The sequence below is a fragment of the Mobula hypostoma genome, chromosome 3, assembly GCF_963921235.1.
Source record: "Mobula hypostoma chromosome 3, sMobHyp1.1, whole genome shotgun sequence".
In the NCBI taxonomy this organism is placed as follows: Eukaryota; Metazoa; Chordata; class Chondrichthyes; order Myliobatiformes; family Myliobatidae; genus Mobula; species Mobula hypostoma.
The window spans coordinates 60,151,334-60,295,512 of NC_086099.1; the positions used below are offsets into that span (position 1 = coordinate 60,151,334).

General features: G+C 40.7%; 2 protein-coding genes across 5 annotated transcripts; both read right to left on the bottom strand.

Moving 5' to 3' along the window:
- Window positions 1-15,129: 15,129 nt before the first annotated feature.
- Window positions 15,130-66,455, bottom strand: pdgfra (platelet-derived growth factor receptor, alpha polypeptide). 4 transcript variants are annotated; one of them, XM_063043127.1, is made up of 24 exons: window positions 66,235-66,455; window positions 63,215-63,456; window positions 51,554-51,629; window positions 49,796-50,107; window positions 47,301-47,567; window positions 46,235-46,365; window positions 42,240-42,405; window positions 40,612-40,801; window positions 39,651-39,766; window positions 38,714-38,840; window positions 38,309-38,505; window positions 35,521-35,615; window positions 33,139-33,271; window positions 31,905-32,009; window positions 30,903-31,013; window positions 30,524-30,677; window positions 29,204-29,370; window positions 27,341-27,459; window positions 27,086-27,208; window positions 26,516-26,627; window positions 23,569-23,668; window positions 23,340-23,445; window positions 21,588-21,826; window positions 15,130-19,435 (listed from the first exon to the last, which is right to left on the bottom strand). In XM_063043127.1, the coding sequence occupies exons 3-24, from the start codon at window positions 51,612-51,614 to the stop codon at window positions 19,288-19,290; spliced, it is 3,279 nt and encodes a 1,092-aa protein (XP_062899197.1). In that variant the 5' UTR covers window positions 51,615-51,629; window positions 63,215-63,456; window positions 66,235-66,455; the 3' UTR covers window positions 15,130-19,287. The 4 variants fall into 4 exon arrangements, with proteins under 4 accessions (XP_062899197.1, XP_062899199.1, XP_062899196.1 ...); XM_063043129.1 differs by lacking the exon at window positions 66,235-66,455 and adding an exon at window positions 65,501-65,761; XM_063043126.1 differs by lacking the exon at window positions 63,215-63,456.
- A 30,594-nt stretch (window positions 66,456-97,049) lies between these two features.
- Window positions 97,050-105,471, bottom strand: LOC134343422 (pancreas/duodenum homeobox protein 1-like). The gene is made up of 2 exons (XM_063042125.1): window positions 105,062-105,471; window positions 97,050-97,574 (listed from the first exon to the last, which is right to left on the bottom strand). The coding sequence occupies exons 1-2, from the start codon at window positions 105,378-105,380 to the stop codon at window positions 97,252-97,254; spliced, it is 642 nt and encodes a 213-aa protein (XP_062898195.1). The 5' UTR covers window positions 105,381-105,471; the 3' UTR covers window positions 97,050-97,251.
- Between the last annotated feature and the right edge of the window lie 38,708 nt (window positions 105,472-144,179).

Below are 144,179 nucleotides of genomic sequence, written 5' to 3' on the forward strand. Positions count from 1 at the left end.
TCTATTTAGAAAATAGTCTATGTTTTATTTCTTCTACCAAAGTGCGTGACCGTAGGCTTCCGGACACCGTATTCCATCCACCACTTCTTTGCCCATTCTCCTAATCTGTCTAAGTCCTTCTGTAGCCTCTCTAATTTCTGAAAATTACCTGTCCCTCCACCTATCTTCATCTCATCTGCAAGCTTGGCCACAAAACCATTAAATCCATACTCCAAATCATTGATGTATAATGCAAAAAGAAGTGGTCCCAACACAGACCCCTGTGGAGTACCAGTAGTAATCGGCAGCCAGTCAGGAAAGGCTCCCTTTATTCCCAATCTTTGCCTCCTGCTAATCAGCCAATGCTCTATCCATGCTAGTATATTTCTTGTCATACGATGGGCTGCTAACTTGTTAAGCAGCCTCATGTGTGACACTTTGTCAAAGACCTTCTGAAAATCCAAGTACACGACATTCACCAATTGTCTATCCTGCTTGTTATGTCTTCAAAGACTTCCAACAGATTTGTCAGGCAAGATTTTCCCTTAAGGAAACCATACTGACAACTGCCTACTTTATCACGTGCCTCAAAATACCCTGAAAGTACATTCAGCATTGGCCCACTCATACAGTGGCCGCTCTGCTTCTTCCTGGCTTATTTTTAATTGCCCTGTATAATAAATCCTGTCCACAGCGAGTAGCTCCAATGCCAGCTGCAGAACAATGGGATATGTACTGTGCCACTGACTCTGAAGATCATGGTGCCCTTTAACTTTTGTGCTCTGGCTCCTTCCAGGCTGGAATTGACGAAATCCACGACATACATATTATGTACATTCATTGCAAGCCTGTCAACCTGCACCCATCACATGACACTGCTTGGACATTTTTCGCAATCAGAATGATTTTACTCACAGTGACCAGCTGGTTTGTGACTGTTTGCAGTGCATCATTCAGGTTCCAAACACTGACTAGCCCTGAGGGTCCTGACTCGCGCACACAATTCATGCATGTGAGAACGATGTGACTATGTAAACTCCATGCTGCCACACACAGTCTGATAGAACAGACCAACGGTTCCACAGCCTGGAGGAACCCAGCAATATTCTGCAGAGTACACCTCAATTTTCACTGAGTCTGTCATGTACTGCAATTATTGACGCCTGACTCTGTCCTAGAATAACTTTTAATAACAGACTCTCACTGGTAATTGCTTACACAGCCTGACCTCAAACAACTTTTAAATGGTGACTGGGGAGTGCATTTGCTCTGCAATGTTCACATGAACAAACAAGTAGTGAAAAGAGTATCTGTGAGATTCGCTACATGTGAATGAGAGTGAGTGTGAACTTCTTAAAATAACTTCATGGTTCACAAATGTATTTCTCTCTCAGTAGTGAACAGTTATTTCACTAGCATCAGTGGTGCTCAGACACATAGTTACACTACTCTTAACACACATGCCAATATGCTCACAGAACAAATACAGTTTATATATGAGTCACTATTTATAGACATGTTATTTTGAAGGCCCGATGTGTAGATCACAACAGCCTAAAGCTGCAAGTAGTCATTACAGCTGAAGGCTCAGAGAGAGAGTTCAAATGCATAAATTTGAGAAAATCAGAAATAATATGATCACAAAATAAAGACAAAGAAATGCAATGAATGTGCAGGTCAGTCCACTTTCTTTGGAAAAGTACAAGAGAATTGTTGCTTCATTCGGAGGCTCTGGCCATCAGGAAGTGAGCAGAGGTAACAAGTCTCCTGTAGTTGCATGGAAAGATCCTGTGAGGAAAGGAATTGACATCCCAGAGGAAATGGTTCATTTGGAATTCTGGAGGGGGGGAGGGTGTGAAATTAAGCTGATGCAGCTTGGTGTAGTCCAGGCGCAGGTTGATGGGACGGGGTAGAATAACAAATGGGCATGGACTGAATAGAGTAAAGGTCTTGTCTCTGTGCTGTGGTGTTCTATCAGTCTATGACTCCATATTGGATGGTTTGCCCTAAGCCTAGCATGTAGATGCAATCACAAGGAAAGTGTTCCACTTCCTTTTCTTTCTTAGGAGGTTAAAAAGTTTTGACTTGTCATCAAACACTTCAATAAACTTCTACAGATGTACTGTTGAAAGTAGACTGACTGATTGTATCATGGTCTGATGCAGTAATTCTATGCCAAGAGGCCTAGGGGAGAATGGTTAGGACCCAAGTGCTGGAGAATCCAAGACTAGAATTGAGATACAATCTCAATACTGAGATGAGAATAGGGTTCATAACTAGATGCTAGATGAGAACCTGACGAGAATAGACGAGAAATCAGATGAGGCAGAAATCCTAAACTCAGTTGCAGACTGAACCAAAGTTGAGCTGATGATTGAGCACCGATCCTAAGTTTAGGTGCTCCTTAAATATCCAAATCTTGGCAGTAAAACATGTCTGCCAATTAGCGGAGTCGGCCAGAGTCTTTAAAGAGGGTGCACCAGCTCTGCATACTGGATCGGAGCCTCTAAACCCCGGAGGGTGGCGAGGTTGGGTGTACACCATAAAAAAAATTTGAATGCACAGGCATGTAAGAAGCTGCAAATAGTAGTGAATTCTACCCTATACATCACTCCCCACCATTAAAGGCTTCTACAGGGAGGTGCTGCTGCAAGAAAGCAAAATCCCTCATCAGAGACCCCCACCTTCAAGATCTCGCAGCTACATCGGATAGGAAGTACAGAAGCCTTAGGTCCTACACCATCAGGTTCAAGAATGGCTACTTTCCTTCAGCCGTTCAGTTCTTGAGTCATCTAGCGTAACCCTAATCACTACAGTTTAGCAACATTATGACCACTTTGATCACTGTGCACTAAAATGGGCATTATTCTTTTTGTTCTAATGTGTTCCTTCTTGAAAATGTTGTGTATGATTTATATTCAGTTTATGTTTTTCTTGTGACTGCCATGTCCCTGTGATGCTGTTGCAAGTAAGCCATTCACTGCAACTGTGCATATATTGTGCATGACAATAAATTCTACTTTGACGAAGTACCTCATGGTTAGGCTGACACAGAAGATTATGGGATCAACAGAGACTTGGTAGGTTGGACTCCAAACCATTTGCTCATAGAAGACAGAGAGTACTGGTGGAAGAGTTAGTATTGCCTGAAGTCTGTGACCAAAGGTATTCTGCGAGGATCACTGCTGGGACCTCCAGTTGCTTACAATGACTTTGGATGAAACACCAATGCCCAGGAATGGAAAAAGCTACAGAAAGTGATGGACACAGCCCAGTCCATCACAAGCAAAGCTCTCCTCCACCCCCCCCCACCCCCAGTGGATTGCATTTACATAGAACACTGTCACAAGAAAGCAGCAGCATCCATCTCAAAGAACCTCACCATCCAGGCCATTCTTTTTCTCTCTACTAGCAACCATCTGGATCCTGAAACGGCATAAATAACTTCAATCATCGCTGTTCTGAAATGATTTAAAAACCTACAGGTCTAACTTTCAAAGACTCCTTACAACTCGTGCTCTCAGCAATATTATTGTTTGCATGGATTGCTATTTTTTGCACATTGGCTGTCTGTCATTATTTATCGCATTTTCTTTTCTGTAAATGCCTGCAAGACAATAAATCCCAAGGTTGTTTATGGTAACATATAGGTCATTTGATAATAAACTTACGTTGATCTTTGAACCTTGAAAATGCTGATGTATTAATTAGTAAATTTGCAGACAACTCAAAAATATGTGGAGTTACAGACAATGAAGAAGGTTACATGTATGCAGTACATGCGGAGAAATGACAGACAGAGTTTTATCTGAGTGTGCCGCAGTTTGGTAGATCAAATATATTATGAAAATACACAGGAGCATTGATGTACAGAGTGATATTGGGGTCAGTCCATAGTTCCCTGAAAGGTGGCAACAGAAGTAGATAGAATACTTATCTTTCACTAGTCAGGAAGGCATGTGGTAGCTAGATAAAACTCTGGTTAGGCTACACTTGGAGCATTCAGTGTGGTTCTGTTTGTCCCATTACAGAAAGAATGTCAGACTCAGATTCAGAATCAGGTTTAATATCACTGCATATGTTGTAAAATCTGTTAACGGCAGTAATACAATGCGAGACATGATAATATGGAGGAAAAAAGTAAATAGATCAGTTACAGTAAGCATATATATGTACTGTATATTAAATAGTTAAATTAAAAAATAATGCAAAACCAGAAATAATATATAAAAAAGTGAGGTAGTGTTCATGAGTTCATTGTCCATTTAGGAATTGGATGGCAGAGGGGAAGAAGCTGTTCCTGAATTGTTGAGCCTTCAGGCTTCTGTACCTCCTTCCTGATGGTAACAAGGAGAATAGGGCAAGTCCTGTATGATGGGGGTCCTTAATAATGGACACCGCCTGTCTGAGGCACCGCTCCTTGAAGATGTCTTGAATACTACAGAGGCTAGTACCCACGATGGAGCTGACTAACTTTACAGCTTTCTGCAGCTTCTTTCAATCCCGTGCAGTAACTCCCCACACCCCCCCCATACCACATGGTGATGCAGCCTGTCAGAATGCTCTCCATGGTGCATCTGTAGAAGTTTTCGAGTGTTTTAGGTGACAAACCAAATCTCCTCAAATTCCTAATGAAATATAGCCACTGTCTTGCCTTCTTTATAGCTGCATGGATATATTGGGACCAGGTTAGGTCCTCAGAGATATTGACACCCATGAACTTGAAACTGCTCACTCTCTCCATTTCTGATCCCTCTATGAGGATAGTTTTGTGTTCACTTGTCTTACACTTCCTGAAGTCCACAATCAGCTCTTTGGTCTTACTGACGTTGAGTGCCAGGTTCACGCTCAACACCACTCAACTAGCTGGTATATCTCACTCATCTACGCCCTCTCATCTCCATCTGAGATTCCACCAACAATGGTATCACCAGCAAATTCATAGATGGCATTTGAGCTATACCTATTCACAAAGTCATGGGGACAGAGGGAGTAGAGTAGTGAGCCAAGCACACACCCCTCAGGTGTGTCAGTGTTGATCATCAGTGAGGAGATATTATCACCAATCTGCACAGATTGTGCTCTTCTGGTTAGGAAGTCAAAAATCCGATTGCAGATGGAGGTACAGAGGCGCAGATTCTGTAGCTTTTTGATCAGGATTGAAGAAACAATGGTGTTAAACACTGATGTCACGTGACCGGCAACAATGTATATCAATTGAGTCAGGTTTTATAAAAACAAACAAACATTTATTAAACTCTGCTCAACAATAGTGAAAAATATTCAAATGACTAATTTAACCGGAAGTTAACTGCTATACGACAACTCTGGAACAGTTCTTAAAAGGGTATATGCGAAAACAGTTCTTAAAGTGGTAAATTCAAACACAGTTCTTAGGATGGTAAATTCGAAAGTCCAAGAGATTTATACAGTCAGTTAGGAGAGACTTTCCTGAAGCAAAGAATTTCTTGAAGACGTGACGTTACTGCTGATCCCAGCCAGAACCTGCCTTGTCCACAGGATTCACGACGACGGAAATAGAACAGTTTAAAGGAACTGACCATTTCCTCTGGAGAATAGACACTGCGCAATCCTTCCTGCTTTAGCAGAGGATATCTCATGCAGGTCACTATTTCTTGAACGAAGATCCAGTAAAGGTCGATCTTCTCCAAAACCGCCAAACGATATCAGCTTTACTCGACTTGGCGAATTCCTGTACTTTGGTAAGGTCTTCACTCTCCAGTACTACTTACGATAGAAAGTAGAACTCCACTTTAAAACGAAACTGCATCATGAGACTAATATGCAGCATAACGGAGTATCTGACGAATTAAATAACGAACTAAACTTAAACCTCAACTGTAAAAACTAACTGCGTCACCACAGGGGTCTCCCTTTTATACCCGTGGTTAACATGTCATCACGTGACCTCACACAGGCGGGAAAATTACATCACCCCATCATCACATGGCCATTACCTCATGCTCATAAGATACTCAATTACATCATGGTCATAAGTCAGTCACAAGATATCCATGAGGTACATAACACCTCCCTCCAAAAAAAAATTTGGTCTTTTTAGGAGCAAAATTTTAACAATTAACTGTTTACAAAAAAAATCCAAATGTATAAAATTTACAACTAACACAATATACACAGTATTATCATACAGCATCTTGCAAACTAATATACAGTAGGAGTGTTACAAATCTTAAAATACTACTCCAGAAAAATTTACATTGTACATTTAACATCTAGACAATCAACGATCACATTATCTTTACCTTTAGTATGAGTTATCAAAATATTATACTCCTGTAACGTCAAACTCCAATTTAGTAATCTTTTATTTTTGTTTTTCATCTTACTCAAAAACCTTAACGGATTATGATCGGTGCAAACTATGAGTGGTTTCTGAGTAGTAACAACATACACTTCAAAATGTTGTAAAGCCAAAACAAGAGATAATAATTCCTTTTCTATTGTTGAATAATTTCTTTGATGCAAATTAAATTTCTTAGAAAAGTAAGCTACCGGACAATTAACTTCATCACTTTCATCCCTTTGGAGTAACACTGCTCCTGCAGTTTCATCACTAGCATCTATTGCTAATGAAAATGGTTTTTCAAAGTCAGGGGATTTGAGCACAGGTTGACTACATAGTACAGTTTTCAATTTATCAAAGGCCTCTTGACAAGGCTCTGCCCAAACAAACTTTTCATTTTTCTTCAAGAGGTTAGTTAATGGAAGAGCAATGTTCACAAAATTGGACCCCAAGAAAGGGAGTTTGTGGAGTGCCTCAAAGATGGATTCTTAGAGCAACTTGTATTACAGCCTACCAGGGAGAAGGTAATTCTGGATTTAGTGTTGTGTAATGAGCCAGATTTGATAAGGGAACTCGAGGTAAAGGAGCCATTAGGAAGTAGTGACCATAATATGATGTTTTAATCTACAATTTGAGAGCGAGAAGGAAAAATCGGAAGTGTCAGTATTACAGTTGAACAAAGGGGACTATGGACACATGAGGGAGGAGCCGGCAAAAGTTGACTGGAGAGATACCCTAGCAGGGATGACAGTGGAACAACAATGGCAGGTATTTCTGGGAATAATACAGAAGGTGCAGGATCAGTTCATTCCAAAGAGGAAGAAAGGTTCTAAGGGGAATAAGGGGAGACCGTGGATGACAAGGGAAGTCAAGGACAGTAGAAAAATAAAAGAGATGAAGTATAACATAGCAAGGATGAGTGGGAAGCCAGAGAATTGGGAGACTTTTAAGGAGCAACAGAAGATAACTAAAAAGGCAATACAGGGGGAAAAGATGAGGTACCAAGGTAAGCTAGCCAAAAATATAAAGGAGGATAGTAAAAGGTTCTTTAGGTATGTGAAGAGGAAAAAATTAGTTAAGAACAAAGTTGGGCCCTTGAAGACAAAAACATGTGAAATTATTATGGGGAACAAGGAAATGGCAGACGAGCTGAATAGGCACTTTGGATCTGTCTTCACTAGGGAAGACACAAACAATCTCCCAGATGTAATAGTGGCCAGTGGACCTAGGGTAACAGAGGAACTGAAGGAAATTTGCATCAGGCACAAAGTGGTGTTGGGTAAACTGATGGGACTGAAGGTTGATAAGTCCCCAGGGCCTGATGGTCTGCATCTCAGGGTACTTAAGGAGGTGGCTCTAGAAATCGTGGACACATTGGTAATCATTTTCCAATGTTCTATAGATTCAGGATCAGTTCCTGTGGATTGGAGGGTAGCTAATGTTATCCCACTTTTTAAGAAAGGAGGGAGAGAGAAAACAGGCAATTATAGACCAGTTAGTCTGACATCAGTGGTGGGGAAGATGCTGGAATCAATTATAAAAGATGTAATAGCAACATATTTGGATAGCAGTGACAGGATAGGTCCGAGTCAGCATGGATTTATGAAGGGGAAATCATGCTTGACTAATCTTCTGGAATTTTTTGAGAACGTAACTATGAAAATGAACATGGGAAAGCCAGTGGATGTAGTGTACCTGGACTTTCAGAAAGCCTTTGATAAAGTCCCACATAGAAGGTTAGTGTGCAAAATTAGAGCAAATGGTTTTGGGGGTAGGTACTGTCATGGATAGAAAATTGGTGGGCAGACAGGAAACAAAGAGTAGGGATTAATCGGTCCTTTTCGGAATGGCAGGCAGTGACTCGTGGTGTACTGCAAGGCTCGGTGCTGGGACTGCAGTTATTTACAATATACATTAATGATTTAGATGAAGGGATTAAAAGTAACATTAACAAATTTGCAGATGACACAAAGCTGGGTGGAAGTGTGAAATGTGAGGAGGATGTTATGAGAATGGAGGGGAGGGTGACTTGGACAGGTTGGGTGAGTGGGCAGGTGCATGGGAGATGCAGTTTAATGTGGATAAATGTGAGGTTATCCACTTTGGTGGCAAGAACAGGAAGGCAGATTACTATCTGAATGGTGTCAAGTTAGGAAAAGGGGAAGTTCAATGAGAGCTAGGAGTCCTTGTTCATCAGTCACTGAAAGTAAGCATGCAGGTACAGCAGGCAGTGAAGAAAGCTAATGGCATGTTGGCCTTCATAACAAGGGGAGTTGAGTATAGGAGCAAAGAGGTCCTTCTGCAGTTGTACAGGGCCCTGGTGAGACCACACCTGGAGTATTATGTACAGTTTTGTTCTCCAAATTTGAGGAAGGACATGCTAGCTATTGAGGGAGTGCAGCATAGGTTCACGAAGTTAATTCCTGGGATGGCGGGACAGTCATATGTTGAAATATTGGAGCAACTGGGAACTGGGGTTGTATACACTGGAAATCAGAAGGATGAGTGGGGATCTGATTGAAACATATAAGATTATTAAGGGATTGGACACGCTAGAGGCAGGAAACATGTTCCCGATGTTGGGGGAGTCCAGAACCAAAGGTCACAGTTTAAGAATAAGGGGTAGACAATTTAGAACGGAGTTGAGGAAAAACTTTTTCACGCGGAGGGCTGTGGTTCTGTGGAATGCTCTGCCTCAGAAGACAGAGGAGGCCCATTCTCTGGATTCTTTAAAAAAAGAGTTAGATAGAGCTCTTAAAAATAGCGGTGATGGGGAGAAGACAGGAAAAGGGTACTGATTGTGGATAATCAGCCATGATCACAGTGAATGGTGGTGCTGGCTCGAAGGGCTGAATGGCCTACTCCTGCATCTACTGTCTATTGTCTATTAAAATTCTTACAAAATTTTCAGTAATATCCTACCATTCCCAAGAATCTTCTGCGAGCTTTCTTACCAGTTGGAGTGGGTACCTCTAAAATTGCCTGAACTTTTGCCTGAACAGGAACTAATTTTCCTTGACCCACAACATAACCAAGGTAGGTCACCGTGGCATGACCAAATTCACTTTTAGCTAAGTTAATAATTAAGTTAGCTTTTGAAAGTCTTTCAAATAGTTTCTCCACCGCAGTAATATGTGCTTTCCAAGTATTATTTCTTGTAACTAAATCATCAATATAGGCATCTGTATCTTTTAACCCCATGAATCACAGAATTAATCATCCACTGGAAAGTACCTGGTGCATTCTTCATCCCAGAGGGAAGTACATTATATTCATATAACCCGGATGAGGTTACAGATGCAGAAATCTCTCTACCTCTATCCGTCAATGGAACACACCAATAACCTTTTAACAAATCAATCTTTGTAAGGAACTTTGCTTGTCCAATTTTATCCACACAATCATCTACCCTAGGGACTGAATATGCATCAGTTTTTGTCACAACATTCACCTTCCTGTAATCTGTACAAAATCGAATACTGTCGTCTGGCTTAGGCACCATAACACACGGTAAACTCCAATTCGAATTAGAAGGTCTAATAATATTATTCTCTAACATATACTTATATTCTTGTTCAGTAAGTTCACATTTTTCCCTGTTCATCTGATATGGATGTTGTTTTATGGGTTTTGCATCTCCAACATCTACATCATGCGAAGCTACGGTGGTTCTTCTAGGAACATCTGGAAATAAATCCCTATATTTAAAAATTAACTGTTTCATCTGCTGTCTCTGCTCTGGCTGTAAATGAGCTAATTTCTCATCACTATTTTCCAGAATTGTTGATTTTGGTAATCTGGCAGAAATAATGTTGGGTTTAAAATGAGATTCAGATGAATCATCCATTATGTTCCCAATGGGATCAAACTCATTATTATTGACCACAACAGTCATAGTAGCAGACTGTTTCTCATAATACGGTTGTATCTTATTTATATGACACAGCTGTGTTGACTTTCTTCGATCTGGGGTTGTTATCACGTAATCCACATCATTTACTTTAGATTTAATCTCATAAGGACCATGAAATTTAGCTTGTAATGGGTTCATTTGCATCGGGAAAAGAACCAACACCTTATCTCCAGATTTAAATGACCTCATTCTAGCTTCCTTATCATACCAAGTTTTCATTTTCTCCTGAGCCAATTTTAAATTTTCCTTGGCGAAGCTACAAGCTTTATATAATCTTTCCTTGAATTTTAAAACATAATCCAGCAAATTAGTATGTACCTCTTTATTAATCCACTGTTCCTTCAACAAGGCCAAAGGTCCTCGAACTCTATGCCCAAACACAAGTTCAAAAGGACTAAAACCTAATGATTACTGCACTGCCTCCCATACTGCAAAAAGTAATAAATGCACGCCTTCATCCTAGTCCTTTTCATTTTCCACACAATACATCCTAATCATAGTTCTAAGGGTAGAATGGAATTTCTCCAAGGCTCCTTGCGATTCTGGATGATATGCAGATGAGGTAATCTGTTTTGCTCCCAATTTATAAACTATCTGCTGGAACAATCCATAAAATTACCACCATGATCAGATTGTATTTCCTTAGGCAACCCAAAATAAATTAAGAATTTTATAAAAGCCTTTGTCACAGTTTTGGCTGTTATATTCCTAAGAGGCATTGCCTCTGGAAACCTAGACACTGTGCATATAATGGTCAGCAAATATTGATGTCCAGTTTTAGTTTTTGACAATGGGCCTACACAATCTATAATAATTTTGGAAAATGGCTCTCCAAATGCTGGAATCAGTTGCAGTGGGGCCACTGGAGTAACTTGATTAGGTTTACCCACAATTTGACAAGTATGACACGTTCTACAAAATATCACTACCTCTTTTCTTAAACTGGGCCAGTAAAAATGTCTAAAAACCTTGTTCATAGTTTTCTTTACACCTTGATGGCCACCCAAAGGCATACTATGAACCATAGTTAAAATCTCATTTTGATAAACTTTAGGAACTACTACCTGGTGATTAACTTCCCATTCTTCACTTGCAGGAATTGTAGGTGATCTCCATTTCCTCATTAATACTCCCTTTTCAAAATATTATCCTAATGGCACCTTCTCAATTTCACTATTTGGAAGAGCTTGTTCCTTTAACTTGATAATTTCAGGGTCTGTACTCTACTCTGCTATCATCTCCTTCCGAGGTAAAGACAAATCTCCATGGTCAGACTTACTACAATAATCATGATCAAATAATGAAGGTAAGAAAGTTTCTGACACATCCTCAAAATTTGAATCCCGAGTTGAACAGTCATGGATAACAGACCCATCCTGCACTTCAGTCCTTTTAGCCATAGCTCGGGTTACAACATAGGAAGAATCTGTGTTAGAATCCCTCTGTGGTTCCTCAGAAATAGGCTTTATTGTCAAATGCACTTCAGGAAAAATTTGCCCATCTGCTAAGTCATTCCCTAACAATAGAGAAACATCATTCACGGGTAAACTGGGTTGTAGTCCTACCTTAACAGGCCCTGTAACTAACCCTGACGGTAAATTTACTCAATGCAAATGTACAGGCATAAGGACACTCCCAATTCCTCTTATATAGTTTACCTCATCAATGTCAGATTCATCACTAAACGTTAGAGCACTGTCTAATATAAGTGATCGAGAAGTTCCAGTATCTCTAAGGATTCTTATTGGTACTGGATTGGATCCCTCTTTCAAGGATACAAATCCTTCGGTTATAGAATGTTCATATCCCCTCTTAACTTGGTCAGACTCTGACAAAGCTTCATTTGTATTTATCGAACTCTGTGGATTTACAGGTGTTTCAATATGCTGCACACAAGCATCTGGGACTGCTTCCTTCTTTTTCAATCGAAAACAGTTAGCTATTACATGTCCAGGTTTCTTACAATAATTACAAATAATACCAAAATGTCTTTCCTTCACATGTCTCCCTTCATCCTTACCTTTCTCACTAACTTCAGATTTAATTTCTGGCTTACCTTGACTCTCTGTGCTATTTTCCCATTTAAAAGTTCTACCTGGAGAAAATTTACTCTTATGAATTAAAGCATACTCATCAGCTAATTAGCAGACTCCTGCAATGTAGCAGGGTCCCTCTCATTTAAGTATGTCCTCACTTCAACAGTAATTTTTTAAAATTCCTCCAGTAAAATCAACTCTTTGAATTTATTATAAATTCCCCATTCACATTTTTAGAGGAAACCCATCTCTCAAAACACACAGAGATCTCGTAGGCAAATTCCACGTAAGTTTTTTCCACAGATTTCTTCAAATTTCTGAACCTTTCTATATAAGCTTCTGGAACCAGTTCATACGCTTTCAATACATGCTGCTTCACAATATCATAATCAAGTGCTTGCTCAGCAGTTAAAGCTGTATAAACTTGTTGTGCTTTGCCTCTAATTACATTTTGTAACATCACTGGCCATCTATCTTTCGGCACCCTGAACTCAGAGCACAGTTTCAAAATGTTGGAAATATTTGTCCACTTCTGTTTCACTAAATGAAGGAGCCAAAATAACCTCTCAACTAGCAACAAACTGTTTCCTTGAACCAGAGGACTGATTCTCGGACTTTAATTTCTCCATCTCTGGATGAAATTTCCTCTGTTTCTCTGTTTCTCTTTCTTCAAATTCCCTTTTCCTATGGGTTTCTCTAGCCTCGAATTCCTTCTGTTAATTTTCGGCTTCTAACTGACTTCTTTCCAAATCAGCTTCTAATTGCTTTAACTTTATTTGTTCGCTATGTAACTGCATCTCTAGATTACTCAATGGAAACATATCTAACACTTCTTCATCAAAAACACCCAACTCCTTATAGTGTGCCGTGATTTTTCTCTGAATTACTGGCTTTGTTGTAACCTTCGTAATTCTTTTAAGGTCTAACCTTCTAGAAATCTCGGATACAACACCCTTTCTCGCCTTCGCCAAAAACTCCGGGTCTGGCGATTCCATAAAGTCGTCAATATTCATTGCTGCCGAATACCACCCACAGACCAATCAAACAAAAGAATCTGGTATTTCCCTTTTCCAAATCAGGTTGATAATTAAACAAGCAGTTAAGCTCAAAATTGGAACAATCCCAGATGAGCCCCCAAATTATGTCACGTGACCAGCAACAATGAATATCAATTGAGTCAGGTTTCATAAAAACAAACAAATATTTATTAAACTCTGCTCAACAATAGTGAAAAATATTCAAACGACTAATTTAACCGGAAGTTAACTGCTATACGGCAACTCTGGAACAGTTCTTAAAAGGGTAAATGCGAAAACAGGTCTTAAAGTGGTAAATTCAAACACAGTTCTTAGAATGGTAAATTCGAAAGTCCAAGAGATTTATACAGTCAATTAGGACTTTCCTGAAGCAAAGAATTCCTCGAAGACGTGACGTTACTGCTGATCCCAGCCAGAACCTGCCTTGTCCACAGGATTCACAATGACGGAAATAAAACGGTTTAAAGGAACTGATCTTTTCTTCTGGAGAATAGACACTGTGCAATCCTTCCTGCTTTAACAGAGGATATCTCATACAGGTCACTATTTCCTGAACGAAGATTCAATAAAAGTTGATCTTCTCCAAAACCGCCAAACGATATCAGCTTTACTCGACTTGGCGAATTCCTGTACTTTGGTAAGGTCTTCACTCTCCAATACTACTTACGATAGAAAGTAGAACTCCACTTTAAAATGAAACTGCATCATGAGATTAATACGCAGCATAACGGAGTATCTGATGAATTAAATAACGAACTAAACTTAAACCTCAACAGGAAAAACTAGCTGTGTCACCACAGGGGTCTCCCTTTTTTACCCGTGGTGAACATGTCATCACTTGATCTCACACTGGCGGGAAAATTACATCACCCCACCATCACATGACCATTACCTCATGCTCATAAGATACTCAATTACATTATGGTCATAAGACAGTCACAAGATATCCATGAGGTATGTAACACTGAGCTATAGTCAACGAGCAACATCCTGACATCGGTGTTCATATTGTCCAGGTGATCCAGGGCTGTGTGAAGAACAATTGAGATTGCATCTGCTGTAGACCTATTGTAGAGACTTTGAAGAGCTTTACCAGGATGATGCCTGGATTAAAGGATATTATCTATGAGGAGAGACCGGAAAAGATTTTAATGTTTTCTCTGGAGTGTTGGTAGCTGAAGGAAGACCTGAGAGGCATAGATAAAGTATACAGTCAGACTCTTTATCCCAGGTTAGAACTGTCAAATACTACAGGTCATAGCTTACAGCTGAGAAGGACAAAGTGTAAGGGAGATGCACAGGGCAAGTTTTTTTCAAAGAGAATGGCAGTGATACCAAGGATGGTGGTGGAAACAGATAAGGTAATGGCATTTAAGAGGTGATTGGAAAGACATATCCAGGGATTGGAGGGGTATAGATCACGAGCAGGCAGAAAGTAACTTGGCATTATGTTTAGCACAGATATCGTGGGCTGGAAGGCCTGTTTCTGTACTGCACTGTTCTATGTTCTTTTTTCGAAGTTAACTGGTAGAAGAGCTGGGGAGAGCGGTTACGATATGAAATGCAGTGTCCAAAAGAGTGATCAAAGCAGGAGAATAAGTATTTTTTTTCAAATGGTAATTGGACTGGCATTTGAAACAGTGATACTTTTAGGGTGTAAAAGGAATGGAAACAATTAGATCGTTTGTTTCAGGGATAAGCAAAAAGGCCTTCGATGTTCTGTAAGGTTCCTTGATTCTAGTTAAAGACTCCTGAACCTTCACTCCTGTTTTTTATACACTTAAGATGTTCAATTGTGTTATTACATCACTAATCTTTTGCCAATAGGGACCCAAATTACTTGTCTCCTTTACCTTTCTGGCACTGTGCTGGGCTGTTCATGAGGTTTTAAACTGATCAGCAACAGACGTCTGTGGGTGATTCATAATTAAACAGTCAGCTGCTGCTTGACCAGGATAAATTAAGATATCAGGTGATAAGTGACAAGTTATATTCAGAAATTACAAGTGCTAGGCAATAACCATCTCTAGCAAAAGACCAACTAATTCCTTGATATTCAGTAGCATTAATTTCACCAAGGACTCAGCATCAACATTCAAAGCACCATTGAAATGCCCCACATAAGTAATCTAGCTACTTAAGCCAGTTAGAGAACAGATTTACTGAGGTGAATTACTCAGCTCTCAACTCCCCAAAACTTTCCACCATCTATAAGCCACGGGCAGAAGTGTGACAAAATACAATGCACCTGCATGGATGACTGGAGCTCCAACAACACCTAAGGATCTCACCTATGAGATCCACAGACAATGGTTGCACTTATGATGCTGCTTCAAGTTTTTTTTTTCATTGCAGCTGAGCACATGACAATAAATCCAATTTTGTAAAAAGAAATGAGGGAAGGATAATCCAATCTCAGTCACTAAATTCATCTGAATTTATTGAAATAGAAATTCTGGTTTAGACAATGTGTATTTGATGTAACATAAAGTAATTCTTTTTAAAAAAAGTATTTAAAACTGCGTAATTTTGTCATAATAAAATGTTTGAAACTTCAACCCACATACGCATCCAGATACACATTAACAATTCAATCCCTTTGAAATCATCTCGTTTTTTTTACATTTTAAAATATAACTTTTAGGACATTCAAAAGTGCAACATGTAACGTTTCTGTGGCTAACATCACAGTCAAAAATATAAACATAGGCAGTGATACAGCTATTCATAAATGTATGGCAGTAACTCATTTGACTACACTGAAATACACATATATATATGTATATATATACAGAAATGATGTATAACATCATCATATATATCCAATGTGCCTGGTAACTTTGTAGAACCATTGGATAATATTCAACATTCAAACCATTCAAAGAAAAAGTCATGATTCCTAGACAATGCTACATCATTTTGATCTGCCTCATTAGCTTGTTCATTTAATATTTGAAATCCATCTCTGAATGGAAACACTGAACATATTAGCCTGCAAAGTTACTTAATATTTTCTTTACATTTTATCATACATTTTATAGAAAATGAATTTTCATGAATTTCAATAGTCTCTTAATATGTTTGTTCTTGTTTTATTGTTAGATATGGAGTGTTTTATGATCTCTAATATTGATTTGAGCAGGAAATAGTATGTAGTATTACCAATATCAGGACAAAATACTTACCAATGGAAAGCAATTGAAAAAGTGGTTTGTAATCAGTTTCTCTTCATACATATTTTCTAATATTACTCTATACAGCTACTGCAATGTGCCATGGAATGTATAATATGTTAATGCCTTAACAGCTAATAGCTTGGAGCAGAGAGGCTCAGTAATGCACTTTGCTCAATCAAAAATACAAGCACAAATGTGGTCTTCACTGAGTCAGAAATAAGCCAAACAACATCCAAACTGGTCCCTACTAGGCTCCAAGCCCATCTCAATGACAATATTTAAATGATGTCATCCAGGTGGGAAAACTTATTAGTTAATGATTTTTTTAAATGGAACTTGCTCTAAATTTGAATTATAAACAAGAAAATGCTTGACTTACTGAGCATATCAGGCTGTCTATAAGAGAAGATTAAACAGAGTCAATGGTTCAGGTTGAACAGCTTCATCATATTGGGAAAGAAAGGAGCTCATAAAGCTGCAGTGAGGGTAGGTCTCTGAAAGAGTCAATCTAGGGTGATCATGGTGATAATATAAACAAGGGCATGAGAACACAGACAAAAGACTGTAGGAGGTACAAAATGCAGAGCAGGAACAGATGGAAATGAGGATAGAACAATTCTACAGCTTCAGGTAGCTTGATTTCTTTGTATCATTCAGTCCACCTGTGGCATTGGCTTAACCTCTTTGTTGTTTTTTCCCTTATTTTTCTTTTGTACCCCTCTGTGAGTGGAAGTTATTCCCAACCTGTCCTGTCAGATATTCTATATTTGCATTTCATAACTCCTACATTCTTTTGTGTGTGCGTGTATTTTTGTCTGTTCTCTCTCTCTAACTGCTCCCATTCACTCAGTGATCAGACATGTTTGTTTACAGTTTAGCCCCATGGTCGTCTAGGTTTTACCCTGTCACAGACATTCCCTCTCAGCTGCCTAACCAGCTTCATTTCTCTCTTTCCAGGGTCTGATGAAGGGTCTTCCACATGAAACATTAACTTCATTTCCTTTCCCACAGATGTGGCCTGACTTGCTGACTATTTCCAGCATTTTCTGTGTTCACCTTTAACCATGTGCTTAAAGTTTTGCATTGATAGTTTAGGAAGTAGCTAAGTTAATGTTGCTAGTAGTTTGAGTTCTCAACATTTTTTTCAGAAGTTTTTAACTAATACCATCCCTGGAAGGTTTTATGATAATTTTGTGTCTGTGTGTGTATATAAATATATATATACACACACACATATACAGAAAAAAAATCAGAAAACTTAATCCAGATTATGAATGATTTATAAAGACATTTGCTTACTTTCATAAAAGTAATCAATGACTCCATTGTGTCAGGTATCTACTGTTTGCAAATGTTAGCAAATAGTATATTGACTAGTTATCAAATTCAAGCAGCAATTTTTAAGCCAGCTACTTCCATTAAATGATACATGTTAATGTTCTTTAGCACAAGAAAACCATACAATAGAATTCGTCACTACTGATTCGTTCAGTACAAAGCTGATCCTTAATGTATGGTAAAGACATCAGTTTTGTAAAACATTTCAATCCTCCAGCCTGGGATCTCAGAAAATGTAAAGGGTCCTTCCCTTATTGATGATAGCCAAGTTCAATTTAATATCATATCATCACTTCAATTAATGAATTAAGATACCTCAAACTGAATTGACTTTCAGCACATTAGTAAGACTGAATTTACAATATTTACATAATGGAATTCTGTGCTTTATGGCATCCTCCTTAAACTTCAGAAGTATTTGTGGTATTTGGCCCATAAAGAAATGTTATAATTTGTTTACTATTTAACCAAGGCTCTCCACGACCAGATTCATCCTTCAAATCCTGGCTCAAAAGAAACGGCTTGCTTTTCCTTTTAGTTCACTTTGAAGAGAACTTTCTTCAGTAACTCCTCTTCATAACCGTTGGCATGTCTTTGCCACAATTCACCAGGTCATTTACAGCTGGCTCAAATATACCAGTTTTCCATGCTCTGCAAATCCTTTGATTTCCAAAAGGTTGCAACGACAAACAAGTCAGTTGATATGTTGGCTCAGTCCACAAACTGAGTTATAACTGTGGATTCCAAGTTCTTAGCTTTTCAATGTAGGTTGTAGTTCACGTCTGTAATGTTTTCATGAGTTTACACAAATATTTGAAATATTCAAGTGTAGGATCTTGCATAGATGCAGTGCATTCTTTACAGGTAGTTACTCCCAAAAAATTGTGCTTTGCAAAAAATAGAAGTCCTTTGTAATTAGAAAGTAAGCACTAAAAAGAATGCCTGTTTAAGTGAAGATGTGCATTGGTATCTGAAAACAATGACAAACAACTGATTGTAACCCACCTGGAGAATGACAAAGTCATTGTCTATCTATTGATGTAGATATAAATGATATGGTACAACATTAAGTACACAGCATACATTCTTAATAATGGTTATCATTATGTGCATATGAAGCAGTCTGATAAATGTGATCAAATATCCAGATATAGGACCATTTATGATGAAGCAAAGTCTTTGAAACACACAACTCTGTTTAGCATTATGTTTAGTCCAGAGGAATAGCAGTGGGTATACACCCTGAAATAAACACTGTAGAGTGTACCGTAATAGAAAAATAATGCACTGAAATAGACATATGATATGTACTATAATACAAATCATATCTTGGTCCCAGGATATCCTTCCAATTTGGCCTCACTTTCAGAAGTACCATCAAATTCCCTCCTCAAGCTTCTCTGCTTGGGCATGCCTCAGTAAGTGGTTATCGAGAAGGTCATGTCTAGAATAGGGCAAGTTTATTTTCCCACAATAAAGCTGGTTACAGGAAGCTGTCCTCCACTAAGTCTGAAGGATCAATTGCTACATCATCCATCATTTCCATATCTTCAATGGTTTCATCTTCTCGCTTTATAAAGGTAGAGCTGCTGGAACCGGTCTCTATTGCACTTTCTTCAGATGTCTGGGAACTAAAAGAGAAAAAAGGTCTATTTTTTAAAAAATGCTAAAAATATATGCAAATACCCCAGTGGAGTAATAAACTAGAATGGCCTGCATTGATCCATAAAGTGACATGCCATAATTGGGAGGTCACTCCTCCAGAGTGACCACCCAATCCACCATCAAGTCTTCCTGGTCTGCTTTTACCTATCCATCCACATCAGATAACACTCGGACTCAGATTTGATCCTGACCACTGCTTTTCTCTGCGCGGAGCTTGCATGTCCTCCCTTTGAATGTGGATTACCCTGGTGCTACTCTAATACGCTCCCACATCCTAAAGATGAGCTGGGTGGGAAATTAATTGGCTAGTGTATACAGCAATTAGTGTGGATAGTGAGAGGAGAATCACTGGAGAGTTGACAGGCATGTTTGGGAGAACAAGTTTCAGCAAAATTCCCTGTAAGTTTTTGTGTAAAAACCTTCAGCATATATTTATTAAATGCAGAAACAATAAGGGAGCTGAGAAGTTCTGACGTAAATATTAAAGCAACCAAATACCAAAGGTCAGATCTGACCTACAATCAGTGTCTGTAATGGATCGCCTGTGAATTAAAAGCTGCCAGTTTGGATACATGCATTTTTATCTGTATATAATGCACATCAAAATTTTCCAAGAGCTCTTTATTAGTTGACGTTAATATGTTATTAATGCTGTCAGACAGGGCGTACTTTTGACTTGCCCCCAAACACTTCTGCCCACAAGTAATCTTCCATCTGTTTCCTCCAACACTTGCTTACAGGAAAAGCTTTTCAGCTACTCCTGCCTGATTCATCATTCTACTACAGTGTACCTGACTCATAACATACTCTTTAGCTGTCTTCATTCCATACTCATTGACCCCCTACCTAATAAAAATCTATCATTTTCAGTCATAAAAGCTTCCTTTGAGTTTTTAATGCTTTCTCTATCTTTCTAACCTCCCCCTCCCCTCCATCTATTCCTCAGCTAGTAGCCAACAGGCATTTTTCATGACAGAATTCTTTATATGCTCTGTTCCACATAAGAAACATTACTTCCAGAATTTAGTTTCAAATAAGTTAGCTCTAAATTTTGTTCTTTTGTCTCCCTTTCTGTGTTCCCAGCCCTAAAGAATTATTGGTCTGTTTGTGCCCAATCAAATCAGTTTGTCATTTTTAAAACTGTAAATAGATTTTAAAGTTTAAAATCCCACCGTCAACTCCTTTAATGCTCAGTGTCAGTCTGGTAAATCTCTCCAAGGCCCACATAGCTTTTTTATAATGTGTTTCAAAAACAGAACCTAATACTCCAAACTGAGGTCTAACCAAGGTGCCATGCAACTAAAGCATTGTTTGAGCATTTTTATATATCATTTTCCCTGAGTTCATGGCCACATTCCCTTGGTCTTTTTGGAATGTTACTTGGCAGGATGCACGACTTTTAATTCTCTTTATCCTATATTATTTTTTTCATTCTTCACGTTGGCATCACTAACTAAGCTACCAAGTATTGCCTATTCATGTTAATAATCTACTATTGCGCTTAGTCCAATTCAGTACATATAGAGCATTTTAGAAAACTAAATTCTTTTCTAATACCTCAAACAGGGGATAATTTTCTGCTTGTTGTCCTTTACCAACCTGTGAGGTGTTACTAAGTCTGGTGAAAGAAGCAATATTAACAATGAGAAAGTGTTCCAATTGATTGACCTTTCATTCATGGAAAGCACGCACCACTTGAGATGGCAAACTGTAATCCCCCATCCCAAATCCCCCATGTGGTAGGTAGGCTGTTTTCTTAAACATCTACAGTCTATTGAACAAGAGCTCAGCAAACCATTTCAACTAAGAATCAACCATGTTCATGTAGGTTTGATAATGTAAGGACAGCAGGTATTTTACCTAATTGGATAACTGTTATTTTGGAGACACTCCAGTAGTTTAATAGCCACTGGTATGCTATCTAATTAATTCCAGATTTATTACATTCATTGTATTTAGCTTCCCTCACTGAGATTGGGGAACTTGAATTCATGCCACGATTATTAATCTGAACCTTTAGACTTCTAAACTAATTACATAATCGCTAGAGGCCCACATCCAATAGATTTAACCATGCAAGGATTTTACTGAACATGTTGCACCTCAAGGTAGATTTACCTATGGCGGTTCCTTGAAGAACTAGGGTCATTGTCTGTGACTGGGTCAATATCAGGCAGTGGGATGATGTAGCCACTGTCAGCACTTAACCGTTGCTCATCAAATCCACTCTCCCGGTCTTTCTTTTTATTTTCATTGTTGTAGTTAACTCCAATATAAGGATCGGTGGATTCTGCCCGCATGCGAGCAACAGCTGGATGGTCACTCTTCAGAAAATCATCATTCATCTGCTTGTAGCTCTGTTCAGTTACAAAGAAAAACTAATTAGAAGATTTGAATAGGAAGTTTAGAATGAGCTTCTGCAGCAGATGTCAATATGTTCTGATGGTAGCATGCCCACCTCACTGTCATATGGTTCTGGGTAAATTCAAATCCAAAAGATCTGAACCCCAAAACTTAGGGTAACACCTGAGTTGCCAGTTTTCCAAAGAAATACACTAATTGCTTTCTGAGGTAGACATAAAAGATCCTACAGCAATTCTTTGAAGGGGAGAAGATAAATTATCCCTGTAATATTCATTCCCCAATCGACATCACCAAAATAAATGATGTTGTCAGATTGTCACTTTGTGAGACTGTGCTCAAATTAACTCCTTTGTTTCTTACAGTAGCATTTCAAAACCACTTCATTGATAGTAAATTCTTGAAATGAAGGGCAGCATATAAATTATCAGTCCTTCTATTCACCTATTCATGGGAGATGTCCAACAATATCATAGAGAACAACATCAAAAAAGAGCTATTGCGTTCTGTGGTGTCCAGATTAGCGATCTCTTTGGGAACAAAATTAAAATCTGATCTGATCCAACCACGGCTATGCTGAACCCTACCAAGCCTGAGGATGTTTTTCAAGCTGATTTAATCAACCTGAAACACATGGGCAGCAGCTAGTGGAACTGCTGACTGACAGCCCTTGTGATCCAGAATCTGTCCTCCAAGTTGTCTATGTAGAGTTTGCATGTACTCCCTTTGACAGTGAATTTCATTCAAGTACATTGAGAATGTGTGGAGAATAAAATACGATTTGTGTAGACAAGTTCTTGATTGTCAGCACAAACTTAGTGGACTGGAGGGCCTGTTACCATGGTTTCCATGTTACATATGTTTTCATGGTTGGAGCCTGCCAGGCTTCGGTAGCTTGGTTAAGCCAATCTAAACTTGGCATCACTGATGTCTATTATACAGCATGATTAATCCTGTTGTGCAGTATTCTATCTGCTTGGACACACTACCATTATATATTGTTTTCATATTCAATGGAGTGGATAGAGGTAGTTGCACTTGTCTTTATCCCTAATTGGCAAACTTTTGGAAATTTGACATGATCTATATAACTCAAAGAGCAGAAGATATGAAATTAGTTCATAAGTGAATTCTTTATTCTGCATTATCACAAATAAATTATCAGTTTGCAAACTACCATAGAACCACAGCACTTACAAAGCTGGAACTGCAAAGATGGAATCTGGAGGTACAATTCTACCACTAAATGGCAATAGTAGGGCATGTTACAGGACGGCTTCGCTTGTGTAGGAAATTACTTCCACATGGAATATCAGAAGGAAGAGGTTTGATAGCATTTCTGAAAATGTTAATAAGCTCTGCGTGGCCTTCCCTATCCATTTCTTACTTGTAATCTGGTGAGCAATATTTCATTTTAAGAATACTGAATCTGAAGTACTTTCTTTACTGATTACTGCACCAACTATGCATTAAAATTCTGCTGTTGTCAATAGTGCAAAAAGGGCTTACCTTCTTGTAGGCTTCTGGTAATAAACCACCAATAATTTCAGCCAGGCGTGTAAAGGAAGGCCTTTTCTCAGGCTCACTGTTCCAGCATTTCACCATCAGGTCATAGCTACATGGAGGAAGATTGAAACAGGAAGCAAGAGTTTAGCTGTCTGATACAAGACTTGGAATACTTATTCAAAAATAATTTCTGTAGAAGCTGGAAGCCACAGCACATCAGTTGCAAACATACACATCTGAAGAAGCATGTTCTGGTTTTGTCATCCTGTACCCACTCTTGATCTTATTATAAAAGTTGGAGTCAACCATCATTCCTGGATATGGTGTACCACCTGAAATAGAGAAAATAACCCACTTAGAAAGAATGAGAAATGAGCTGAACTTCCTTACACAGTACTCACAAAGCAGTTCATACACAACATCAGAGTAGCAATGAAACTTCAAGCAGACCCAAGATCATAGAAAAACTTGGTCTTTGCCAGTCATGGTAAGTCAGAAAAAATCATCATGGGATTGACTATTACAGGATCAATTAAGCTGGAAAAATCTAGTTTTTATTTCATTTATTTTAGCGATACAGGTAAGATGGCCCTGGTGAAGCACAGTGACTACTTGCTGATAGCAAACAAAATAAACAAAACCACTAACTACTTTATTAATCACACTTTTCTGGTAAATGATCACTGCAATCTATAGCCTGTAACTTCCCTTTTGGAGTTAAGCTTCTGAACTTGGCATTTTTGGGGTATGAACTGAAGTCTCAAAGGTGCAGAACGGTTGCAGCATGGTGTGTACAGGCCGAATTGAGCAGTGGGGCCCAGGCCTGGCAGCAGGGAATGAGCCAGTGTTTGGCCATTGCTGGAGTGACTCGATGCAGCAGAACCGAGGCAGAGCGAGTGGAGGCAAGGTGCAGTCGAGGCAGCAGGGACCGAGAGCAAGAAATGATCAATTCAAGCATGGTGCTTGAATTGGAAAGGTCGGGTACAGGCCTAATCGAGGTGGTGAGGCCCAGGCCCGAGAGCATTTCGAAGCGGCCGGGCCTGGATCCAAGCAAGGTTTTAACAATTTAAGTGCCAGGCTGAATTAAAGATGTTGGGTATGGGCTGAATTGAAGTGGTGGGCCCCAGGCAGGGGCTGGGTCTGAGAGTGAGGAATGACCCGAGGTTTGGACAGTCTATGTGCTGGGATAGATCGAAAAGGTCAGGGTTTTTGGGCCAGAGGCAAGGGAAGGGCTGGTTCAGCTCACTGCTCCACAAAGTTTGCTCATCTCTGCACTGAACTGAGGCCATGGCCTGCAACTAATGGGGTCCTGGACTAGCTTCGTGGCTGCGGACTCATTCTCATGAACTCAGACATCTCACCCTGCAAAAACTCATTTCAGGGAGGTAGCACCATCAATTTGCGGGAGACTCCCGGAACTTCCGGGAGAGGTAGGACATCTGCAATAGAGTAGCTCCTTAGCAGCTGGCCAGCTAGTTTAAATAATGTTAGCTATGCTAATGAATGAATGACACCTGTTAAACTCACCTCAACATGTCTTTTACAGTCTTAACCCACCATGGGCAATAGAAAAGTCACTGTTGCAAACAGTGCAGCGAGCAACACTGTTGTTATTTTTGACCCCTATTAGGCAGGGGTACACTTTAGTGTAGTCTGGGGTGACGTATGTTTTATATTTTCTTTTTTTGGAACACTCTGTCATGGCGCTCTCGCGCTTGCTCTCTCTCTCTCGCTCTCTCTTGCTCTCTCTCTCTCACTCTCGTGCTCTCTCTTGCTCTCTCTCTCTCGCTCTCACGCTTTCTCGCTTGCTCTCAAAAAAATCGATTTCTGGGATATTGTATATAATTTGCGGGCATCAGGGAGCCACTATCAAGATGCGGGAGACTCCTGGAACTTCCGGGAGGGGTGGGATGTCTGTGAAATTCAGTTCTGAATATTATTTGCTTTCTTTATTCTTTATACAATCTGTTTTTTTTTTGCACATTGGGTGTCTGACGGTCTTCTTTTTTTAATGTGTTCTATTGAGTTTCTTTGTTTAGTGGCTGCCTGTAAAGAAACAAATCTCAAGTCCTGCGGAAGGGTTTCAGCCCGAAATGTCAACTGTACTCTTTTCCATAGATGTTGTCTGGCCTGCTGAGTTCCTCCAGCATTTTGTGTGTCAATCTCAAGATTGTACATAGTATACATACTTTGATAATAAATGTACTTTGAACTCTGAGCCACTCCATCCCAGCCAACGCTGACAACACCAATGTAACCCTAACCCAATCACAGGTCAATTTACAACGACCAATTTACCTACCTGATATGCCTTTGGACTGAGCAGCTGGGGAAAACCCACATATTCTATGGGGAGGATGTACAGACTCCTTGCAGATGACACCGGAATGAAACTCTAACCTCTGACGCCCCAAGCTGTCATAGTGTCACACTGACTGCTGCTCTACTGTGGTGACACAAATGTGTACCGAACAGAAATTCAAACAATTATAGTGAACTTCACTGTGCTAGTTACTTAGTTTCATTTGAAGTTCAGAAGTATTTAAAATAAATCATGTATCATTCACCAGCTATTTTGAAATGACTTCATTCTTTAACTAAAAATGTCAGCAATCCACTGATAACAATATTGTAGGGTAATAGAGGCTGATAGTGATCTGATTACATTAATCAGATCAATGAGAATGGTTGTAGAGCAATAGCATGGTTTATTTATAATGAAAATATCCTGGGATACATTGAAGATATAGTTAGCAATGACCTAATGTCCTGGATTCAAACTTTGGTCTTTACTACAAGTTCTCAGTTAGACCAGCAATATGTGACTATGATAGCACTCAGCAGTTGGAGTTGGATGTCCAGTATGCACTATCCTCACTGCCAACCCTAATAACCATTAACTGCACTGAGAACATGAGCAAATATATCTGTGGCCTTGTCAAGTGCCCTTCAAAAATGTCACATTTAATTTAAACATGCAATCCTGATCCAATGTATTTCATTATGAATTATTGATATAAGAGTGAAAAGCAGCATGTAATACCCTCCAAAAATACTACTCCCAAAAACATGGATTACACACAGAATATTATTCCATCAGACAGCCATCAATTCAAAATAAATTGCTGTTAGTTCATGAGACTATTTGATACAACATTGTATAGAGTCTTTGCACCTACCCAAAGAGAATATTTCCCAAAGAAGAATGCCATAGGACCAGACATCACTGAGAGTAGTGTACAAGTTGTCAAATATGCTCTCAGGAGCCATCCACTTCACTGGTAGGAATGTCTAAAATTGTAAATTGAAAAGAGCTGTATTGATTTAAAAGTGATAATCATTAAACTGAGATAAGTATTACTAGTAAGACACCTAAATGATATACTGTACATTGTCAGAATTGTGAATTAAAATGAAATAATTAAACGTTTAAGTTTTTATACTGGTATTTAATGCAACCAGAGGCTGGTCAGAATCTTGAAACACAGCCTCTAAGAAGTATCTCGACCAGCACTTAAAATTCTGAGGCATAGTGATTATGGGCAAAATGGGATGAATACAGATGAGGATCTGATGATCAGCACAGGCCTGTTTCAGTGCTTCAGGCCACTATGTCTAATTACAGTACAATAGTTTTTCTCAATGACTGATCTAGTAGCTGAGTGTGTTTGAATATTTCTTTTGTTCCGGTCACAGAATTCTTCTTGGATATATATAGACAGATATAAGATCAATCTTCTGCCACTTACATTGCCTTTAGAAACATAGTTGGAATCATGCATGATGTCTCGTGCCAGGCCAAAGTCACAGATCTTGACAATCTTTCCTTGAGCCAGAAGAACATTACGTGCTGCCAAATCACGATGCACACACTGTGTAAAAAGAGAAAAAAAAAGCTGAGTCTTCACCACAATGTATCACCAGATCATATTAGACAGTGTACCAAAGTTACACAAGTGCACCTGTGGATCACGGTCCAAGCTGGCAATGAAATAAACACTTACATTTTTAGAAGCCAGAAACTCCATTCCTTGTGCAACTTGAAAGGTAAAGCTGATTAGATCCATGAAAGAAAGCCCCTCCGAACTGTCATCCAAAAGGGGATTCCAAGATTCTGTTGTTTCTGCCGGATGAATGGTAAATGTTAACTGTAGAACGTGAGCAACAGTTTGCTGCATCGTCATAAATAATCCTAAATAAAGAAATGGAAGTGAATCGAAGGAAAACTGTCCACAGTGGTGATTTTGAAGAAGGAGCTTTAATTTTTGGAACTGGATTCAAATTTAACCCAAACTCCTTCATTTGGTGGCATTATGTGCCCTCAATGTAATGAATTCAGGCATTCTCTATCATAGTTACAAGTGGGCAATGAGCATGAACTTCCAGTATGAAGCCACACTCAATTCAGCACTAATTGGCTATCTCATTCAGAAGAGCCATATACTCACTTCTGGCAAATGTCATTTACTGCAGTGGGAGAGACTCTATACTAGAGTTGACAGAGAAAATTTTTGTTTTCATTTAATTATGACATATCTCACATAAGAATTCTTTATTCTGGCACTATTTACTTCACGTAAAGAGATCATGTCATTCCCCTGCAATGACATCCTCCATCTTCATTATCAAAAAATTCAGAATTTACGTCCAGAAATAACAAGCCACATTTCTATTTATGTGGGATATGCTCCATAAAACAAAATCTTGAACAGAGTTTACTTTAGCAAAAAAAAATGTCAAATTAATGACCTGAAAACTATATTATGAAGCAACACACACAAATTACTGGAGGAACTCAGCAGGTCAGTCAGCTTCTATTCAGTTCCATAGATGCTGCCTGACCCACTGAGTTCTCCAGCATTTTATGTGTTGCTTTGGATTTCCAGCATCTGTAGGCTTTCCTGTGTTTACATTATGAAGATACTGTTTGTAATAATACAATCATACTTTTCACATTTTACATTTTTAAACGAAGTAGGGAGAAGATATGGAGCATTATTCTTACTGCCTATGTTTATAAAAAATATTGGAGATTATATTATTTGTTGTAAATATTAAAGACCATAAAACATAGGAGCAAAATTAGGCCATTCAGCCCATCAAGTCCTCGCCGCCATTCCATCGTGGCTGATTTATTACCCCTCTTCATTCTATTCTCCTGAATTCTTCCCGTAACCTTTGACACCCTGACTAATCAGTAACCTATCAACCTCTGCTTTAAATATACTCAAAGACTTGGCCTCCACAGCCTTCTCCAGCAATGAATTCCTCAGATTCACTTCCTAATGACTAAAGAAATTCCCCCTCATCTCTGTTCTAAAGGACACCCCTCTGTTCTGAGGCAGTGCCCGCTGGTCCTTCACTCACCCACTGTAGGAAACATCCTCTCCACACCCACGCTGACTAGGCCTTTCAATATTTGACAGGTTTCAATGAGATTCCCCTCAAAAGGAGCATTTTTCAAAGAGCCAAGAACTTAATGTCCTGGCACATCCACCAATGGGGAAAGAGTGTGAGGGAGGGTGGGGACCTACCCTAGTACTTCCTTATGTGTCACAATGTCAATATTAGTTTGATAGCGCTCCTGTAAAGTGCCTTTGGACATTTTACCACACCAAAGAGGCTACACAAATGAAAATCTAATAAATTTAAGAAAAAAATCCAAGTAAGTATAAAAGATTCACCTGCATCAAAACACCAAAATGCTACTGTATTTCTTATATGTTTAGGGAAGGTCATTTTTATTGAATGATTAACGTGAATTCAGAAGACATTACTAATTTCAGTCTTGCCTATTCCTATGCATTTCACAGATTTACCTTGCTTTGAGTATCACTGAATACAGGAGAACAAAAGCTGTCTCTTACCTGTCAAGGACTTCTTTTTCTGCGATGGTGGATGATCATACATGTGCTGCTGGATGTCAGTGTACTTGAAGCTGGATTTCCTTTCCAACATTGGCACATACTGGGTGCTTTCTGCTTGTTTCATATCCATGTAGTCCCCATTGCTCTCAAAAGACAGGATCACATAACTGTAGAAACAATAGGATGGCATTAATGTTCAGTGTACAAGCAACTTTCACTAGAGATGTGGTCTGAAAATCATAATTTAACTGCAGGAACTCTGCATAAATAACTGAAGGATGTTTGCCTATACGCAGTTGTTGAATGGACGTTGTTCTAGCTGCAGTTCTGAAGGTGGAATTGGTTTTCCCCAGTACCACAAAATGTACTGTGCAAGGCCACAGAATATTTAAAATGCTGGCAAATTTTCTTCAGTTGAATCACTGCGAACACAATTGCCAAGACTAGGCTGCCCCTCAGTAAGTCTTCATTCCACTTACTCTGTCTTTCAAGTTATGATCTCTTTCATTGCTATATTTTTGAAAGGCACGGATATGAAATATACACAAGGAAAAATGGTTTGACTTACTTTTTAATTGGACTAGTTGTAGTGGATTGAGTAGAATAATGGTACCAGAAATATCCATTTAAACCACTAGACAAGCAGATAAACTTTGCCAAGTAACTTTGTCAAATATTATCACATTCATCATCATGACTCCTTGAGAACTGAACAAATTCTATTTAGCTTGTATAATGAACTCCAGAAATTGTGCCAAAGGCATTAAACCTCTAGACTTAGCTGAGCCAAACTGCTATTTAAATAATATTTAGTTAATATATTTGAAAAAGACTATTGAATTAAGTTCTAATCAGTTTGCATTCAATAACCCTTAAGTACAGATGTTAGATATGGACATTATTTACTTCTCAATAAACTTGATTTAGTATTTTCAAAAGAAAGCTACAATAAAGGTGTCATACATCAAAGTTGCTGGTGAACGCAGCAGGCCAGGCAGCATCTCTAGGAAAAGGTACAGTCGACGTTTCAGGCCGAGACCCTTCGTCAGGACCCACCTCTTCCTAGAGATGCTGCCTGGCCTGCTGCGTTCACCAGCAACTTTGATGTGTGTTGCTTGAATTTACAGCATCTGCAGAATTCCTGTTGTTTACAATAAAGGTGATACTGTTACTAAGAATGTCACCAAGTCTAAATGACTCACTCTTGCATGCAAAGGAACCAAGCACTACTGTAGATTTTTTAAAGAAAGTACTTTGCTAAGATGATAAATTCATTTAATCAATAGTTACATGATAAAAGACTATAGACAATGAATTCACCTTCGTGTGCTTTCATCAGCAGGGTTTATACCGAAAATATCCACTTCTTTCTTTCCTTTTTCTGAATATCGACTTATAAAGCTGTCCCTGTTTTTATGCAGGTAGTTGACCAGATCACCATAGAAACAGTATTCAGTAATGATGTAAATGGGACCTATTGGTTAGAAAAATAAAATTAGCATGCTGCATACCAGAATGAAACAGATTTTCCTCAACATTATGCTAAACAGTGAACATCTGGATTGCTTGAAAAGAGTATTTAAAAATCTACTTCAGTCTTTTGCAATGTTTAACATTCCCACCCTATAGATTTTTTTAACCAGGTCCAACTACAATGGATTGGAAAAGCAGGGCAAATAAAATCAGAAAGAATTCTCACCTGCTTTTGTACAAGCCCCGAGCAGATTAACAATGTTTAAATGTGGACCGAGATGAGTCATTATCTTCAGCTCTGACATCAAAGCCTGCTTCTCACTGGAACGAGCAGTTGCTGTAAAAATATATAGTAAATAGTAATCGATATAATTTGATATTTGGAAAGCATCATTGTCTATGGTGAAATTCAAAATTCATTACATACATTTAAATTCAAACAACATCTAACAGTATGCAGGGTATTTTTTTAAATTATGAGAACACTCAGTCCTCTTTTATTGTCATTTAGAGGTGCATACATGCATTAAGAAATGATACAATGTTTCTCCGGAGTGATATCACAGAAAACAGGACAAAGCAAAGACTAAGTTTGGTTTTTATAACTTTTAAGTATTTATAACATTTTAGAAAAAACAAATCATGGCTTATTCAAAATCATATGGCCATTCACAATACCTAGGCTGCTTCTAGGTTTTTATCAATTCTATGTACAGTACACTGGGTGATGCTACGTTAGTGCTGCCTCTAGTCTTACCATAGTTCACGAGGAATTTGATATATTCCACCTGTCCTTTTTACTGTACTGCATATTACAATTTGGAGAAGGTTATTAGGTAACTCTGAACCATTTTAACAGTGATCATCCGTTTGAAGCATAAATAATGACTGAAAATATCTGAGTAGCTTGCAACTATTTTCAATGAAATAATTACATTCACCACATAAACAAAACAGTTTTGCTTTGCATATATCAATCAGTAAATGCCAAATTTACTGCAAAAATTCACAGCATTTCTTCAAGTAAATTGCTGTCAGGCCAAAACCAGTGCTGAAGTTAAGTCAAAACAGGCTAGTTCAACATCCTGACAAGAAAGTAGCTGATGTAATCAATCCTAATGGATTAAATCTGCAATGTTAGCAATACAACTATACCTTTAGAAATTTGAAATACCTTTCACTATTTGGCCAAGCTTGACTGTGTGAGCTATAATACAAGAGTACTCACGCTTTAGCATTTTCACTGCGACTTTCATCACAGGCTGTGAGCGACTTAAACCATATGCAGTTCCTTCAACCACCTTTCCGAATGCCCCAGAACCAAGAATGCGCCCTTTAAAAACCGCAAAGTACATGGTAATTAATGCCACATGAGAAGTATCAGATTCTTCAATGGGCCCCTTGTACAATTAGTCGGCCACTTGGCCAATCAGTTGGACTCTTGGCCTTAAACAGCCCACCTCATTATGATCTTGCACTTTATCATTTTTTGGTTGCTTTCACACTTTATTCTGCATTGTTGTTGTTTTACCTTATTCTAGCTCCATGCACTGTGTAATAACTTGATCTGTATAAACAGTATGCAGACAAGCCTGATGCATGTAACAATAATGAACCAAGACCAATATTACCAGAACAATGGCATGTCACAGTGCAACAGAAAAGTAAGTCAGAACAAACAGGTTACATTCGAGATTTCAAAATGCATTTATGTATTTATTTTGAAAACTATACAGGCGTATGCCATGGTCTGCTTTATATGTAAGTAAACATTTGAAGGCCATCAGTGGTTTCCATCTACCTGGATAAAGTAGGTTTGTTTATTACAAAGGGTACCATAGAGCCAATTAAATTGGGAGATTACCAGTTGTTTCTTAAAATTCCACTTTACCATTGATAACTTCAAGTAATTATAGGAGCACTGTCTTGTGATAAAAGGAAATGTATGCATGCAATACATTTCAACAGCCTCAGAATACTCTAACTTCTTTACAGCTATGGAAGTACATGATGTAGGAAAAGCAGCAACAAACTTGTGCACAGTAAGGTCTGTCAAAAAACAATGACATCAGGGCCAGATGGATTAATTCAATAATGCTGATTAAGAAATTGGTAGGAACTGTGGGGAGAACACTCTTGTTTTTACTCAAATAACAGTAATGAATGTTTTATATCAACTTCAGAGATCAAACAAAGACTTTGGTTAAATATCACATTCTAAAATGCCACATTCAACTATGTTAGCTTGGACTCTGAACTTAAGTCTCAAGATGGAATTTGAACTTGAAAGAATGCTACCACTGAATCAAAACTGAAAGAAGTGAAAAGAGTACTTCTTGCAAAAAGATTTTTGACACTCTGTGTTTTTTCTTAATAGTCCAATTATCATACATTTGGGAAATTCTAATTTACAGCTAACGGACCTAGCATTTTTACCAGAATGCCTCCAAACATGTACCTACCAAGGACAAGTCCATCCCTAGGGAACTCCCATCTTGTATCATAGGGAAGTTGCATGGGATCAACATAAATATATTCATGGCCATCTGGACTTATGGATTCAATGACTCTCCAACGTATTTCATACCTTGGTTTCTAAACAAAACAATAAATTACATTCCCTATTATTGAAGTAAGACAAGTTTTTTTACCTTAAGCAGACATGCTTAAATAATCTGTTAAGATTTAGAAACTTCGCACATTAATTTTATTGACACCATCATGATCTAAAGAATCGCCACTTTGAATAGGATTAAAATATTCCTTTAAAACATAACTATATATTGAGGGAATGCAAACTGTGTGGATTAAATTAGGAATCACATAAGACAGAGGCAGGTCAGGGAGCATAGAGTGCTGGCAGCCTGAACTGCATTTACTTTAATGCAAGACCATCACAAGCAACTCTAGTGAGCTTAGAACACACATCAACATCTGAAATTAAGTGTTGTTGCAGTCACAAAAGGTTATCGATACAACCGGATTTTAATCAGCTGGAACATTGAGCAGAGCATTGGCAGATGGAATTTAATCCCACCAAGTGCAACATGATGCACTTTGAGATGTCAAGTAGGAGCTATATATACAGTGAATGGCAGAGCACTAATGAGGTTCAGTTCCATATTTTCCTGAAGATATATTTGCCTTCATATCTGGCACACTGGGTATAAAAGCCAGCCATTATGTTTAAATCTACAAAACACTGACGAGGTTGTACTTGGAATATTGTGTGCCATTCTGGTCACCACATTACAGACTGGGTGTGGTTGCACTGGAGAGAGTCCAGAAGACATTCACCAGGATGTTGCCTGGATTAAAGGGCTTTAACTATGGGGAGAGATTGGATCGGCTGGGCTTGTCTTCCTTACAGTGAAAATGGCTAAGGGGTGACCTGATAGAGATATATAAATTTATAAGAGGCGCAGATAGGGTAGCTAGTGAGAATCTTCTTCCTATGCTAGAGATATCAGAAACAATAGGACATAGGTTTACCATGAGAAGGAGTTTTAAAAGGCATCATCTGCCCTCACCCCATATTCCTGCCTCCTTAACAGGGATAGAGTTCCACTTGTCCTCATCTACCACGCACTGAGCTTCCACATCCAACATATCATTCTCCACAACTTCCACCATCTTCAATGGGATCCTACCACCAAGCACATCCTTACCTAAACCACCTCCCCCCCCACCCACTCTCTGCTTTCCACAGGGATTGTGCCCTCAGTGAAACCCTTACCCATTCACCCCTCCATAGTAATCTCCCTCCTAGCACCTATCCCTGCAAACAGCAGAAATGCTAAGTCTGCCATTCACCTCCTCCCTTATCTCCATTCAAGGTCTCAAACAGTCCTTCCGGGTGAGGCAACACTTCACCTGTTGGGGTCATCTATTGTATTCGGTGCTCCCGATGCAGCCTCCTCTACATTGGTGACGTAAGTTGTGGAAAATGCTTTATCAAACACCTCCACTCCATCTGCCTGGAGCGGAATTTCCTGATGGCTAACTATTTTAATTTCTATCCCCATTCCCATTCCAACATGTTAGTCCAGGGCCTTCTCTTTTGCCACAGGGTGGAGGAGTAACATGTCATATCCATCTAGGTAGCCTCCACCCTGATGGTAAGAACATCAATTTCTCCTTCCAGTAATTTGTTTTCCTTCCCCCTTCCCTCTTCTTCTATTCCCCACTCTGGCTTTTTACCTCTTCTCCTCACCTGCCTATCACCTCCTCCTAGTGTCCCTCCTTCTTCCCTTTCTCCCATGGTCCACTTTCGTCACCTATCAGATTCTTCTTCTCCAGCCCTTTACCTTTCCCACCCACCTGGTTTCACCTAGTCTTCCTTCTCCTTCCCCCATCTTATTATTCTGGTGTCTTCCCACTTCCTTCCCAGTCCTGTAGAAGGGTCTCAGGCCAAAATGTCAACTGTTTATTCATTTCCATAGATGCTGCCTGACCTGCTGAGTTTCTCCTGTATTTTGTGTGTGTTGTTCTGAATTTCCAGCATCTGCAGAATCTCTTCTGTTTTAAAAGGAACTTAAAGAGAAAGCTTTTTACAGAGAGAATGGTTGATATCTGAAACTCACTGCCAAAGGATGAGGCTGAGTCAGACATAATACCAATGGTTAAAAGACATTTAGACAGATATTTTAATAGACAAGGAATAGAAAATACAGACAATGCAGGCAAAAGGGATTGGGGTAGGTTCGCCGTTTCAGAGCTGTACATCCCTATTTTTTATGACAAAAATTATACTATTCTCATTCTTATCCCCATTATGGGTCTTTAGATAGAAGTCAAATCCTCCTCACTGGCAATCAAGCTAGGGAGAGTAATTGAGAGCTTACCTGTTTCCAAACTACAACAAGTACTATCAAGGAAATGATCACGATCACCAGCAGCACCAAGACTGCCGCAGCCACAGTCAACTCAGAGTGTAAATCTGCAAATCAACAGAAAAAGACTGTCATTCCAAAGAAATTATATTTATTACTTTGATTTTTTTTAAAAATCAACAGTAATTTTAAAAAAAACAAAGCCATTTCTGGGACCTCACTCTCAGGGGAAAACCCTATCAAGATCTTCATGGCTCTTGTCACTCACCTTACAGAGGAATTGTTAAATGATGAACTTTCCACAAAGCTCTAGGATTGGAATTAGAATGGAAGGAGATGGTTTCTACTGGCACTGAACTCTCTGTAACTACAGTCACAGACTATATTCAGTGAACATTTTTTAATTAGCAAACTCTGCAATTTCTTATGTTGCAGCTAATTCATCATGGATACTGCTTAAAAGCAAACAAACTGCTAAACAGATTGTCAGGAAGTAACAAAATTGGAACTGGCTGATGAATGAATGCTCATTCTCAATAGCTCTCCACACGGCTTTAGCCCACCTGGACAACACAAACACCCATGTCAGGATGTTGTTCATCAACTATAGCTCAGCATTTAATACCATCAATCCCACAATCCTGATTGAGAAGTTGCAGAACGTGGGCCTCTGTATCTCCCTCTGCAATTGGATCCTCGACTTCCTAACTGGAACAAATCTGTGCAGATTGGTGATAATATATCCTCCTCGCTGACAATCAACACTGGTGCACCTCAGGGTTGTGTGCTTATCCCACTGCTTACTCTCTGTATACACATGACTGTGTGGCTAGGCACAGCTCAAATACCATCTATAAATTTGCCGATGACACAACCTTTGTTGTTAGAATCTCAGGTGGTGATGAGAGGGCGTACAGGAGCGAGATATGCCAACTAGTGGAATGGTGCCGCAGCAACAACCTGGCACTCAACGTCAGTAAGACGAAAGAGCTGATTGTGGACTTCAGGAAGGGTAAGATGAAGGAACACATACCAATCCTCATAGAGGGATCAGAAGTGGAGAGAGTGAGCAATTTCAAGTTCCTGGGTGTCAAAATCTCTGAGGATCTAACCTGGTCCCAACATGTCGATGTAGTTATAAAGAAGGCAAGACAGTGGCTATACTTCATTGGGAATTTGGAGAGATTTGGTATGTCAACAAATACACTCAAAAACTTCTATAGATGTATCGTGGAGAGCATTCTGACAGGCTGCATCACTGGTATGGGGTGGGCGGGGTGGGGGGGGAGCTACTGCACAGGACCAAACGAAGCTGCAGAGGGTTGTAAATCTAGTCAGCTCCATCTTGGGTACTAGCCTACAAAGTACCCAGGACATCTTCAGGGAGCAGTGTCTCAGAAAGGCAGTGTCCATTATTAAGGGCCTCCAGCACCCAAGGCATGCCCTTTTGTCACTGTTACCATTAGGTAGAAGATACAGAAGCCTGAAGGCACACACTTGGCGATTCAAGAACAACTTCTGCCCCTCTGCATCCGATTCTTAAATGGACATTGAACCCTTGGACACTACCTCACACTTTTTTAAAAACAGTATTTCTGTTTCTTGCACTTTTTAAAAATCTATTCAATATACATATACTGTAATTGATTTACTTATTTATTATTATTAATTCTATTTCACTTATTATTATTTTTTCTTCTATATTATGTATTGCATTGAATTGCTGTTGCTAAGTTAACAAATTTCACGTCACACGCTGGTGATAATAAATCTGATTCTGATTCTGGTTCAATAGTGGCAGAGCTTAAAGAAATTGTCCTCTGAGCTCCATCAGAGGCTATTTATGGCCATCTCTACAGGAGTACAAGGCTTCTTAGGTAACTGTCTTTCCAGAGGATGGGCAATGATGGGTTTAAAATCTAATAGTAAACTGAATGTTAGACAGAATTTTAGAGTGATTAGTTTTCCAAACACCAAAACATTAATAGTCATTGGACATTCAAACCACTAAAAAGATCCCTTGTTCTTGGAAAAGTATTTATTAGACAGTGAGTCAATGGAACATAACTTTAAATTATTGGTTAAGTTCTGGTTTAAGTGTAGGTTTGAATATTTTGATATTTTTCAAATTATTTTGATGAGTTTCTTTTATGGAAATGATACAAGAGAGCCCAGGATTGTTTGAAGGATTTATAAGACACAGAATCAAAGCACACAAACAGAAATGTCAGGGACAATGTGTGAACACCATTTGGGAAATCAGCACCAGAGTTTTAGATGAACAGAAGTTTAACATCTTGACCAGCAGACAGAATTTACTTTAAAGATCACAATGTATCACCTCAAAGTTGGTGCATTAACAAAGTAAAACATATTCATTATATCAACTATAACAAACAGCCCTCAAAGTAGATTTTAATCAATTGTCACCTATCTTGGTTCCCAACAGACTGTTCTCATGAAAAGTAAGAATCTTCTTGAGATCAGACAAAACAAGACCTGACATGAAATATAGCTTGAAATCCATAGTTAACTCTCCTAGATATTAAACGCACCTCATGTGCAAAAAAATTGTTATGGATTTAAATGTTTAATGAATCACAGACCTGATGTTAAGCACCCATGTAGAAGTGTGCAAAACATAACCCTGATATGTGTTTTTTTTTTAACATTTGGAATTATTCCAGTTCAAAAGGAATCACACTTCATTGAACTTTATGGAAAACTCCTTTGGCACATATCAGCTTCTTTCCAGTGAACCCCTTCCTGTTTAAGGGGGTGGATTAAAACCATGACTTACTGTGAGCCACCAGTTTGACTTCACGCGCAACAACTGCAAGTTCATTCTTTGCAATACATTTCACGGCCATCGTATTATCCACTTTCTGAAATGTCAGTTTGCTCTCCACAGTGTTTTTCTTCGTCTGATGAGTCTCAATACTTATATCACTCGAATTGCTGTGGAGGACATTCCACAGCATTGAGTCATTGGCACACCTAAAAGAAGGTACAGAGATTACTAAGGTTTATGTTCATTAGCCATCAATAAAACAGAATTTCCAGCAAAAAAGAATATTGGGTTTTTGGAGACAAAAAGAAGTCTGTCCAGTGCTAGAGCTTTAAATTGATAGAATATAAATTATTACTCGAAGTAAGTAGTTTGCTGACTTAAGGACACAGTATGTTAGAATGATTAAGACCTCACTTTTTTAGATCTGTACAAATTAGCCACTCGACCTCTGGGCTGGGTGTCCCATCTGCAGAACATGAAACAATCTGCCCATTCGCAGAGCCATGGTGCAGGTCAACAAGATTGATGATCTTTGCTGGCACTAGAACAGGAAGTGCAAAACAACGCATTAAAACACTGAAGTGTTCTCGATTGCCTAAAAACAATTGAAGTATATAAATATTTAAAATTTTCTGCACATGCATCAATAAATATTGCCAAGTTTTATAAAAGTGAAATGGTGTTGCTCACTTTAAAAAAAAGATAGAATTTTAGATTTCTTGCACAAAAACCAAGCCACAATACCTAATGTTCAAGAAAACAAACATCCACCTTTGTGCAGAGCTTACTTCAGCATGGAAGACACAATGTTTAACTAAGGAGAGCAGAAATACAAATTGTCCTGCTATCAAATGTCAGGACAAATCAAGAGACTTATCAAGGACAATGCCAACTTGACCTTCCCGATTGAAGTCAAGCAGATAGGCAAATAAAGCTCAGCAGGTCAAATAGTTCCTTGGCCCTAACTTTCTTCCCCTAATCCACAGTTCCAAGCAGGTTCAGCACAGATTGGACCCTGACTGCATTTTAACTCAAACCTGACCTTGGTAATTGCTATGGCTGTATACCACCGAAACAATACCTACCACTTGCTTTTTGAGATGCTTGCAGTCCTGCTGCATGCTTCAAGAATCAAACACATATTTAAGATTTTCATTATTTGGCACATTCGCATTTTATCTTTTAAATTTATAATTATCACTGGCTCAAAAATTGAGTACAGTGAAGTATTGCTAGGAAGAGTAAATGTACTAGCACTATAAAGATCAGCTCATTAAAGTACAAAACGCAAATGTACTTGGCACCATAAAGATCAGCTCATTAAAGTACAAACTGGAGCTTGTGGATTTACCTTTCACCTGCAAGAAGAAGGTAAAAATGGTACAATTATCTTCATTTTCAACAATAATACTGTACATTCCACTGTCTTGTTTCTTTGCACGAATCAGGGTTAGATTACTTTGATACCTGGACAAAGTCAAAACACAAACATCAAATAGGAAGTTAATGTATGGAGAAGAGAAGAGCAGGCGCATGATATAAAGCGTCAGTATTCAATGAGAACTCTACAAGAAACATCAAACATCTCAATGACGTCTGAGACGACCAACAATTTATGAATCTCTCCGCAAGTCCATGGTTCACTGTTTCATCTCCACTAGCACCCTCTTCCCTTCTTATTGCAGCTTCCCATGCTAAGGCAGGAGGCAGAATTCTGCCCTTTGACTAGTTCCTTTCCCAGCATCCAGGGACCCAAACATTCCCTCAAGATGAACCAGCAATTCAATTGGTGCTCATCACCTGGTCTCCTCTACATTGGCCCCTACGAAAGTGCAGACTGGGGTGATTACTTTGCTGAATGCCTCTGTTCAGAGATGAGGAGAAATGACTTTGTGCAGGAAAGGGAGTGAACATTCGGCATTCTCTACACCTGAGTCCTGTGGAGGGTCAGACATTGAGTTTACTCAAAATGAATTCTGGACACTAAAAGAATAATGTGATGTTGGGTTAGGGCGGGAAAGTGGTGCTGAGATAGGCGAGCCATCATCTTTTTGAATGGCAGAGTGGCCTCAAAGGGAATATCCAATTCCTAACTTTCTATGTTCTAAGAGGCTATATGACCAGGCGGTATTTTATTTCCATACATGCTAATACAGACGACCTTGCAGCAAATGGGTAGACATAGTAGTTTATTGACAATTAATTGCACCATTGAGGGATTTTACAAGTACATTTGATTATCATTTTTTCTAGCAGGTGTGTCAAATTCTATTGATTGTACATTAAAGTGGTACAGCCGTGTCCATTTTTACCTGATTTTCTGGATATTTACTGTGTTAATGATCACTTCATTGTTATCCTCATGCAGGGTAACATTGTTCTTCAGCCACTGAACAGTGGGTGCTGGGTAGGCCTCAATGTTGACCACAAACTGCTTGACTTCATGTAGATCTGCAAATTCTTCTGTTCCAAATCTGGGATCCAAATGTATAAATCCGTTCTCTAAGGAACAATGAAAAGAAAGGAAAGTAGGTTGTATCAGCCAGTAATTGTTCTTCCCGATGCAATCATCTTAGCTTTGGACTGAAAATCATGTGTACTGTTGTTGAAAGTTACTAAAATCAGAATTTTCATCAGACATTCATTAAGAAATAAATATACTTTTTCCTTCTTCATAAACTCATATACCCATCAATGCAAAGACTACTGACTCACACTGTTTTGGTTCTTCCATCAATCACAACACTTGAGCTCACAAAATACTGACTTGCTATTATTATTTGCACAGTAACCTTCACAAACACAAGATACCCCATTGCACTTTACAACCAATTAAATACACCTGAGAGTGATTAATATTTTAATATAGAAATAACAGCAGCTATTTGCCCACCAAAATCTCAAAGCTGATCATGTGAGAATAATTTGTTTTAGTGATGTCTTTTTAGCTATCACACTGGAGAGAAGGACATAGTAAAACTGAATCAAGGGATACCCATCCAAAAGGGCAATCTTAGTATCAGTTTAATAAATCATCCAAAAGAGCAAGTGGCAGACCACCACTCTGTACTGAAGTATCGATCTGCATTTTGTGTTCAGGTCTCCACGCTTTTGACAGTCTCCCCATGGCATAGCAAAGTGCACTGACATAAATGGAAAAATGATACATATTCTGGAACATGTTTGACAAAAACATCGATAAAAATTCCGCAGCTTCATGAGAAAAAATTATACAGCCTTTCCCAGAAAACTGTGCCTTTAGGCAATCTATCATTGGAGTTACCACTTTCACCATGGAGCAACTTGATCTTTTCCTGTTTCTCAATTTCACATTTCATTGCACTTATTTCTTCACCATTTAAAAATCACAGCTTAGGCACACTAGACTTTTCTGTTAGAGAGATTTATTTATAAAGGCAACCATTCAAGCAATCTAACAATAATATAATGGAATACTAACCAATTCTAATTTTGATTCTTTCCACTTTCCCAAAACAGTCCATTTCCTCTTACTCCAATGGCTGCCTCATTAAGTTTTTAAATGTGCCACAAAATTAAAAAAATTACATAGTTGCAATATTTTCATTCACTATATAGCAACTGCAATGAACAAACAGAGAAGAAATGGCTGGGTTCACTGACATCACTCACATAATTTCAGTGATCACTGGCTCAAAATGGTATTGGTCTCAGTTCCAACCCGAAATGGTGTAGATGATTGGAGCAGCATCTGAATTCAGACTTAAATTTAGTATAACTTAAACCTGAATCCATCATCTTTTAGAACATTAAGTGAATAACATGGTGATCATACATTGAAGCTTCTTCTGTAGATGGTATCATTGTAGATATTATCTATGCTTTGTATCTGTAAGTCTATGTACATGAACTAGAATAAAAATTAAAAGTAAGATAGACAAATACTTTAATTCACACAAACCTCTAACTTCGATGTAAACGTGTTTTTTTCTATAGGTTGCTTGAGTTGCATGTGACACAGAACATTCATAGGTTCCAGTATCTTCCAATGTGGCTTCCTCAATTTCAAGGGTCTTTGTAATTATTATGGATGGTTGTTTTACTTCCTTGAGATCTTCCTTTCCCTTCTAAAGTAAATCAAGCAATCTATATGAATATTTATGATCTCTCCTATACACTGACCTAGAGAATTAGTAGGTAGTATATCAACAAAACTGAACTTTTCTTTGAAACACAAGTTAGCAAATTCAAAAATTTTTATGCAGTTCTCAAGAAGCAAACATTAATATTGCTGTGATAAGGATTATAGTTTGTAGTTGAGGTACACACAGGCATGTTTCCAAGTGATCCCTTTGTGGATTACTCAGCTGAGGTTTTCCTTCCAAGACAATAAGCTTGCAACTTTGTCCTATCATCCACCTATCCATCCTTATAGTCTCAATGCACACTACATCTGCTTGTACAGCAGCTGCTCCGTCCTCTGCCCTATCACTCTAATTCCCTTCCCATCAAATTAGTTTGTTCGAAAGTACAACTTCTTTCAAAAATAAAGCTTTTCGGATGCAAGCAATACATATGTCCCTTCACCCCTCGACAGTCATCAATGGTTTGCTGTCCATTCCTTGAATCAATGCATTCCTTGTGGTGAAAGTATTTGTGCTCAGTAGAAATATTAGCCTAAAATACCTGGAAGAACTGGGAAATGTGTTGCTGTGGAGTGACTTGGATAGAATGATGTCCAATGATATTCCTGCTCTTATTCTGCTTGCTGTTAAAGTCTGAAGAGGAGGGACATGTAAAATTACTTTTCCCCAAACCATATCTCATTTGCGATTGGTAAGCTGTTTTAGGTTAAATAATACTATTTTATTGCTGTCCAGACACAAAAGAGTATGGGTTTAAGCTGAGAAGTAGGAATTTTAAATGTCATTTGCAGGGAAGTTTCTTTTTTCACATTGAGAGCATTGAAGGAGGAGTCAGTGGAATCAAATACAATCACCATGTTTAAGTGACATTTATACGGGCACTTGAACAGAAGCAGCATAGATGAATAAAGACCTAAAGTAGTGGGAAAATGGAATCACAGGAGATGGGCCAAATGGTTGGCTTGTAGATGGTGAGTTGAAGGATCTGTGTTGTGTTATATAACATATAACTCAAACAAGTTTTGTTTGCATTTCAACAATCAGTTACAAGTAGCGTATGAACACCTTCAGTCAAAAAATGGGACTACTTCAAAATAAAACCTTTATGAAAAACAGTCAATAAAATTCATTTTGAGAGAACTAGCTCTTTAAATGCAGAGTAAACACAGGAGGAATATGTTCTCAGTCCACATTGTAAAATAATAATGTATTCCAAGGAATGATTGAACAAGTTTAAGTTACTGTCCTTTCCATCAAAAACTGCATGGCATATTCAAGCACCCTCCTGATATATTCCCCTACATTGACCAGGCTGACGGCATTTACACTGCAAATATTGAGGAGAGGTTTAATTGAGTGAAAAATCAGCAGAAGCCCAGGTCCTTAAGTTAATAAATTGAGTCAATAAATTTAAGTTAATTGGCAAAAGAATTAAAATAAGTTGAAGATTTTTTTTGCAGAGAGCAGTGCAGTCAGAAACTCTCATGAACATCATCACACTTACAATGAATAAACACTAGAGAAGCAGAAATCCACAAGAGGATTGGACAAGAGATAGGAAGGGAAAATAACCTGAATAGATCCTTTCTTGGCCTGCAAAGACATGATGGCCCAAATAGCCTCCTTTCTGCACTGTAAGTTTCTGCAATTCAATAGAAGTTATATATCAACCAATAATAAACCAACTACCAAAGTCAAGTGCAGGCCCTTTTCCTATGACTGAAATCTATGCCACTTAGTGTGCAATGCGACAATAATTTTTGGAGTGTTTTCGGCGCGCAGATTAGTACGCCAAAATCAAAAGGCTATCACTTTTCCATGGCATTGCTTTTAACTTCCATCAGCTGAATTTAATATCTGGAGTCAATACTTCAATTTAGCTTTCAATTTTGTTACAGAAATTATTTAAAATCAGAAACACATCAGAGCTGAAACCTACACAAACATAATTAAAATGAATGTTAAAGGTCAGAAAGTTCATTGTTTCACAATTTCTAAATACCTATATGTTCTGATCATAACTGTTTTAGTATTGTCTTTTGCACATTGTTCCTTGATGCCCACTCAAACTTACAGTTTTTTATCTGGAAAAATGTTCATTAAATTTTAATAGTATTTAATAATTTAATAGGAAAGCCATTAACTTATGCAATACCTTTTGCGAACTTCGAAGAGAAAATTGAGATGAAAAGGATAAGAAGTACAAAACTAAGGACTAGAGAGTGGGACTAATTGGAAAGCTCTTTTAGAGGGCCGACACAGACAGAAGCAGTAAAATTATTTCCATACATGTTCTACAATTCTATAAATGCACAAAAATAATCACTCCAGTCTCTTCCTGATGACGCACACGCTCCTGTTTACATCAACGGTGATAAGGTCAGGAGGGCGGAGGGATTCAAGTAGTGAGGAGTCAAAATCACCAATACTGTAGCTAATCCTGGTCCATTCACGTTGATGCCATGCCCAGGAAGATGCACCAGTGCCTGTACCTCTTTAGGAGGCTAAACAGATTTGGCATATCCCTTTTGACGCTTGCCAATTTTTATAGATGTACCTGAGAGCGCATCCTTTCTGGATGCATTAGAACTTGGTATGGCAACCGCTTTGCTTGAGACTCCAGGAAACTGCAGACAGTTGTGGACACTCTCAGCACATCCAGGAAACCAGCCTCCCCTCCACAGACTTTGTCTACACTCTTTGCTGCCTCGATACAGTGACCAACATTCATCAAAGATGCTTCCACCCGGACGTTCTCCCTTCTAACTCAACTCACCAGGCAGAAGATTAAAAAAGCCTGGTGCATCCCCAATTGGATCACATTATACAACAATAATATGGCAAGACATGCCTTTACTGGCCTGTGCTGGTTGACCATTATCCAATTATTCTGATAAAGTTATACATATACCTTTTAATATCATGTGCTAAATCACTGTACCGCCAGCTCAAGGAGAGCTTGTACTACACTATTATAAGACTATTGAACAGTGCCCTTGTACAATAAGATGGACTCCTGACCTCACAACCTAACTTATTATGACCTTGCACTTTACTGCCTGTCTGCACTTCTCTTTCTGTAACTGTCGCACTATATTGCTTTTGCTTTGCACTGATGTAATGAAATCTGTATGGATGGCATGCTGTATGTACGCATTTTCATTGTACCTCAGTATTTGTTACAATAATAAACCAATTTATCAATGTTTAAATAAAGGGCGCAGGCAGTGAACACAATTTGACTATATGTATGCAGAAAATAATGCGCAAGGGGATTGTATTGCGTGATAGACTCAAATGGAATTCTGATTAACCTTATCCTTAGCTTTGCCAAAATATTTATTGCATCAGCAAAAATATTACACCTTCATTATATTTTAACAGATAAAGACTGTTTTGCCAAAAATAAAAACTCGTCAGTATTGTGTCACGGGGAAAGGAAAGATAAAAAGCAATCAGCTTTAAATACACAAACAAAAAGAAAATCTGCAGACGCTGGAAATCCGAGCAAAACACACAAAATGCTGGAGGAACTCAGCAGGCCAGGCAGCATCTACAGGGAAAAGTACAGTTGACATTTCGGGCTGAATCCCTTCAGCAGGACTGGAGAAAAAAAGCTGAGGAATAGATTTAAAAGGTGGGGTGAGGGGAAAGAGAAACACAAGGTGATAGGTGAAACCTGGAGAGGGAAAGGCGAAGAAAGAATCTGGGAAGTTGATTGGTGAAAGAGACGGAAAGCAATGGATAAAAGAAAAGGGGGGACGAGCACTAGAGGGAGGTGATGGGCAGGCAAGGAGATAGCTTTACATACGTTTTTTCCTGGGTAATTCCAGTTGATGGTCACCACTTCATTATCCACTACTTTACAAGTAACAAGAATGCTTTCTCCCACTTTAACTATGTTTTTTAAAGCTTCTATTTCAACTTTCAAATCCTTTGCCACTAAAAAATAAATGCAAGAAAATATAGTTAGAGCCCATTTCAGCGGGAACAGGTTTAAAAACATTTTCATCATTTTTTATTTATAAAAGGATCATGGTTGTTATTTCTTATAAAGATGATCAAAACTGCAGAATCTATGAATTTGGTATAGATAGAAAAAGACATCTTCATCTTAAGTATTATCAGAAAGAGTATAAAATATTTTCAAAATTCAATATTGTTTATTGTCATTCTTCAGTACACAAATGTAAAGGAGAACGAAATGATTGTTACACCAGATCTAATGCAGTATAAAAATATTACACTGAAATTAAAAGTAAAATATTAAACATTTAATACCCTGGTGCATCCTCAATTAGGTTACATTTTACAACAATAATATGCTTTTCATGATCTGTACTAGTTGGTCATTATCCAATTATTCTGATAAAGTTATACATATACCATTTAATATCATGTGCTAAATCACTGCAAAAAGTCTAATTTAACCTGCTTTAATCATTCAAAGATCATAACAAAAATTAACATATTAATTACCTTAATGCCTTAAAATTTAGTCACTAGAGAAACATTTTATCTTCTCATTAAGTTTTTATGTAATATTTTGTAGATATTATTATACATTATAATCAGGTTTGAAAGTTACTATTCAGAAAACAGGATTCCTTAAGTAACAAGCAACACACATAAAAATTGCTGGTGAACGCAGCAGGCCAGGCAGCATCTAAAAGAAGAGGTATAGTCAACGTTTCGGGTCTCAGCCTGAAACGTCGACTGTACCTCTTCCTATAGATGCTGCCTGGCCTGCTGCGTTCACCAGCAATTTTTATGTGTGTTGCTTGAAATGCCAGCATCTGCAGATCTCCTCGTGTTTGCGTTCTTTAAGTAACAAGGAGCATTGATCTGGTGAACCACAACATCAAGCATTACCTTACCTTTAAATGTATTAACAATGTACTCTTCTGATTCGTGTTTCACACCATTGACTGTTGTGACACAGATATACGTCCCCTCCTTGAACAGCCCTCTGAATCCTTCTTTATTATCATAGGTAGCAGAGATTGTGTTCACGGTATCAAGATTCGTCAAGGTGACTTGCAGATTTGGATCGGACACTCGACATGGAATCACAGCAACTTCACCCTCTGCTACTATTACTATATTTTCAAAGTTCAATTGTGGAACAAAGGGATGGTCTGGATCTGTAAATAGGTCAAAGTATTTAACAATAACTCCACCTCAATAACATCTGAAAACTGACAATTCTGAAACATGTGGTAAGTACACTTGGGACATATTTTCCAAGATATCAAAAAAATCTGCAATTACCACACCTTTATTTGGAACTTTTGACACTGAAGTCTACTGCTATTTCTATTAACTATTTCTATTCTCTGCAGTTGATTTACGCATCATAGCCTCATAGATTAGATTTTGGATGTTATTTTTTTCAATTAAAACTTTAATGCCATGCTTTACTTTCAGTTAATGGCTTTTGCTGAAGTCAAACTTTATTCAACTCCAACATGAACTTTGGATTATAAAATGCTTTCCCGTGTTGCACCAGAACAAGGATACACCCCAGTGGCTTTAGTTAGAGCTATAATTTCAGAAAGCTGACTGCTGACTACATAGCAACTACAAAATCATAAACACCAACTTATTTTTCTTGGTTTGAATGGCTTTCAGCTGCTCTCGGCCAATTTGCTAAGAGGAGGGGCTGCTCATTGCAAAGGAAAAAGTGACTTCACACAACTTGTCACTCATATTTCAACTCCATAACCCAAACTTAGAGCATCCTGGAAAGTTTCCAATTCAAATTGTTATCACTTTCCAGGTGAAGAGGTCACGGCCATTACACAAACTACCTGTGAAGATTGCAACAATCCAATTAGAAGATGTTTGTACAACTCTAAATGAAAATTTGGTGTAGGTGAGAACACCTCAATCCCTTTAAATCTACTGTTCCGTTTTTGAGCTGCAGCTCGCAATTTTTACTTGCTGCACTGTTGTCCTACAATATTCATCGACAATGTGAAACCTTTAAAAGGTGCGAACATTAAACTGACCGTGGAGAGAAACTGCCACATTAGGTCATCTATTCTCATGTTTAAACAATGCTTAATTTTTTTATTCTGCAGGGGTCACTGGATAATAACATGCACTCACTGGGGTGGGATGGGCCTGTTGTAACCAATCATCAGATTAGCATCACACATCAGCTATGAAACATCAATATCAGGTGGGACTCCAGAAAGAACTGACATGGTTGACTAAGCACAGTGCTTGAGAGGATTGATGGCATGGTAAGGAATTGATGCTCAGTGCAATCAGGAGCACAGAGAACCCAGCCATTGTCATCACTGATGAAAAGGTGCAGCTAGTTATTGCAGTCATTGATTGCACAGTAGGCAATGAAGAATTAGCTTTGGCGGCCATTTGAGGCTGGGGCAGGGGAATGGAAAAACAGACCAGATAAATTTTTAATAATAAAGTTCAAGGGAGATTAAAGCTGTCTCTTGTGTGTTATTAATGTGCAAAATAATATACGTAGAACATTACAAGGGCAAGAAATCCAGTTAATAGAGGGAACATGTTCATATCTCCATGGTTAGATGTGGTAGCAGCAGAGAACGCTTCTAATCATGACCTATCACAGGAGCCCACCATTACACCCTCAAACCCCAAAGGACATATTTTAGAACTTCAGCCCACATTGCAAAACGTGGAAATATTCAGCCATAATATTTGTGTTGGATCATCAGCTTTCCTTTTGACATTGTGTTATTCTTCTTTGGTATGCTTATGGCAACATTGCCCTTTCCTCACCCTGGCCCCTTAAAATTGGATAGCCTACCAGAATCCACAGCCAGCATCCGTCAAACTATATTCCAGGAAACTCAACACTTTCAGGAGGGGAAACTTAGAAACTTACTAGAAAAAAACAAATATTATCACCGAAACAAATAGCTACCACAAATTTCTGAGGCAAACGTAGAGGGAAACTGAACCCATATCTGCAAAAGGCAGTCAGATAACCAGCATAAGCAACATAAAGGGCAGACAGCGGTCGTTCCCCTGACAGCTCAGGCTGGAAATAGGATATAAAATTGAGTTACGTTGTCCTTGTTAGTGCCAATTTCAACATTCACCCTGAGGGAGATAACTGATCGCAATGAGTGGCTATGCCCAGGCTGATGAGGGAAAAGTGCAATCACAACTAATACCATTGGTACCACTGGAAAATGCGTGACTATGAAGTCATGAGGTATTGATAGACCCAAACACATGCTGTTAGCCCACATTTTAAGAATAGCTATTAGGCTGAGGTATCAAATAGTGATGTCCCTGTAATCAAACCCAAACTAGCGCACTTTTGGCATGAGAAAACTGAAGCCATTAGCAGTTAACCCCTCTCATATGCACTCACCTGGAACAAAAACATATATGTCGCGGCCTTCAATCTCATCGTCATCGGAATAAAGTGCTGGGTAGTAGCAGATGTACATCCCAGTGTGGATTCCTGTTGCTTTTTGGACTTCAAGTGTTTGTACAAAGCTCCCACTATTGTTGCTTTCATTTTTTTTAATGACATTCTGTGCAGCGTCTTTAAAAGGCAACTCCCAAGCCACTTCATTCTCCCCCAAACACTTCAGGTTGAATGTTGAATGGAGAGCAACTTCTATTTCATCTTGGTTGGGGTAAACATCAGGTATCTGTTGGCACTGAGCCAGCTGAGGCCCTAAATGCAGACAAAAAAAGTAGCAATCATTATTCACAAAATAAAAGGTATCCTTTCCTTGGTCAGTTAACCTCTGCAATGCTTGACTACTCCAAATATCACTATGAAATGCAGAGTGAACACTTGAACCTTCAAGCAAGGTAGAATTACTGGCAATACCTCACAAATGCCTCTTTTATTTCATCCTTTGGTATTGGGCCTTCTAAGAAATGTAACTATAAAAAATGATTATCTGTCTGTTAACCTTTATACCACCTTTGAAGACTGCTAAGTGTTTTGTACCTCTCATTTAATTCCATTTCCTGCTTCTGTTACTAGCTTTCCCCACCTAAATGGATGCAGAAACGTTGTGGTTACAGTTCTCCATCACTCCATTAATGTATCACTGCGAGATCGGTCCGGACAGTCTTTCATAAATTCACCACCAGCGTGAACACGTGCTTCACTTGGCTCCTACCTGGGTGCCTTGACCGAAACTGGTAGATCACCACGGCTTCAGATAAATACATTTTCACCCCGTCATCAAAACATTGTGGTAACATATCACAAAGAGTAGCACCATTTAATTTGGAATTTAAGAATAACTAATTTCATTGATGTGAAATGAATAATGAAAAAGAAATACTGAAACAAAACAGGCTTCAGAGATGCATAGATTATCTTCAAAATAGGTGTCCTCAGTACAACATGTCATATCTAATGGAGAAAGAATTATGATAAACATGCCAACTATTACCCAATATGCATTCTGAGCCAATATATCCCCATTCATAACGTATGGTTACATACACTAATAAGGAGCACATGTCAAGTCAAGGTTAACACCTACAGTGATTGAAAGCATAAACGGCTGCCTGGATGAAGATCCTTCTGATATCCTCAGAACTCGATGCAATCCCTCCTTGGACCCTTGCACTTACATGTGCATTGTTATCTACACCCAGGGTATTTTCCACAGTTAGTTTACAAAGCTAGACACAGCCATTAAATAGCGGGAAGGATTTTCTCTTTAAAAGTATCTAAGTGACAGATGCCACATGGAAACCTAGGCTACCTCGTGTGGCAAGTCATGGAATAACTTCTTGGGAAAAGGAAGGTAGCAAGGACAGGTTTTATTCAGACATTGTCTTCCCCTTCCCTCACTCTCCGACCACACCCAAGAGCTCTCAGATGAGAAAACTTCCCTGAGGATATCAATAGCTGGACACTGTGGGTGGTGACTCACGGTGCTGGCTTAAACCTGTCGTGCCTGCCCAGGTCTGTGACACCCATGAAAACCTACAGCATGGTGGTTCTCAAGCTCACCGTCCTTGGAGATTTTTACTGTGACCTAATCAACAAATAACAAACCCCCTCCATATGAAGATTATTTCTACCAGTTTAATATTTTCAGGTGTATTGTAAGGGGGCATTTATGAAAGTTTTGCCTGCAGCATGCTGAGTTACCTTTGAAGATTTCCAGGAAGAAGCAGATGACAATCGGAAATGTCTTCCAGAATGTGCCCATGGTGGTGGAAATTCACTGAAAAGAGAAAATCTGTAAATTATTCCAGAAACTTTAGCAGGCTTGCAGTAGTTTGTTATTTTGTACAAAGTACAGTATATGTCTTTCTTTCAACATTCCTCTCCTAAGAACTTGTGCTTGGCAGGAAATATTGCCTGTACCATGTCACAACCATTTGAGTCACTTTACGCTGTTATACAGTAGTAGAAAGAAATTGGATATTTTTTCTCTCTTTCAATCAAGTTTCTTTTCCTTCTCTTTTTCCTTTTCTGAATTTAATTTGACCATATTCATCCTATCTCGCTCCCTGCTGCTTCTCCATTTTGTTCTCTGCATTGATCGATTCTGTTTCCTTCTCCTTGGCTTCTTCTAGTTCTCTCTCTAAATGTCCTAGTTTTTATGGGAAATGAAAGGTCCCACAGCCATTGCTGCCTCACTCTCAGCTCAAGCATCCAACACACACAAGAGACAGCAGATGCTGGGATCTACACCACGGCAGCTTAGCGATTAGAACAGTGCTTTTACAGACCGGGGTGTTGAAGTTCAGGGTTCAATCCCAACACCCTCTGTAAGGAGATTTGTATGTCCTCCCTGCAGAATGCACGAGTTTCCCTCCCACAGCCCAAAGAGCTGCCGGCTAGATTAATAGGCCATTGTAAACTGTCCTGTGATTGGGTGAAATTGGGGCTGTCGGGGGTTGCTAGGAGGTACCTCTCAAAGGGCCAGAGGGCCATATTCTGCACTGTATCTTTAAATAAATAAATTTTTAAAACTCAGTGGATCTGGCAGCTTCTGCGGAGGGCAGTGGACAGTCAATGCTTCAGGTGGTGACCTTTCACCTGGACACTTCTGTCAATTAGCAGTACAAAAAAACTGCAATCAGAAGAGATATTCATCACAGAATGCAATCACGGCTCTTGGGACAACTTGGCAGAGCAGGCTCGATGGGCTGAATGGTCTGATTCTGCTCTTATGTCTTAAAGACAATCAATCCCAAGCACAATATTGGCAGTAATTATACTCTAAAGTGATACGAGATTCTTCAACCTTATAAATCTAAGGAGCACTCCAGGTGGGGTTTGGGGGTGTGGGGGGTGCGGGGGGAATGACAACATTACTTGTCTGCCTGGCCATGGAAAGCAGTCTGCACTGATACTCACTAATCATTCAGATTCACTGTGCTGTCTCTCCACCATCATGCACTGACTTAGACTTTCATCTCAGCCAATGATCTGATCGGGCTGGTGGGCAGCAGCCTGGTGTGATGCTTCTAGCACTGCAGCCAAGAAAATCAGACGGCAATCTGCTTATTCCAAGTAATCCTTCTCTTGGGAGCTATGCTGTTGGGACTCTGAACACTGCAGCTGGCAAAGAGTGTATAACTCTGCGGCCACAATTTAAAAGTTAAATAAACTCAGATTTGCCCATTGATCAGTTTCACAAGGTGCCTCGTTCTTTTTCTCACACCCACACCCTCTGCTCACAGTAACAAGAACACCCACATTCCTACTGGACGCCAGTGTGGTGTTCCAAACCTGGATTGTTATTCTTCAGCATTCCACGCTGATCATTCACCTGGCCTGGTGACATTTTACTAAACATATTTTCTTGTATGTTCTTCCTCCAGCTCCCTGTTTCTTAATGTGAACATATCCAAAGCAGAACTAGATCACCCACATTCTCACTGGAGACGCTGAAACAAAACGGATAACAGAGTGCAGAGCATAAAAGCAGATAACAGCAATGTTGTTTTTGCAATGTGTCTGTCCTTCTCAGTAAGCCATTTTGCTTCTTCCTGCAACCACAAAACTCCCAACCATTTGCAGACCGTGATGTCAATGCTGGCTATGACTAGTTGGCTGAAGCACACTGCAGGAGACTAGCAAGGGCACGGTCAGAATTTTCCATAAGGGCTTCCCTACTCAGTCGAGATTTAATAAGTGCAACGTTGCACTTCACCTGACAATCAGCTTAATCAAATGGGTGACCCCATCCAGAGGAAAGTCAAGGTGTGAGGTTAGATTGTAACAAAGTCAGGGTAAAAGATCAACTAGTGGACTATTTGTGCTGTAGTTAATTTTCCAGTCAGCATTTTCAGTTAGAAAAGTTGGTCTTATATTACCCTCCTAATGTTTTGATGAAGTTCAACAGCAGGGAGACCAAGGGTTGCACTATCACAAATCTTTGACAGTAGCAGGAGAAGCTGATAGCTCGTTATGAAGTTAATAAGATCCTTGTCATTTTTTAAACTCATAGGAGACGTAATGAGTTCGACAACCCTCTGCCTGACCCCCAATAGTGCAAGGTGTACAATTCTAGACATCGTACTTTAGGAATGATATCAGGGCTTTGCCAAAGTAAGATGGCGCACCAGGATGATAACAAGGACTTGGGTGAAGTGATGAGAGGGAGAATCTGAAATTAACCTCCTTGGAGCAAAACAGGATAAAAGGGAGTGTTATGGGGGTCCTGGACAAGAAAGTAGGAAGGAATTGTTTCTGTTCAGTTAGTCAGTAGCCTGTCAAAGATTTGAAACAAATGACAAAGAACTCGAGGAGAAATGAGGAGAAGCTTCCACAGAGAAAGTGAGTAAGGTCTATAATTCATCATCTCATTGAAGCAAGTTCCATTGCAATTTCTTAAAGGCCACATAGGGGGAAAAACTTGGACACAAAATTAAATTTGATGGCTCATTCAAAATGCAGGTATTGGCACCCCACAGCTTCAGACAGCCAGGTGGACATGGTTATCTACTGCCTGCTTCCTTAAGCACAATGTTTGTTAACTCCAAGCAGAAAAATAATCATGAATTTAAAAAGATAATAAAACTGTTATCCCACCTGAGCATAAAGGTTCAAATATTTATAAAGTCACGACATTGCTCCTAAACTGATCACAATCAGCACACAGCCAGGTTGTTTTAATGAATGAAGCATTCAAGCTGTTAGCAAACTTGGGTATGATTGAATTTGAATTCAGTCCATGGAGTAACAAGAGAACTACAACTCCTGCCAGTTGCACAGTGATGAAGCCTTCCACCCTGAAATGCAGGATATTATATCTGGATCCAGGAATTACAACATTTAGAAACAATGGTTAAAAAAATCTCTGGCCTCATCAACTGGGGATGTACCAGAGCCATGTGAAATTTTACAACACTGAGGCACAATGCTGAACAAAGCATATTAACCTCCATTAATCTTACCCACCCGCCACGACTGGTTAATATGTACCAAAAAGATTCATCAGAGCACATGGGCACCTCAGTGCCTGAATATTCTCCAAACAGAATATCTGCGGGCAAAAGAACATACAAACTCCATACAGGCAGCAGTGGAGTTGAACTGGGGTAGCTAGTGCTGCAGCAACGTTCTGCTAACCACTGCGGAACCATGCCAGTCCATTCCTGTCTTGGATCTGTTCTGTTCAGGTGACTTATGATTTAAGAATCAGGTTATGCAAATTTAGACATTGCTAAAGATCCAAGTGTAATATAAAAAAATTTCAAATGTTGGAAATCTGAAATAAAAACAGAAAATGTGAAAATATTCAATAAACCAGAGAGCAGCTATGGAGAGGAAAATTGAGATAATAATTCAGGCTCATATTTCATCAGAAGTCTCTCTTGTGTATCTAATATTTCAGTAATATTTGAGTAATATTGTAAATATATTGTTTGATTAAGCATTCTTTGTTGTTTACAAAATCATTATAGGTTATATGTAAAAGTACGTGAATGGCAGACGTCATTATTCCAAAAGTAGGAACAAAGTAAACACACATCTCCCAGCTCTATGATTTTCTTTTGATTAGTTTTATGTTTTGGAGTTACAAAACATAACAGAGATCTGAATCATTCATTTTGTTTCTCCACAGATGCTGCCCGACCTGTTGACTATTTATAACATTTTCTGTGCTTCCTTCAGTCTCTGCATAATACTTAGCTAAGCCATTTTAGCATTAGTGAGGTCAGTCAATGCAAAGCTACGTAACGTCACCAAAGACGCTGACACTTCACTGCAGTTCAAGTGCTCACTTCAGACCTTTCCTGACTTAGCGCTAGAGCTATGTAAAGGTGGCTAAAGTGGATGAATCTATGCACCAAACATTGCACTTGAGGGCCTAAGGTCTAAATAAAAGGTGTGAAAAGCAGGGAACCTAAAGATAGCAATGGTACTTAGGACTATAAAAGAGCTTTCCACCACAAAGGTTTCACACCATTGACAAAAAGCCCAGGGTAAACATCAGAGAAGGCATTTTTGGCATCAAGCCTCAGCAAACCCAACAAATTACTCCTTGAATAAACTGACTTTTGATCATCCCCCTTTCCAAAGACAACTTTCTATGCAGCCACAGTGGATGAAACACTTGGCCTTGCTTTTCCATTCCCCCCCCCCGTTCCCACCCTCCAGTGCCCCTAGCAGTCTTCCCAAGTGAGACAGCCATTCATTCACATTTCCTCCCAGTTGGTGCACTGCAGTCAGTGCTCACAATGTGGTCTCCTCGACCTCTTTGACACCCAGCACTGACTGAGTGTCAGCTTTGCTGAACAGAGACACAAGGGACAGCAGGTGCAAGGATCCTCATGCAATAAAAACTCAGTAGGTTGCAGACGTATCTGGAGGCCAAGGGAGAGCCAATATTTTGGGTCAAGACCTCCATAAAGACTGAAAAAAATAACTCCAGTTACAATCACTTTAATTTTCCAATTCCCCCTTGCTCTGAATTCTCTATTTTTGGTCTCCTACGTCATTCAGATCAAGCTCCACATAAACCTGAGGATCAGTAAATCACCCACCAGCTTGACAAATGGCAGCCTTCCAAGTTCAACATTGAATTCAACGATTTCATGTAAATTCCCAACTCTGCCTCCTATTTCACATTTTCTCTATTTAGAATCTTTCCTCAGTCCTCCTGTGTTAAATACAGATTTTGTTTGTCTGTGCAGAAACAACTTCCATTAGCTGTCAGCCTTTACCATCCTCTTTCAGTCAGGACCATCACTGCTGTTACATCCAATCCCTTCTGGTTTCCAGCTATCACAGACCTTCCCTGTTCTCTCCACCACTCCTTCCCGCTTCCGCAACTTAAATCTCTAACTTACCCCTAATCAGATGAAGGTATATGAATTCTTTCTCTCTTCACAGATGCTAGCTGGCTTGTTGAGGAGTTCCAGATCATCCCTTTTTTAAAAAAAGTCAGATTTGCAACATCTACTGTATTTTGCTATTGAAGTTAGTCTTAGACTTCCACTGACTACTGATGCATTAGGTTTCCCTGCTCAAATGACAGGCAGCCCTCAAACCCCACAAAATGTGATGTATCAAAACAACATTATGTGGAAGAATTGTGTGTGCAAAGGGCCAAGAGAATGGGAGAGCAGGGAGTGAGAGGGGTTTATGGTGATGGGAAGATGAATATATAGACAGAGATGAAAGGATAGACATAATTCATAAGGGATAGGAAGCGTATCTGTATCCATGTTGAGATTAATTCAAATATTTACACTTCGGAATTATCAGTCAAGAAAATTTTTAAAATACATGCATTTAAAGATAAAAGAGGACAGGACTGTGGTTAAATTGCACCTTGCATGCACCATATGACTAAGATCTTTACAGCCCAGTAAGCATTTTAAAGAATAATTGCAGTAAAACAGGAAACCGACCACCGATTAACACAAACAACAGGAATTCTGCAGATGCTGGAAATTCAAGCAACACACATAAAAGTTGCTGGTGAACGCAGCAGGCCAGGCAGCATCTCTAGGAAGAGGTGCAGTCGACGTTTCAGGCCGAGACCCTTCGTCAGGACCCACCTCTTCCTAGAGATGCTGCCTGGCCTGCTGCGTTCACCAGCAACTTTGATGTGTGTTGCACCGATTAACACACTAAGCTTCCACAACACCTATGTAATAATAGCCTAACATTTCTCTTTCGTTAGCTGACCGGTGGTGTAGTGGCTTCAGCACCAGACTTTGAGGTGAATGGTCCTGAATTAGGATCCGGCCGGCCCCCTGCAAACTTTCCACCCGTGCTGGGTTGAGCGCCGAGCTAGCAACTCGGCTCATAAAAAAATGGTCAAATGCTACCGAAATGACAAGAATACCAACTGATGTGCCACATGGCATGAAAAAGGAACAACAAACAATTTCTCATCAGTAATGTTGACCGAGGAATAAACATGGTCCAACACACCAGGGGCAACTACATTGTTCTTCAAATTCAGCAAATGAGATCTCTCTACCTAAGGCACTGATTTAACAAGTCTTCAAAAAAAAAATAAAGGCAGCCCAGGCAGCCCAGACAGTGCAGCGCACTTTGGTACTGCACAGGAATGTCACTCTAAATACCAGTGTCCACTTAGATTTGGTGGTTAATCTGTAAGCAGTTTACAAATCATCTTTTACGTTAGCTTAATGGATAAACATTCCCAGTTCTGAAAGTCCCTGCACAGTGCCATTCACCAGGTTCTTCTGTTAGATCAATAATTATTTAATTAAATTGATTTTCAATATACATTTACTCAAGTAATTGTTAATAATTTACTGTAAGATTAAGTGTTTACTCAATTCACTAGCAGACAGGAAAAGTATGGCTATGCTGACAGAAAACCAAGGTGGGGATCACAGAAAACGCTCCCTTTTAGAGCACCAATAAACATTGGATACTCGGCAGAAGATCAAGTTTTTACAATCAATAGTTCCTTTTAAAGGATATCCCTTGCTCTGCACAAGAACAGCATTTTTATTACTTATTCATTTTCCAGATGTCAGCATCACCAGCAAGACCAGCATTTATTGCCTGGCCTTAATTGCCCTTGAGAGAGATGACAGCAAGCGGCCTTCCTGAAATGCTACAGTCCCCCTGGTGGAGGGATTCCCATGGTTCTGTCGGCAGGAAATTCCAGGATATGGATCCAGTTGCAGTGAAGGACTGGCAATCTATTTCCATGCAACTGGCAGATTTTGGAGTTCCCTGCTCCTGATAGCTTGCCCTCACAGTGATGGATGGAGGTTGCAGTGTCAGGGTAGCCCAGGTGAGTAACAGCAGAGTATTCTGCAGCTCCTGTAGCACAGTAACTCTAGATTGTTTCATCTCGTTTCCAGTAGACATGTGTAGAGCAGAACAAAATGACTGTTCTTGGGAATACAGCAATGAATGGACTGCCAGTCATGCTGTGCTTTCATGAGACGTTTTGTACCGATCTTTGAATGTCACCAGAGATACACTCACCCATGCAATTTAACCATCCTCTTGCCTTGTGTCTTGTGGATGCTGGGAAGGCTTTGGGATATCGGAAGATGGGACACCGCAAGTTACCCAGCTCTTCTCCCACTCTTCAAACCACAGCTTTTATTCAGCTGGTCCACTTGTCCCTCTAGTCAATGGGGACCCCAAGATGATAATGCTAGGTGACTTGGCGATCATATTGAATGGGAAGGGTTAGTGATGAAGCACCAGCTTGGGCATAATCATTGACTGACCGTCTTGTGGCACAAACTCAGCTGGCCATTTCTGAAAGTCATCTCGGTCTGCTGCATGAAGGCATTGGGAGGCTCACTTTCAGATGGTGCTACAAATGATACTGAATACTGTGCAACCATCTGGAAACATCCATGCAATAACATTGGTGGAAGGAAGTCATTGAAAGGGCAGCCAAAGTCAGATGGGCCCAGGGCACAGACATGCACTAATGACCTGGGACTTAGATGACTGACCACCAATAACCACAACTGAAAAACATAAATATGATTCTGAAAGCCATTTTATCATTTTAGTGTGATCTTTGATTACTTTAATTTAACCAGAGGCTAAAGGAGAACATTCCAATAGGGAAAAACTTTGACCAGGAAATCATTTGCTCTTTTCTAACAGCAGATTACTTTGAGAGCATGGCAAAAGGCCTCAGCGTAAAAGAAAGAAAGGCAGAGCAACACACACAAAATGCTGGAGCAACTCAGCAGGCCAGGCAGCATCTACGGAAAAAAGTAGAATCAACGTTTCAGGCCAAAACCCTTGCCCATAGATGTTGCCTGGCCTGCTGAGCTCCTCCAGCACTTTGTTTGTGTCGCTCAGATTTCCAGCATCTGCTGATTTTCTCTTGTTCGAGATTCTGCAGATGCTGGAAATCCAGAGTACCGCACACAAATGCTGGAGGAACGTCGACTCTTTATTCCTTTCCACGGATGTTGCCTGACCTGCTGGGTTCCTCTGAAAATTAATCAGACTTGATGGCCAAAAGTTGCTGTAATACAGAGTACCCTGTACCAAACATGTATTCGCTTGCAGGCAATAATTGTTCCAGAGACATAGTTTAATCCAGTGCTTCAGCACAAATAGTTCTAAATTAGTTCCTGCTAATTCTCTCCCCTAATTACGTGAAGTCAACATTTGAACTTCTGCCACATAACACAGCAATTTTAAACAACTCTTGGGGAAATGAATTGGAGAATACAAGCAGCTAAAGGCCAGCTACAAGCTGAGGGTTTATGGAACACACGACACAAGGGAGGCTTTCCTGAGCTTGCTCCCTCTGACGTTCCAGTCTGTGGCCACTTGCCCTGATGGGCTTCTCAATCCTATGAGGCAGTCATTAGTGAAGAACTGGTGCAGGTTTCCACTGCACACGCAACTCACAAGAAACCTCCTCTCAGTGTGATACTGTAGTCGGCCATGCTTGCTGAGACAGGATCTGGCCCCAAATATGCCGTGTCAAACTCCTGGAGGGAGAACAATGGCATTCTTACATGCTTCCCAAAAAAAAATGCAAAATGGAAGGAGATTTGAGGAATAAACATAGAAAATAAATAAAATATTTGAAACATAATGGAATGATTGTACTTTATGTTTTGTTTAGGTAATATACTACAGAGAAACTACTACTGAATTTGCATTGCATCTTTTTTGCTCTAAATATGAATTAAAAGCCACTCAAGCATTGACAACCATTGCTATTCTGAATGGTGACCAAAATCTTGGTTGGAAATGGCTTTTAAGGAGCTTATTTCTGTGATTTTGTTGGGCAGTTTAAAAAATATGTCTTTTGGGTACACACTCAGTGGCCACATTATTAGGTATGCCTATACACATGCTCATTAATGTAAATATCTGATCGGCCAATCATATAACAGTAACTCAATGCATAAAAGCATGCAGACATGGTCAAGAGGTTCAGTTGCTGTTCGGACCAAGCATCAGAATGGGGAAGAAATGCGATCTAAGTGACTTTGACTGTGGAATGATTGCTGGTGCCAGGCACGGTAGTTTGAGTATCTTAGTCCTGGGATTTTCACACACAACAGTCCTTGGAGTTTACAGAGAATGGTGTGAAAAACTTCCAATGAGTGACAGTTTTGTGGACGAAAACATCTTGTGAATGCCAGACTGGTTCAAGCTGACAAGAAGGCAACAGTAACTCACTCACGTGTTACAACAGTGGTGTGCAGAAGAGCATCTCTGAATGCACAACATGTCGAACCTTGAAGTGGACGGGCTACAACAGCAGAGGAGACAGCAACAGCAGGTACCTAATAAAGTGGCCACTGAGTGTGAATTGAGAAAACTACAACCTTTTGCATTAAGGGAGTAAGGGAGCTTGAATTATGTGCTAGTAGTTGCCAATGGTGAAATCTTCCAATTTCTTCTGGCCTGGATTTCTAGAAAAATGAAAATGTTTGAATCCATTTCTCACTTAACTAAAATCTCAGGCAGATTGCCCCCCTCTGAGGTGTTAAAGGGATTTTGAATTACAGTTTATTCTCCTTCCTGATTACCGGCTGGAACTGTTCATCCTCCCCTTCCCCCTCCAAAAAAACACAAGCCTGCACACTTCAGTATGGATCCAACTTGGCAAACATACAGTCATAAACTCATCTGTAGTCATTTAGTAGTTGATCTGTGAATGGAAAGATTCTCTGTTCATTCAAAACCTGCTTCAGCTGGCAACACACTGACCCTCAGAGAAGACCTTACAGGGAAGACAAAACATAACCCATGCCCCAAGGGAAGAAGCGTGCATCTTCTACAACACAGCATCCTCTCATACTCTACTTAAAAACTATGTGATCTGTTAGAGCTTTTGTCACATAGCGTCTGAGGTAGGTAAACTCATCTGTACAGAATTAGAATTGAGGTTACAATAGGACATTGCTTTCATTTTAAACCCCATTTCAGTTCATTCTGAAGATTAATTCCTTATATTTGCAGTAACAGTTCAACCAAGTCTGGCATGAGAATACCTGTGAGAAGCCATAAAAGTTGAGCATACAACAAAAAACAGTTGCTAATGAAGTCTCATTTGCTTTAACTTCACCAGTCAGAACGTGATGTCTGGAGCCAAGAGGTTGCCTCATTGGAAGCTATTATTGATTTCTTAGATGATTAGCATTTAAAGAAAATTCTTCCATTTTTTATTCGCTAGGAAGCAAGCCTGAAAGAATTTAACTGCAAAATCAGAAGGGTCAACACTGTCTCGTGTTCGTACTGGCAGCACTTGCCCGCCAGGTGGAGCTGTGTCTCCACCAAAAGCAGAGCGCTGCCGGGACGTGCCAGCATCTGAGTGATCACGCCCACCCTCACTCTATCATTCTAACTGATAGCGGACACACAAAACTCCGCTATACAGACACAACATCCGCATCCAACTTTATATTTTATGGAACCTTTTTATTTTTATTGCGGTAATTTTGTACTTTTTCCAATTTTAGTTACAGTCTTGTGTGCTGTGTGTACATTTGGACGTGGAAGCAAATCGAACGTGTAATCATTCAGAAAAATCTAAATCTAAGCAACTGGCCGGGAAAAACAGCTAAAGTTCTCCATTCATATTATGTTTATATTAGGATGTTAAGGATCAACCAAGTAAATTAGTTTAATTAAATGGGATTGTTTTAATAGTTTAACAGTTTCGCATATTGTTAAATTTGTTGTTTTTTAAAAGAAATAAACAGAACTATATCCTTCAATATCATCCCCTTTAGCGGGCGATTTACTGCGGGAAATAATCCGTGCAAAGATAAATTTTCCCTGGAAATTGGAACTTGTGGAATACGGATGCTACTGACGATTTCTCTGTCGGTGAGACGGAAACAAAGGCTAACAGGCACAAACAGTAAACATCTATTTCTGCGAAATCAAGTAATGTTAATTACGGCGAGCAAGGGTTCTGGGCTATATTTAAATCAGACGCTGGTGTTTAAATTCCCCCTGGATTTGAATCCTGCAATTTACTCGAAATTCAAGAAGTATTTCGCCATTTTTAAACTGCAGGCTTACGGAGAAAAATATAATGACTAGTTTAATTTAAAGATATGCTGTATTCGTTAAATGAATGATATGTTGGACCATAATTAAACTTAAAAGCGGAAAATATGTAATAAGTATTTTTGTTTATGAACATTGTTTCCTTTCGAAGAAAGTATATCAATACAGATAGTTGGATTGTTTTGTTAAAATTTTATACAACATATGTCTAACAAATTCCAGCGAAGCACATCCCCAATTGTTAAATTTCAATTCATCTTAATTAATTTTCATATTCTGCGTAGTGTAAACCGGTGTATCTCGGTGCATATCTAGGAGGAAGCGTGGTTTATTGAAAACCTTCCGGTGTTGATGTTTCGCATCGCTGTACAGGCAATGTCAGCGCAATATTCCAGCACTCTTGTCTTCTACCGTCACGACACAGCAGCGAGCGTTTGATTTGGTTTACTTCCAGAGCTAGTGTGTTGTGAACCTCCAATACACTTAGGATACCGGATGGGCAAAACCGGTGTGTGTGTGTCAACAACGTGTCGGCGAGTAAACACCACTCTCCTAAACTGAAGTAAATTCGCCCAAAGGCCCTGCAAAATAAAATAACTGATCAACTGGGTCAATTAAATTATTCCCGGAACTGCCACTTCTTGAAAATTGATTATTGCCGTTTATTTTCCCGTAAGAGGATTGTTGCAACAACATAAATCCTTTCTTAAACCCCGGGTGCAATTCTGCTCTTATTGTATAGGGGGAGCTATAGGTCCGTATTTCATCTTTAAAATGTACTTCGGTTCTAACTACCAACGTTGTGTCCTTTGAATAATTCGATCTAAGTCAGCGAAAACAAAATTGAAGCAAAATTGTTTTCGTTTCTTTGCTATGAATATAATATACCGTACTACTATTTGACATCAGTTCTAGTTTTGGTCATTTCAATTCTTGGGTTCTGATTCCAAACCGAATAAATTATTCGATCTAAGTTAGTGAAAACAAGATTGAAATTGTCTTGTTTTCGTTTCCGCGCCAAGCATTTAACATTTCCCAATACTTTCCATTAGTTACATCTTTGGGCATTTCAGTCTTGTATGAGTTCGTTAATTTTATTTGCCTCTTGACTACTAAAGATTTCTCGACAAAAAAATTCATTTATCTGGGCTTCGCTTTCAGAGTGCACAAGTATAACCCGCACTGAATGTGTTTGAAGAGTTCTTGGGCTCTACGACTGTGAAGCGTGTCCATCTGCCTACTAGAGTAAAAGACTTGGTTATCAGACTGAGCGAACCGCTTTTAATGTTGCCCCTCTGTAATGCATCGAAAAGGGGAGCTGACAGGGCCAGAACCAAACCACCGCCAGCGTTCGAAACCTTCGTTGCAAAAATCCTGCTCACTCCCTTGGAGAGTGGAAGATGAGATTTGGGCAACGAAAGCCCTTCTTGTGCTACAAAAAGAGGAAGGCTGGTTTATTGAAAACCTTCCTGTGCTGATGTGAACTGGTAACTTCCAAACGACAAGTAAAAGCTTTCGCCGCTTGTAACAACATCTCCACGCCTCAGAAAAGCGGCCAGCATCACCGCCTGGTCTGAATCAGCACTAGAAACCTTTCCCAATACAGTTACAAGTTAATAGAAGATTAAATTACCTGTCCGGTGTACAACTACATGGCCACACAAAAAGAAACGGGTTATAAGAGTTTAAAACAGTCGCCTCAACTATGTCAAATAAAGGGATTAATCTGGGGCAAACAGAAAGATTATCCCTGGGATAGAAATTGCTTTATCAAAAGCTTGTCTTACAGGCGTTTCATTGTATTAGACTTCACATAGTTAAATGCAACAGCAAGACGCCACTCCTTAAAGTGCCAGCGACCGACGGAGTTAAGATGCCCACTCTGTATGTGGTTTCTTTATGCGCCTTGGCTCGCGTTAACTATTTCGGTGCCACTCGGGACAGCTGCTTCAGTCTTCCCGCTGGGCTTTGGCACTTGGGTAAAGAGCTGAGATAGCTTCGGGCCAAATGGTTCTGCGACCGCCCGCCTGCTGTTTCTCAATCTGCTGTGTGAAAAACCGGCGAAGTGTTGGGGTTGGGCGGGAGTGGCTGTGAGAGGGTGATAGAAGAGGGGGAAGATTGTGGCCGAGAAAGATAAGGAGGGAATGTTGGTGTGCGGTGCTGGGGAACTGCGAGTCCCATTCCTTTAAAATATTACAGAACAGGGGGACTTATAATAGACTACAGATGCATTAACAGATGAGTATGTGTACGAGGGTAGGGGGAAGGGGCTGGAGAGAAAGAGGGGCGGCGAGAGGAAATGGAGAGAAGGCCAAAGGAGTGAGACGGGAAAAAGGTGAAAGTAAAAAAATGAGAGGGGAATTCGGAAGGAAAGAACGGGGGCAAGGGGGTGGGTGCGTTTGGAAAAGACTACATTACACCTCAGAGAGAGGAGGAAAGAACGGACGAGAACAGCTTTACTGATGGGACGCTAGATACAGAGAGAAAAAAAACATTAATGCTGAAAAGAAACAGCCGTGGGAGCAGGGAGAGGGAGCTGAGCGCAAAGTGATGGGGGTAGTAGTGGGGCAGAAAGCTCGGAGACAAAGGGTCGCATCGTGAAGTAAACAACTGTTCGATTCCTACCTCGGCCACTTTCTCCTTTGCGCCCACGGAAAGTCCCACACAAGTCACTCGGTACAGCCTGCTCACAGACAATCCAAATGTCCTGGCATCATTCTCCTTTCCTTCCTGTTTATGTGATTCATCCACATGGCAGGGCTCCTGAACAATCCAAAAATCTCTCCCTCCTCCACCCTCGATCCCAGGACAGCAGAGTATTCCCAGAAAAAAAAGCCTGTATCTTGTTCGAAATTCCTTAAATCCCTGACGCAGGCACCCGATGGCTTCCACATCCAACGCCAATGTGTTTGTCATTATAGAATTTGCGCACTGGAGCCATCATCGTTAGTGCTGTCCAAGTAAAATGCAACAAGCGGGCTGACGTGACACAACACGATGCAAAGGAACCTTTTACTTGCCTCACTCAACAGCAGCACAACAAGAAATGTATTGCAATCGCAGACAAACATTTTACTTCAAACTTCAGCCTCTCGACCAAGTTTTTAAAAAACGCATACTCTCGCACACTTTTTTAAAGCCAAAGATAACAATCTTCAGTGCACAGTCGCCAAAGTTAATACAACGGGAGAATTACTCTCAGAATGAATTTGAAACAATGATACAACTGGGTCTGTGTGTGGAAGAACGAAGCAACCTGGGTTCCGCTGTCACACCTCTATTACACGAAATTTCTTTACCAAATTGGCTTTCAGTGACAAGCAGCATCGCCTTAATAAACTTTACATCACTCTCCTTACCTTGCGTAAAGTGGTAAATCCACAAACTCCTCTTAAAACGGGGGGCAACATAGAGGTTTAACGTTAGAGTCGGACTCTAGCTGTTAATGGGCGCACAGAACAGCGTTTTGTAATTGATTCAATGTTGCAGTCCATCCTTCCAAAAAAACTAATCATTTGCTTTAAGTAAATAACTGTCAGGAAATGAAGCGCCTGTGGTCGCTTCAGAATAAGAGTCCTCCCCCTCAGTCAGCGCCGGGAGTCTTGCTGGCTTCTGATTCTGGAGGCTGGGCCTCTTCAACTCTTATCCAATAGGGCACAGTCACATCCAGGGCTGTCTTGCTCAGAAAGTTGCCATATGTGCTTTTTGAAGAAAGTTTTATATGGACGAAAATGTTTTTTTTCTTTTTGTGCTTTTTTCGCATTCCGATTTTCGTGAATAGATTTTCACCTCAGGCGAGCCTTTAATTTATCAGGGTAATGTCTCCGCGCCAGAATATTCCCTAAGAAAGAATTTTAACCGAAATGAAAGTATTTGGAGTTAAGAAGAACGTACCGCCTTTTTTTTGGTCGGAAGGAGAGCTGCCTAAACGCTTTTTTTCTCAGCGTTTATGGCCACCATAAATCTGCAGGGAAAATTAAGTTTTTGAAAAGCAGAACCCATTTCTTAACACTATGTAATTGTGTTGCTGTGTGATAAATTGACCGTTTTGAGGAATGAATTAAAGCAACTCCCATCAGTAAAACAAGGAGGCGCCCTTGCTCTGTCCTACTGAGTTGCCGTTCGCTTGGAGGTGACGCTAACAGGCTCTTTGCACAGAAATCTCAGATAAGTGCATAATAAGGTTGTCCCGAACCGTTTGTTTACCTCTGTGGTTCAGTCCCTATCTCTGCATTAGAAAGCAATGTGGGACTTGTGGGAGATGTAAGGGAGGGGTATTAGAGAGGAGGTGAAGTATGGTACAGGGGGTTATACACGGGTGGTAAAGTATGTGTCAGTCACGCTGCTAGAAAGAGCGGCTGCGAAGATTCTGGCTTTTTTTTTGCTTTAAGTGCTGTTTCTCATCTTGCCTCCAGCCGCTAGCTGATGTAATATATCTTCAGCGCTGTGAAGGTACAGACGAACTATTACTTCCACATGCTTCAGGAAATCGTTGGAGGCAACGCCAGGCCAGTCCGGGTAGTCGATCGTTTCGGGGGTGCTCGGGAATACCAAAGTGACCAGTCGACGGCGCCGTGCTGTGGGGCACCCGACCGTTTTCAATGGAAGCGGGGAAACGTTGTGAAGGGGCAACGTGTACCCCTGCTCACCAATAAACAGAGCTCTGGGGAGGGGGGATGTTCTCAGTTTTTACATTTACCTTTCACCTTCCTCCAACTTTTTTTTAATTCCTTTGCTTTTCCCTGTCATTCCCGCTCTCTTTCTTTCGGCTGGTCCTTTTCCTTTCATAACAATGCGTTCGATACATTTTGTGTTACTACCTCTGTTTGATTGACATTTAATATTTAGTTATAGCCGCCGCCTTCGCGACGATCATTTAGTTTGCTATAGGCAAATAGTTAGTGTCGTTAATCCACATTGGGTTAGAACTAGATTGTGGTTACAGGACTTTACCAAAGAACTGGACACTTGTGCTTGACCCGAGAGGCGGACTTTCGATCGGAAAGGTCTCGATAGCCTCTGGAAACAAACTGGTCACCGACTTTGACGGAGTAATATAAACATCATGTTGTGAGCAAACCGAGTACAAGTCTGTGTTAGACGTGGGGCGGGGGGGGGGTGTTGGGGCCGCACTGAGGGACCGTCTACTCCAAGCAAATTCGTACTATTTCCTTCATTTCTTTTTGACGACGACTTAGATCATGCCCATTCGTGCATTGGCTCGTTAGCTTGTATAGATTAGATTGGAGTGATGCTATTCCCATCACGCCAGATCTCGCCAGTGCATCCGGCTGGGTGGTGACTTCTGATCAACATACTGGTCACACAGATCGCACGACTCGGGTCAGAGTGTCATGGTAATCCAGTTTCAACACCCCATCGCTAAACATGATGTCCCCAGCTAATTCAGCACCCAAACAACACAATTGACGCAAGCTCTCTAGTCCTGACCGCTCCGCCACTCTCGAGCTGAAGTCGATCAAGCCAAGAACTGGCATGTCTGGAGAATCCATTTGTTTCTTGACGAGGTTTGATCAGATTCCTTCGGCCCACAGCTTCACTGCCATTAGGCGCGGATGGGAAGGAACATGGAATATTGCACGGCCTAGACCTAGCCCTTATAGGCCACCACGTCTGTCCCGACCGTGCTACCAATCCAAACTAATCCCTCTGCCTGCACATGGTCTACAATCTCCCTTCCCTGCCTGTTCGTGTGACGGTCTAAATGCCCTTAAATGTTGCCATCCTATCTGCCTACACCTCTTCTCCAGGCAGTGCGTTCCTGGCATCTATCATTCCTTATGCTAAAAAATCCCTCTAATTTTCGCCCCCTCTCCCTTTAACGTTATCCTCTCTGATATTTGACATTTCCACCCTGAGAAAAAGAATGTAGGCTGTCTCCCCTGTCTAGGCCTCTCGTATACTTGTATATTCCTATCAGGTCTCCCCCTCAGCTTCCGATATGGCCCGAAGAAAACAATCCAATTTTGTGCAAACTCTCCTTGCAGCTAATGAAGCAAAAATTGTGCAAAATCATGACTGTTGCTGTTGTAATGCTGCCAGCGAATTCACGAGCTGCCATTCGCTTCATTGTTGTGAATGAGCCTCTTCAAACATCCAAAATGTGTCAACACTGCATTCGCCGACTTTGAGTTGGATTGTTTTCAATGTCGATAAAACTGGGGGAAATGCAGCTTACAACCCGTCCAGGTATGGACGTCAATATGCTGTGTAATGTCAGGAAAATCCTGGAAGTATTTGAAAATGGCAGCTCACTTATTTACAGATTACTCCCATGCAAGCTTGTTGCATGCCGATATTGATTCCTAATATTGAAAGTCAGTCATTGCGGTTTCATGCAGGTGTGGGTCGGAGTAGACTCCATTTCGTATATAAAGATGCAATTTTCCCCAACATTTCGCAATCTAATAATTATTTGGTTTGCTTTCCCCATTTGTTTAGTGAGCTTATTCAAAATGAATGCTTTGATGTGCATTTTAAACAGGCAGAACTGTTCCAAATACCAGTGTCACAGAACGGAAATCAAAGCATCATGAAGTTTCAGTGCTTTCTCGGGGCGGCTGCCAGCGACTGGAGAATGAGGAATGGTCCCGGCTCCATTCTGCCCATCTAACTGTGATAACCGGTCTCATTCGAGTACCCTCTGGTGCTCGCTCATTAACAGACATTTACCGAAAAAAAATCCTCGTGTGAGAATTTATTTGCCGACCTCGGAAGGGACAAACTGTATAGAACCGTCTCATTTCGGGCAGCGGCAGAAAACCAGTTCGCCGTCTGTTTACCTCTAATTTGGTAGAGCAACGCCACGGCGAATATCGCCGGGACCGGTGCGGCCCAGTGGGACATTATTTACCAATCCCAACTTTTAGTTCACCGCCAAACATCTCTGCGCCCGTAGCCGAACGCGGGTTGTTAAACCTGAGCAGCCGGGCCCTCTTACTTGCACGGGGAGATCTGCCGGGAACAGCAATTAAACAAACTGCCCGACAATCTGAGTGGATCTGTGTGGTCCTAATGGGTGGGAGGGTTTAAAAAAGTCTCCCAAATTGACGGGTCTGTTTGTTTATTTGTTTCTTATCAGGCCGTGCGTCTGATAGAAAGCGTTAAAATGCTCACCATATGCGTCCCTTGATGATTTACCAAAAGTCCCCTTAGTACTAACTCCCTGACAATATGTGCTGGGACTCAAAAAGGCCTATAAAATGATAAAAGGTTTTTTTTAATCAATCCCAATATGCGATGAATATTGAGTAAAATATTCTCCTCTTTCTACACAAAGGTTGGATATGAAAACTAATAGAGTTCAGGCTCTGTGACTCTACCACAACCCCACGCAGCGAGTATCTTTTCGTCTCAAAAGGACCGTTGCTCTGTTCCATATGAGTAGGGAGTGGGTAATGCTTCTTGTTCTTTTGGGTGGGAGAGGATGACCATATTAATTTTTGCGTTGTGTTTTAAATTTAATCTACTTGAGTGAGCGGTTATTTCTGTGTAACCACGAACTCACTGCAGATAAAACTTGCAGAGGCTTTTGATCCCATTTCTGAGACCGTAGTTTCACCAGTTGATGTTCCAGCGCGCTTAACACGTGTGACAAAGAGCACAGCTGGCTTCAGTTTGCGAGCTTATTTTTACGACTTCAGACCATAGGATTTATTTTGGAGATTGAATTGTTTGTTGGGTCGCAGATATTTGGAAGGCTGGGAGATACTGCGCCTTCAGTCTTAGACAACGGAATGTCTTAACAAGCAGGCGGGGCATGTAACTTCTACCGGCTGTCCTTCGAACCACCTCCCTATTTGCAAACGCGTCTAATTGACTGGAACCCATAGGAGTCGACTATTCGGCCCCTTGCCCTGCTGATGGCTGGTCTTTTACCTCAGTGTCATTCTTCTGTGCAAACCCCTTGTTTCTTAATTACATTAATAACTCAGGGATCATTAATATCCAAAGATCCCTAAATTGCATAAACTTAACGTTTCAGTCTCCAGAGCCCTCGAGGATAAAGGACTCCAAAAAAAATCACCATCCTATGGACCAAAAAAAAGGTTTTTTTCCTCACCGTTCCAACGGGCTAATTCCCTTCTTTGAGACAGTGACTGTGGTTCTATCAGCCCAACTAAGGAAACGTCATCCCGTTATTTACCCAATCAAAAACAAGATTAGAATGCTTATCCTGACCTAATCTCCTTTCAGAGTCAGCCCTCTTGCCCGCCCCACCCCATCTCATATCCTAGGAATAAACCCTATAAAAAGTTCATTACGAATATATTGAATGCCTCCACCTCACCGCCACCTGACACGCACAAACATTCATGATCGACGTAAGATGTTTGTTTGACATGAGATACGTTTTAACGCTGGAGAACATGATGGTAGATCACAATTATTATCGTTCTATGTACCAACTAAGGACACGGTCATATCCCATTTGACCAATACTACAATGATTGGGCGTACAGCTACGTCCATTGTTCGTCAATTCGATTTTCTTTCCAGCCAGTTAATAGTTTCAATTATTAATTCATTATGCAGATGTTGCTTCCTTTGATAGCTTTCATTTTGTTGACAGAACAGGCTGCAAATTGATTTGGCTGTGCATTGGGATAAGAGAGTCTAAGAACCATGTTCGAGATTTCCCTCGTGCGTTGAAGTCAGGCATATGTGACCAGTCCTATATCCTTGCCCAATTCCCACAGGAACATCCACGGAATTGCTCAGAGAAAACTAAAATCGCAAAGGAAGAATTAAAACAAAACGTGCTGTAATAGTTTCCGGAATATCTTAAACCTTTCCTAAAGGTGGAATTGTCCATTTTCTTAACGAGTTCTTTCAGAAGGCAGCATCCGAACTTTTAGCCAAAGATAGTGTGCATGAATATATGTTTGACCCAGAGTGGCTCACTGGCTCACTGTACTCCGCTGTCCGGTGGGACCACAGTTTCAGTTGTACCGGGACTGGAAGATTTTGTGGAATGGAATCCTGCGCTCGCTTGGTGTTTTACCTGGGGCAAGATGTGGATCCTGGGGACAAAAAAAAACAGACCGCCTTTCCAAGCAATGGCCCAGAATGAAGCATTTCACTAAATAGTTTATCGAAAAACAGTAGGTTGAGAAATATTCTGAGATCATCCGGAATGTAAGCAAGCAAAAGGATCCAAAAGGTCCTCGATAGGTCGGTAGAACATTAAGTGCCAGTCAGAAGTAGATAAGTAGCGGTAGACAATAGGAAGGCTGATAGATGTGGTCTTGATAGTGAGTTGACGGAAAATCAGCAAACTGCACAGTTAAAATTCTCTGAATTTTACCCAAAATTGATAATAAATGTTGTCCCACCCACAAACTTCAAGTCGGAATCAATAGATGAACCTGGTTTCATTTTACGCATTTGCCTAATGATCTTTTAATTTGAGCGTACATTTTGTGCCGCCTCCCCTGTGTCTGAGAAACGCTGTGGGTTCCAGTTCACAGAGCAGAGCCGTATTAAGAGAGCAGGAACTGTAAAGACGAGAGCTCAAATGAGCACTGTTCAGACAATGGCATCGCTGACTAAAGCACATTACAGGAGCTAAAGAGGATACTCCTGACTTCCAGTACAGTGACATTCTGATCTTCGCGCAATTGGTTCATTTAATCTGCAGTTTTCCAGTAAAAGCACCCCGGGTGGAAACCGGCATAAAGCTGAGCAATAACCATCACAAGGTCTTGGAGCTTTGGGCTAATTGCGTAAACTTGGCAATGGTTTATTGTCTGTCCGCGGTGAGTTTTACGCGAACTGAAGTAATTAATGGACGTGCACAATGGGTGAATCCATTTAGAAATTATGTTTACTTTGGTGCTTTGCGGAGTCAAATCCTTTAAAAGAATGAGACGAGCACCAGACAGCTGATAAATTGTGGATTATTTCTAGTTGCAATGTGTACCGTTAAAGAGATGGCGAATCGGATTTAAAGCTTTTTATCAGTTACAAATACCATTTTAGAGAAGTTTTATGTGCTGAAATGCAAAAAAAAATGTGGCTAATGCACAAATGGCGTATCTCGAATTAACATCTGACGTTATATTCATAGAAAGAGATGCTAAGAAAGCATGTCTAAGGTGCTTAGTTGTATCTTAAAACCGATATAATAATTCATTATGCTTTCGTGTTCGTACTTTCTTACATTTTAGATTATTTCTACCTTTATCGAAAGCTCCACAAGAGATTGATTACCTGATCAGCAACAATGTCGAAATTAACAGTTTTAGTAAACGTCCGGTGAAATCGACCCATATCGGATAGTTATGGATTCACATTTGGGCTCCCTTTACAAAAGTTGGATCCAATTCTCCAGGCTAACCTGTCGTTGGCGATCTAGCCAGCAGAGGGCGGAAAAGTCCGGCTGACAGAAGTGTCCAACTGGGCCCAGTGAGGAACTGCCAGTCTACCCCTAAAGCGCACTCACGTCCCGGGTAGTTGACATAGAACCCCGAACCTTTAAAAACAGTGGCATGAGAATTTGAGCAGTAACATTTTCCTCTGCAACAACAAGGTGGTGTCACCATTACTGTAACTATTTTGCATAACGAGGATAAGTGATGTAAGCAACCAAATAATGAATTTGATAGCAAAAATACAAACCACTCGAGGTACTCAGCGTCGAGCAGCATCTGTGAGGAGAAAGGTATGGTCAAAGTTCCAGGTTAATGGGTTAATTTAATGATTGGATTTATTAACGAATTTAATAGTTTAGAATCAAAAATGTTACCTTGTTAATTGGTTTGATGCTTCTTTTCTTCTTAGGCAGTTTCTGGGGGGACCAAGAATGAATTAATTAAGACCGATTAAAGAGGTGTTTGATATTTAGGCCGCTGTTTGAACCGCATATACCTGTTCATCAACGGTCACAAGGTTATTTCGGGGTATCGCGAAAGGATCCATGGACAATAATCCAGCCAGCCCTATTCCGAGTTCCACCCGCCTGCAAATTAGTTTCCTCACGTGGCTGCCCGATTTCCTTTTAAATCGCTGATCATCTCTGCTGGATGGAGTGGATGTGGAAATAGTATTTCCAATAGTGGGAGAGTCTAGGAGTGGAGGGCACAGCCTTATAATAAAATGATGTTCCTTTAGAACAGAGATGAGGGCGTTTTTCTTTTGGGCTGAGAGTGGTGAATCTGTGGAATTCATTGCACCGACGGCTATGGAGGACAAGTCATTTGGTATATTTAAAGCAGAGGTAAGGGTATCAAAGATTACGGAGAGAACTCAGGGGAATGGGGTTGAAGGAAAACACAAATCAGCCATCAAGGAATGGCTAAGAAGACTTGATGGGCTGAATGGCCTAATTCTGTTCCTCTGTCTTGTGATGTTTTGGAATTATGCTTTCATCGGTGTCATCAACAACAAGTTCCAGGTTAATACCACTCAGCATGTAAGAAAATTCTTCCTTACTTCTTCGCTTGTCCAAAACCTCTGTGATCCTTGTACCATTAGCTAAAAGAAACAGCTTTTCTTCCTCTATTGTCTACAACTTGTGTGGGTGTTCCAAAACTCCCTTTGACCTTCTGTTCTTCAAGGTTTATCCAATGTAATCTGGTAGTTAATATCACTCATTACTGTGACTATTCTTGCAAATCACTTCTGTCTTCTCTCAAATGTCTTCACAGTCATCGGGAAGTGTGGTGAGCAGTGGAGGACACGATGCTCTAGTTGTGGCCAAAATCAAAGCGTCATGAGGATTCACTCCTCAACAGCACTGCTGCCCCATTTCCATTACTTTCCTTACAACTTTTTTCTAAGCACTGAGTATTTAGTGTTTAGAAACCCCTAAGGAACCCTGATGAGGCAGTGATCATAATCACCCCAAATTCACCCCAGAATTTGAAAAGGAGAAACTAAAGTCAGATCTATCAGTATTACAGTGGAGTAATGGGAATTACAGAGGCATGAGATAGGAGCTGCCCAAGATTGATTGGAAGAGAACACTAGCTGGGATGATAGCAGAGCAATGGCTGGAGTTTCTGGGGGCAATTCAGAAGCTGCAGAATAGATACATCCCAAAGAAAAATTATTCTAAAGGCAGCATGATGCAACTGCGGCTGACAAGGGAAGTCAAAGGCAAAGAGAGGGCATTTAATAGAGCAAAAATTAGTGAGAAGTTAGAGGATTGGGAAGCTTCTTTAAACCACAGAAAGCAATTAAAAAGTCATAAAGAAGAAAAAGATGGAATATGAAGGTAAGCTTGCCATTAATACTCAAGAGGATACCAAAAGTTTCTTCAGATAGATAAGGTGTAGAAGAAAGGTGAGAGTAGATATCTGACCACTGGAAAATGATGCTGGAGAGGTAGTAGTGGTGACAAAGAATGGCAGATGAACTGAATAAGTACTTTACATCAGTCTTCACTGTGGAAGACACTAACAATGTGCTGAAGTTTGATGAGGAGGAATTTCTTTAGCCAGAGAGTGGTGAATCTGTGGAATTTGTTGTCAAAGGTGGCTGTGGAGGCCAAGTCATTGGGTATATTGAAGGCAGAGGTTGATAAATTCCTGATTAGTCAGGGCATGAAAGGAAACGGAGAGGAGGCAGGAGATCAGGGCAGAGAGGGAAATGGATCAGCCAAGATGATGCAGAGCAGACTCAATGGGCTGAATGGCCTGATGCTGCTCCTATATCTTATTTGTGAATATTAAGCCCAAGTCTCACCAATGAAAATCATACTTACATTATTATCAGTACATCATATTCTCACTTGACTGTTTATGGTTGGATCTCACCAACCTTATCAACCACACTTTGTGCATCTACGTATACGTATACTCACAATATATATATTCATATGTGTTTGTATTCCTTGGTCCCTATTATTCTGCATTCTTCTCTGGTACAATCCAACACACTCATTTCTTTGTCCATGTCATTTCTTCTTGCCCATCTAATTTAATTTAAACTTCCCTAAGTATAATACACTTTAAAGACCTATATTCTAACTTACTTCCTAATTTCTGGAATTCTAAATGTAGGATTCAATAGCCATCCTCCCTGCGTCCTTGCTACCCACACTCTTATTGCCATGATGCTTCCTCTGCATTTATGATAAAAACATATTCTTCTCCAGTTCTTCTTCAAACATGTGTTTATTTTGAGAAGCTGAAAGAGCTTTAGCTTTCCCTTCAACGTGACGTGATTCCAGTGTGGAAATCTCGTAGCTTTACTTAGCTGCTTGGAGAATGTATTGGTAATGGTTATTCTTTTGAAGGTTTACTGATCAAGAGCTTGTCGTGCATGTCTCCCACTGTCACTTCGTGCACTTCATCACTTGATAATTTGCCAAAATGTGGATGGAATCCCTTGTGGAATTATGCCATTAGTAAATCTTGGTTGCAGGAGGGGCAGGACTCACAGCTCAATATTCCATAGTTCCCCTGTTTTAGGTGTGATAGAGAAGGAGGGATTAAAAGAGGAGGGGGTGGCATTACTAGTATGATAGAAAATATCTGTAGAGAAACTACAAACTTTTGCAAGAAACAAAAGATTGTGATAGTAGGTAATTTTAGGTTTCCACATATTGACTGGGTCTCCCATACTGTAAGAGGGACAAAGGGCTAAAGAGTTTGTCATGTGTTCAGGAAAGTTTCCTTAATCAATACATAGAGATCCTATGTAGAGACAGAGAGTGTGATACTAAATCTCCTATTAAGGAATGAGACAGGACAGAAGTTTATGTAGGAGTACACTTTATTCCAGTGATCATAATGCCATTAGTTTCATGATTTTAATGGAGAAGGATAGTTCTGGGCCTCAGATTCAGATTCTAAAGTGGAGAATGGCCAACTTTGAGGGCGCAAGAAAGGATCTGGCAAGTGTGGATCGGGGCAGGTTGTTTTATAGCAAAGGTGTATTTGGTAAGTGGGAGGCCATCAAAAGTGAAATTTTGAGTGTATAGAGTTTTCATAGAACAGTACAGAATGGGAACAAGCTATTCAGCCCACAATGTTGTGCTAATCAGAAACACCCAAACTTTAATCCCTCCTACCCACACAATATCCATATCCCTCCATCTTCCCCACATCCATGTGCCTATCCAAACATCTCAATGTAATGCCTCTACCATCATACCAGGCAGCGCATTCCAGGCACCCGCAACTCTCTGAGTAAAAACTTAACCCTCACATCTCCCTTGAACCTATCCCCCCTCACCTTCAATGCTTGCCTTTTGGTATTAGACATTTCAACCCTGGGAAACATTTACTCTCTGTGCACTCTCTATGCCTCTCATAATCTTGTAAACCCCCATGAGCTCTCCCTTCAGCCTCTGCTGTTCCAGAGAAAACAACCCAAGTTTATCCAGCCTCTTGTGATAGCAGATGTCTCTAAACCAAGCAGCATCCTTTTAAACCTCTTCTGCACCCTCTCCAAAGCCTCAATATTCTTCCTAGAGTGGAGCAACCGGAACTGTACCCAATACTCCAGATGTCGCCTAATCAGAGTTCTATAAAGTTGCAACATAACTTCCGGACTTTTGAACTTACTGCCTCAACTAATAAAAACAAGCATTCCATAAGCCTTGTTAACCACTTTATCAACCTCTGTAGCCACTTTCAAGGAGCTATGAACTTGGATCTTGACCTTAACAGTGTTCTGTCTCCTTGCATTTGCCCTTTTGAGCTGCAACACTTCACATTTATCTGGGTTCAACTCCTCCTGCCATTTCTCAGCCCATATCTGCAATGGAGCTACAACACACTGTATTCTTTGCCTGTCTTCTAAACTATCCACAACTCCACCAATCTTGAAATCATCAGCAAATTTACTAACCCACCCAACTACATTTTCATCCAAGTCATTTGTATACATCACAAACAGCAGAGGTCCCTGCACAGATCTCTGCGGACCTCTAAGTACAGATCTCCAGGTTGAATGTCCCTGCTACCACTACCTTCTGTCTTCTATGCAGAAGCCAGTTCTGAATTCAAACAGCCAAATCATGATGGAGCCCTGCATTTAATCTTCTGGGTTAGCCTCCCATGAGGAACTTTGTCAAACGTCTTTCTAAAATCCATGCAGACAACATCCACTGCCCTACCTTAATCAGTGTCGCTCATCGCCTTGTTACAGAACTCAATCAATTTGGTAAGGTATGACCTGCCATGCACAAGCCCATGCTGGCTCTCCCTGATTAGCACATGGGTTTCCAAATGCTCATATGTCCTATTCCTAAAAATTTTCTCTAGCAATTTCCAGACAACTGACATAAGACTTACCGGTCTATAGTTCCCAGGATTTTCCCTTGTTCCCTTCCTAAACAGAGGTACAACTTTAGCCACTCGCTAGTTCTCCGGGACCATGCCTGTGGCTAGAGAGGACACGAGGATACTGGTCAAGGGCCCAGCAATCCTGCCTCCTTCAATAACCTGGGGTAAGTCCCATCAGATCCTGCAGACCCATGCAGCTTAATACTCATTAGGAGGCCAGGCACTTCCTTGATCTCTAAATGCCCTGACACATTTACACACTCAGCACTGATCTCCTGGCCCGCCATATCATTTTCCTTGGTAAATCCTGAGGCAAAGTACTCATTAAGTACCTCACTCACATTCTCCACATTGAAGCAAATGTTCTCCACTTTATCCTTGAGTGGTCTCACCCTCAGTTATCCTCTTACTCTTGATGCATGTATAGAATGCCTTGGGATTCACCTTAATCCTACTTCCAAGAACTTTTCATGGCCCCTCCTGGCTTTCCTAATACCCTTCTTTAGTTATTTTCTGGCTTCTTAATACTTCTCATGTGATCCATTTGATCCTAACTTCCAAAGATTCACATACTTTCCCTTTTTCTTCATGACTAAATTCATCACCCCTCTGGACATCCAAGGTTCTCTTTCGACCTTGTCCTAATTGGAACATACCTTTCCTCTACTCTGTGCAATTGATCTTTAAACACCCTCCACTTTCCTGATGTGGACTTGCCAGAGAAAGGGTGTTCCCAATTAACGCTTCTTAGTTCCTGCCTAATGCCCTCATAATTTGTCCTTTTCCAATTTAAAACTCTCCCACAAGGACCATACCTATCCGTGTCTATAGCTATTCTAATAGTTAAGGAGCTGTGGCCACTGTTACCTAACTGAAAGGTCAGTAACTGGCCAGCTTATTACCCAACACCAGGTCCAGTATGGCCCCTCCTCTCGTTGGACTGTCCACATATTGATTTAAAAAACCTTCCTGGATACACTTAACAAATTCTGCCCCACCTAAACCCCTTGTACTAAGAAGGTCCCAGTTTATACTTTGTATTAGGGAAGTTGAAATCCCCCATGACTACAGTCCTGATGAAGGGTCTCAGCCTGAAGCATTGACTGTAGTCTTTTCTATAGATGATGCCTGACCTGCTGAATGCCTCCAGCATTTTGTGTGTGTTGTATGACAACAATCCTATTATATTTACGTATTTCCTTAATATAATTACATATCTATTCCTCAGTGTCGCGGTGGCTATTTGGGGGTCTGTAGTACAATCCCGTTAGTGTGATTGCTCCCTTCCTATTCCTGAGTTCCACCCAAATGGACTCAGTGTCTGACCCCTCCATAATGTCTCCCTGAGTGCAGCTGATTCGTAACACAACTTCCTCTCTTCCCCCCCCCCCCACCTTACCTTCTCCTCTATCTTTTCTAAATCTTCAAAAACCTGGTTCATTAATCACCCACTCCCGCCCCTCTCTCAGCCAAGTTTCAGTAATGGCTACAACATTGTAGTCCCATGTACAGATCCATGCTCTAAGTTCATCCCTCTTACCCATAGTATTCCTAGCATTAAAATATACACACACTTTAAAAATAACATCATACCTGTTATTTCTATTTTGTCTTTTAATACTTTCACTGACATCTACCTTCGCGTCTTACTCACCCAGGGCTCCAGTTCCCAGCACCCTCAAAACTAGTTTAAAATGTTCCTGTCAGAACAAGCAGCAAGGATAACAGGTTAAGGGAACCTTGGTTTTTGCAAAATATTGAAGCCCCGGTTGAAAGACAGAATGAGATGCATAGCAGGTATAGGCAAGGAGCAAATGATGTATTTGAGGGGAATAAGAAATGCAAGAGAACACTTAAGTTGGAAATCAGAAGGTCTAAAAGATGGCATGAGATTGCTCTACAGGTTACAGAGGAGGTGGTCTTTGCTGTCTTGAGGCAAATTAGGGTGGAAAATACCTAGGGCATGACAAGGTGTTCCCTCAGACAGTGTGGGAGTCCAGTACAGAAATTGCAGGGGCCCTAGCAGAGATATTTAAAACATCCTTAGCCACGGGTGAGGTACCAGAGGATTGGAGGATATCTAATGTTGTTCTGTTGTTTACAGAATGTTCTAAGAATAAGCCAGGAAATTATAAGCAGTTGTACTTAAGTTATTGGAAGATATCCTAAAGGAGCAGGTATATACTTATTTGGATAGACAGGGACCAACTAGGGATAATCAACATGGCTTTGTACATGTTGATCAAGTCTAATGAACCCTATAGAGTTCTTCAAGGAATTTGCCAGAAAAATTGATGAAAGCAAAACCATGGAATTACATGAACTTTAGCAAAGCTTTTGGCCACGTCCCACACAGGAGGTTGGTCAAAAAGGGTCAGTCCCTTGGCATTCAAGATAAGGTAGTAAATTAGATTTAGACATTGGCTTTGTGGGAGAAGCCAGAGAGTGGTAGTAGATGGTTGCCTCTCTGACTGGAGGCCTGTGACTAGTGGAGTGCTGCAGGAATCCGGGCTGAGTCTGTTGTTGTTTGTCATCTATATCAATGATCTGGATGATCATTTAGTAAACTGAATCAGTAATTTGGTGGCTGACACCAAAATTGGAGAGGTACTGGACAGTGAAGAAGAATGTCAAAATTTGCAGCAGCATCTGGACCAGCTGGAAAAATGGCAGATAGAATTTAATGCGGACAAGTGTGAGGTGCGGTACTTTGTGAGGACAAAACACGGTAGAACTTACTTGTATGGTTAGCGGTAGGGCATTGAGGAGTGTGGTAGAAGGGGGAATCTGATGTGAGAGGACAGAGGCCACAGAAGAAAGTAAAGGGGGAGAAGCACCAGAGGGAGGTGATGGGCAGGTAAGGAAATAAGGTGAGACAGGGAAATGGGAATGGGGAATGATGAAGGACATGGGGGGCCATTACTGGAAGTTTGAGAAATTGATGTTCATCCCATCAGGTTGGAAGCTACCCTGATGGAATATAAGGTGTTGCTCCTCCAAACTGAGTGTGGCCTCATCACAGCAGTAGAGGAGGCCATGGACTGACATGTCGGAATGGGAATGAGAAGTAGAATTGAAATAGGTGGTCACTGGGAGATCTGCTTTTTCTGGTGGACAGAGCGCAGGTGCTCGGCGAAGCGGTTCCCAGTCTATGTCAGGTCTCACCAATATACAGGAGCCCACACCGGGAGCACTAGATAAAGTACATGACCCCAACAGACTCACAGGTCAAGTGTTGCCTCACTTGGAAGGACCGTTTGGGGTCCTGAATGATAGTGAGGGAGGAGGTGTAGGGGCAGGTTCAGCACTTGTTCCACTTGCAAGGGCAAGTGCCAGGAGGGAGATCGGTGGGGAGGGATGAATGGACAAGGGAGTTACATAGGGAATGATCCCTGTGGAAAGCAGAATATTCGAGGGAGGGAAAGATGTGCTTGGTGGTGGGATCCCTTTGGAGATGGCAGAAGTTACGGAGAATTCGCTGCTGGACATGGAGGCTGGTGGGGTGGTAGCTGAGGACAAGAGGAACCCTGTCCCTGGTGGGGTGGCAGACGTGTGCGACATGCAAGAGATGTGGGTGAGGGCAGTATAGGCGGAGGAAAGGAAGCCCCTTTCATTGAAGAAGGAGGACATTTCCTTAGTTCTGAAGTGAAAAGCCTCATCTTGAGAGCAGATGCGGAGGAGATGGAGGAATTTTTTCTCCAGTCCTGATAACACTACTGTCTTGTATTTCTTCCTGTCCTCTCCCCACCTTCTTACTCTGACTTCTCATGTTTTTTCTCCAGTCCCAATGGTGGGTCTCTGCCTGAAATGTCGACTGTTTTCTCCTTTCCATAGATGCTACCTGGCCTGCTGAAAATTTTGTGTGTGTTGCTTAGAGGTCATGGGCTAAGGATGAAAGATTAAATGTTTAAGGGGAACATGAGGGGGAATTTCTTCACTCAGAGGTTTGTGAGAGTGTGGATCAAGCTGCCGGTGGAAGTGGTGATTGTGGGTTCGATTTCAACATTTAAGAGAAATTTGGATAGGTACATGGATGGGAGATATATAGAGGGTTATGTTCTGGGTGCAGGTCAATGGGACTAGGCAGATGGACTAGATGGGCTGAAGGGCCTGTTGTTGTAATGTTTCATTACATTATGACTCTAAGTGATCAAGTCTTGAAGAACTCATGACTAATTACAGAGGGCTGGTCCACGAAAATTACCCTTTCTTTCCAATAAATGGGATATGGCAGCTTGGAAGAGATTGGACGCACCAATTTTTCTGATTAAGCTCTATGGACGCCTGAAAGTCAATGACCTCTGAGGTGCTGCAAATTCTTAGGGAACTAGTAACAGGTAGCATCTGCTGAAATGCTGTGCACATTTTAGCTGACTAATCTCCAGCAGTATACTTGCATTCATTTTCATTTCCTTGCAGTCTGGCTATTACAAGTTACATCTCAGCAGCCGGCTGTGTGTCCCCGACCAGTAGAGGTGTTGCACTAAACAGAAGCAAACAGAAATCAGAGCTTAGTGCATTCCTCAGTAAGTTGTACTGGGAACACTCCAGAAGAGTTGAGGTGGTTATTGCACCCTGATCGCATGACCCTGTGATGAATTCATAGAGTCCTGGAGTCATAAATTCATGCTCTTTGGCCCAGAACAGCCACTTCACCATCAAGAATCTGTCTACAATCTTCCTATATTCTAGCATTTGACGTAGGGTTTTCTATGCCATAGCAGTTCAGGTCCTGAGTGCATCACCCCATCAGTAGTTATGTACCAGAATTCAACCACCCTCTTGGAGAAAAACTTCCCTTCCCCATGCTCCCTCTAAATCACCTGCCCCTTGCTTAAATTTAAGCTGTCTAGTTGTTGACTCCTCGGCTATCTACCCTGTCCATGCCTTTCATAATTTGTATACCTCTGATACAACCCTCTCCAGCCTTCTCGAATCTATTCCAATGCAAACTCAGCCTAACAATGATCTGCTCAGCAAGGGTTCCCTGCAGTACACCATTGGTTGCATGCTTCCATTCACAGAAACGACCTTGGTCATTTCCCTCCGTCCTCTAGCTCCAGGTAAATTTCAGATCCAAATCACCAAATTTCCCTGCATCCCATGGACTTTTACACTTTAATCCAGTCATCCATGTGACATCTTGTCAAGTCCTTGTAAACTGCATCATTAATACAACTAATATCTTCGAATTTTTTTTAAGAAATTCATTATGCAGGATCCGCTCATGACAAAACCATGATGAATATACTTCATTAATCACTGCCTTTCCAAGTGCAGATTGACAATTGACTTGCTAACCTCTCTGAACAGCACCATTCAATCCATATCATGCCAAGGGCCATGCTACACGTGCATCACTTGGAACCCAATGGAAAGCTCTATTGAAGTACCTTTATTATCAAAGAATGTATAAATTAAACAACCTGGAGATTTGCTTACTTCCAAGTAGCCACAAAGTGAGAAACCCAAAAGGACTCAACTAACAAAAAAAAGAATACAAATAAAAGACCAACACTCAATGTATAAGAGAAAGAAAAAAAATACTAGTCACGCAAACAATTGAAGTGAACAACAACATTCCGAACCAAAAATGAGCCCTCAGATCCAAAGGCCGGAGTAGGCCTGAAGTAGGTCCAACGCCTCGCTTATCAGTTCATCATATTATCAGGCATGGAGGACAGCAGCCGGGGCAGTCTTCATAGTCTCAGCACCATGGAGATGACCATCACAGAGAATGACTGAAATCGGGCCTCAGCCCGACCGACACCCTGTCTTTTCAGTCTGCCTGAAGGTGACAATATTCTTCTTAGACAGAATAGCCAGGCATATATCACCTACCATATTGAATTCTTAGGAACTAACTTTTGGATATGCCAATGTATTCTCCATATCATTTTTCAACAACAATTCATATCTATACCTTTTAGAAGACCATTTTGTGTGCAGCAAATAAGCTCTAATGCTCCAAGTTATTTGCTTCTCCTTCAAACATTGCGATTGTTGAGTTTCATCTATGATCATTTAAGATCAGACAGTTATTTTAAATAAACCATGTATAACTTTTGGTAAGGGATGAATTGCTCTGGTGGAGCCTCGTCAAATTATTTCCTATATTACAAACATTGTTTTACTTGTCTGAAATATCTGCATGAGGAAACACAATAGCTTTGAATATAAAGGCTACAAATTCATGATTTTGCAAGAGTGATGGACAGTCATTTATAAGGCAGGGTTTAAGTTTAAAAAATAATGCAAACTGGGTGTGAATCTGCATCCATTTGGTATCATGCACAATATTTATTTCCTTTGACCTCAGTGAAAATAAAAATCTATGAGAGATGGAAAATGTCTGTCACCTGACTATCATTTTACACTATCAGAATCTAACACCATATGCTCCACCAAAGATCCTTTCCTAGGTTTATTAAAATAGGTGGAATTGATTTCATAATGAATTCTAAACTGAATTTATTACAAAACAGTATGAAAAGAAAAGCTGTCACTGACAAATGAAATCCCTTCTTTCTTTGGAAGAGGCAGCATTCCCTGTGAGAGCCATGTAAACTACAGGAATTAGAGAGAAGTCAGTAAGATTTGCTGCTTGGAAGCCCTAGTCTACTGCACACACTTTCTCAGCAGCTCTCCCAAGTTCAGTGTCTAATAACCAACTTTCTGGGGCCAAGGCATGGACCAACATCAGGTATCTAAGAACCAATGGGATCACCTGATCTACTGAATTCATAGGAGGATACGTTCAGCAATTTTAGGTAGTCTAGCCTCATAAATAACCTCAGTAAAGTTGGGCAATTAACACTGGAGGCAAGTTCACTCCTAGAAATGAATAGATAACAATCATTTCCCTTTTTATATGGATCAATGGCTCTTTCATACTATACATAACAGCTTTCATTATGAATTAAAGATGTACAATTGCTTCTTCCACAAGAATGAAAGATGCACTTGATTAATCTGTGAATAAGATGTAATTGACTTGATTATTAGTCAAGCAATAAGAATTTTCCTTTTACAGTATATAAGTGGACAACAAGAGAAATCATCCACTAAAAATATGATATTCATATGTCCCCTATAAACAATCATTGGGTTATGAAAACATTCACTTGTCTCATTAAAATGAGAAAGCATTACCTTGTGCATATAGATATTTTTCTCATGTTGTCTGGGTACCAAAACACTACATAGCGTAGACCAGATATTCTGAATTGTCATTACATAGGCAAATATTTACATGACACACAATACTTACATACAGTAAGGATCTACAAACAATGGGTATTGGTTGAGGTATAAAATTCAATTAGAATACTTAATGACCACCATACCATTCTTCAGTAAGTTCTATCACATTTTATATGAATCTGAGCAGATAGACAAGTGAAGCTTTAATTTCTTTTTTATTAATTTATTTATGAGTTTCTACAATACAACAAAAAAAAACACCAGCAAAAAAGATTTATACAGTGCAAAACAAATATGACTAATATACAATTTATAGTAATAAATAAAAAGCACCCAAAATAAAATCATATGAAGTTAGTATCCTCCCCACCCTCCCACTACACAACTCCAAGCCAACCATTTCAATGTAGAGAAAAGTTAAACAGAGCTTTTGTCAGAACAGAGCTGTAAATATAAAAAATGTATATTGCCTACTATCTAAACTGTAATATATTTCACATGAAAAAAAAACGTAAAACTTAACCAGGAAAAAAAAAACCTGAAATTAAGGGAATAAAATACAAAAAAAGGAGGATAAACCTTTAATCTAAAGAGGAATTAATGAAAATATTCAAGAAAATATTCCACACCTTATGGAACTTAGTGTCCGAATTAAGAAGTGAATAATGAATCTTTTCAAGGTCTAAACAGGACATAATGTCTCTAAGCCGTTGAGCATGAGTACGTGGGGCAACATCTCTCCACCTAAGAAGAACTAAACCTCTAGCTAAAAGAGAGGCAACAGATAGTGTTTGACGTTTAGTCGGACTCAAATGCATGTCAACTTCACCCAAGGTGCCAAAAAGAGCAATCAAAGGGTTAGGTTCTAAGTGGCAATTAAGGATATGGGTTAAAGTTAAAAAAGACTTCTCTCCAAAATTTCTCCAAACTAGGACAAGCCCAATACGTATGGATAAGAGAAGCCTCAGCCCCTTTACACTTATCACAATAGGGACTAATATCAGGATAGAACCACGATATTTTGGTTTTAGACATACGAGCCCTATGTACAACCTTGAACTGCAAAAGGCAGTGGCGAGCGCATAAAGAGGTTGAGTTAACTGAATTAAGAATTGAATCCCAAACCTCACCGGACAAAGAAATATTTAAATCATGCTCCCAGGCAGTTCTAATTTTATCAAAGGGGGTATGCCTCAAGGTCGCTAATTTATCACGAATAGTGGATATTAAACCTTTACCCGATGGATTTATACAAAGAAACAAGTCCAGAAAATTTTTTTCAGGCATCTCAGGAAAGTTTGGTATTAAAGGGTTGATAAAATGTCTAATTTGAAGATATCTAAAAAAGTGAGTATTAGGTAGGTTAAACTTTGCAGACAGTTGTTCAAAAGTTACATAGCGATTATCTATGAAAGGATCTTCAGAGTGCCTAATGCCCTTTCTGTACCAGACATGAAATGTTAAGTCTTGCATAGAAGGTCGGAAAAGATGGTTATGTAAAATAGGACTAGAGACAGAGAAACCGTGAAGACCATAATATTTTCTGAACTGAGCCCATATTCTCAAAGTATGTCGAATGAGAGGATTTATAATTAGTTTAGGCAAATGATAAAGAAGTGCAGATCCAAGAAATGTGGAAATGGAGAAATCCTTATAGGAGTTGAACTCCATTGCCACCCATTTTGGGCGCTCAGACTGATTATAAGAGAAAGACTAAAAAGTAAGACAACGTATATTGGTTGCCCAGTAATACAAGCAAAAATTAGGCAAGGCCATGCCACCTTTCCTTTTAGATTTTGAAGGTGAACTTTATTAAGTCTGGAGCATTTGCCTTTCCATAGATAGGAAGAAATAATAGAATCTAACGAATCAAAAAAAACTTTAGGAATAAAAACTTGTAAAGATTGAAATAAGTATAAAAATTTAGGAAGGATATACATTTTAACAACATTAGTTCGACCTACCAGAGACATGGACAGGGGTGACCAATGTGCCAAACTCTGATTTGTATGATTTAAAAGATTAGTGAAATTTTCTCGAAAAAGACGCTTAAAGTTCCTTGTTACTGTAATACCGAGGTAAGTGAATTGATTATTTACCACTTGAAAAGGGAGGTTATGAAATTCTAATATTTGTGTTTCTCTGTTAATTGGGAAAATTTCGCTCTTATGTAAATTAAGTTTGTATCTGGAAAGCTGGCTAAATTTATTAAGTAGTGAAAACATTGGGGGTTATGAGGTAGTCGGATTTGATATAAAAAGTAAAAAATCGTCAGAAAGCTTTATGCTCAACACCCGCCCCCCCCGAATCCCCGTCAATTCAGCACAGCTAGGAAACGCAATCGCCAATGGCTCAATGGCCAGATCAAAAAGTAAGGCACTTAAAGGGCACCCTTGTCGGGTGCCACGTTTAAGGTTGAAGGGTTGGGATTGCTGAGAGTTGGTCAAAACAGAAGCAATGGGGCATGAATATAGCAATTTAATCCATGTCATAAAATTTTGTCCAAAATCAAATTTTTCTAAAACCACAAAAAGATAGTTCCACTCCACACGATCAAACACTTTCTCTGCATCAAGAAGGACGACGCATTCAGGAGTCCCAGTTGAAGGTGAATGTAAGATATTAAATAGATGCCGTATATTAAAAAAAAGGGAAGCGATTTTTAATAAAACCAGTTTGATCTTCAGAGATAATTGAGGGTGCAATGTTCTCCAATCTACAAACCAAAACTTTAGCCAAAAATTTAACATCAGCATTTAACAAAGAAATCGGCCTATACGAAGAACATTCTGTTGGGTCTTTACCTTTTTTTGCTAAAAGAATGACACTTGCTTCATTAAATAATGCTGGTAATTTACCACATTTAAACGAATCAGATAAAACTAAGAATAAATGAGGCAAGAGCAGTAAGGAAAATGATTTATAAATTCTGCAGAGAACCCATCAGGTCCAGATTTACCAGCCTGCAGTGCAGAAATGGCTACAGATATTTCCTCAAGTGATAATGGCTCATTAAGTTTTACTTTGAGATCAGGAGAAAGCGAAGGAATATTTAAACAGCTTTAATTTCTCAAGCAATTTGAAACTAACTTGCTTGATGGAATGCTGACAAGTTTGCAGCCATTAAGTTTCAATTTTCTTATCACAATGGAATAAGTGACAGGAATCATCACACTGCGGCATATAAACACATTATAGCATCGGCAATGACTGCCTTGATTATATGCCTTTGCCCCTGGTGGGAGTTACTGCATGAATCTCTAACTTGGAGGCAAGGATTGAGGAATGAGCATTTATTTTCCAACTTTAACCCTGGCCTTAAATTCACTTGGTCCACTTCTCTCCCCTCTCTCCCCTTTCTCAATTTCTCCTTCTTTAAAGCATAGGATTTCTCTTCTTCTACCATTAATGCTGCCCTCATCCACATCTCATCCATTTCCCAGAAATCCGACCTCACCCCATGTTCCCGCAGCCTCAACAGGGATGGAGTTCCTCTTGTCCTTGTCCTCCACCTCATGAGCCTCTGCATCCAGAACATCATTCTCCACAACCTCCGTCATCTTCAATGGGATCCTATACCTGATGATCCTGTACCTCCTGCACCCCACATCTCCGCTTTCTGCAGGGATCATTCTGTGATTGCCTTTGCCATTCGTTCCTCCCCATTGATCTCTCTCTTGGCACTTATCCCTGCAAGTGAAACAGCTCCTACTCCTGCCCAATCACCTCCTCCCTCACCACAGTTCAGGCTCTAAGCAGTCTTTCCAGGGGAGGCAGCACTTCATCTGCGAGTCTGTAGGGGCCAGTAACTGTAAGTAGGGTTCCGGTGCAGCTTCCTTGACATCGGTGAGAGCCAACATATCTTGGAGGATCTCTTTGTTGAGCAGGAATTCTCAGTGGCCAGCCACCTTAATTTCACTGTCCATTCCCATTCTGACATGTCAGTCCATGGCGTGTTCCACTGCCACAATGTGGCCACTCTCAGCACACCTCACATTCAGAATCAGAATCAGGATTATTATCACCGACATGTGTCATGAAATTTGTTAACTTAGCAGCAGCAGTTCAATGCAATAAATAATATAAAAGAAAATAATAATAATAATCAATCAGTCAATTGCAGTATACATATATTGAATAGATTAAAAATCATGCAAAAAGCAGAAATAATATATATTTAAAAAGTGAGGGAGTGTCCAAGGGTTCAATGTCCATTTAGGAATCAGATAGCAGAGGGGAAGAAGCTGTTCCTGAATCGCTGAGTGTGGGCCTTTAGGCTTCTGTATCTCCTACTTGATGGTAACTGTGAGAAAGGGCACGCCCTGGTTGCTGGAGGTCCTTAATAATGGAAGCTGCCTTTCTGAGACACTGCTCCTTGAAGATGTCCTGGGTACTTTGTAGGCTAGTCTCCAAGATGGAGCCGACTAAATTTACAACCCTCTCCAGCTTCTTTCGGTCCTGTACCACTCCACTAGTTGGTATATCTCAGTCCTGTATGCCCTCTTGTCTCCATCTGAGACTTTACCATTAATGGTTGTATCATCAGCAAAGTTATAGATGGTACTTGAGCTATGCCTAGCCACACAGTCATGGTACAGAGAGAGTAGGGCAGTGGGATAAGCACACACCCCTGAGGCGCACCAGTGTTGATTGTCAGTGAGGAAGAGATATAATCACCAATCCACACAGATTGTGGTCTTCTGGTTAGAAATTGAGGATCCAATTGCAGAGGTAGGTACAGAGGCCCAGGTTCTGTAACTTCTCAATCAGGACTGTGGGAATGATGGTATTAAATGCTGATTTATAATTGATGAACAACATCCTGACATAGGTTTTGTATTGTCCAGGTGGTCTAAGGCCGTGTGAAAAGCCATTGAGTTTGTGTCTGCCATTGACCTGTTGTGGTGATAGTCAAACTGCAATGGGTCCAGGTCCTTGCTGAGGCAGGAGTTCAGTCTAGTCATGACCAACCTCTCAAATCATTTCATCACTTATAGATGTGAGTGCTACCAGGCGATAGTCAATAACCAGCTCACATTATTCTTCTTCGGTACTGGTATAATTGTTGCCTTTTTGAAGCAGGTAGGAACTTCTGCCCATAGCAGTGAGAGGTTCTGTCTGGGTAGTCTCCAACTTGATGGCACAGACATTGATTTCTCTGACTTCTGGTAATTTCTCCTCCTTCCCTTTATTTCTTTTTCTGTTCCTCATTCTGGCTCCCCTCTTATCCCTTCACTTTTCCTCACCTCCAGTCAACTCCCTCCAATGCCCCTCTTCCTTCCCTTTTTTATTTCTTCAGCCCTTTACCTCTTCTACCTGTTACCTCCCAGCTTCTTACTTCATCTCCTCTCCCCACCCACATACCTTCCCCTCATCTTGTTTCATGTATCACCTGCCAGGTTGTACTCTTTCCACTCTCTGCACCTTCTTATTCCGATTTCTGCTCCCTTTCTTTCCAGTCTTGATGAAGGGCCTTGGCCAAAAAACTTGACTGTTTATTCTCCTCCATAGACACTGCCGACTTGCTGAGTTCCTCCAGCATATTCTGTGTACAAGACTCCTGGTATGGTTTAATGTTTTATAAGGTTGCAATTGTTATATTCTGTGCCCTGACTATGAAGTAAGTATGTCATATGCCTTCTTCACCCCATACTATCCACCTGTGCTACCATTTCTGGGAAATTATGGACTTAAACCCCAGAATCGCTCTGTTCACTGTAAATGTTCTACTCCTTTTTGACTCCTCAAAGTGCATCACCTCACACTTGTCATCATTTCTTGATCTTTTATGACCAGATGGATAATATTGAAACCAGCTGAGGCGCAATCTGATCCAGAAACAAGAAGTGTTGAACGGGCATGTCATGGCCAGTTGTTGACAGGGATGAGAAGGGATCATTTAACATGCTCTCAGTCAACATTACCAAGTCCGAAGTGTATGACAGTCTTCAAATGTAGGAATACTCAGAGTAAAGAGCCTCCTCCCCTCATGCACTGATCAATCTCCTGCATATCCAAGGGATACTTTTATTGGTGGATAAGTCATCCCATATCAGGTCAAATCTTAATATTGGTAGATCTAAGCTTAAATCCAAGCTATCTTTCCAAACTAATGCCAGAGTTACAATGGCTGAAAGATGTGAAAGATTTTCTTCCCATCACAAATATTGACACAATCTTTTACCACAGCAGCTTACAAACTTATAAACATATCGGCACATAAACTAGGAATAGAACAAAGCTGCTCAACTCCTTCAACCTGCTCCAATATTCACAGAATCACAGAGTTTTACAGCACACAAAAGGCCCCTCAGCTCAACTCATTCATACCAACCAAGATGTCTATCCAAGCTAGTCCTATTTGTATATCCCTCTAAACTTTTTCTATTCAAGTACCTGCTTAAATATCTTTGTTAAACATTGTAGTTGTACTTGCTTCTACAGTTTCCTCTGGCACTTAAGTCATGGTTAATCTAGATGCAGCCCCAACCCCATATCATGTCAGTCTTTGAGCAAGAGAATTTCAAAGGTTCATGTAGAAAGCAAAAGCTGAAAGGACGGCCACCAATTTTTAACCAGTAATCCCTGTTTCCAGATTCTCTAAAGGAAATATCCTCCAACTATTCACTTTGCAAAGGACCCCCAGAATGTTTCAATTTAGCTTCCTCTCCCTCTTCCAAATACCAATGGATAGTAGCTTAGCCTATCCACCATCCAAAACTCTCCAATTCCATGTGCAACCTAGTAACTTTCTGCTTCCAATACAATGAGATTGATCCTCAATTGGAGAGACCGTGCTTTAAGCAGTTCTACAGATGAGGCTCTCAATAATGTCCTGCATAATTGAAACAACTTTCCAACTTTTGGGTTGAATTTCTCCAGTACTAAACAATAACGTTCTGTCCTCCTTCCTAATTACTCATTGTACCCACTTAGTAACCATTTGAAAATCATGCATCGAGACCACCAGAACACACTTCATCTTTGAGCTCTGCAAAATTTCACCATTTAGATAAAATTATTTATTTTTATTATTTTTTTCTGGCCAGGAAAGGACTGTTTCACATTTCCCACTTTTCACTCTATTAGCCATATCTTTGCCCACTCACTTCTATGAGTTTTATTTTTGTAGACTCCTTATGTCATCTTCTCCACTTCTATTCCGACCAATGTTTGTGATATCAGTAAATAAAGCGATCATCAAATTCATTATCTTTATTTCAGTCATATATATTAAGAAGGCTGAGATTCCAGTACTGATCCTAGTGGCACACCTCTTGCCAACAAAAGCACAATCTATTTGTTTCAGGACTGCTGACTATTCACAGTAAAACACACCATCACCACAAACACAATGTTATCTAGGTCACCTGAGCAATGCCATGTAAAATGTGCTGGCATGTCAGATAAAGACTACGTAACAAAATATTTCATTGAAATATTTCACAGGTCAAACTATTCTCCCACACAGGAGTAGCTATACACTTTCATTAGCTTTCCAAACAATGTTCAGTTTAATGGTTCAAAATTATTGTTAGAAAATAATTTTAATGCATATTTGCATTCTTGCACTCAGCTATTACATTGTTGGGAACTGAGGTGTTGCCTAATTATATTTGTGTTGACTTGGCCACATGCTGTTGCTGCATGCATTCTCAGTGTTTACTCATGTAACAGTAGGAAATGGCATGATTCAATAATCTCAAATTCTCAAATCCATCGGTACAAATGTACTTTAAACCCTTCCCCCTCTTTAATATGATGATCGGATCAAATTATTCAACTGTCCAAAGTGCTTTAGTGTGTTTTGCTTTGTTGCCATGTGAAACGGAATATTTAACATAACCTTTAGGTTGCTTTTTTACTGTTTACACAAGATTCAAGGGCAAAAGTCAATTTTGCTCTGCAACTTCCGTTTGGTCGCAGCTCTCAGTCGCAGGTCCTGTCAGTTTTGAGATATATAACGTAATAAAAAATTCAAGGGTTTTTGATCTTATTTCAAGAAAGTCTAACGACATTTACACATTATCTCCTAAATTTACAATAATTAGTTAAGTGGTTAGAAATGTTCCATTCAACTAATTCCACCCTTCTTTGAAAAGTGAGGCCACCTCACTCCCCCTACCCCCAGCATCATACAAGGTTTAAAAGTAGAAATATATTATTATTGCAATATTCCAAAATCAGTTATCGGCAACTTTGCCCGAGATTGCACGCTTGTTTACATAATTCCAAGGATAATAGGAATTGTGAAATACTTGAAGTGGGTGATGTAAAATCATTTCACATTATGGGAATAAAGCTGTATAACCAACACACAGGTGATACTTTTACGCTCCTCTTACTCTCAGATCCAGGACATGCGTGTGTTTAAACTTTGCAGCCGTCTTGAAGCTCCTTCCCACTGGATTAAGACCTCCGGACCACGCTAGCGTACAACGGCTGTCCACATGAAAGAGAATTCTGCACGGATATCTTCAATCTTTCGGAAGTGAATTTATGTCTCCTTCGGTCCCAAGAAGAAGAGAATTGGACTGATGATCTCGAGGTGAAAAACTCAATCTCACCCCTAGAATCGCATGTACAGGAATAAATGTGTCAACAAGAGAGATCATGTTCAAAGGGATAGTGAAATGACAACAGGGACATCAATAAACCGAAATGCAAATGAGACTTTGGAAAATACACGCGCTAAATTGATGCTACGGGCTCATCATTTAGAGACCACTCGAACAAATATTATAAATTATTCAGTCGAGGCTATATTAATTTGAAATTGGGTAGAAATGTTTAGTTGCCAGTTATGAATGAAGAAACGTGGCTATTAATGCATAATTGGATTGATGGTTATTTGTGTATGGGGCTTGAGATTTCATGCGCTGTTTCTTTTTTTTGTAATTTATTTTTTATTTGAGTTCATCATCAAGCAAACATTTTCATAAGAAGTATTTCAGATATTGTATAGAATCATATTTGCCACAAATCCCCACATAATAATTATCTGAGGTACTCGCCCAGTTCCACTCGCTCCACCGCCAGTCCCACACTCAGCAAACCTATTCAATGTATGACGCCGCAGATCCCGATGGTCTTGGATCTATCTCCAGTCTATACTGAATCGGTTGCTTTCATTGGAAGGAGGTGCTGCCTGATAAGTACCACCTGTTCCTTCTGAAAGTGAATGGAGCACAAGGCAAATTGAACTGACCCTGTCTGGTGGTGTGGCACTGTGCAGAAAGTGGTTACCGTATTCAGGCTTGCTGCTGGCGATGGAATGAGTGGGAGGGTAATGTATATAGCGAGGTAGAAGTGACAAGGCACCACTGAGAGCCAGAGAGCCGCGGTCGATAGGTTCTATAGATCGAACACTTCGCTTCGCTGAAGATCCTCACTAATGAAATCGTACCGAACTGTGTTCAGTCGAATCTTTTAGTTTTAGCAGGAAGGCCAGTTGAGGATTTTTAGTTTAAAATTTTCACCGTGGTCCTTGGGCATAGTAAATAAAATACTAGTTATCTATTTCTTCACAGATATAATAGTCCAAATAATACTAGTTATCTATTTCTTCACAGATATAATAGTCCAAATAATGCTAGTTATCCATTTCTTCACAGACATAATAGTCCAGACAATAACTGTATGACGAACAGTCGGTGATCAGTGTATATGAAGATGGATGTTTGGGCTCCGTCCCAGCAGTCCTTGGTCATTTTATTCAGTGATATCCTATCGTCCTATCGTCAAGCTGTTATGTATCTTAGGAGAGAAATTCGGGCCATAGGATTTATTTCTTCTCTGGTTGTATTCAGGAGAATTGCAGTATTCATTTTAATATCCAAATGCATTCGTGTTTACAGTCCGCTGCTGTTCAAGTTACTTTTCTGGTACTGACCCGTAAGACTAAAACACGGCAAATACAAGGCGGAAATACTAGCTGGTGTAACAAATGGACAGGAAATCATTTAAGTTAAGCGAAACAGAATAAACTAGACTATTATCTTACAGTTGATAAAAGAAATTTGAAGCCCCCATTGCGTCTCTTCAAAGCCGGACCGAATATGCTTTCCAATTACAATGTCCCGCTCTAGTTACGTAGTTACGTTTACATTCTACGTTTGTGGCGAATATTGTTTGTACTCTGCATGAAATTACACATCACAACCCTCAATGAGTTTAGTGTTTTCCTGACCAATATCACTTGTCTTATATCCTCTTAAATTAACCGTATTTATGCATCTATTCAAATGTAATATTTGGATATTTTAAAGAAACTAAAGGATTTTGTTTTGATGAACATCAATTTATCACATTCCGGCAATAACAAGCATCGTGCTGCATAATAATCCACGTCAAATACTCAACCCGTCGGCATCTGTTCCTAGATACATAAAATTATACGGCAAGGAAAAAGAACCCTTCAGCTCCATTCGTCCCTGCCGACCAAGAAGACTGGCTCTGCCAATCCCATTTGTCTGCGTTTGCCCCATATCCCCCAAAACCTTTCCTAACGACAGCCTTGCCCAAGTGTCTTTTAAACGATGCAGTTGCATCCATCACCTTATGGCGGTTCGCTCCATCAATCTCCCTGTGAATAAGTTGCTTCCCAGACTCCCTTTATATCTTCTCCTGTCGCCCTAAACCTATGTCGTTAATATTTATCCAGTAACTAATAAAGCCCATTTCTCACTAATTATTTGATGTATGCATTCCATTAGTGTTGATTTTTGAGGACTGTCGGGAGTCCTCCTTACGTGATATCGCATTGTATAGTTTTGCAATTTTTTATTATTTAATTTATTGTTTTTATTAATTTATTTATTAATTGATATGTAAAATCAATAAAATATGTTTGGTATCAATTATTTAATGATATTCAACCTGTTGTTTATAAGTGCCAATACATGTTTGCATAAAGTGTGCTGTGCAAATACTGACATGTAAACATGGCTTTAGTTCACGTTTATGCTTTGAAAGATTGAGAGGGCGCTTGCCCTTTAGGATACGTCAGGTCAATGGTCAATTGAATCTAATCCTATTTCTTCTTTGTTAAACGCTTTTGAGCATTCGGAACACAGCAAACCCGAAATTTAACCGCCAATTCCCCCCCCCCCCCCCCCCCGGGCTCAGTAAATAATTCTATAGATCATGTGCTCTCAACCCCGAAGTCTTTTGCGTTTCGAGTGGTATTTTCCTGGTAACAGTGTTGCAAAGATATAATAAGCAAGGTGACTGTGAGTAAAACCGTGCCACATCACATAGGCCTCGCCTCTGATGGATCAGTGAAGGTTCATTTTGAGTAATTCGCCAACAGCTTTACAACATACGCGCATATACTGCTCTTTCTCTGACTCTGAGCATATCAGGGACCCATATTTAAACTACCATTTTTTTTTACAATTTTCTTCCCAATTAACTCGGCGTTGCTGGTTGAGTGTACTAACGTTTCATTTGAACCGTCGTTTGCTTAATATGTCCTTGAGAAAGTTGGTAATGTACGCTAATTCGGATGTCATTATATTTCTTTATATTTTATTTTACTGCTGTAGGTTTGAAGTGTTAACCCAACAGAGAAGGCAATTAACGGAAACTATTGTAAACAACGTATCTCTGATTTTATGCATTCATTGATATCTTAGATGTGCTTGAGGAAACTGCCTCTGACCGAAGTAATCGCCATTGTCAGATAAAAAAATGCATAGCACGTTTAAATTGAAGACTACATTTATTTATTGCAATATATTAAATATTTTAAATGATATGTGTGGTTATGTTGGTTTGTGTTTAAAATATGCTACACATTTCCCAGCTTACAATATCAATAATCAGGATATTTTATTCAGAAGAATGTGTTAAAAATTATTCCTATGCCAATGGTAGATGTCCAGTATCGGGATATTGATTGCAATATCAGGAAAATCATGATGTCGTTTTGAAAGAATCTCCGGAGTAACTGCCTTCGGCCTCTCCTGCATAGTTTCCGCACAACGTAGCTGCTGCTTTGTCTGCGGATACCTTTGCTCGCCCTTTCGCTTCTTCCTTCTTCCACTTCATCCTTCTGTTTTGGAACCAGATTTTGATGTGTCTCTCGGTGAGGTTCAACATCACTGCGAGTTCTATGCGCCGTGGTCTGGAGATGTACTTGTTGAAATGGAACTCCTTCTCCAGTTCCACAAGCTGACTTCTGCTGTAGGCTGTTCGGGTTCTCTTGGTCTCATCCGCATCTATCGGATTGTTGTTTCCTGCAAGGAAATCAAGTATTAACTGAAAGCTTAATGATGTCTGCAGATTGACATTTTAGTTCCCTGGGTCAGGATCTGTTGACCGTTCAGAAAAGTCAAATTTCAGAAGAAGCATTCTGAAAATTGAGCGTATTCACGGTCGATGACACCTCGAAAATTTTTCGAAAAATTATGTAGATTTTGTTTGTGGAAATTTAATAACGCTCAAGACATTCTGAAATTCTCCAAGGATTAATTAACTTTGAGCGTCTTAAAGTCATCGTAGCTACTCGTATTATCGTCCGTCATAACAACATATTAAGCAGCGTTTTTCTACGGAAGGTTAACCTTTAGTGTGGAATCTGGCCCATAACAGTGGTAAACTAAATCCATACCACACTATTAGATAATGACAGTGTTCCTTAAGGGTTTTATAGCCAGGATGGTAGTGCGGATAAGCTCCCACTACCTATTAAATGCTCCCAATGGCATGCGTCTCAAATAGACTCTGACAACCACGTCCAATTCCTGGCCTTCATGTGTGGCTTAGGTACTAAGGCCGGCAGAACCATTTGGACTGACAGGGGAATGGGCAAGGGCTGGTTATTGTCACCTTACAACCAGTAGTTTCGGGCAGATGGGGCTCGTCAGCTCGTCTCAGTGAAGGAAAACCTCCAGCAACACACTTAAAAGTTGCTGGTGAACGCAGCAGGCCAGGCAGCATCTCTAGGAAGAGGTATCAGTCGACGTTTCGGGCCGAGACCCTTCGTCAGGACTAACTGAAGAAAGAGCTAGTAAGGGATTTGAAAGTGGGAGGGGGAGGGGGAGATCCAAAATGATAGGAGAAGACAGGAGGGGGAAGGATGGAGCCAAGAGCTGGACAGGTGATTGGCAAAAGGGATATGAGAGGATCGTGGGACAGGGGGTCCAGGAAGAAGGAAAAGGGGGAGGGAACCCAGAGGATGGCAAGGGGTACAGTGAGAGGGACAGAGGGAGAGAAAGGAGAGAGCGAAAATAAGGGATGGGGTACGAGGGGGAGGTGGGGCATTAACAGAAGTTAGAGAAGTCAATGTTCATGCCATCAGGTTGGAGGTTACCTCCACTGCCTTGCGGCTACACCCACTAATGGGGAAGGCTTCAGGAGTAAACCCCGAGGAAAACTCCAGAGCTAGAGTCCCTAAGGCGTTGAGTTCAATGCCGACTGACAACTCCTGCGATGCTGCTGATGCCAAACTGTATCGGTTTCTGTGTTCCTTTAGATTCATCGGCGGCGTGGAGAAGGGGAGCTTGTTACACGGGCAACAGGTTGCTCTCCATATCCTACTGCCGTGGCTTGCATATCTAGACAGCTGAGACGCAGCATCTATGGTCAACCCCAACCAAAGGAGGGCCTCAGATGAGAGACTTACCATAGAAACCATAGAAACTACAGCACAGAAACAGGCCTTTTGGCCCTTCTTGGCTGTGCCGAACCATTTTCTGCCTCATCCCACTGACCTGCACACGGACCATATCCCTCCATACACCTCCCATCCATGTATCTGTCCAATTTATTCTTAAATGTTACAAAAGAACCTGCATTTACCACCTCCTCCGGCAGCTCATTCCATACTCCCACCACTCACTGTGTGAAGAAGCCCCCCCTAATGTTCCCTTTAAACTTTTCCCCCCTCACCCTTAACCCATGTCCTCTGGTTTTTTTCTCCCCTTGCCTCAGTGGAAAAAGCCTGCTTGCATTCACTCTATCTATACCCATCATAATTTTATATACTTCTATCAAATCTCCCCTCATTCTTCTACGCTCCAGGGAATAAAGTCCTAACCTATTCAACCTTTCTCTGTAACTGAGTTTCTCAAGTCCCGGCAACATCCTTGTGAACCTTCTCTGCACTCTTTCAACCTTATTTATATCCTTCCTGTAATTTGGTGACCAAAACTGAACACAATACTCCAGATTCGGCCTCACCAATGCCTTATACAACCTCATCATAACATTCCAGCTCTTATACTCAATACTTCGATTAATAAAGGCCAATGTACCAAAAGCTCTCTTTACGACCCTATCTACCTGTGACGACACATTTAGGGAATTTTGTATCTGTATTCCCAGATCCCTCTGTTCCACTGCACTCCTCAGTGCCTTACCATTAATTAACCCTGTATGTTCTACATTGGTTTGTCCTTCCAACGTGCAATACCTCACACTTGTCAGTATTAACCTCCATCTGCCATTTTTCAGCCCATTTTTCCAGCTGGTCCAAGTCCCTCTGCAGGCTCTGAAAACCTTCCTCACTGTCTACTACACCTCCAATCTTTGTATCATCAGCAAACTTGCTGATCCAATTTACCACATTATCATCCAGATCATTGATATAGATGACAAATAACAATGGACCCAGCACTGATCCCTGTGGCACACCACTAGTCACAGGCCTCCACTCAGAGAAGCAATTCTCTACGACCACCCTCTAGCTTCTTCCATCGAGCCAATGTCTAATCCAATTTACCACCTCTCCACGTATACCTAGCAACTGAATTTTCCTAACTAACCTCCCATGCGGGACCTTGTCAAAGGCCTTACTGAAGTCCATGTAGACAATATCCACTGCCTTCCCTTTATCCACTTTCCTGGTAACCTCCTCGGAAAAATCCAACAGATTGGTCAAACATGACCTACCATGCACAAAGCCATGTTAACTCTCCCTAATAAGCCCCTGTCTATCCAAATGCTTGTATATTCTGTCTCTTAGTACTCCCTCCAATAACTTACCTACTACTGACGTTAAACTCACCGGCCTATAATTTCCTGGATTACTTTTTGATCCTTTTTTAAACAATGGAACAACATGAGCCACTCTCCAATCCTCCGGCACTTCACCCATAGACAGCGACATTTTAGATATTTCTGCCAGGGCCTCCGCAATTTCAACACTAGTCTCCTTCAAGGTCCAAGGGAACACTCTGTCAGGTCCCGGGGATTTATCCACTTTAATTTTCCTCAAGACAGCAAGCACCTCCTCCTTTTCAATCTGTACAGTTTCCATGGTCTCACTACTTGATTCCCTCAATTCCATAGATTTCATGCCAGCTTCCTTAGTAAATACAGACGCAAAAAGCCTATTTAAGATCTCCCCCATTTCCTTTGGTTCCGCACAAAGCCGACCACTCTGATCTTCAAGAGGACCAATTTTATCCTTTACAATCCTTTTGCTCTTAATATACCTGTAAAAGCTCTTTGGATTATCCTTCACTTTGACTGCCAAGGCAACCTCATGTCTTCTTTTAGCCCTCCTGATTTCTTTCTTAAGTATTTTCTTGCACTTCTTATACTCAAGCACCTGATTTACCCCCTGTTTCCTATACATTTCATACAACTCCCTCTTCTTCTTTATCAGAGTTGCAATATCCCTTGAGAACCAAGGTTCCTTATTCCTATTCAATTTGCCTTTAATCCTGACAGGAACATACAAACTCTGCACTCTCAAAATTTCCCCTTTGAAGGCTTCCCACCTACCAATCACATCTTCGCCAGAGAACAACCTGTCCCAATCCACGCTTTTTAGATCCTTTCTCATTGCTTCAAATTTGGCCTTCTTCCAGTTCAGAACCTCAACCCTAGGACCAGATCTATCCTTGTCCATGATCAAATTGAAACTAATGGTGTTATGATCACTGGAACCAAAGTGCTCCCCTACACAGACTTCCGTCACTTGCCCTAATTCGTTTCCTAACAGGAGATCCAATATTGCATCCCCTCTAATTGGTCCCTCTATATATTGATTTAGAAAACTTTCCTGAACACATTTTACAAACTCTAAACCATCTAGACCCCTAACAGTATGGGAGTCCTAATCAATGTATGGAAAATTAAAATCCCCTACCACCACAACTTTATGTTTCCTGCAGTTGCCTGCTATCTCTCTGCAGATTTGCTCTTCCAAGTCTCGTTGACTATTGGGTGGTCTGTAATACAATCCCACTAATGTGGCCATACCTTTCCTGTTTCTCAGCTCCACACATAAGGACTCAGTAGACAAGCCCTCTAATCTGTCCTGCCTGAGCACTGCTGTAATATTTTCCCTAACAAGCAGTGCTACTCCCCCACCTTTCATTCCTCTGCCTCGATCACATCTGAAACATCAGAACCCTGGAATATTAAGCTGCCAGTCCTGCCCTTCCTGTAGCCAAGTTTCACTAATTGGTACAACGTCATAATTCCACGTGTCAATCCATGCCCTCAACTCATCCGCCTTCCCCGCAATACTCCTAGCATTGAAATATATACACCTCAGAAGATTTTTATCACCACTCACAACCTTTCTATCAGCGGATTTGCTTAAACCTTCAACATCATTTATTTTCACCCCAGCCACACTGTCAGCTCTGGCACTCTGGTTCCCATCCCCCTGCAAATCTAGTTTAAAGCCTCCCCAACAGCACTAACAAACCTCGCTGAACTTAGTCTGAAACATTGTAAGAACCACAGGTACTCTACCATCAACCGTGCATATATAATGTGCCTAAGATATACTATTTGCCCTAATGGACAAGTTCTCCTTACTTCTCTGAGAGGTTGGTATCTTTTGAACGCTTAAAATAAAAATGCTGAAAAAGCCTTCTAATTACGGCCTTTGTTTTTTTTTTCTTGTGCCAAAAATGGCTTCCTATGTATTTTTTTCTCTTAAACAAAAATATCTTGAAATCCTCAGGAGCCTTGAGAATCGTTAACTGATTCAAGCAAGGCATTATTTCGCTTTTCTGTTTCTAGCAGGTACAAATAGGTACAAATATTTTAAGGAGTTCAGGGCATCTCAAGGCTTCAGACAAATCCGCATTCGGCTGTGCGTAAATAAAGCGCTCAGAAAACAGCACAGTTTTCCCGAAAACAGTGGAAGTCCAATCGAGGTGAAACCCACATTGCCAGGGTAGTTGTGTCTAATATAAACATAATTCTGGAATTACAAGTGGGCATCTTATTCCAGAAAAAAAATGTTAACAGCCCACCGATATCTCGATTGTATATGACCCAAATCCTTTATCATAAGTACCTGCGGAATCGTGAATAATATAATATAAAACAATCGGAAAATTGGAATATGCTTGGCTATTCAACATCTTTTGTTCATAGCTAAGTAATATCGTCGTTGATCTGTGCTCTAGTTATATTAATTAGTGCTGTCGCAGCATCCATCATCAGGGACCCGAACCACCCGGGCCATGCTTTCTTCTCGCTGCTGCCATCAGGAAGAAGGCTCAGGAGCCTCAGGACTCGCACTACCAGGTACAGGGGCACTTATTTCCCCTCAAACATCAGGCCCTTGAACCAACGGGGATAACTTCATTCAGCTTCACTTGCCCCATCACTGAACTATGTACAGTACTCACTTTCAAGGACTCTTCATCTCATGTTCTCAATATTGATTGGTTTTCTCTTTTGTAAATGCACAATTTTTTTGTATTTTGCACACCGGTTGTTTGAAGGCCCTGTTGGGTGCAGTCTTTCTTATTTCTATTATGGATTCACTGAGTGTACCCGCAAGAAAGCGAACCTTACGGTTGTATATGGTGACATATACACTTTGATAATAAATTTACTTTGAACTTTGATATTTGGTAGGTAACATATAGTTACTAAAACCTGGGTTTAATCAAAATCTACACGTCAGATTTAACGTTAAAGTTATTTACAGAAGAATTCCAGACTTCCAAAATGTCGACATGCAAGTTCCAGACTTGTACACAATTCTACTTTGGTATATTGTGAAAATATGGCATCTAATTGCAGTCATAAACAGATACTGTATGCTATGTGCGCTATAACTTCTCTTGTATTTAAATACTAATACCCACGCATTGGCACCAAAGAAATCGCTTACTGTTATATTGAGTCCCTGGTCAAAAATCGGTGAATAAATAAAAAAGATTTCCTTTAATTGACCAAAGTAGGTGGTTTAAGAGAATATGAAAATCTTGGTTCTCTAAACGTAATTGCGTTTTAGAATTAAGATCGGAAATATGCATTGATGTAGTCTTTTAACTGCTGAGACGTACGTGCATTTATTTGTGCGAGCTTTTATCCGTCCATTGAAAACAGTTGGGGTTTATTTTCAGTACAGCATTAAATAGTTTCATTTTTACCATTTGAGTTTTTTTAACCTGTAACTCTGTAATCTCCTTATTTTAGGAACATGGCTAATTTTTAATATGGATTCAATCTGACAATGCATATGCTGAATTGGTTCATTTCAACACCCAACCATAAATAGTCATTCCAGGCCGAAACGGAATATTTTCCATAATTCATTGACCGGTAATAAAGTTTTACGTGTTAATTTGTAGAAATGGTAAAAATTATTTGAATAAGATAAAAAAAAACAAAAGAATGGGTGGCTAGTAAATGAAGCTGCATACTAATTTACGCAGCTCCTCGCTGTCGGCACTGATATTATGCGCAGAGAAACTAATATTGCTACTTTTAGTCACAATGGCTTTTTATATTGATTCATACTTCTGTAATGGAAATCCGCTGTAACTTATTTTGCACTCATCCTTTACAGGACAGATCTGAATTCCAGTCTTATCCTCAATCATTCATTGACATGTCATCAGAAGTCACTAAATATTATGACCTGGTGGCAGGAAAATTCCTAGGAAACGATAGGACTAAAATTAATACTGTATAATCCAGCGCATTTTAAAATCGAGCGACTTCTGAACTTCCGCATAACATTTTTCGTAAGAAATGTGCAGAGGACAAAGGGAATTGTGTTTTTCTTATTACAATAATTACCTAGCGACATTTCTGCAACTACCATATCGCAGAAATTTGTATCTTGAAAGCACCGGTTAGCATTTGGTGTCTCGATAAGGCTTAAAATGTTTATAAGAAATCAGAGGAGAGAAGGACTTCGGGCCCACTCAGCTGCTTTTGTGTCGATGATTTTTAATTCGCCATATTCTGCAGTTTGTCTACTTCAACCACGGAAGAGGTGAAAACCTACAGCAAAGCGAGCAATATATTCAACACCAATCGATCATTACCCACTCTTCTTGTAGCCTTAGTCCGATCTGCATCGAATTCAACAAAGTAGCTTTCGACATATGCCCAATGAATTTCTTTGGTTACAACACAAACGAAGTTGAGTTTTTAAAAATTATTTTGTATCCGGTTTAATATTGGCCTTTATAGTTCGAGAAGATCAAAGGAAACAAATGATATTTTTATGGTCATCGATTTGAATGGATTTTTTTAGTTACACTTACCTTCGGGTGTAAAGTATGTTGGAATGTGCCATTCCCTATGCTACACACACACACACACACACACACACACACAAAACTAATAGTACCTTCGTGAAGCACAATTAATTTAAATATTAATAATATTTCTCAGTAAATATCACACGCTATAAGAAAAGCTGTAGGTATTATAGCTAAGAACTGTTGACGTTTCGTTAATTCCACTTACCAAGCACTGAAAATAATACCTGATTTTCTTGTGACCGTACCTGTCCACTGATCCCTCCAAGCACCGGCATGCGATTTTGTATTTCTCACCCAGGGGAATGGGTAGCACCCCCGAAGCTCGCGGTTATCCCCGTATTCAGTATGGGCAAAATTCGCTTGAGGAAGTTGACCGCAGTTCAGATCCGGAAGACCTTCACAGTGGGTGAAATCCGTCACGCTATGCTCGTTTAAATCGCCGAAACACGACCTGAGGAGAGGCGACTGCGGATTTCTGGCGTAGATACAGGCAGGTGGATTCTGCGCGTAATCTGGTCCCTGGTACTGGCAAGCACTTTCGAAGTAGACCACGTCACAATCCATAGCCGAGATGGTTTCTAATATCTGGGAGGTGTTATGGCCAAGTTTCTATAAACTTTGTTTTTCCACAGTCTCGTGTACAATGAACGCTCACACCTGGTCTGAAACTCTCTACCTGTTTCCTTGTCATGTGATTAATTTGAAGTCAACGATTGGTAGGTAGAGAGCAAACCAACGTTTACTGTTTTTTTGAAAAAGTCTTATTTGACCTGCTGTAATGAGCAACTACATTTTGGGTGATAAATATAGGTATGCTGAGTTCCCGTATAGACAATAAAGCCATAAGAGATAGGAGAAGAATTGGGCCATTCGGCCCAACTAAGCTGCTCCGCCATTTCATCATGGCTGATCCATTTTCCCTCTCAGCACCATTTTCCCTCTCAGCACCATTCTCCGGCCTTCTCCGGAAGCCTTTCACGCCCTGACGAATCAAGAACCTATCAACATCCGCCGTAAATATACCAGTGGCCTGGCCTCCACAGTCGCCTGTGGTAACGAATTTCACAAATTCACCAACCTCTGGCTAAAGCAATTCCTCTCCACCTTCATTCTAAATGGATTGTTCCCTCTGCTCCTCGATTTCCCACTAGAGGACCCGTCCGCTCCACATCCACTCCATCTAGGCCTTTCAACATTCGATAGTTTTCAATGAGATACCCCCTCATTCTTCTAAATCCCAGCTAGTACAGACCCAGAGTCATAAAAACGCTCGTGATACCATAACTCTTCATTCCCGCAATCACTCTTGTGAACCTCCTCTGCACCCTCTCCAATGTCAGCAACCCTTTTCTTAGATAGGGACCCAAAAGAGCTTGCAATACTCCAAGTGAGGCCTCACCAGTGTCTTATGAAGCCTAAGCATTACATCCTTGCTTTTATATTCTAGTCCTCTAGAAATGAATGTTAACATTCTATTTGCCTTCCTCACCATCTACACAACCTGTAAGTTAATCATTAGAGAATCCTCCACAAGGACTCTCAAGTCTCCTTGCACCTCAGATTTTTGATTTTTCGGCCCATTTAGAAAATAGTCCACACTTCTGTTCCTTCTACTAAAGTGTAGAACCATACATTTCCTAAAATAATAACCCATCTGCCACTTCTTTGCCCATTCTCTAATCTGCCCATGTACTTCTGCAGCCTCCCTACTACCTCAACACTACCCGCCCCTCCACCTATCTTCCTGTTGTCCGCAAACCTGGCCACAAAGCCATCAAGCATGTCATCAAAATCATTGACATAATGTAAATAGAAGTTGTCCTAACACGGACCTGTGCAGAGTACCAATTGATACCGACAGCCAACCAGAAAAGAATCCCTTTACTCCCACTCTTTGCCTCCAATCAGCCAATCCTCTATCTATGCTAGTATCTTCACTGTAATTTCATGGGCTCTTGTTAAGCAGCCTCATCTGCAGCACCTTGTCAAAAGTCTTCTGAAAATCCAAGTGTACAACATCCACCTTTGTCTATCCCACTTGTTATTTCCTCAAAGAATTTCAACAGTTTTGTCAGGCAACACTTCCTCTTAAGGAAACATACTGAATTTGCCCAATTTAGTCATGTACCTCCTAATACCCTAAGATCTCATCCATAACATTTGACTCCAATTTCTTGTCAACCACTGAGGTCAGGCTAACTGGTTTATACTTTCTTTTCTTTTGCCTCCCTCCCTCCTTGAAGAGTGGATAGACGTGCAATTTTCCAGAAAGCTGGGAATTAATAGATCCTCGACAGGTCATTACCATTGACTCCACAGCCTCCCCAGCCACCCTTCCTGAATCTAGGGTGCAGCCAATCTGGTCCAGGTGACTTATACACTTTTAGAGCGTTCAGCTTCCCAAGCACCTTCTCCCTAGTAATAGCAATTGTACTCACTTCTGCCCTCTGACACTCTCGAACTTCCAACATACTGCTAGTGTCTTCCACAGTGAAGATGGATGCAGAATACTTATTTACTTCATCCTCCATTTTCTAGTCCCCATTACTACCTCTCCAGCATCATTTTCCAATGATCCAATATCCACTCTCGCCTCTCTTTCACTCTTTATATACTCTATCTGAAAAAAAAACTTTTGGTATCTTCTTTGATATTATTGGCTAGCTTACATTTATATTCCATCTTTTCCCTCTTATGGCTTTTCTAGTTGCCTTCTGCTTCCCAATCCTCTAACCTCCCATTGTGTTTTGCTCTGTAATATGCTCTCCCTTTTGCTTTTATGTTATTTTTGATTTCCCTTGTCAGCCACAGCTGTGTCATCCTGTATTTAGAATACATCTTCTTCCTTGTGATGTATCTATCCTTTGCTTTCCGATTTTCTCCCAGAAACTCCAGCCATTGCCGTTCTGCCATCATCCTTGCTGGTGTCCCCTTCCAACTAACTTTGGCCAGATCCTCTCTCACTCTTCTTTAATACCCGTTACTCCACTGTGATACTGATACACCTGGCTTTATCTTCTCCCTCTCGCGCTACAGGTAAAATTCCACCATACTATGATCTCTATCTCCTAAAGGTTCCTTTACCTTAGGACCCTAATCCAATATGGTTCATTGCACAGCAGCCAATCCAGAATAACCTTTCCCCTAGTGGGGCTCAACCACACGCTGCTCTAAAAAGCGATCTTGTAGGCATTCTAAAAGATCTTCTAATTTAGGATTCAGCACCAATCCGGATTTCCCAATCTATCTGCACATTGAAATCACTCACGACTATCCTAACATTGCACTTTTGACATGTGTTTTCTATCTTCCGCTGTCATTTGTAGCTCACATCCTGGCTACTGTTCCGTGGCCTGAACATAACTCCCATCAGGGTCTTTTTACACTTTCAGTTTCTTAACCCTACCCACAAAAATTCTATGTCTTCCAATCATATGTCACCTCTTCCTAAATATTTGATTTCATTTTTTTACCAATAGGTTCATGCCACCCTCTCTGTCTACCTGCCTGTCCATTCAAAGTAATGTGTATCCTTGGGCGTTAAGCTCCTAACTATGATCTTCTTTCAGCCACGACACATTGATGCCCACAGCTTCTACCTGCCAATTTTTATCTGCGCTACAAGATCATCTACTTTATTCTGTATACTGCGTGCATTCAAATATAACACCTTCAGAACTGTATTCGTCACCCTTCTTGCTTTTGTCCCCGTGTTACACTGCAAATCATCCCACTGACTGCAATTTTGCCCTGTCTTCTGCCTGTCCTTCCTGACAGTCTCATTACATACTGTTCTATAGTTCTATACTAAGTGCCCCATCCTCAGCCCTGTCATTCTGGTTTTCAACCCCTACCAATTTAGTTTAAACCCTCCTCAACAGCTCTAGCAAACCTGCCAGCAAGGATATTGGTCCTCGTCGGGTATAGGTGTAATCCGTCCCTTGTGTACAGGCCACACCTTACCCAGAAGAAATCCCAATGAACCAGAAATCTCAGGCTCTGCCCCCTGCACCAGTTTCTCAGCCACACATTCATCTGCCAAGTCATCCTATTCTTACTCTCACTGACGCATGACACAGGCAACAATTCACGTATTACTGCCGCGGAGGTCCTGCTTTTCAGCTTTCTGCTCAACTCCCTAAATTCTGTCTTCGGGACCTCCACCCTTTTCTTACCTATATCATTGAGGTCAGTATGTACCAAGACTTCTAGCTGTACACTCTCCAACTTTAGAATGGCATGGGCAATATTCAAGACGTCCCTGACTCTGGCACCTCCGAGGCTGCATACCGTCTTTCACGTCCACAAAATATCATGTCTGCTCTTCTAATATGGAACCTCCTATCACTAAGGCAGCCCTTTTCTCCCCCACTTCCCTTCTATGCCACAGCGCCAGATTCAGTGACAATGATCCAGTCACTGCAGCTTCTCCTCTAGTACGTCGACCCCCACCCCCCAACAGTATCCAAAGTGGTATACAGTACTTATTATTGAGGGGAACGGCCACAGGGGTACACTACACGGACAGCCCATTTCCTTTCCCTCTCCTGACAGTCACCCAGGTACCCGTCTCCTGCAACTTAGGGGTAACTACCTCTCTGTAGCTCCTATCTATCAGTTCCTTACTTTCCGGTATGAGCCGAAGGTCATCGAGAGTTGCTCCGGTTCTCTAAAACATTCATGAGGAACTGCATCTCGGTGCACCTGGAGCAGCTGTGGTTATCCGGGAGGCTGGAGGTCTCCCAGAGTTCCCACATCTCACACAAAGAACACAACACAGCCCCTGGAGCCATTCTCACTGCACTATCTGATGAAGAATGCGGAATTTGTTATATTCAGTTGATCATACTGCAACACCTTGTCTTTCGGTTGTAAAGTAGAAAGAGTTATATCAGAATTTGCAAGCGGAAAATTCGAAGATCCTATGGACTAACATAATCTCTTTTGCAAAACTCAGGTAAGAAGGAATACAAACGCGCCGTGGTGAATAGAATTTAAACGCAAACAGCAGGAATTCTGCAGATGCTGGAAATTCAAGCAACACACATCAAAGTTGCTGGTGAACGCAGCAGGCCAGGCAGCATCTATAGGAAGAGGCGCAGTCGACGTTTCAGGCCGAGACCCTTCTATTCACCAGCAACTTTGATGTGTGGTGAATAGAATGTTGATATGGAAGGATGTGGAAGTGCACCTCTATAGATCAAATATGTTTGACATGCGCTAAAATCAGGTGCCAGATAAAAACAAAACAGTGAAACATAGAAATTAAGAGTGGGAGTTGGTTACAGGCCCTTCGAGCCTGCAATGCCATTCATTTCCTTCTATTTGATAACATATCCTTGCTCTTCCCCCACTTCCATATCCCATAGCTCCGCGTGTCTTTTGTGTCGAGAAGTCCACCAATCTCTTAAAATATCCGACAATTTGTCTCCACCGCCTTCCCGGTAGATAAGTCTACAGGTTCTCTGAGTGAGGAAATGTCTCGTCAATTTCGCCCTGTATGTTTTATTCCCAATCCTCAGATCATGACCTCTCGTTGTAGACGCCGTTCTCTGTAGTCAAGGGAAACATTCTCTCCGCATTCACGTCTGTCTCGCCTGTCAGAATGTTGCTCTTTTCAATGAGATGCCATTTAATTCTCCCAAGCTCAGTTCACTTATTGCGTCCAATGTCCGATCGGTGGATTTGTAACACAAAACAAAAATACATTTGTGATATGAAAGCAGAGGTGCTGGACGAACTCAGAAGAGCATTCTCTGTGGAAGGAGAATTCAGTCAACGTTTCCACTCAGCGAGCTTTCCTCAAAACAACTCATAGCAGTCTAAATATATTAATGGTAATGCAATTTACATTCATAATAGGACTGTGAGACACAAAGACACATAAACCTGTTTTTTCATGTGTTAATCCGCAGTAGAATTGTTTTGAGCCTTTCCACAACATTATCACTTCATCGAGCGGGATTAGATTTGCTTTTTTCCAAACCGGGAGTCATTCTGCGGACCTTTAAAGCCGGTCAGTGGATTTAAGTGCTGACTATAGGTTTCCACTCAGTCAGCACAGTAGCACATTTCAAAATAACTAACAATGGATTAGAAAGAGTTTACAACATTACCCAAATGCCAACTGTTGGTTTATAACAGGGCTATACTGATTAAAAGAGTGTTATTTTTACCAGTGACCTCTGTTCAACACAGCAGATAGTTTTGTTTCCTCCACACCCGTTACTCCACCCCACCAACACACTGAGATTGTGAAATAACAATGTTAGCCAAGCTATTGCATCTGGTGCCATTTACCGCCAGATTAAGAACACACCTTTCATTTAACTAAAGTTCGGTCTAAGGTATTCTGCCTTCGTGACGAAGGTATTGATTGTCTCCAGTTTATTCAGTATCCTGTGTGCACAGTAGAAATAAATAACCCTTTGACCCGCTATCGGGCAGCAATATACAGGTTGACTTGGATACCAAAGAATGATAAGGTGGTCTTGAACAAAGATTACAGAGAAAGAAATTTGCTGCGTCGCTGCACTATTTGTTTAGAAATGCTACCTGATCTGGGTAGCTCTTTCATAAATTCCATTTTTTGTAATTGAAAGAAAATTTCAAGAATATGTTACTGTACATTTTTTGGAACCCCAAAAGTATATAACAGAACAGCTCGTGATTCGAAAGAGAATATGAATAGATATGTCTGGATATAGTAGATTCTGCTATGTTATGTTTCTACCGAAACTATTGGCTTGGACTATCATTACCGAGTGTCAACCGAACCACTCCTTCACACATTTTCTATCCATCCACATCCACCCCACTCCCGCCCCCATCTGTCTATCTCTTACTCTGTCTCCCCCACCCACCCCCTCTCTCTCTCACACACACACACCCATACACCATCCCACTTTCTGGACTGTTAGTCAGAAAAAGAGGGTCAGGAGCAGAGATTCGACAGCTGTAGAATGGATAATGGAATGATAGATAAAGTTAATTACCAAAAAAAATTTATATTAAAATATCAAAAGTACTCCCAAAGGACAACATCATTTTACATATCACATTGCAGGTGACTTATTTTTGTACAATTACTTTCATTTTTGAAATAGGTTCTGTTGCATCCTAAGAATAAGAAGGGAATTATTTCCTTCTTAAAATGTTTAACACACTCTGATATAGATTATATAAGATTGTTCTGAAAAAAAAAGAAAATTGCTGCTAACGTAATCTGAAGTGAAAGCAAACACTCTTGAACTGATTTTCAGTCAGTGAGGCCAAGAGTTCATCCTTATTACAAAAGAAGTCCATTTAGTCACCTTATAGTAGTGGAAACTATGTTATCCTGAGTCTGGTTGGTGTGCAGTTTCAAGCTTTTGTATATTTTACTCAATAGAAGGCAGGAGAAGAGAGAATGTCCAAAGCGGTATTGGTATTCAGTTATGGCGGATGTACTTCTAAGACAATATGGACCAAGGTTGTTTTTCTCGATGGAATGGGCTGCATGCACAACTCTCTACAAGTAATTGCAGTCTTGGCAGAGCAGTTGCCACACCAAGCAGAGATGCATCTAGATCGGATGTGTACTGTGATGTCTCTGTAAAAATTGGTGAGGGTCAATGGGGACATGCTGAATTCTCTTAACCTTCTGAAGAAGTGGATGCACTGTGTGCTTTCTTGGCCATAGCATCTATGAAGCTGAACCAGGACAAGCTATAGTGTGTTACTATTTCAGAGGACGTGTCCTGGATGTAGCACATAAGTGCAATTGCAAAGAAAGCACCGCAGTGCCTCTGCTTCCTTAGGAGTCTGCGGAGATTCAGCATGACATCTGAAACTTTGACAGACTTCTATCGGTGTGTAGTGGAGAATGTATTGACTAGCTGCATCAAGGTCTGGTATATAAACACTGCCTTTGAACAGTGGATTTGGCCCAGTACTTCACTGGTAAAGCCCTCCCAACCATTGAGCACATCTACACAAAATGCCTTTGTAGGAAAGCAGTATCCATCATCTGAGATCCTTGCCATCCAGGCCATGCTCTTTTTCTCACTGCTGCCATCAGATAGAAGGTAAAAATGCCTCAGGACCTGTACCACCAGATTCAAGAAAAGTCACTATGCCTCAGCCATCAGGTTCTTGAACAAAAGGAGATAACTACACTCACTTGCCCATCCATTGAGGTGTTCCTACAACCAATGATCTCACTAAGGATTTTTTATCTTGTTATTTCATGGTCTCATTACTTATTCCTGTTATATCCCTTCATCTTGAAGAAGTAGCATGTACTGTGGCTAAAGGACAACCAGTAGATATGTAGACATCCAGAAGGCATTTAATAAGGTACCAGATGAAAGGTTATTGAGGTAAATAATAGTGCATAGTATTAGAAGTAACATATTACTATGATAGAAGATTGGTTAGCTAATTGGAAAATTAGCATAAATGGGTCTTTTCTATCTGGTTGGAATTATGTGCCACAGGGTAGTGCTGGGACCTCAACTTCTCACAAATTATATAAATTCGTTGAAGGCACTGAAGTTGTAGTGGCTAAATTCACTGATGATACAAAAATAAGAAGTGAAGTAAGCAAAGAGAAAGATATAAGGAGACTATAAAATGCATAGATAGGTTAAGTGATTAGACAAAGATTACTAATAATGAAAACTTTGGAACAGATGAAATCGTCCATTTTGGCAGGACAATTCAAGAATGAAGTAATTAGGAAAACTAATATTATGGTTTATTGCCTGGATAAAAGAATACAAAAGCAGGGATATTAACTTTCAGTTAAATAAGGCTTTAGGACTATGGTCTATAATAGCAGCTTCCTTATTTAAGGAAGGATGTTAATGAACTGAAAGCTGGAAGTAGAGGGAAGATTAAGGTACTAATCTTAATATTCCCTATATTAAGGGAAGATTATAGGTAAGCAGTGAGTATAGAGAAGAGAGCATGACCTGGATGGTGAGGCTCCTTGATGATGGATGCTGCTTTCCTGTGACAACACTCCATGTAGATGTGCTCAGTGGTGGAGAGGGCTTTAACCATGATGGGCTGGCCCATATTCATTACATTTTGTAGGATTTTCCATTCAAGGCCTTTGGTGTTTCCATACCAGTTTGTGATGCAGGCAGTCCGTATACTCTCCATCACACCTCTACGGAAGTTTGTCCACAGAATGCTGAAAGATTGCCCATGAATAGTGGAGTAAGGGGAGGAAAAATGTACAAGATGAACCGTAAATATCATAACCTAGGCAGAGGTTAGAGCTGACAGGTTATAAAGAGATGGGGATCTATGAAGAGTTTAAATTGATAGCATTGGGGGAAGATGAAGACCATGTGTATCTACATTCAATTACAGAATCAATAACAGAGATGTGAGAATTTTAGATATATTGAACTTTGAAAAGGCTTGAAGAATGAGAGGCTGACTATAATGCCATAGTTTTGGTTGAGTTTTGAACGTGATACAGGCTTGAATAGGAATTTAAGATGGTCTGAAGCAGGGCAGAGATGGTTGATAAGTCGAGGGATAGAGTTTAAGAGTCGCGATGTAATGATGCAGCTCTATAAAACTCTGGTTAGGCCACACTTGGAGTACTGTGTCCAGTTCTGGTCAGCTCACTATAGGAAGGATGTGGAAGCATTGGAAAGGGTACAGAGGAGATTTACCAGGATGCTGCCTGGTTTAGAGAGTATGCATTATGATCGGAGATTAAGGGAGCTAGGGCTTTACTCTTTGGAGAGAAGGAGGATGAGAGGAGACATGATAGAGGTATATAAGATAATAAGAGGAATAGATAGAGTGGATAGCCAGCGCCTCTCCCCCAGGGCACCACTGCTCAATACAAGAGGACATGGCTTTAAGGTAAGGGGTGGGAAGTTCAAGGGGGATATTAGAGGAAGGTTTTTCACTCAGAGAGTGGTTGGTGCATGGAATACACTGCCTGAGTCAGTGGTGGAGGCAGCTACACTAGTGAAGTTTAAGAGACTACTAGACAGGTATATGGAGGAATCTAAGGTGGGGGCTTATATGGGAGGCAGGGTTTGAGGGTCGGCACAACATTGTGGGCCGAAGGGCCTGTACTGTGCTGTACTATTCTATGTTCTGTGATAATATGCAATGGGAAATCAGCAATCTCCGTGACAGACTGCACTTTTTGTATAAGTAGTTAATCTTTATAACTAGTTTCCCATTTGCATTGAACTGATAATTTAAGTCAAGATTTATGTTCTAGAGTGCCCTGACTATCCAGTATTGAAAAGTACTCAGAAATGTTATGGAAAAAATGAACAAGTCGTGTGTAACCAAAATGCGTACTTAAGTGCACAAAGCTAGAAACTGCTGTCAGTGATATCATGTAGTCATTTGAGCTGTGTTGTTTTGTGTCTTTGTAGATCAAATCTATATCGGAATCAATAATTTTCCATCGATTTTAACCATTTGCCTAGAACTCTCAATGCAAAGTCCAATGAAAAAATTAAATCAGCTTAACTCAGCGTAATAGAATTGTTAACAATGTGCAAAATACTGCTGAACAAATTGTGATCTTGATAAATGTTGCAATTTTAGAATGTCAAAAGCAATAGAAAATTCATTATTACTTTTCATAAGTTTTGTTTCAATATTTGAGTTCCACTCTTAAGCACCAATCTTTTTTTGTTCTGTAGAATGATTTAAATATGAATTATATTCTTTATCTGTTTGCCATTTCCGAGAACTCTTACATCTGATTTGTCGATATATAATGCTTTTTCTTCATCACGGGTTTGCTATAGAATCCACTAAATTCGAGTTGATTTTGGTAAAGATATAGTATAGAGCTTGTTAATTTTTGTGGGACCTTTTGTTTGTTTTGCAAACACCTACACAAACTGGTTCAATGTTTAGAGAAAAGGAACCTTTGCTGGCTTTCTTCTAGATTAACTCCATTCATTGTACTTTTGTAACTACATTTTGTGGCTGAAATTCATTAAAAATAAATCCCAGAAGCTGAAAATCTAAACATGAAAGTAGAAATTGTTGAAAACACCTAGCAGGGCTAAGTGAATCTGCAGAAACAGAAACCGTTAACATTTCGGATTCGTATTGAGGTTGATGTCCGCTGGGTAAATGCAGTTTCAATACCAACTGACATCTATTTGAGCGATCGCGTTTGCCTATGAATGAAGTTTGTTGGTTGCCCTTTGTCTTCGTAAATTTCAAAACAAGTCATATTTGTTAAACGGTTCCCATATACGACATCCTGCAAGCTATGAGTAATTTAAATGTTAATAAAGTTAAATCTAAGTCATTTTGTTGACTCGTGATTTCCAGTTGACGCAGATCTCAAAGCTAGACATGCGTGCTCAGTTTGCCTACCAGTATCTCGTTAAACAAAAGCGTGTGCAAGGGAACTAAAAAGCAAAGAATGCGCAAAATTTTAAATGACCAGTTTCTGAAACATATTTTCTAGTTAATATTGGAATATTGATTATAATATTCAAAAAGCGATTTGCTTTACATAATCAATTCTTAAAAATGTTGCTGACAAATGAAATATGGTCATCGTATCTTCCCTTCAATTGTTTCAAAGAGGTTGCGCGCGAACAACAAAAAACTTCAGACAACTGGCACTTACAGCCCCGATGGATTCATCTCAGATAGCCTTTCCTACGGTGAGCAAATGGAATAATGGAATCATAGAACATCACACTGCTTATCACTGGTCGTGGACCCACGATGTTCTGCCGACCTTTTAACCTACTCTTAAGATTCTAACCCTTCCCTCCTACATACAACTCCATTTTTCTCTCATCCATGTGCCTATATACAGTTAGAGTTTCTCAAATGTTCCTAATGTATCTACCTCAACCACCATTCCTGGCGGTACGTTTCCCCAAACCCACCACTCGCAGTGCAAAAACAATTCCCTCTGACACTCCCCATACTTTCCTCCAATCACTTTAAAATTAAGCCCCCCTCGTATTAGCATAATTTGAAACTGCATTCATCTTGCTTGCCTTCATTGACAAGAAGTTAAGTACATCTCGTCGCTGAGATTGAATGTCGGGGACTTCAAGAAAGATGAGTTGCTAACTGTTCCTTTTCGGTGGGACAACCCTTATAATAAATGCTGCGGGTAATTGTGATATGCAATTCTGTAGGGTAATTTTAAAAGGATTTTTAATGTGTGTTATGTTTCAAGCGTTAACCACCTCAGCGGCGAAAGGTATCTGATTAATTGCATCATGCTAGAGTAGTTCGTTTGCAGTTCAATTCTGGCACCAAGTGGTTATGGATTTAAACTGTGCGCAATCGACCTTTACAAAAACACAAGTACGAACAGTGATCGAGCGCACTGAAAATTCATAATAAGTTGACTCAGATGTTTTCAATATTACCATCGGATACTTCTGAGAGCCGTTCATGGACCTTAAACAATACACTCTATTTCCAATTAAACAAAATAGGGATTAAAAAAACATATCTGCTCTGTTACGCATTTGCAGCTCAGGTCAAAAATCTTTCACCAAAACTCTCTTCTCGGCTGTGGCCTGGCCTGCTGGAAATTTATTTATTGATTTATCTATTTATCTATTCATTTGTTTATCTATCTATCTAGCTAGCTAGCTGTTTACTTCTTTATGTATTTATTTATTTATTCGTTCATTCATTCATTCACTTTGACATACAACGCGGAATAGACCGTCCGGCCATTCGAACTGCGCCACCCAGCAATTTCCGTTTTAAACACAGTCTAACCAAACACGGGACAATTTACATCGACCAATTAACCTACTAACCGGTACGTCTTTGAACTTTGGGAGGAAACCTGAGCACCTGGGGAAAATCCACACATTCCACAGCTTGAACGTACAGACACCCTACAGATGACGTCGGAATTGAACTCCGATCTCCAACGCTCCACGCTGTAATAGCACGACGCTAACATTTCCAGAATATATGATAATAATGACAATGACTGCAGTTGTGACAAAACAAGGTTGAATAGCAAAGTCGGTGGACTAACGGCTTAATACAAAACTATCATCTGGAAAACAGCGTCCTCTTCCTCTACCGAGAAACCTGCTCGTTATAATAATTGCGATTCCACTGAATTCTATTATTCAGATATTATTTACCAGCAAATGCAGATTTACCAGCAAGTACCAAACTCCTTCCATTTTGTATTTCAGTGTTATATTGACTATCCTGTTGTTCATACTATTTATTAGAAATTACTATAAATTGAATAATTGCACTTTTAGACAGAGACCTAACGTAGATTTTTACTCCTCATGAATATGAAGGATGTAAGTAAGTAATAAAGTCAATTCAATTCAATTCAAAATACAAATTAATAAATGCTATTTTTGGCTTCTTTTATTTCTAATTTTAAAATGTCAGATTACAGAACTTCACAAAAGCAGTCCATAATTTTCAAAACTTGTACAAAATATAAAATGCACCTTCCACTTACAAAATGATCACAATATTAATCTTAATTTGTAATTGAAGGTAAATTGATCCTTCAGTCTGTCTGATCGATTATTAAAATATTGTTACGCAAAAAAAATCCTGGACAGGTACATGGAACTTAGAAAAATAGAGGGCTATGGGTAACTCCAGGTAATTTCTAAGGTGAGGCCAGGTTCAGCACTGTCATGGTCCACTCCATAAAGTCCGCATTCTGGTTCATGGTTCGGGCCATTGATCCTTGTTCCAGGTTTTCCTGTTTCCTCCGTTGTTCCATTGAGTGCCTTAATTGAGGCACCTGATTCTCATTTTGGTCTGGCACATAAATTCCTCTGCAAACCAGGGATTGTTTGCTGGACTGTTCCCTTTCCTTCCCTTCTGAACCTCTGCCTGCAACCTCGTCTGTAGCCCCATCAAGTTCAACCGCCAGAGTGAGACCAGAGCCTTGCCTTGCCTTGCCTTGCCATGCCAAGACAAGGAACTATCTATCATTGAGTTTGGAACTGTCTCTTTGTGTCCTCATGTTTAGTGTCTGTGTTCTGTGTACGAGTCCTGGCCTTACGTCCTGTGCTCCCCAAAGAGGGTTCCCAGCTCTGTGATCTGTGTTCCTGTGCTCCAGTCCAAGGCTCTGTGTTCCTGTGCTCCAGTCCAGGCACCGTGCTCCAGCCCTGTCTAAGTCTGAGCTTCGTGTCCTCATCCAGTTCTGGTGCCTCTTCCAGCCCAGGAGTACCTCGCCCAGCCCGGTGCTCGAGGTTCCTCATCCTGTGCTGGAGATTCCTCATCTGAATACTCGGCAGTTTACCTCGGCAGTCATCCCGACCCTGTGTCCCAGGAAGGGTCCCGGCCCTGTGCTCCTAGGAGGAGCCCCGGCTCTGTACCCGAGGAGCCCCGGCTCTGTACCCGAGGAGCCCCGGCTCTGTACCCAAGAGCCGAACCAAGCTGAGTCCAAGAGCCGAGCCAAACCTAGTCCAGGAGTACCTCGCCCAGCCTGGTGCTGGAGATTCCTCATCCTGTGCTGTAGCCACATCCTGTCCTTGCCAAGCTCCTAGTCCTGAGTCCTTGCCAAGATCCGGGTTCCAGGTTCTGGTTCTGAGTCAACACCTAGATTCCGGGTCCTTGTCCAGACTCTGGTTTCAGAGTTCCGAGTTCCTAGTCCGGGCTTCTTGCTCCTCGTTCCAGGTCCGGGTCCCGTGCTTCTAGTCCAAGTCCTAACCCAGGCCCTGAATCCTAGTCTTGTCAATGTCCAGCATTGTTTCTTCCCTTGCTTCCTTGACAAACCTAGTCCTGTTCTTAGTACTTCAGTGTCTGTGTCTTGCATTTGGGTCCACTCTAAATGTCCCCTTATGACAGGCACAGCTTTGTGGGCTGAAGGGCCTGTATTGTGCAGGAGGTTTTCTATGTTTCTATGTTTTAACATGGTCATACTTTAACTTGGTAATGCAAGAAATGTTTCATTTGGCAGATCTAGTTAATTTACCAGCCTTTTGGAGCATTGTGAAGCTGGGTACTGTGTCTATTTCTCATCAGTTTTAGAAAGACACAAAGAAAATAGTTAATTTAATGAAGTCAGTAATTACTGTATCTATGATCTAGTGGAACATATATATTACCTATTCTGTTGTTACCTTACCTCCATGAAATAGAGACCAATGAGACGTTGGAACTGTTTCCAGTAAGGTTTATTTCTTAATTATAACGTTGAATTTCAAAGGGAAATTATTAACAAACCATTGTGGACAAATTTACCATTTGCATCCTCCAATACTGGTAAAGATTGAATTGTCCCCAAAAACTCAAGTCCAATAGTATATCTTTCTAGAATTACTTCCGCGATTCAAGGGGAACTGAATCAATTTGGAAAATTGTGGGAGTGGTTCTGAAACTCCAAAAATGGGCATGAATAGGTTAAATTGTCAGAAGTGACAAATTCAACACTCAACTCACTTCCAGCATGCTCAGTACTAGATGTGATCTGGTGAGATTTATCTTCCTTTGGAGATTAAGTAGTAAATTGAAGCGATTAATGTTAACAGATATTGCCACCGCAATTGGAATTTAAGGATTCCGGTGTGGGTTTTGCAAAATTCCCTGCTAAAACAGAGGAACAATTTTTCCAACCCACAGGCTGAGTGGATAACATTAGGGATCACAAAAAGAATAAAGACGGTTTCTTCATTTTTTTGTGTGTTTATCTGGAGACTACCTTGTCCACTTCCAAGGTTTTCATGCATAAAACATCAGGATGGACTAGGAAGCAAAATTGCAACATTGAAGCTCCACCAAGGCTGTATATATTTAAAATTTATAATGAAAAGTGGAATGAAGTGGAAATACTTGGAAGATTAGGCAGCAGTTGCAGAGAGAGAAAAAAAAGTTAACCTTTTAGGACAACTACTGCGTATGGAAATCATTCCTAAGTCATTTAGCTTTCCAATGTTAATTTGAATTAATATGGCTTGTACCAGTTGCAACATATAAGTAGTAGTTCAAAGTAAATTTATTATCAAAGCACTTATATGCTACAGTACACTACCTTGAGTTTCATTTTCTTGCAGGCATTTACAGGAGAAACAGAAATACAATAGATTTTGAAAAATTATACTTAAAAACTGACAAACAACCAATGTGCAAAAGAAGACAAACTGTGCAAATAAAAAATAATACAGAGAACACGAGTTATAAAGAGTCCTGAAAGTGATCCTGTGTGTTGTTGAACCACTTCAGAGTAGTGGCGATTGAAGTTAGCCGTGCAGGTTTAGCAACGTGATGGTTGCAGGGCAATAACTGTTCCTGAACCTGGTGTTGCGGGACCTAAAGATTCTGTACCTCTTGCCAGATTGTAGAGATGAGAAGATGGCATATCCTGAATGGTGGATGTCTTTGATGATGGATGTTGCTTTCTTGTGGCATCACTCCATGTACTAAATGTAATCAATGGTGGGGAGGACTTGGCCGGTGATGGAGTGTTTATTCTGTCAGTAGGCAGATGCTGTTCCATTCTGTCATTGGTTAATTATGAGTGATATGTTTTTGTTCTGCATTGCCTCTTCCTCTGATATTATCTGCAACCTTAGAGGTACATTTCCAGAAGGGAAAAAGATAAAAATAAAGTAAAAATTCCCTGGATGAATCAAGGAGATGATGAATAGAGAACAGTGTATCTCACATTCCAGGTGAAAAAATGCAGTTAGAAACAGGCTAATTATTGTATGCTGGAAGGCAATTCAAAAGGAAAATAGAGTGGCAAATTGGTTTATTACTGTTACATACTGTATGTTGAGGTACATTGAAAAACATGTCATACCTCCAGATCAATTCATTACAATAGTGCACTGAAATAGAACAAGACAAAACAATAAAAGGGTGCAGAACAGGGAAAATGAAGTGCAATCAGATCTTGCAAGGTTATGATGAGTTAGATAGTGTGTAAAGAGACGATGTTATCATACTAATGAATTGTGATGTGCTGAGCTAAGCAACTCTCTGCAGTTTGTTGTGGTCATGGACAAAACAGTTACCATACTAGCCGATATTCATCCTGAAAAGATATTTTATATGGTGCCTCATTCAAAATTGGTGAGGGTCAAAGGGGCACACCTAATTTCTTTAGCCTCCTGAGGATGTAGGGTTGCTGGTGAGATTTCTTGGCCATGACATCATATAATTGGACCAGGAGAGACTATTGGTGATGTTCACTTCTAGGAACTTGAAACTCTCAACCTGCTCAACCTCAGCATCGTTGATGTAAACAGGAGCAAGTACATCACCACACCACCCACTTCTGAAGTCAACTGCCAGCTCTTTTGTTTTGCTGACTTTGAAGAAAAGGTTGTTGTCATGACACCACGTCACTACTGCCTTCCAGTATTCCGATTCATCATTACCTAAGATATAACCTATTATGATGGTATCATCTGTAAACTTGTGGATGGAATTAAGAGTAGAATCTGGCCATGCAGTTATGAGTATAGAGCTGCAAGAAAAAGTTTGTAAACCCTTTGCAATTACCTGGTTTTCAGCATTTTTCACCTAAATCACAATAATGGACAAATACAATCTGCCTAAACTAATAACACACAAACAGTTGTACTTCTTCTCATCATTACTGAATACACCATTTAAACAATCAGTCTATATAGGACCCTAGTCAGAGCCCACTAGGACTACTGTGCTCAGTTCTGGTCACCTCACCACAGGAAGGATGTGGAAACTATAGAAAGGGTGCAGAGGAGATTTACAGGGATGTTGCCCAGATTGGGGATCATGCCTTATGAGAATAGGTTGAGTGAACTTGGCCTTTTCTCCTTGGAGCGACGGAGGATAAGAGGAGACCTGATAGAGGTATATAAGATGATGAGAGGCATTGATCATGTGGATAGTCAGAGGCTTTTTCCCAGGGCTGAAATGGCTGACATGAGAGTTTTATGGTGCCTGGAAGTAGGTACAGAGGAGATGTCAGGGTTAAGTTTTTTTTATGCAGAGAGTGGTGAGTGCGTGGAATGGGCTGCCAGCAATGGTGGTGGAGGCAGGTAGAAAAAGGTCTTTTAAGAGACTCTTGGATAGGTACATGTAGTTTAGAAGAATAGAGGGCTATGGTAATCCTAGGTAATTTCTAAAGTAAGTACATGTTCGGCATAGCAGTGTGGGCCGAAAGGCCTGTATTGTGCTCTAGATTTTCTATGTTTCTATGTTTCTAGGTTCAAAATAAGTATGTGAACCTCTGGGGTAATGCTTTCTACAAAAGCTATTTGGAGTCAGGTGAGATTGGAGGTGTGGGTTGAAAATGTGCCTTACCCTTTAAAAAATATACACACAAAGTCAGGTTACTGACAGAGCCTGTGCTTCTCAAGAAAGATTTCTTCGCGTGCACCATGCTTTGTTCACAACAACTTTCAGAGATCATTAGAAGAATTGTAGGGATGCATGAAGCTGGAAAAGGCAACAAAAGCATTTCTAAGGGCTGGAGTTTTCATTAGTCCATAGTAAGAGAAATTGTCTCCAAATGGAGGAAATTAAGTAATTTTGCTACTCTCCCCGGGAGTATTGCCCAGCAAAGATCACACCAAGATCACAATGTGCAATGCTGAAGGAGGTGAAGAAGAACCCAGGGGTAACAGCAAAAGATGTGCAGAAAACATCCAGAACTTGCTAAAGTTTCTGTTCATGTGTTCACTATAAGAAAAAAAACACTGAACAAGAATGGTGTTCAGGGAAGTACACCATGAAGGAAACCACAGCTCTCCAAAAAAAAACATTGCTGCATGTCTAAAGTTTGCAAAGACCACCCGGATGTCCCACAATGCTTCTGGGACAATATTCTGTGGCCAGATGAGACAATAGTTGAACTTTTTGGCAGAAATGCACACTGCTATGTTTGGAGGGAAAAGAGCACTGCACACCAATACCAAACCTCAGTCCAGCTGTGAAGCATGGTGAAAGGAGCATCACGGTTTTGCGCTGCTTTGCTGCCTCAGGGCCAGGACAGCTTCCAATCATTGAGGGAGCAATGAATTCAAAATTGCATGAAGATATCTTACAGGAGAATATCAGGGTAGTGGTCCGTCACCTGAAACTTAATAGAAGTTAGCTAATACAACACAACAATGATCCAAAACACAAGAGTAAATCAATGACAAAATGGTTTAAAGAGAAGAAATTCATCTTTTGAAATGGCCAAGTCAGAGTCCAGATCTTGCCCCAACTGAGATCCTCTGCCATGATCTGAAGAGGGCTGTTCATCCAAGACATCTCAGAAATATTAGAAATATCTCAGAATGGTCTAAAATTTTTCCAAACGATGTGCAGGACTGAACAACAGTTAATAGAAATGTTTGGTTGAAGTTATTGCTGTACAAGGGGGTCACAACAGTTACTGAAAGCAAAGGTTCACAATCTTTTTCCAAATATACATGTAATATTGGATCATTTTTCTCAATAAGTGAATGAACAAGTATAATGTTTTTGTGTTATTTATTTAATTGGGTTCTCTTTATCTAGTTTTAGGACATACGTGAAGATCTGATCACATTTTAGGTTACATTTATGCAGAAATAGAGAATATTCACAAGCTTTCGAGCACATAGGGTAGGAGGTGGAGGTCACAGTCTCGTGGCGCACCAGTGCTAAGAATAATCATGGCAGACCTGTTGCTGCCTATCCTTCCTGATTGCAGTCTGTTGGTCCAGTTGCAAAGAGACGTGTTGAGTCCCATGTTTGGGTGTTCGGAGATGTGTTTATTTGGAATTATAGTATTAAAGGCAGAGTTGTAGTCAATATACAACAACCTAACATCAATGCTGTTACTGTCCAAATACTCCAGAGATGAGCATAGGGACAGTGAGATGGGTGAATTATCAATAGGCAAATTAATAATAATAATATCAACTTATTTATGCGTCACTTTTTATACAAATGATATAGTTCAAAGTGCTTTACAATGGGATAAAGTGCAATCTTGAAAATTAAAAGCAAGGTTAAATGAACAGGTTTTTGGTGTTTAAATGTATCAACTGGATCGGCATCCTTTGTAGATTTAAGTATTGAGTTTCACAGTTTCGTAGTTCAAAAAAACTTACCTGCCAATTACCTTTTGAGAAAAATTATTTAAATTTAAGAGTCCAGCAGAAGAAAACCTGAAACCTAAAGCAGGATATAAACCAAAAGTGATTCTTTGATGCACTCCAGTCCCAGACAATTGTGATCTTTAAAAACAAGTAAGAGAACTTTAAAATCATTTCTAGAATATTGTTCTCATTCAGAATGTTGTTGAGTCAGATGAAAATGTCTTTCTCAAGAATCTTACCCAGAAAGGGAAGATTTGATATAGGCCTGCAGTTAGCTAGGTTTGGCTTTTTAAGTAGGGGTTTGACAGCTGCAGTTTTGAAGGCATCTGGGAAACTTCACTTTCAAGGGATGTGGTAATATTTTTTTCTAACAGTATTGAAAACTCTTATGAAAAGATTCCTTAAAAGATGTGGTAGGGACAGGGTCAATACAGCAAGTAAACGGTTCACTCTTTGTTACAATCTTATATACACGTTTGTAGTTCTGAATTGGGAATACTTGTAAATTTTGACATGGTTGCCATCTTTTTACGAGTTTGGCTATAAAGGTTACCAGTATCTATAGCTATACTCTTCCTATTGAAAGTAATTTTATTTAAAAAAAATATTGTGATTCCTCACATCTTATGGCAGATGTATGAGTGAGGATATTATAGGTTACTGCAGGGCTCAACAGTTGGTTTATAGTTGAGAACAACATTCTTGAATTGCCACTATTCTCTGTAATAATCTTGGGAAAATGGGCTCTTATTGCAGAGCGTATAGCAGCATTAAAGAAAGGTAGTTTTTCCTTGAAAATATTAATGTGGTCTTCCAGCATAGTGTTCCTCCATTTTCTCTCAGCCACTCTGCATGATCTCTTGAGCTCATAGACAGAATTGTTTAACCATGGTCATGTTTCACTAAGTGATTTCTTTATAACCTAAGTGGGGTCACTGTGTTTAACATGCTGTCTTTGTCAAGTTGTTGATGAAAGAATCAACCATTTCATATACTGAGCAGCTTATGTCACATGAGTCAGATAAACTATCCAAGTCAGAGAATTTAATTTGTGTTGCAGCAACAAGAAATTGTTTTTAACTGTGATTTCTTCCGTCATAGATCAAGGTTGTCGGTAAAGCTGAAGTTAATGTGCGCCATGACTATCCTCTTGAAGCACTTCATGACGGTGGATGTCAGAGCCACCAGCAATACTCATTAAAACAGATTATCTTGTTGGTCTTTGATACCAGGATAATAGTATTCTTCGCAATGCAGGTGGAATCTCAGATTGAAGCAGGGAGGGGTTAAAAATGTCTGCAATTAACCCTGCCAGCTGATCTGAACATCTAAGGACACAACCAAGGACTCAATATGGACCAGTTGCTTTTTATGGGTTCACTGTCCAGAAGACTAATCTTACATCTACAGAGATGACTGTGGGTTCAAGCGCGTTGGAGGCTGTTGGTTGGTGGTGACATTCCAATCCATGTCTGTTCAAAACATGCATAGAATGCTTAAGCTCATCAAGAAGAGATACAGTGTTGTCAGTGATGCTGTCTAACTTCATTTTGTAGCTCATTATAGCATATAGGCCCTACCACAAATGATGGCCGACCTGTGATTCTATCTTGTCTCTCGGCTTCTCTTGTAGCTGTACAGAAGTCATATTTTGATTTCCTGTAAAGGTCAGGGTCACCTGATTTGAACATCTTCATATTCTGGTACATGATTCCAGCCAAAGTGAGCTCTTGCATAGGCTACTGAGTTCTGCACAAGTGCAGGAGGCAGCACTGAATGTCATTGATGTACCAGAGAAAGAGTTAGGGTGTGTTGGAATAAGCTTGGAACAAGAACTGTTCCACTTGGTCAACAAAGCCATGGGCCCCTGCATAACTGAACCTTTGCAAGGGCCTGCGGCTACTCCGTTGATCAGCAGAAGGTGAGAGGAAAGTGGGGGAGAATCAAAAGAGACATTGTTGAGGAGAAGGGAAAATTCTTCCAAGCAGTTGAGAGCGTTAGTGAAAGGAAACATATGGAGACATACGAGAAACAAATGATGGTAAGACCTTCCTGATGGGTGACAGGTGTATAGGAACTTGATGTCCATGGTAAAGATGAGCCGGTTGGGACCAGGTAATTGGAAGTTTTTGGAATGATGAAGGCTTCAGTATGTCCTAGATATAAATGGGTAGGTATGGAGCAAGGTAGAATGGAGTCTAGGTATGAAGAAATAATTCAGCGGGGCTAGGTTAGGCAAAACAATGATCCTACCACAACAATCCTGTTTATGTATCTTTACTAAAAGTTAGAAGCAGGCAGTGTGGGTTTGGAGGACTGTGACATTGGAGACGGTGGAGTAGAGAGATCCTGACATGACGAATCTGTAATATTGGTGTCCTGGTGTTCATCAGAGGAGTCATGGTGCAGAGAAAGGTAGAAAGAGCTGTCAATAAGCTAGTGTACAGTCTCTGCAAGGTAGGGGTCTATGCGCCAGACTACCAAGGCACATCTTGTCTGCAGGTTTGATGATAGTCAGAAGTAAGCAGAGATTATGCATTCAGAGAAGATGAGATTGGATTTGGGCAGGGGAATGGAGAAGTCGGGATGGTCAATGTCATATCAGCAATTGGAAATGGAGTGGGTGAATGTCAGGTATGACACAGAGGTGTCCAGTGTACGGTTGGGATGGAGTTTCAGTATGATCATTAATTGTCCATTCATCCCCTATGTTTCTGCCTGCCTTCCATGTCAGACAAATCAAAGGGGTGGACATTGGCAATGGCATGAGCCCCAGCTGTGCCTATCATTCTACTGGCGAAGTGAAACAATCCTTGTGCCATGCCTATGATGATGCTTCCTGTGGTAATGCAGCATTCGTCGATTTCACCACCTTCGCTACCAGCTTCGAATTTGTCCTTAAGCTCTTCTGGACCATCTCTGACAACGCGCTTTTTTAAAATCTCACTGTCACCATCTTAGGAGACAGACTTGCCATTAATATCTTACATAAACTCACTACCTCCTACTGCTACTTCCCCCCCCCCCTCATGTAAGGATGGAATTTTTTTTCCAATTTTTCTGATGTACAACATCTATTCTCAAGATGAGGCATTCTGCTCTAGAGCTTCTGAAATGTCTTCCTTCTTCTAAAATTGTTGCTTCCCCTCTACTATAGTTGATGGAGCTATTACACACTTCCTCTGTTTCCTGCTCATCTGTTTTCACCATCAATCTACATCCGGACAAAGTAGCAATAGAGGCAATGCAGTTCTCTTGGTCCTCACCCTTTACTCCACCAGCCCCGCCATCCAATAAATCATCCTTCACTATTTACAGCAGATCCAATGTGATCATGACATCTTTCTCCCTCTCCCATATTCTGCTTTCTCGCTGGTTGGTTCATCCTTTCTCACCATCCCTTCCCATTCGCTGGAGCCTTCTCCTCCTAGCATAGGAGCAATAACTGTAGCTTTATCTTCACCATCACCACCATCCAGGGGCACAAACATTCAAGTGAGACAAATATTCACCTGCACTTCTTCCAAGCTGGTCTACTGCATTTGGTGCTCATTATGTGGCCTCTTCTACAACGGTGAAACTCTTGTTTATACCAGGCAACTATTTTTGCAGAGCACCTGAGCACAGTCTGCTATCTTGAGATTCCAATTGGCTGATATTGTAACACTCCTTGCCGCTCCCACAAAGACATGTCTCATGCATTGTGACGGAGAGAATCTGTTCTCCATCCACGGTCACCTGTTGATTCAGTTTTCTTCTCCTTTTGTTCAACTTTCTCATCCACCCCCTACACCTGGTCCAATCTGTCTATCAGTCCTTCCCTACATGGTTCTACCCTGTAACGAGCAGCTTCTATCCCGCTTCCCCCACACCATTTCCACCCCTTGGTAGTGCCATGTGCTGCCATTCCCTGACAGTGCTTGATGCAAGGAGGGTCTTGACCTGAAAAGTTAACTTAGAACTATTACCCCCACAGATCAGAGTTGCTGACTGATATAATGAGTTCTTCCATTACACTGGGTCTTTTTCAATGTCTAATATTTATTTCTTGGGGATAACTGACTCAAACATATTAAAATGTATCTGACAGTATATAGGCCCTTTTTTCACACATGGAGTTGTTACCATCTGGAATGCACAGACAAAGAGTACTAGAAACAGTTTGAATAATAACTTTCAAATTGAAGTTACATAAACAATATGAAAAATATTGCAGGAATAGAAACATAGAAAACCTACAGCACAATACAGGCCCTTTGGCCCACAAACCTGTGCCGAACATGTCCTTACTTTAGAAATTACCTAGGGTTTCCAATAGCCCTCTATTTTTCTAAGCTCCATGTACTTAACCAGGAGTCTCTTGAAAGACCCTAACATATCCGTCTCCACCACTGTCGCCAGCAGCCCATTCCACGCACTCACCACTGTCTGCATAAAAAACTTACCCCTGACATCTCATAGAACATAGGAAACCTACAGCACAATACAGGCCCTTCGGCCCACAAAGTTGTGCCGGACATGACCCTACCTTAGAAATTACTAGGCTTACCTATAGCCCCCTATTTTACTAAGCTCCATGTACCTATCTAGATGTCTCCTAAAAGACCCTGTCGTATCTGCCTCCACCACGGTTGCCGGCAGCCCATTCCACGCACTCACCACTCTCTGAGTAAAAAACATACCCCTGACATCTCCTCTGTACCTACTCCCCAGCACCTTAAACTTGTGTCCTCTTGTGCCAACCATTTCAGCCCTGGGAAAAAGCCTCTGACTATCCACACCATCAATGCCTCTCATCATTTTATACACATCTATCAGGTCGCATCTCATCCTCTGTCGATCCAAGGAGAAAAGGCCGAGTTCACTCAACCTATTCTCATAAGGCATGCTCCCCAATCCAGAGAACATCCTTGGAAATCTCCTCTGCACCCTTTCTATGACTTCCACATCCTTCCTGTAGTGAGGCAACCAGAACTGAGCACAGTACTCCAAGTGGGGTCTGACCATGGTCCTATATAGCTGCAATATTACCTCTCGGCTCCTAAATTCAGTTCCACAATTGATGAAGGCCAATACACCGTACACCTTCTTAACCACAGAGTCAAACAGCGCAGCTGCTTTGAGTGTCCTATGGACTTGGACCCCCAGATCCCTCTGATCCTCCACACTGCCAAGAGTCTTACCATTAATACTATATTCTGCCATCATATTTGACCTACCAAAATGAACCACCTCACACTTATCTGGATTGAACTCCATCTGCCACTTCTCAGTTTTGTATCCTATCAATGTCCCGCTGTAACCTCTGACAGCCCTCCACACTATCTACAACACCTCCAACCTTTGTGTCATCAGCAAACTTACTAACCCATCCCTCCACTTCCTCATCCAGGTCATTTAAAAAAATCATGAAGAGTAAGGGTCCCAGAACAGATCGCTGAGGCACACCACTGGTGACCAACCTCAATGCAGAATATGACCCATCTACAACCACTCTTTGCTTTCTGTGGGCAAGCCAGTTCTGGATCCACAAAGCAATGTCCCCTTGGATCCCTTGCCTCTTTACTTTCTCAATAAGCCTTGCATGGAGTACCTTATCAAATGCCTTGCTGAAATCCATATACACTACATCTACTGCTCTTCCTTCATCAATGTGTTTAGTCACATCCTCAAAAAATTCAATCAGGCTCGTAAGGCATGACCTGCCCTTGACAAAGCCATGCTGACTACTCCTAATCATATTATACCTCTCCAAATGTTCACAGATCCTTTCAGGATCTTCTCCATCAATTTATCAACTACTGAGGTAAGACTCACTGATATATAATTTCCTGGGCTATCTCTACTCCCTTTCTTGAATAAAGAAACAACATTTACAACCCTCCAGTCCTCCAGAACCTCCCCCATCTCCTCTGTACCTACTTCCAAGCACCTTAAAACTGTGCCCCTTCATGCCTTTCATTTCAGCCCTGGGAAAAAGCCTCTGAATATTCATATGTTCAATGCCTCTCATCATCTTATACACCTCTATCAGGTCACCTCTCATCCTCCGTCTCTCCAAGGAGAGAAAGCCGAGTTCACTCAACCTATTCACATAAGGTATGCTCCCCAATCCAGGCAACATCCTTGTAAATCTCCTCTGCACCCTTTCTATGCTTTCCACATCCTTCCTGTAGTGAAGCGACCAGAACTGAACACAAGTTTGCTCTGACCATGGTCCTATATAGCTGCAACATTACCTCTGCTCTCAAGCTCAATCCCACGATTGAAGGCGGCCAATGCACTGTATGCCTTCTTAACCACAGACTGGTGCAGCAGCTTTGAGTGTCCTATGGACTCGGATCCCAAGATCCATCTGATCCTCCCCACTGCCCAAGAGTCTGACCATTAGTACTATATTCTGCCATCATATTTGATGTACCAAAATGAACCACTTCACAATTACCTGGGTTGAACTCCATTTGCCACTTCTCAGCTCAGTTTTGCATCCTATCAATATCCCACTGTAACCTCTGACAGCCCTCCACACTATCCACAACACCCACAACCTTTATGTCATCAGCAAATTTACTAACCCACCCCTCCACTTCCTCATCCGGGTCATTTATAAAAATCACAAAGAGTATGGGTCCCAGAACAGATCCCTGAGGCACACCACTGGTCACTGACTTCCATGCAGAATATGACCCGTCTACAACCACTCTTCGTCTTCTGTGGACAAGCTAGTTCTGGATCCACAAAGCAATGTCCCCTTGGATCAATGTTCCCTTACTTTCTCAATAAGCCTGGCATGGGGTACCTGATCAAATGTAGGGAATATAGGGGAACACCCAAGGAATTGGGAGTAATATAAAATAAAGTGAAGCAACAGTGGTGGAATAATTACCGACAGTGCAAGTTGCCAGATATTACAGAATGTCAGCTTTTATGCAGTGCACACAGAAGAGTGTGCTTGTGTGTGTATATTCAGAAGATATAGAGAAGTAGCTTTGCATTTAAGTCATGAAGGGTTGAAGCAGAGGAAATAGTATTTCCACCATCATTGAGGTCCATCATTAAGGACCCTCACATCTGGAGACATTACTATCATCAGGGAGGAGGTAGAGAAGCCTGAAGACCCACACTCAATGTTTTAGGAACAGCTTCTTACCCTCTGCCAACAGATTTCTAAACAGTGCACAAACACTGCCTCACTGTTTTGCTTTTGCATTTTTTTTTAAAGTTACGGTAGATTTATGTCTTGCACTGTGCTGCTGCTGCAAAAGGACAAATGTCATGACATTTGTCAGTGATAATGAAACTAATTCTGATACTGATTCTGAAATTACTAAGGGCAGTTTTGAGTGTGATAAAGAGTAATACAGTACTGACTTTTGTTGCTCTTCCTCATTAATTTCATTTAATGGAGTGAAGCAGCAGGATAAGAGCTAAATGGAGTGAAGCAGGATAAGAGCTGACTTGATAAAGGTGTACAAGATAAGTGGTATAGATTGAGTGGATAGCCAGAGACTTCTTCCCAGGATGGAAATGACTTAAGTGAGGGAGCACCATTTGAAAGTGATTGGAGGAATGTACAGAGGGGACGGCAGAGGTAAGTTATTTAATACAGAGCGTGGTGGGTGCCTAGAACACCTTGCCACGGTTGGTGGTAGAGGCAGATTCATTAAAGACATTTAAGAATCTCTGAGGCAAGCATGTGGATGGTTACAATGGAGGAGGCAATGGTTAGATCTCAGAGTAGGATAAAAAGGATGGCACAGCATCACAGGCTGAAGGGCCTGTACTGTGCTGTAATGTTCTATGTTCTATGAATACAGATCCTAGGCAATCACACGGAAGCATCTTGGAGCATACTAGATATGCTGATATTTAAGCACTTAATGAAGTGGAAATTTTGAGGAAGGTATGACTTGTACAAAAAAGATGGATTACACCTGAACTCAAAAGGTACTAATATCCTAGCGGGATTGTTTAATATAGCTGTTAGGGAGGGTTTAAACTAAGTTGGCAAGGGGAAGGGAACCAAGGTGTTAGGTTTGAGGAAGAGGAAAATAGAAATAAGTCAAAAATACTGTGCAGCAAAGATGGTAAGAAGGACAGGCCGGTGAATATACAGGATAATTTGCTGCAAAATAGAAATATAGCGCAAGTGGCAACAGGTACCGATCTAAATGTACTGTACTTAAATGCACGCAGCATTAGAAATAAAGGGGATGACCTTGCTGCACAGCTGCAGGTTAAAAGATATGACATTGTGCCCATCACCGAGTCATGGCTAAATGATGGATGTGATTGGGAGCTGAATATCCCAGGATACACAGTGTACAGGATGGATAGGAAGGTAGGTAAAGGGGGCGGCATGGCCCTGATGGTAAGTAACGATATCAAATCAATAGAAAGAAGGGACATAGGATCAGAAGAGGTAGAATCCTTATGGGTAGAATTAAGAAATGGCAAGGGTAAAAAGACACTAATAGCAGTTATATACAGGCCTCCAAACAGCAGTCGGGATGTGGACTACAAGTTGCAGCTGGAAATAGAAAAAGCGTGTCAGAAGGACAATGTCAAGATAATTATGGGGGATTTTAATATGAAAGTGGATTGGGAAAGTTGGGAAGGTAATGGATCTCAGGAGAGGGAGCTTGTAGAATGCCTACAGGATGGCTTTTTGGAGCAACTTGTCCAGAAGCCCACCAGGGGACTGGTTGTTTTGGATTGGGTGCTGTGTAACAAACCTGAGGCGATTAGGGAGCTGGAGGTAAAGGAACCTCTTGGAAGTAGTGATCATAATATGATTGAGTTCAGTTTCAAATTTGAAAAGGAGAAGCTGGTATCAGGTGTATCGATATTTCAGTGGAACAGGGGAAATTACAGTGGTATGAGAGAGGAACTGGCCCAAGTCGATTGGAAAAGTAAACTAAATGGAGGGACGGCAGAGCAGAATTGGATGAAATTCCTACAAGAAATAAGGAAAATGCAGGAAAAATATATTCCAAGAAAAAAGAAAATCATGAATGGAAAAATGGCACAAATGTGGCTAACGAGAGAGGTTAAGGCAAAAATAAAAGCAAAAGAAACGGCGTACAAGGAAGCAAAAATTAGTGGGGAAAATGAGGACTGGAAGACCTTTAAAAACTTACAGAAAGGAACTAAGAAAGTCAATAGGAAAGAAAACATGAATTATGAAAGGAAGTTGGCGATTAACATAAAAAAGGATGCTAAGAGTTTTTTTAAATATAGGAAGAGTAAAAGAGTGACAAGGGTAGATATGGGACCGATTGAAAATGATGCTGGAGTAATTATAATGGATAACAAAGAGATGGTGGAGGAACTGAATGAGTATTTTGCATCAGTCTTCACAGTGGAAGACATGAGCAATATACCTGATAGCCAGAGGTATGAGGGAATAGAATTAAGTACAGTCAAGATAACTAGAGAGAAAGTGCTTGGGAAGCTAAGTGGACTAAGAATAGATAAGTCTCCCGGCCGGGATGACGTGCACCCAAGGGTTCTGAAGGAGGTGGCTTTGGAGATTGTGGAAGCATTGGAAATGATCTTCCAGGAATCAATAGACTCTGGCATGGTTCCGGAGGACAGGAAGGTCGCAAATGTAGTTCCGCTATTTAAGAAAGGAAGGAGAGAGCAAAAAGAAAATTACAGACCTATTAGTCTGACATCGGTGGTTGGAAAGATATTGGAGTCAATCCTCAAGGACGAGATTATGAAATACCTCGAGGTGCATGACAAGATAGGCCGAAGCCAGCATGGTTTCATGAAGGGAAGATCCTGCCTTACCAACTTATTGGAATTTTTTGAGGTAATCGCGAATAACATTGACAAGGGAGAGGCTGTGGATGTTGTGTATTTGGATTTTCAAAAGGCCTTCGATAAGGTGCCGCATATGAGGCTGCTTAATAAGATGAGAGCCCATGGAATTATAGGAAAGATATTGAAATGGGTGGAGCATTGGCTGATAGGCAGAAAGCAAAGGGTGGGAATAAAGGGATCCTATTCTGATTGGTTGCCAGTTACTAGTGGTGTTCCGCAGGGGTCGGTGGTGGGGCCGCTTCTTTTTACGATGTATATCGATGATTTGGATTATGGATTAAATGGTTTTGTGGCCAAGTTTGCGGATGACACCAAAATAGGTGAAGGAGCAGGAAATGTTGAAGAAACGGAAAGGTTGCAGAGAGACTTAGTCAGTTTAGGAGAGTGGGCAAAGAAATGGCAGATGAGATACAACGTTGACAAATGTACGGTTGTACATTTCGGAAGAAGAAATAATTTGGCAGATTATTATTTAGATGGGGAGAAAATTCAAAAATCGGAAGTGCAAAGGGACTTGGGGGTCCTCATGCAGGATTCCCTAAAGGTTAACCACCAAGTTGGATTGGCGGTAAGGAAAGCGAATGCTATGTTGGCATTCATTTCAAGAGGAATAGTGTACAAGAGTAAGGAGGTGTTGATGAGGCTCTATGGGGCATTAGTGAGACCTCATTTGGAATACTGTGTGCCGTTTTGGGCTCCCTATCTTAGAAAGGATGTACTGATGTTGGAGAGAGTTCAGAGAAGATTTACGAGGATGATTCCTGGAATGCAGGGGCTAACATATGAGGAGCGTCTGTCGGCTCTTGGATTGTATTCATTAGAGTATAGAAGAATGAGAGGGGATCTCATAGAAACGTTTTGAATGTTGAAAGGGTTGGACAGAGTAGATGTGGAAAGGTTGTTTTCCTTGGTGGGTGAGTCCAGGACAAGAGGCCATAGTCTTAGAATTAGAGGGTACCCAGTTAAAACAGAGATGAGGAGAAATTTTTTTAACCAGAGGGTCATGGATTTGTGGAATTCGTTGCCGCATACAGCTGTGGAGGCCCGATCATTGAGGGTGTTTAAGGAGGAGATTGACAGGTATCTAATTAGTCAGGGTATCAAGGGATATGGGGAAAAAGGCAGAAATTGGAACTAGATGGGTGAATAGTTTAGCTCATGGGGGAGCTGCGGAGAGTGGGCCAAATGGCCTACTTCTGTTCCTTTGTCTTGTGATCTTGTGAATGAATGAATGTTGCTGCTTCTCATGAAAATTACAGTTTATTTCCATCACAGCCACCTGGGCTCAACAAGATATCGTGAGCAGCTCGTGTAATGGGATCAGGTTTGGCGAACCATGTCATTTGAGTCCTTGAGAGTGCCAATTCTAAAGTTCAGCTATAAGCTCCACAGCTACCTAAAAATGAATAACCACTATAGAGGAGTAAAAGATTAAGAATGCAAGAAACACAAAGTACACTGCACCAGTGAAAGTGCAGTAGAACAAAGGGACAAAATAATTACAAGCATGAACATTTCTGCCAGTTCTAGTGGTCTCATAACAGCATTTTTAGGTAAGTGATAATTTTTTTTTAGTCCTAATGAATATATTACCTAATAACAGAACTTGAGCTTATGAAAGGTTGGTAACTGCACAGTGCATAACGCAACAATTATTCTGAGGAAGTAGATTGTTATCCCTATCTGAGTGTACCAGTGGCTATCGCACATTTCTCAACTTCAGTTGTTCTGCTGTGTGTTTTCACTTTGAGCAGAAATTATGATCCCTTAGAGCTTTATAATGGGTATATTGTAAAGGATGTAGCAACTCATCAGTGTGGAAGGTGTGAGTGCACCGAATTGCAAAGTGAACTTTGACGTGACCAAGAGCCAGAAAAGAGAATTCCAATTGGTCTGCTCCATGTGATTCGAGCACCTGATTTGGGTGAGGAATCATATCTTCACTGAACCGGATGTCCTAAAACACTGCAACTGCTTTAATCATTATAAAGCACGTAACAAGATCTTGTATAAGCAGCTCACGGGTCCCAGATAGTGTAAATAAAAAGCTATTGCTAATTCTTCAGTATCATGCAGTTTTATGTCTAATGAGTTGTCTACTAATACTTGCCATCTAGGCATTCAGGAGATTTAGAAGAGAAAACGTCTTCATTGGTAATGTACATTGTTTCATAGTATGACCTATTTTAAGAAATGAGAAGTTTGCTACAATTGTTCTCGGCAGAGCAGGTAAAAGTAAATTACTGGTCCTTCCGTCGTCCCTTCTGGTTATATATTCCAGAAATGGTGCAATTCCCTCAGTCATCATTATTAATAAAAGTTTTTGTAAAAAAAAAGTGTTACTAACTGCCACGGGTGTATTTGAACTCAGGTTCCTGAGACTGTTAGCTGAGATCTTTGCATTATCAATTTAGCAATTTAATTGGCAAACCAACACCATTCCCAACTTGCTGATCAACTGTACCTTAAGCAATGGCAGAATTTTTATAACTTTCATTCTTATTTTCCAATATATCCATGGCATTGCTTCCCCATATCAGTCTAATGTCATCCAGTTTTAAAACCTTTCAACAATCTTTTAAGCTCCTCTGGCTTTTATAGCTATAAATTTAAATGCTTCTCATTTAAATGCAGCATCGGTGCGGGAGCAAGGAGTGCTCGAGGTCGACGGACGACTGGAGATCGGAGGATCAGCCGTTGTAGGTAGGCCGAGGAAGATCGGGACTACCTAGACATTACCTGAGGAGGAAGGTAAAACTGTGCAGGCGCGGGTGACATCAGCGGCGAGCGCGGAGTTTAAAGAGAGGCCCACTTTCAGGCGCGGGCAGCTTCGGTGCAGGCAGCGGAGTGCGCAGGAGCAGAGTGCTGTCTTTGGCTCAGTGGGCTTCGGTGTAAGGGGGTCTTCAGTGAGAGGTAATCGGTGAGCCTGAGTACGTGCTTGCTGAGGAAAAAAGGTAAGGTCGGTAGGTACTTTTTCATTTATTCTGATTAATCTGGGATCAGGTCATGGGGGAGATAGTTAGAGCAATGGTGTGCTCCGTATGCAGTATGTCGGAGGTCAGGGTCAACGCAGCTGTAGTGATAGGGGATTCTATAGTCTGGGGGGCAGATAGGAGATTTTATGGGGGAGATTGGGAGTCTCGGATGGTATGTTGTCTCTCTGGTGCCGGGGTCCGGGACATCTCAGATCGGGTGCAGGTTATTCTCGAGAGGGAGGGCAAGAATCTAGATGTTGTGGTCCATGTAAGGACCAATGACGTGAGTAGGAAGAGTGAGGGGGTCCTGTGTACTGAGTTCAGGGAATTAGGTGCGAAGCTGAAGGGCAGGACCTCCAGGGTAACAATCTCAGGATTGCTACCTGTGCCACGTGTGAGTGAGGTGAGGAACAGAAGGATTAAACAGATCAATATGTGGCTGAGAGAATGGTGCAGGAGGGAGGGCTTCAGGTTTTTAGATAATTGGGCTTTGTTCCAGGGAAGGTGGGATCTGTTCCGACGGGACGGTTTACACATGAACTGGAGGGGTACAAACATTCTTGCAGGAAAGTTTGCTAGTGCTGCTTGGGGGGGGGGGGGTTTAAACTAAATTTGCAGGGGGCAGGGATCCAAAATGTGAGAGAGGATAGCGAGATGAAGTATAAAGGACAGGTGGGGACTACACAGTTCCGGAATATTAAGTGTGAAATAGAGAAAGTTGAGGCGGAACGAGTGATAAGGAGGATGCATGTGCAGAGGGATGGTCTGACGGAGCATGGAGTTAAATGTGCAGAAAGAGTAAGTAAATTTAAGAAGGACAACAAAATTCAAGGGGCATATAGCCCGGTGAGAGCTCGGGGAGCTGGGTTATGCACAATAGGCAGTGATTTAAACAGAGAGAGCAGAAATGGGTTAAAAATTCTATATCTGAATGCACGAAGTGTCAGAAATAAGGCGGATGAGCTTGAAGCTCAGGTGCGAATGGGTAACTATGATGTTGTTGGGATAACGGAGACATGGCTGCAGGGGGATCAGACCTGGGAATTGAATGAACAAGGGTATACGTGCTATCGAAGGGACAGAAAGGTGGGCAGAGGGGGTGGGGTGGCCCTGTTGGTGAAGAATGAGATTCAATCCCTTGCAAGGGGGGACATAGAATCAGGAGAAGTAGAGTCAGTGTGGATAGAACTGAGGAACAGTAAGGGCAAAAAGACCCTAATAGGTGTTACCTACAGGCCCCCAAACAGTAGCAAGGATATTGGGTGCAAGTTGAATAGGGAGATAACAATGGCATGTGGCAAAGGAAATGTCGCAGTAGTTATGGGGGATTTCAACATGCAGGTGAACTGGGAAAATCAGGTTGGTACTGGACACCAGGATAGGAAGTTTGTAGAGTGCCTGTGGGATGCATTTTTGGAGCAGCTTGTATGAGAGCCGACCAGGGATAAGGCTATTCTGGATTTAGTGTTGTGCAATGAACAGGATTTGATAAGTGATCTTGAAGTAAAGGAGCCATTAGGAGGTAGTGACCATAATATGATAAGTTTTTATCTGCAAGTTGAGAGGGATAAGGGCAGATTAGAAGTGTCAGTATTGCAGTTGAACAAAGGAGACTATGGAGCCATGAGGGAGGAGCTGGCCAAAGTTGACTGGTCGGATATCCTAGCGGAAAAGACAGTGGAACAGCAATGGCAGGTAATCTTGAGAATAATGCACAAGGTGCAAAATCAGTTCATCCCCCAGAGAAGGAAGGATTCAAAGGGGGGAAAGTGGCCACAGTGGTTGACAAAGGAAGTCAGAGATAGCATAGCATTAAAAAAGAAGTATAACAGAGCTAAGGTGAGTGGGATGATTGGAAAATTTTTAAGGAGCAACAGAACTTAACTGAAAAGGCAATACGAGGAGAAAAAATTAGGTATGAACGCAAGCTAGCTAGGAATATAAAGGAGGATAGCAAAAGTTTTTTTAGGTATGTGAAGAGAAGGAAGATAGTTAAGAACAATGTTGGGCCCTTGAAGAATGAATTGGGAGAAATTGTTATGGGAAACAGAGAAATGGCAGACGAATTTAATAAGTACTTTGGATCTGTCTTCACCAGGGAAGACATAAGCAATCTTCCAGATGTATGGATGGGCCAAGGACATAGGGTAACAGAGGAACTGAAACAGATTGACATTAGGAAGGAAACAGTGATGAGTAGACTGATGGGACTGAAGGCTAACAAATCCCCAGGTCCAGATGGTCTGCATCCTAGGGTACTAAAGGAGGTGGCTCTGGAAATTGCAGATGCATTGGTGATCATTTTCCAATGTTCCTTAGATTCAGGATCAGTTCCTGAGGATTGGCGAATGGCTAATGTTATCCCACTTTTTAAGAAAGGAGGGAGGGAGAAAACAGAGAACTATTGCCCTGTTAGCCTAACATCAGTAGTGAGGAAGATGCTAGAGTCCATTATTAAAGATGAAATAGCGGCATATCTTGATAGCAGTGATAGGATTGGGCCGAGCCAGCATGGATTTACCAAGGGCAAATCATGCTTGACTAATCTATTGGAGTTTTTTGAGGATGTAACCGGGAAGATAGACACGGAAGGTCCACTGGATGTGGTGTACCTTGACTTTCAGAAGGCATTCGATAAGGTACCACATAGGAGATTGGTGGGTAAAATCAGAGCTCATGGCATTGGGGGGAGGATATTGACATGGATAGAAAACTGGTTGGCAGATAGAAAGCAAAGGGTAGCAGTGAATGGGTGTTTCTTGGAATGGCAGGTGGTGACTAGTGGGGTGCCACAGGGCTCGGTATTGGGACCACAGCTGTTTACGATTTACGTCAATGATTTAGAGGAAGGCATTGTGAATAACATCAGCAATTTTGCTGATGATACTAAGCTGGGTGGCAGTGTGACATGTGATGAGGATGTTAGGAGAATTCAAGGTGACTTGGATAGGCTGGATGAGTGGGCAGAAACTTGGCAGATGGCGTTTAATGTGAATAAGTGTGAGGTTATTCACTTTGGGAGCAAGAACAGGAGGGCAGATTATTATTTGAACGGTGTGGAGTTAGGTAAGGGAGAAATACAAAGAGATCTAGGAGTACTTGTCTCTGAAGGTGAATGAGCAAGTGCAGCAGGCAGTGAAGAAGGCTAATGGAATGTTGGCCTTTATTACAAAGGGAATGGAGTACAAGAGCAAGGAAATCCTTTTGCATTTGTACAGGGCCCTGGTGGGACCACACCTGGAGTATTGTGTGCAGTTTTGGTCTCCAGGGTTAAGGAAGGACATCCTGGCTGTGGAGGAGGTGCAGCGTAGGTTCACCAGGTTAATTCCTGGGATGTCTGGACTGTCTAACGCAGAGAGGTTAGAGAGACTGGGCTTGTACACGTTGGAATTAAGGAGATTGAGGGGGGATCTGATTGAGACGTATAAGATTATTAACGGATTGGACAAGATAGAGGCAGGAAATATGTTCCAGATGCTGGGAGAGTCCAGTACCAGAGGGCATGGTTTAAGAATAAGGGGTAGGTCATTTAGGACAGAGTTGAGGAGGAACTTCTTCTCCCAGAGAGTTGTGGAGGTCTGGAATGTGCTGCCTCGGAAGGCAATGGAGGCCAATTCTCTGGATGCTTTCAAGAAGGAGCTAGATAGGTATCTTATGGATAGGGGAATCCAGGGTTATGGGGACAAGGCAGGAACCGGGTATTGATAGTAGATGATCAGCCATGATCTCAGAATGGCGGTGCAGGCTTGAGGGGCCGAATGGTCTACTTCTGCACCTATTGTCTATTGTCTATTGTCAATTGGCAGTTTGTCTTTAGCTGTTGTTGCAATAACTTCTGGAATCTCTTCCTTCAGCATACTTACTTCTTTTCTTCTATTCCTTTCTTTAAAGATTACTAAGATTTAGGTTATCTGGTGTAATATCTCCTGATGCAACTCATTGCCAAGTGTTACTTTATGAACTCCATCTGTCACTTTTCAGCCAGCTCTGTATCATATGTCAACCTTCTATACTTATACACACTACCCGCAACACTACCAACCTTTAGGTCATTGGAAAACTTACTAACCCACCCTTCAACTTCCTCATCCAAGTCATTTATAAAAACCATAAAGAGCAGGGGACTCAAAACATATCCCTGCAGAACCCCACTTGTCACTGACCTCTAAACAGAATACACTCCCTCTACTACCACCCTCTGCCTCATGTGGGCAAACAAATCCTGAGTCCATGCAGCCAGGTTTTCTTGGACCCCATGCCTCCTAACTTTCCAAATAAGCCTGCCATGGGGAACCTCATCAAATTCCTTACTAAAATCCATATACACTACATCCATTGCTCTACCTTCATCAACTTGCCCTGTCGCTTCCCTGAAGTATTCAATTAGACTCCTTAGGCATGACCTGCTCCTTATAAAGCCATGCTGACTAATCCTAATCAACAAAGCTCCAAATGCTCCTATCTCTAAGAATCCAATTCAAAAGTTTGCCCAGAGCTGATGTCAGGCTCACTGGTCTATATCTCCCAGGATTATCTTGAATAAATGAACATCATCTGCCACCCTCCAGTCTTTTGTTACTACTCCTGTGGGCAGCAAGGATGTAAAGATCATTTCCAAAGGATCAGTAATCTCTTCCCTCTTCCTAGTAACTTGGGGTATATCCTGTCCTACCCCAGGGACTTATCTATCCTAATGTTTTTCAAACATTCCAGTACATCCTCTTTCTGTGTGGCTAGGCATAGCTCAAATGCCATCGATAAATTTGCTGACAATACAATTATTGTTCTCAGAATCTCAGATGGAGACAAGAGTGCATACAGGAGTGAGATACCCCAATTAGTTGAGTGGTGTCACAATAACAACCTTGCACTGGACGTCAGTAAGACCGAAGAGTTGATTGAGGACTTCAGAAAGGGTAAGACGAGGGAACACAAACCAATCCTCATAAAGAGATCAGGAATGGAGAGAGAGAGAGAGCAATTTCAAGTTCCTGGGTGTCAATATGTCTGAGGCTCTAACCTGGTCCCAACATATTGATGCAACTATGAAGAAGGCAAGACAGTGGCTATATTTCATCAGGAGATTGAGGAGATTTGGTTTATCACCTATAACACATAGAAACTTCTACAGATGTACTGAGGAGAATATTCTGACTAGCCACATCATTGTCTAGTATTGGGGGGAAGGGAGCTACTTGTACAGGATCATAGTAAGATGCAACGAGTTGTAAAATTAGCCAGCTTCGTCATGGGCTATAGCCTCTGTAGTATCCAAGGCATCATCAAGGAGTGGTGAATCAGAAAAGTGGCTTTTATCATCACAGAACCCCACCACTTAGGCACACATTCAGCAATTCGGGAACTGCTTCTTCCCCTCTGCCATCTGACTCTCAAATGGATATTGAACCCATGAATCTTACCTCATGACCTTTTTTAATGCCTTTTTTTTTGCATTACATGTCTTAATTTAACTATTTAATAGACATATAAACTACTTACTGTAATTCAGTTCCTTTTTTTATTTATCATGTATCAGAATCAGGTTTAACATCACTGGCATATGTCATGAAATTTGTTAATTTTGCAGCAGCAGTATGATGCAATACATGATAAAATAGATTAATATCAAGGCCCCTCTCTGTCATGGTCCAGTCCGTGAAGTCCACGTTCCGGTTCATGGTCTGGTCCGTGGGCTCCAGACTCCGGGTCTTCCAGCTGTCCCTTGTTTCAGTTGGGCTTATTCATAGGCACCTGATGCTCGTCTTGGGACTGGGAATATAAGTGGCCCTGGGGTTGAGTGTGGTTGCTGGTTTGTCTTATCAGTATCCTGTCCTTGCCTCTGTGGGGTAAGTCAGGCTGGCTTTGCTGTTACCCTGAGGCTGGACCATTCCCTTCCCTTCCCCTTCCTTCTGGAGCCTTGCCCACAACCTGTGCCTGGAGCCTTGCCTGCAACCTTGTCAAGTTCTACCACCGGAGCAAGACCGGAGCCTTGCTGTGTCTAGATAAGGAACTGTCTATTGTTGTCTGGAACTGTCTCTGTGTCCACGCCCTCGCTGGGTAGGTCCGGCCGTTTGCCACTACCTAGTGTTGGGAACCATCTCTGTGTCCACACCTTCACTAGGTAGGTTCAGATGTTTGCCGCTACCTAGTGTTTGGAACCATCTCATTGTGTTCAGCCTTCTGTGTATGAGTCCCAGCCCTACATCCTGTTCCAAAGGAGGGGTCCTGGCTCTGTGTTTCATGTGCCTGTCTCTCAAGTCCAAGGCTCTGTGTTCCTGTCCTCCCCAAAACCAAGTCAAGGCTTCCGGCTTTATGTTCCAAGGTTTCTGTCTCCCAAGACCATGTCATGTCTTCGCCTAGTTCCGGAGTCCGAGCCCGAGTCAAGAACTAAGTTCTGGGTCCTTGTCATGTCCGCGGCTCGGAGTCCGAACCCAAGCCCCGTCATGTCCACGGCTCGGAGTCCGAAACCAAGCCCCATCATGTCCGCGGCTCGGAGTCCGAACCCAAGCCCCGTCATGTCCGCGGCTCGGAGTCCAAAC

Bases quoted from the DNA above. Each gene is read 5' to 3' on its own strand.
- pdgfra (XM_063043126.1), bottom strand. From the start codon at position 51,614: ATGGGCACATTCTGGAAGACATTTCCGATTGTCATCTGCTTCTTCCTG. The intron at 27,460-29,203 runs GTAAGAGACAGC...TTCATCCGGCAG, and splicing joins GAAAAAGAAGTCCTTGACAG to AAACAACAGAATCTTGGAAT. The intron at 26,628-27,085 runs GTAAGTGGCAGA...TTACAATTTTAG, and splicing joins ACTATGTTTCTAAAGGCAAT to ACATTCCTACCAGTGAAGTG.
- LOC134343422 (XM_063042125.1), bottom strand. From the start codon at position 105,380: ATGGATTGTGACGTGGTCTACTTCGAAAGTGCTTGCCAGTACCAGGGA. The intron at 97,575-105,061 runs GTACGGTCACAA...ATTTCCTTGCAG, and splicing joins TTGGAGGGATCAGTGGACAG to GAAACAACAATCCGATAGAT.